Source organism: Mus musculus, chromosome 11 (genome assembly GCF_000001635.26).
Source record: "Mus musculus strain C57BL/6J chromosome 11, GRCm38.p6 C57BL/6J".
NCBI lineage: Eukaryota > Metazoa > Chordata > Mammalia > Rodentia > Muridae > Mus > Mus musculus.
The window spans coordinates 120,032,371-120,170,179 of record NC_000077.6 but is presented as its reverse complement, the minus strand read 5'-3'; the positions used below and the strand labels follow the sequence as shown (position 1 = coordinate 120,170,179).

General features: G+C 52.7%; 5 protein-coding genes and 2 long non-coding RNA genes across 57 annotated transcripts in view; 5 read left to right on the top strand and 2 right to left on the bottom strand.

The window, feature by feature from the left end:
* The first annotated feature begins 4,738 nt into the window (after positions 1-4,738).
* Gm39486 lies at positions 4,739-12,590 on the top strand. 7 transcript variants are annotated; one of them, XR_003949835.1, is made up of 4 exons: positions 4,739-5,353; positions 5,813-6,005; positions 10,549-10,628; positions 12,559-12,590. It is a non-coding gene; the product is annotated as a predicted gene, 39486 (long non-coding RNA). The 7 variants fall into 7 exon arrangements; XR_003949837.1 differs by having other exon boundaries at positions 5,352-5,452; XR_003949834.1 differs by lacking the exon at positions 4,739-5,353 and adding an exon at positions 5,539-5,716.
* Positions 12,591-17,458: 4,868 nt separating this feature from the next.
* Positions 17,459-19,773, bottom strand: Gm11769. The gene is made up of 3 exons (XR_389232.4): positions 19,466-19,773; positions 18,782-19,342; positions 17,459-18,401 (listed from the first exon to the last, which is right to left on the bottom strand). It is a non-coding gene; the product is annotated as a predicted gene 11769 (long non-coding RNA).
* Slc38a10 (solute carrier family 38, member 10) lies at positions 18,829-66,229 on the top strand. Of its 29 annotated transcripts, none has more exons than NM_001361699.1 (17): positions 18,829-19,200; positions 22,342-22,459; positions 28,535-28,580; positions 29,494-29,587; positions 31,051-31,194; positions 32,199-32,323; positions 35,302-35,400; positions 37,321-37,503; positions 40,868-40,979; positions 41,651-41,757; positions 53,159-53,315; positions 59,175-59,342; positions 59,644-60,114; positions 60,644-60,748; positions 61,690-61,713; positions 63,570-63,746; positions 64,144-66,229. In NM_001361699.1, the coding sequence occupies exons 7-17, from the start codon at positions 35,347-35,349 to the stop codon at positions 65,181-65,183; spliced, it is 2,598 nt and encodes an 865-aa protein (NP_001348628.1). In that variant the 5' UTR covers positions 18,829-19,200; positions 22,342-22,459; positions 28,535-28,580; positions 29,494-29,587; positions 31,051-31,194; positions 32,199-32,323; positions 35,302-35,346; the 3' UTR covers positions 65,184-66,229. The 29 variants fall into 29 exon arrangements, with proteins under 29 accessions (NP_001348628.1, NP_001348625.1, NP_001158270.1 ...); NM_001361696.1 differs by having other exon boundaries at positions 35,298-35,400; positions 63,573-63,746; positions 64,147-66,229; NM_001164798.1 differs by having other exon boundaries at positions 35,298-35,400; positions 64,147-66,229.
* Positions 66,230-69,755: 3,526 nt separating this feature from the next.
* Positions 69,756-71,246, bottom strand: Ndufaf8 (NADH:ubiquinone oxidoreductase complex assembly factor 8). Its single transcript, NM_001110242.1, has 3 exons — positions 71,115-71,246; positions 70,922-71,032; positions 69,756-70,006 (listed from the first exon to the last, which is right to left on the bottom strand). The coding sequence occupies exons 1-3, from the start codon at positions 71,196-71,198 to the stop codon at positions 69,977-69,979; spliced, it is 225 nt and encodes a 74-aa protein (NP_001103712.1). The 5' UTR covers positions 71,199-71,246; the 3' UTR covers positions 69,756-69,976.
* Positions 71,247-71,299: 53 nt separating this feature from the next.
* Tepsin (TEPSIN, adaptor related protein complex 4 accessory protein) lies at positions 71,300-79,658 on the top strand. Of its 5 annotated transcripts, none has more exons than XM_006534514.4 (13): positions 71,300-71,554; positions 72,599-72,671; positions 73,211-73,302; positions 73,506-73,615; positions 74,309-74,376; positions 74,571-74,646; positions 74,765-74,836; positions 75,863-76,066; positions 76,315-76,489; positions 76,650-76,763; positions 76,857-76,935; positions 77,195-77,329; positions 78,168-79,658. In XM_006534514.4, the coding sequence occupies exons 4-13, from the start codon at positions 73,537-73,539 to the stop codon at positions 78,657-78,659; spliced, it is 1,494 nt and encodes a 497-aa protein (XP_006534577.1). In that variant the 5' UTR covers positions 71,300-71,554; positions 72,599-72,671; positions 73,211-73,302; positions 73,506-73,536; the 3' UTR covers positions 78,660-79,658. The 5 variants fall into 5 exon arrangements, with proteins under 5 accessions (XP_006534577.1, XP_006534575.1, XP_011247620.1 ...); XM_006534512.4 differs by having other exon boundaries at positions 72,599-72,696; positions 73,506-73,599; NM_183137.2 differs by having other exon boundaries at positions 71,449-71,554; positions 73,506-73,599.
* A 3,656-nt stretch (positions 79,659-83,314) lies between these two features.
* Cep131 (centrosomal protein 131) lies at positions 83,315-105,751 on the top strand. Of its 6 annotated transcripts, none has more exons than XM_006532061.4 (26): positions 83,316-83,528; positions 86,191-86,384; positions 88,842-88,936; positions 92,739-92,853; positions 93,140-93,261; positions 93,978-94,091; positions 94,470-94,616; positions 96,322-96,439; positions 96,936-97,057; positions 97,206-97,342; positions 97,676-97,770; positions 98,121-98,303; positions 98,645-98,821; positions 99,278-99,388; positions 99,570-99,695; positions 99,775-99,891; positions 101,380-101,482; positions 102,033-102,234; positions 102,943-103,050; positions 103,142-103,259; positions 103,412-103,486; positions 104,127-104,269; positions 104,365-104,542; positions 104,629-104,792; positions 105,335-105,395; positions 105,471-105,751. In XM_006532061.4, exons 2-26 carry the CDS (start codon positions 86,208-86,210, stop codon positions 105,543-105,545), a joined length of 3,183 nt encoding a protein of 1,060 aa, XP_006532124.1. In that variant the 5' UTR covers positions 83,316-83,528; positions 86,191-86,207; the 3' UTR covers positions 105,546-105,751. The 6 variants fall into 6 exon arrangements, 2 of the variants coding, with proteins under 2 accessions (XP_006532124.1, NP_033864.3); NM_009734.3 differs by having other exon boundaries at positions 83,353-83,528; positions 96,936-97,052; positions 97,204-97,342; positions 105,471-105,750; XR_003949250.1 differs by having other exon boundaries at positions 83,315-83,528; positions 104,629-105,395.
* Positions 105,752-122,996: 17,245 nt separating this feature from the next.
* Positions 122,997-137,809, top strand: part of Aatk (apoptosis-associated tyrosine kinase) — a 39,873-nt gene continuing 25,060 nt past the window's right edge. For 2 of the 8 annotated variants that reach the window (XR_003949229.1, XM_006531991.3), the window contains exon 1: positions 122,997-123,311. Coding sequence is in view for 2 of the 8 variants with exons in the window: in XM_006531991.3 (XP_006532054.1) it covers positions 123,230-123,311 (82 nt within the window). In the remaining 6 variants the exon portion in view is untranslated. Of the gene's footprint in view, positions 123,595-128,389; positions 128,448-137,809 lie in introns of those variants that run through there. The other 6 variants (XM_006531993.3, NR_165305.1, NM_001198785.1 and 3 more) reach the window with 6 other exon arrangements.

Genomic DNA, 137,809 nt, shown 5'->3' with positions numbered 1-137,809 from the left:
TCTCAGCAAGGAGTCCAGGTTGGCAGGCACGTGGACTGCCTCCCCTGAAGAGTTGCCAAAGAGCCCTTCCACTCAGACCTTGAAGGAGGTGACACAATTGGAATCTAAACCATCCTACACTCCCCCCAATCCCCTATGTCTCTAGGGGACACCATGAATAACAGTAACCCCTGCCTGCATCCCCATCCTCTCCAGAAAGTAGACACCTGCCTCCAGGGATGGAGCTGTCCGTTCTCCATCCCACAATCTGCCTACAAGTGTCCCGGGTGCCCCACACGCTCTCTCCAGGAAAACAAGGAAGCAGAGGTGTAACCCAGCTCAGCTGCAAAGCACTCTCCTCAGAAGAGGTCGATCAACCTGACACTCAGGACTGACACTCAGGACTGACAACCAGCTTTCTTAGAATGACTGTGGCTCTCCTCACACTCTAACATAGTCAGAGCATGCGTGGAGGCTTCTGGGTCAGAAGTAACTCCACTTCTGTGATTATACAGGGATGGAGCCACGCTGTACGGGTGGGAAGGAGAAAGGCTTTTTCTTGTTTGTATGAAGAGCTTGATCCAAACAAGGTGCCCAGACAGCTTTTCCGACTGACTGCTTCCTGATCTGGCTGTCAATCACAGTATCCTAGCCCACCGGCCCAGTGTGACCAATCAGAACCGACTATGCTTGATTCCTGAGCCAATTAGCCTTCCTGTCAGAGACTGGGATGGCCAGCAGAGGGCACCATTGGCGGGTGGGTCCAAGTTTGGGGGGCTGCCGAGATAAGGTCACTTAGCTCGGAGCCCTTGACTCTCCATTACCTGAGTTCATTGCCTGCCTCCTTTTCTGCCTAGCGGGGTGTTAGGTTTCGGGGGGTCGTGCCTAAGGACGCACCCTCCTCCTCCTCCTCCCGGCATAGGTGAGGCCCGCTGCCCACAGTGACTGCCTACACCGAGGATTTGGCCTGGCGCAGTGGTTCTGAGTGTGGCCCCTATGGTTTAGTGTCACCCAAATCCTGTTAGTACAGGCTCCAGTCTGATCCCCAGACAAATTTGAAACGATGTTGGGAGACAGGTGGGGGCCCTTAAAGGTGCTCCTCTAAGGAGCTGAGACTGCTAGGGCCGCACAAACCAGACAGAAGAACCGGCATGCCTAGCTGGTAAGAATTCTTTACATCAACTGGAAGAGAAACTAAGACAGAAATTATGGTGGTACAGTATTTCATGGCAGGAGCGTGTGATGCAGGAGGCCTGTTCACATGTATGGAAGTATTATAAAGTCAGAAAAAAAAAACCCCACGTGGATCCATGTACAATGCCGTGGAAGATAGCCAAGTGACTTAGGCCTGGCATTTGCAGGCTTCTGATTGCAGCTACTGGGGGGGGGGGGGGGACTGAAGCCGAAGGATCAAAACTCAAGGCCTGCCTCAGCTACAGGGAGGAGTTCAAGCTCAGTTTGGGCAATTTTGAGAGACCTTGTCTGGAAACGGAAGGTAAAGAGAGAGCAGGGGCAGAGCTCGGTGGTAACCTAGCACCCAGGATGCCCTGGGTTTGGTCATAGGACTGGAAGAAGAGAGTAAAGTCAAAATCAAACAGCAGGTTGCCAGTGGCAGGTGAGTTGGTCCCGACCCGTTTAAGGATGCCTACTATTCCTGCCTTTGCAGAGAGAATGGCTCGGTGCTGGATCACCCACCCTTCCCAGAGCTCCGGTTCCGTTTTATGTTCCATTGTGCTAACAGACACACTCACTCTGTGTGTATATAGATTTATATATATATAATTAAAAATAATAGTATTTTCTAGAAAGCGTGACCCTGATCTGCAGTCAGGGGCGGGTGGGTGGGGCCTCTGAGTGACAGCAGTAGGAGGCCGGCTGTAGGGAGGAGAGTCCAAGGCCGAAGAAGCCTTCAGCAGGAGAGGAAGGCGGGAGGAGAGAGAGGATGTGTTAAGTTCAAGGTTGGGTAGTTAGAGGCAGATTTCTGTCCTCCTTTCCTTCCTTGGGAGGTGAATCAGGGTCCAGGACCCACCTTCCGGAGCTTGGCCCCGCCTGCTGCTGCGGCCTTGGGATTGTTAAGCAAATTGCCTGGTGGGGCCCTGGGCCCGGCTAATTCCAGTGTCTTAATGAGCGGGAAGATGAGGTTTTATTCATCACTGGGGCTGTAAAAATTGCAGTAAAGTGGCCCACTTTATAAAGAAAAAATCAATCGCAAAAAGAAAACAGGAGTATGTAAATGGACGGGGTGACAAAAAGCGGGCCAATTACCCCCAAAATGAGCCGCAGTTATGGCTCCATTAACTCAATTATATTTTCTAAAGGATTTCTTACGAGGCCCCCACCCCACCCCAGCCGTGTGCCTGTAATTTTTACATCAACTTCAAGCCATTAAGTTGCATTAAACTATTTTGTGGGAGAGAGCTGTGTGTCTGGGAAGAGAGAGCTCCAGCGGCCCTGTCCAGCCCCACTGAGGAACAAGAGTCAGGTGTAGGCAGGGGCTGAGGGGAAGTGTTAGCTGCAGGCACAAACCTTCAGTCCAGAAGAAACTGAAGGGCAGAGAGTCACCTAGGTCTCTCTAGTGCCTGAAGTAGAGGCTGCAAGCCACAATGGCCTCCTGACCTTCCCCTGCATTGAAGGACCCCCCTCCAGCCCCTAACCTGAAACACCAGCCCACATGAGCCCCTAACCTTGCCGGCTTCCTGAGTTTTCTTTTGCTCTATCAGTTAGAAAGCTTAGAAAATTTGAGACATGGAAAAAATAAATAAACTTAAATTTGAAAAGAGAAAGACACACACACAACAAAATTTGGACCCGAGTAGGGCTATGTACCATGCCTGTTTGATTTACAGTCCTGGGCAGACCAAGGACACCCTGGAACATAGAAAGTCCCAAGTGACCTTGGCCTGACTTGTTTGTTCAAGTCCAGTCACCCTTGGGTTTTCTTGGATGGGCTGGGCAGGCCCCAAATCCCAGTGTCTGCCCGTGGATACCATTTCTTATAGCATGCTGGCCTCAGGCCTGGTGGCTGAAACCTGCTTTCCGTGTCAGGTGGCCCCATGAGCCAAAGCTGCCCTACATAAGTCTACTCCTGCACCGCGGGGGACCCAGTGCTTAACATCCTGGAGTTCAGATGCAGCTGAGAAAAAGAAGGGGAGTGTGGGGGGGGGGGGAGAGAAAGAAGTGGTAGAAAAGGGAGTGAAACTAGACAGATAGAAGGGCAGAGACCAGTATGCCTAGCTCAAGGAGATAAACAAGGGAAACAAGGCTTGGGTAATGAGCTAGGATGACCCTGCGGCACAAGCCAGGCTTCCTTAAGAGCTCAGGGCTTGTGAGGATGCTGGAAGGTTAAAAGGTTAAATTACACAGGAGAGGGAGAAAAATCTACCCACATCTGCCTTTGGTTCTCTTCCAGGAAGGCAGCAAGAAGACCCACACATTACCTGAAAGAGAGGGTCTGATCAGAGTGGGGCAAACAGACTAGTCCTGTGCGGTTCCATTGTCCAGAAGCAAGACCAGAAATGGGGAAGGAAGATAAGCAAAGGTCTCCCCTCTCCTCTGTACCCCAAGGAACCGTCTCCTGGGATAAACACATGGGCTTCCTAGCTCAAGGCCCCCACAAATGCTCTGTTCTCACTGGGCACATGTAGCTGCAGGGCAAGTCCCCACAAACCCTCAGCCTATATTTGAGAGCCTAAGGCCAGAAGTCAATGGGGGGGGGGGTGCATGCATGCGCGCATATGTGTGTGTGTGTGTGTGTGTGTGTGTGTGTGTGTGTGTGTGCACTTGTATACATGCATTTTTATTTCGATAAGGCACAGCCACTGGCTGGGGTGTAGGGACAACTAAGCTGCTTGAAGTAGCCCTGACTTCAGGTAGTGTGTGTCCGAGGTAACCCCGGGGAAGGGTTCTGAGGGAAGAGAATAGGTGGTACCACAGAAGGGGCTGGGTCAGGAGAGAGGGCTTGAAAGGCCCAGGAAGATGGGGGAGGCAGAGGCTGGGAAGCTAGGAGATTTGGGCTGTTCTAGGATCCGAAGACCTCAGCCTGGGGAAGCTGGGAACCTGTGGCTGTGCTGCCTGCTCAGACCTCAGAGCAGCTGCTGTGGAAGCCCCTGTTTGGAGGTGCCTGCTTACTCTTGGCTGAGGGACATGGGAATGAGCAGTGCTGTGCTTGGTCCCCAGAAAGCACCTGCAGAGAGTCTAGGCTCAAAGCTGATGGGAACTCTGGTCCAGCTGAGCCTTGAGAGGAATGAATACACCTCAGCTCCCTGGATGGAGGTTGTACAATCTCTGGTATTATTCTCCCAGAAGACTAGAAGATAACCTTCAATACATAGCCCAGGCCCTAGGCCCCAGGTGGTTCCAGAGCCCTCCATATCAGACATGCAGGCTTCAGGAGACAGGATGAAAGGAAGCCTGGAAGCTGTCTTCGGGATTCCAGGAGACTCACTGTACCCCTGCAGGGCTGGGAGCCCTAACCGGGTTTATGTAGTGAATTCTGTGTCTGGGAGGGCAATTGGGCTGGCACGGGCCGACAGGATCGCTGACTTCCATTCTTGGCTCTTCCCTGGTCCCAATCCTCTATTGCTAGATTGTCACCTCTGTCTAACCCTTTCCCTAGACACATGACCTCCATGTTCTGTTGCTTTGGCCACCCAGACCTGTGTGGAAGCCTTGAGCTCCCATGATTTCCCCTCCCCTGGTAAACTGGCCTCCAGAGCCTGGGGGATGCAAACCTGCATCTTTCTCAGACTAGTCCCCACATAGCATCTTCTGCCTAATCCTGGGTCATGAGGGAAGCCCCGTGCTGCTAGGTGAAGGTTCCTCTGTCCCCTGCTCTTGGCTTTTGTCACCATAGACAAAGCTTACCTGTCCCCCTAGAGTGTGAGAAATGGTAATCCTCAGGCCTTGGGGACACTGTGGCTGTGGCCCAGTGGCCTGAGGGATCATCTGGACATCATAGCTCGGAGCACTGAGATCCCAGAGTTCCTGAGGAACAGACAGACAGACAAGATCTTAATCCAGCCTAACTGTCCGCTAGCTAACCGTGGGGCAACTTCCAGAGCTGTCTGGCTGTTTTTTCTCTACCATAAAATGGGCTGACGGCGTACAGCTGGGTTTCCCTGGAAGCAAGTTGCAAGAGGTCAGGCACAGCTCTGCTGAGCTCCTGGAGTCCGGTGGTGTCAGCCTCCATTATCCAGGGGAGTGGGTTGCAGAAGGGCACTGTCATTTACCTCAAGCCTCAAGGGCTCCAGCCTCGGTTTCTAGACTCTTGCGCTGGGCAGCTGCAGGTGGTGGGTCACCTTGGAGAGGGCAGTTTCTTGCCACGCCACAGCCTGCCTCCTTCTCCCACACTGTGCTCCTGACACGGATATTCAAGGTGAGAAGGGCGTCCTTGCTGGCTCTAGCGGCCTCACACTAAGGTCTGGGCACCAAGGTCACCTCCAGCAGCACAGGAAGAGGGGAGGAGTGACTGGAGGTTATGGTCTGGAGGGAGGAGGGAGGGGAGAGTGGGGGAAATAAAAAGAGATTACAATTTTTAAAAGGCACTCGAGCTGTCTCCTGACACCGAGCCTGGTCTCCATCCGGTTTATAGCTTACAGGCTCAGCAGCTGGGCCTGTCTGCCTGGGGTGGGTGGAGGGGTGAGGGGTGAGCCAGGCCCCCACCTGCCTAGGCTGTGCCTTTTCTCCACAGTGCTGCTGGGCAGTTGCAGTCCGCTCAGCGTGAGGGCACACAGGGCAGGTGGGACCCCAGGGTGACGGGCAGCCGCCCTGGAGGTAGGGCTGACGCTGCCCCATCTATCCCCCTGACAGGTCAATTTTCTCCTGTGTTTTACAGGGGCTTTCAGGGCAGGAAATGTGATAGGGCAGCTGATTTATGTCTTCACCTGGTCTTTGTTCACAAACTCTCAGTCCTGCCCCACCCTGTGGAAGACTGAGGGCTCTTATCCAGAGGGAATTCCTGCCCTGGCTCCTTCCAGGGCCAAGCACTGACTGCTGTGTGCAGAGGTCACCTCTGAGATGGGAATGTGGTAAGTGTCCACGGTGACCCTTGAGGCGTGGCTTTTTTTTTTATTCTTTTCTTAAAACATTTTTTTTCAGTCGGGGTTTTGCTCTGTAACCCAGCCTGGCCTTGAACTTTTCGCAGACCCTCTTGTCTCTGCCTCCTAAATGCTGGGGTTATAGACATATTATACTACTGCGTTCTACTTTGAAGTATGTTTTTGCCAGGGGGTGTTTTTTTCTTGGCAGTACCTGGCAGTACAGGGCCTAGGAGTGCCCCCCAGCCTGGTCTTTCTAGGAGTATTGATGAAAGAAATGGTACAAGGTGTTTCTCGGGCTTGAACTCAGAGTTCCTGTGTTCTCCTGTTATACCCGGCCCCTGCCTTGTGGGATGGGTGGACCCTTACACACCTCCCTCTGTAACCTGCAGAGGCCTTCAGTCACTTCTTTCCCAGATATTCCTGAGAAAAAAGGTACTCCTTGGTTGGAAGCTCTGGTTTCTTTTATTTCTTTTGGCTTTTGGAGACAGGGTTTTTCTCTGTAGTCCTGGTGGTCCTGGCACTTGCTTTGTAGATCAACCTGGCCTCAGAAATCTGCCTGTCTCTACCTCTCAAGTGCTGGAATTAAAGGCGTGAGCCACAATTGCCCGGCTCCTTTGATTTCTTTAAACACACACACACACACACACACACATACATACATACATACATACAATTGAAATGTGCCTAAGTGTATTATGTGTACCATATGCATGCAGTGACCCATGACAGCCAGAAGAGGGCATCATAGCTCTTGCAAGTAGCATCAAAGGCAGCTGTCAACAGCCTGATATGGGTTCTGGGAACTGAAACCCAGCCCTCAGCAAGAGCAGTGAGTACTCTTGCTTAACTACTGAGCCATCTTTCCAGTCTGGATCTAATTTCTTATTAAGTGGCACAGAACATACTTAGAAAGCTATTAGGTAGATACCGGGGGGGGGGGGGCAGCCTGGCTCTGTGAAGCCCTTGCTTAGCCCCCCTTTGCCAGTTGGTGCCCTAATTTTTCTCAAGAATTCTAGAACGTGGGGAAAAGCTCTTGTTTCTCCCCTAGCAGCTCCCGTGGCTTGTCACATACTGGGGTGCTGACTGGGATCATACTATTTAAGAAAACACAAACAAATAAATAATAAACCAAAACAGGTGTAGTGGTACACCCCTTTAATTCCAGCACCAGGGAGGCAGAGGGCCAGAGGGGCAGAGGGGCAGAGGGGCAGAGGGCCAGAGGGGCAGAGGGGCAGAGGCAGAGGCAGGCAGATCTTTGTGAATTCGAGTTCAGTCTGGTGAACACAATGAACCTAGGACAGCCAAAGCTATGTTGTGAGACCCGATCTTGAAACAAAACAAAACAAAACAAAACCCAAAAACTAAGAAGGAAGAAGGAAGGAAGGAAGGAAGGAAGAAAGGAAGGAAGGAAGGAAGGGAAAGAGGGAGGGAAGGAGGGAGGGAGGGAGGGAGGGAGGGAGGAGGGAGGGAGGGGAGGAGGAAGGAAGGAAGGAAGGAAGGAAGGAAGGAAGGGAAAGAGGGAGGGAGGGAGGGAGGGGAGGAGGAAGGAAGGAAGGAAGGAAGGAAGGAAGGAAGGAAGGAAGGAAGGAAGGAAAGAAACACAATAAAACAGAGTCTCCTGTGGCCAAAGCTGGCCTTGATTTTTTTTAAAGATTTATTTATTTATTATGTATGTATATGAGTACACTGTAGCTGTCTTCAGACACACACCAGAAGAGGGCATCAGATCCCATTACAGATGGTTGTGAGCCATGTGGTTGCTGGGGATAGAACTCAGGACCTCTGGAAGAGCAGTCAGTGCTCTTAACCACTGAGCCATTTCTCCAGCCCTTGGCCTTGAACTTTTAATTCCCCTGCCTCCATTTCCCTAGTGCTGCTAGGATTATAGGCTTGAACACAATGCCCAATTTGGCACTATCACTCCTGGGTACGTGAGGTGCCACCCCTAGCACATCTCCCTGGGGCCTGGAGTTCTCCTAGGGACGCCTATGCTCGGGGGTCCATGACCCACCAAATCCCTGCTCTCCAGTCAAATGTATTATAACCCTGGGGTGAGGGGGCATATCGGAAAGGAAGGTTAGTTCCCTGCCCTGCAGGGCTCCCCTCAACGTTGAGAATGTAAGTAAAACATACTGTCTGGAGATCACACTGTGGGACAATGAGTTCTGCCTTGGAGACTGTCAGGGACCATTATAATCCTTGGCTGTGAGAGAATGCCTGTTGCTATGGAGTCTCTGGTAACCAGCAAGCAAGCAAGCTAAGATACCAGGGTCATTCTCCTGCAGCTAGGACCCAGGTATGACCCAGGCCTTTGCTGGCTGGCAGACTTTCCATGTCTACTAGACAGAGTACAGATGGAACAGGAGTTAGGCCAGGCCTGGCATAAATACCCTCCTGGCTTAGACATGGCCTCTCCTAAGCCCCCTTCCCACTGATCACCCTGGACAAGCCTTCTCTCCCTGCCCAGGCTCTGCCTCCATGCAAGTTACCTGCCCTCGCCCTTGCCAGCCCTGTCCTCAATGTAAGCCTATTGGAGCCCTGTGTGCTGCGACCTCTATCACTGCTTTCCTCTATCACTCTATCCTGGGATTTTCACCCCAGCTCTATCTGCATGGTCCTTGTCACAGCTGGGGAGCTGGGGAGCTGGGCCTGGGCCTGGGCCTGCTGCATTCCAGCATAGCCTCCCTGGGGCCACGGTACAGCGGGAGCACTGGGGAGGTGCAGGGAGTTCGGGTTGCAGCTGCTGCATGAGAACTTGGATACAGCCCAACAGTGCCCCAGGACTCTCAGCTGTGTCTGCTTGATCCTTGTACCCCAATGTCTCAGCCTAACAGAGAAGGAGCACCTGGAAGAGGCCTGGGGGTTGGCACCACAGGGGATCCAGCAAGCATTCAGAAATCCCTCATAGGGTGGGACTCGTCTGGGGTCCAGTTACCCTGTACCAGGAGGTCATCCCTTCCCTGGAGCTATAGGACTCATGTTTTCTAGATGAGTCCTGACTGGGGCACACTTTTGTAGGAGACAGGAGAACCCTCTGCTCTTTGGTCTGTTGATGGGACAAGCCAAAACTGAGTACAGTGGGTCTCTTGAGGTCTGGAATATAGCTCAGTGTAAAAGTAGGTGTCTAGCACATGCAAAGCCCTTAGGTTGCATCCTAGGTGCCTTGGGGGTGAGGTGGGGGAAAAGGAAGGACCCAGGCCCTGCCTGCCCATACTTCTGGAAGCCCTGAGCAAGGCATGGAGGGCATTGCTACCTCATCCCCGAGAAAGGCTTAGGGGACACTGGTCATTGGTATCCCATCCCTGAGCAAGGTATCAAAGGCTTTGGTCATTGGTATCCCATCCCTGAGCAAGGTATCAAAGGCTTTGGTCATTGGTATTCCATCCCTGGGCAAGGCACGGAGGCTACTGGTCATCTGCACCCTGTCTCTTCTACAATGCAGCATCTCTGCTTCCATGCATGGCCAGAGCCCTTGGTGGAGCCCTCTCCTGGCACTCCTGGGGATGGCGGTGAGTGAATCCAATGTGGTCCCTCTGTCTCTTATCCCAAGTCATCACCTGTGATGCAGTTTGAAGAGTAGGACATCTCAGTTCTGAGTTTTGCGATGGCCTGGCATTCCTGGGTCGCAGGGTTCCTGGGGTAGGTGTGTGGAGAGCTGAGTGCAGGCTGGCTGGACCTCAGGCCTGGTAACTCCACAAGGTCCTAGGCTGAGCTAAGGTGGCCCAGCCGTCCCCAGCTTGCCGTCCTAGTGTGGGAAGACTGAAGCCTGTGCTGGAGGCTGTGTTTCTGGGCCAGGCCTGTCCCTTGCTGAGGGTGTCAGGAGGAGGGTGTGCTTATACTCTGTCCCCTCTGTCCCTCCGTCTCTGAGGCTCTGCCTTTTGTCTAAACAAGATACATGGCATATGGATTTCCGGGGAGGGAGGCTGCGATGGCACCCCTGCTCAGGAGAAGTTGGCAAGGGTCTCTGGGGCAGCCTGTGTGTGCGTGCCCCACTGATGTAGGAGGTACAGACAGAAAGGCTCGATACACTGAGACCAAGCCCGCCTCTTTCTCTCATCTGGAGTTGTAAGAAAAGGAGAAAAAAAAAATGTAGATGAAAGCAGGTTTTCCACCTTGTCGGATTCTCCATGGCTTCCAGTAATTACAGACTAATAATGGAAGGTTCAGGGGACATTTCCTCCTGGTGGCCAAGATTATAATCTGCAGCCTTTGTCTGAGCTGGGGACATTTGCAAAGGTCACACTGTCAGGCTTCTGGGCAGGGGTGGGGGTGGACCACTCAAGCTCAGGCCCCACTTAGAAAAATTCCTGCGTCTGCTGGGACAAGGTGTCCCTGTGACCTCCCTCTCTCTGAGACTAGCAAGGGCTTGCACCTTAAGACCATGAGAGGAGAGGGTATAAGGGCCCAGTTCCCACTTCTCGTGAAGACCTACAAAGCAGTCCCTAAGGCCCTATCGAGGCTTTGCTCTAGGCCAGCGGGATGAAGGGCTGAGTGGTTGAAGGTGTGTTCAGTCTGTACTCTCCTTCCTAAGGCATGGGACACAGTGCGAGACTCCACACGGAAGCAGCCAGAAGTTATGGGAAATCTGCTCAGCTCACAGGTCAGACACAGGTATTGATTGCTACAGGGATGGGAGCTTTGGGATCACAGTGGCCTATGTGGTCTCCAGCACCTCCCTAAGCCTCAGGAAGGACCCACCAGCACAACTGAGGTGGAGGTGGGCTAAGGGAGGAAGGATGCTGGGGACAGCTTGGGGTGGACTGTGTACTGTGCAGGACACCTGCAGGGTCCTAGTGAGGGGACAGCATGGATGGAAATAATGCTGGCTTCTGTGTGGCAAGCAGAGGGGACCCCGTGAGGTGAGGACCACACTGTAGAGAAGCGACCCTGGAGAGGGGTCTGGGCTTATCAGTGCTCACTGCTGTGCAGCGCATGCGAGTTATCAACCTAGAAGGAGAGTTATCTTTGGCTCCTGGCATCAAAGGATCAGTCCATGGCCACTTTGCTTTGTTGCTTTGGCCCTAAGGGGTAAAGTCAATTGTGGTGGGGGTGGGGTCCTGGTAGAGGAAACCTACTCAACCTCACACAGTGAAGCAAGGAGATAAGCTGTGAGACAAAGGGCTCTTCCCTTTTGAGGGCAGACCCACAATGACCTAACTTCCTTACGTTAGTTAGGCTCCACCCCCTGAAGCTTCCTTGCTCCCTGAGAGTCGCTCGCATGACCCACAGTACGTGGATGGTCCTTTGTGGAGTTATCTAAGATCAAGTGTATATGATAGCAATGATAACCCAGACAGAGAGGCAGTGTCACAGGGAGTGGTCATGGATTCTGAAGATGAACTAGCCATGAGTTCCTGATTGGCAGTGAAGCCACAGATGATTCCACAAAGGCTGTGAGAACTTGAAACATTTCCCCTGCTCTCCAGGCAGCAGAGAGGAGGAGAGATAGCTGAGAACTCTTCACAAAAACCACCCCGCCTTTCTGGTTGACTGGGTCAGGTCCTGGTCATAAGAACATACCTGTCCTACCTGGCTGCCTTCATGCTCTTCCCTCTAGTCAGTGGCACATTCATTGGGTTCCCTGCAGACAACATCTGTCTTTCTCCTCCTGAGAAGACCCATTCCTTCCTCCCTCCCTTCCTTCCTTCTTTTCCTTCCTCCCTCCTCCTCCCCTTCTTCCTCTTTCTCCTCCTTTTCTTCCTCCCCCTCCTCTTCCTCTTCCTCTTCTTGGTTTTTTTAAGACAGGATTTCTCTGTGTAGCCCTGGTTTTCTGGAACTTGCTTTGTAGACCAGGCTGACCTGGAACTCATAGAAATCTAGGTGCATCTACCTCCTGAGTACTGGGGTTAAAGGTGTGCACCACCACTGTGTGGCTTTTTCTATGAGGGGATCATCTTGCCCCTGTGTTCTTGTGCTGCTCAGTGAAGGAGCCCGGACTGGTGGGCTCATTCCTTTCTGAGAAGCCATGGTCCTAAGACAACATCCTCCTCAGAATCTGGCAGGAAGGTCTGGTCTCTCCCAGTCTTTGAGGCCCCAGGCCTCATGCTTGGCTCTTTCCCTGCAAATGCTTGCCTCTTGTTCTGCATGGGTCTCTCTGGAAGATTGTGTGGCCGCTGTGAACTTGGCTCCTCTGTCAACTGGCTTTGGGGTTAAGGCTTTGATAGTTGAGGATGAAGCCAAGTTGGGAGGGGGTAAATGCACAGGAAATCTATGAAGGGGCAGGAGGGATGACCATGGTGGTCAGGTGACTTAACAGGACCAGGAATGCTGTGACAGGTGCAGAGGTTGTGAGGCGCATGTGCAGTCATGTGGGTTGGCACCCAAGATGAAGGCATGTGTAGCTGTGTTCAGCTTTTTATGTATACTGGGGATTTGATCTTGAGTCCTCATTTTAGATACAAACTCTCTTACCTGCTAAGACATTTACCCAGCTCTATTTTATATTTATTTATTTTATTAATTAATTTTAGTGCATGTGGGTGTGCGTGTGTGGGCATACATGTGTGGAGATCAGAGGTCAACTTTAAGTGTCGTTCCTCAGGTTGGAGAGATGGTTCAGTGGTAAAGAGCACGGACTGTTCTTCCAGAGGTCCTGAGTTCAATTCCCAGCAACCACATGGTGGGTCACCACCATCTGTAATGGGATCCGAAGCCATCTTCTGGTGTGTGTCTGAAGACAACTACAGTGTACTCATACTCATATACATAAAATAAATAAATCTTTAATTGTCATTCCACAGGATCCATCCACCTTTTTAAAAAATGAAGTAATTTACACTTTATGTTTTTGGGTATTTCGCCTGCATATGTCTGTGCACAGTGTTTGCAGTGCCTACAAAGGTCAGAGGGTGTTGGATCCCTTAGAACTGCTGTTATAGATGGTTGTTAGCTGTCAAGTGGGTATTGGGAATTGAACCTGGGTCCTCTGGAAGAGTGGTCAGAACTCTTAATCCCTGAGCCATTTCTCCACCACCCCCCCCCCTTGCTTTTTGAGATAGGGCCTCTCACTGAATATGCGGCTCACCTATTCTGCCAGGCTGTCTGGCCAGCAGGTCCCAGGCTTCTTTGTCTCTCTGCCTCTTCACTGCGGGGGGGGGGGGGGGGGGGCGGGGGGGGGATTGGAAGCACGTGCCTCCCTATGCCAGTAGCTTTTTCCCAATGGTGCTGGGGATTGAGCTCCACTCCTCATGCTTGCCTCTGTTTTAATGACACCAGTCCACAGCAGGTAGAGAACACCTTAATTCAGAATGACCTTGTGGCCTCGTGCTAATGAGTGACATCTTCAAAGAACTAAGTTCCAAAGAAGGTCGTGTTCTGAGGTAACCAAGACTTCAGTGTGTGAATCTGGAGGGACAACAATACACAGAGAGAGGAGGTAAAGATGGCAGACCCTTACAGACTAGATGGTAGGGAACTTGGGATGGGTCCCGTGGACAAGGAGCAGGTCAATAAAACACAGTAACCCTCTCTGAAAGGGACACAACTCAAATCATATGAAGAAATCACAGAAATTGTGATCCCAGACAAAGAGCCTCTGAAAAACATTCACCCTTTAGTTGCCAGAGCCTGGGAGAACATGCCCACAGAGCCTTGACGTGTGCATTTGAGGTGGTCAGTCCTGGAGGCAGATTCTCTTATTTAGCTGATGAGTGATTGCAAGGGGCCCTGAAATCAAAGAACTGTCCCCAGGCCTGCCAACGATGCCACGTAAAAGTCTTCATTGTCTCTTTCCCTTTGTTGGTAACTTGGAAGATGGAGGTAGGGAATACCTGAGCCAGCAAGAAAATGGACCTGGGGAGCCCTAAGGAACCAAGCTCTGCCAACAGTCAGAAGGGCAGCAACCAGACTCCCCTGTGATGATTTGTACATGCTAGGCCCAGGGCATGGCACTGTTAGAAGGTGTGGCCCTGTTGGAGTAGGTGTGTCACTGTGGGTGTGGGCTTTAAGACCCTCATCCTAGATGACTAGAAGCCAGTATTCTGCTAACAGCCTTCAGATGAAGATGTGGAACTCTCAGCTCCTTCTGCACCATGCCTGCCTGGATGCTGCCATGTTCCCACCTTGATAATAATGGACTGAACCTCTGAACCTGTAAGCTAGCCCCAGTTAAATGTTGTCCTTATAAGAGTTGCCTTGGGGGGGCTGGTGAGATGGCTCAGTGGGTAAGAGCACCCGACTGCTCTTCCGAAGGTCTGGAGTTCAAATCCCAGCAACCACATGGTGGCTCACAACCATCCGTAACGAGATCTGACACCCTCTTCTGGAGTGTCTGAAGACAGCTACAGTGTACTTACGTATAATAAATAAATCTTTAAAAAAAAGAGTTGACTTGGTCATGGTGTCTGTTCACAGCAGCAAAACCCTAACTAAGACAGTCCCTGAGCTTCTGAGAAAATGAAGCGTCCGACACCTTGATTTTATCCACTTGCTGAATGTGTGTGTGTATGTATTCAGTCACATGCTGTGGACACACTTGTGTGTGTGGGTGTGCACATGTGTGAGTGTGAAGCTTTCATGACCACTCTTCCCCTTTTACAGTGAATCATAGCCTCTTACTTGAGCCAGAATTCTTGCGCGTGCTAGACTCGACCAGCAAGAACGACGATCCTTCTGCACACATTTATTGGGAGAGCTTGATTGCAGAGGCGAAAAGACCCCGAGCCTAGAACTGGTGCTGCTTATATAGGCCTAGGAGAGGCATGTCTCACACCCGGATTGGTTATGCACTAAGCCTCATTTGCATGTTCCTCATCTGATTGGCTACTCTCTCTCTCAGTACCTCACAGAACCTCATTAACATACCTCATTTGCATGTCTCACATCTGATTGGTTATACTCTCAAAGCCTCATTATATGCCCGGGCCAGGCAGTGTCTTTGTAAAAAGCTTTACTGCATATGTACACATTGGTTGTTTGTCCAAACTTATGCGTGGTGGCCAGCAGTAGTCAGTGCCACTCTGCAACGGCACATGTGGCTTCCCACAAGAGTTTGTCGGTCTGGCTCGTCTACCTAGCTGTCTTGCTCTGGGGATCTATCTACCACCAGAAGGCTGGAATTGCAGGGAGGTCTAGGGATCCTAACTTGGGCCCTCATACCACTGCAGCAAGCTCTCCATCCACGGAACCATGTCCCCAGCCCCTCAGTTGCTGGATTTGTGATTGTTTGGTATAGCCACAATGGAAACCTAATGTGATGTTGGAAGACAGCTGACAAACTCGAAAGGAGGGCCATGGGGTTGGTTATCAAGCACACAGAGAGAGCTCAAAATTACAAAGAACAAATTGTTAAAAAGAAAAAAGAAATGCATTTTACCAAAGTACAATAGATGGTAAAATATGATTAGATGATTAACCTCATTCATGATTGGGAAGAAGAAATTCGAAGCATAGTGATATGGTTTGATTCATTAAATTGGCCAAACTGATGATAACAGATGTTGGGAACCATATAGAGCAGGGTACCCATAGCCTATAGCCCTTAGGCCAAATGGGGCAAATTCGTGTCTTTATAAATAAAGTTTTATTGGAATACCCACCCACTTGTTTATATATTGCTCATGGCAGTGTTTGAGCTACAATGGCAAATCTGAATAATTGTAACAGAGACTGTAAAGTCTGAGAGGCGCATGACTTCCAAGGAGGCCATTGCAAAGGCAGTCCATTTTCATGCTGAACCATTGCAGCTCTGGGATCAAACCCAGGACCTGGTGCATGCAAGGCAAGTGCTCTGTCCCAAACTACTGAGGGAGGGGTGTGTGGCAACCATGTGACTCCTAACAGAAGTTTGACCACCTTTGATGTCTGGAGTCTTCTAGTGATTTTGAAGAGCACGTGGCCAAGACCAAGTGAGGTTTGAGGTGCATACACTTGAATTTGCAATTGCGATTCTACTTCTAGGTGTTTGCCTCAGATGAACTCTAACATCCACACATTCAGGAGACAAGTATAACTGCTAGTGTTTGGGCTGGAGAGGTGGCTCAGCGGTTAAGAGCACTGATTGCTCTTCCAGAGGTATTGAGTTCAATTCCCAGCAACCACACGGTGGCTCAGCGGTTAAGAGCACTGATTGCTCTTCCAGAGGTATTGAGTTCAATTCCCAGCAACCACACGGTGGCTCACAACCATCTGTAATGGAATCCAATGTCCTCTTCTGGTGTCTGAAGACAGCTACAGTGTACTCATATACGTAAAATAAAATGAATCTTAAAAAAAAAAAACAGGGCTGGTGAGATGGCTCAGTGGGTAAGAGCACCCGACTGCTCTTCCGAAGGTCCGAAGTTCAAATCCCAGCAACCACATGGTGGCTCACAACCATCCGTAACGAGATCTGACGCCCTCTTCTGGAGTGTCTGAAGACAGCTACAGTGTACTTACATATAATAAATAAATAAATCTATAAAAAAAAAAAAAAAAAAAAAAAAAAAAAAAAAAAAAACAAACCCAAAAACGATTAGTGTTTGTTGTAACTTTTTTTTTTTTTTTTAAAGCCAGCGTCTCCTTTGGCCCAGGCTGGCTTCGAACTCACTATATACCTGAGAATGACCTAGAACTTCTGATCCTTCTGCCTCAGTTTGGGAACCATAGGTATATACTACCACACCCAGTTTACACAGCTGGAACCCAGGACTTTTTGCATACTAGGCAGGTACTCTACCAATTGAGCCACATCATAGCCCTGAATCATTCGTTTCAGTGGAAAATAACTGGAAACAACTCAGGTGCCCTGAGCAGAAGAAAGGGTATGCGTGCATTATGGGATGTCAGTAGTAAGAATGAATGATTCATAGCACATATTCAAGATGATGGTGAATTTTTGTAAATAAGGTTGCGTGAGAAAGCTGGGACAGTTAAAGATGCAAAAACGCTCTCCCTATTCATGCACAACGAATTAGTAAGCCTAGAGCTTAGCTCACGAAACAGAATACAACAGGTAGTTAAATCAGATTGTCTCTACTGTATGGTGCCACTAGGAGAGAGTGGAGAGGGAGTGTCAGAGTGGCCTGCTTTGTGATTGTGATGGTGTCTAGACCTCCAGGCTCCTTCCCACCTGTTGCTCCACTTCTGCTCAGGTCCTGCCCTGTTCCCAAAGTGTAAGATGGCTTTCTATCACCATGTTTATGTCTATGTTCCCAATCCCATGATGAACTGAAAAGTTACCTGCTTCTTCTTCTTCTTCTTCTTTCTCTCTAAGTACACTGTAGCTGTCTTCAGACACACCAGAAGAGGGCATCCGATCTCATTACAGATGGTTGTGAGCCACCATGTGGTTGCTGGGAATTGAACTCAGGATCTCTGGAAGAGCAGTCAGTGTATCTCTCCAGCCCTGAGCAGCCCCTTCTTAGGGATGAACATCAGATACATGAATATGGAAACACAGAAACGGGTCAGATAGATTGTGGACAATGACTTCACTTACAAACGATGAATACAGACACTTAGTATTTTGGTTTTTTCTTTTTAAAGATTTATTTATTTAATGTATATGAGTACACAGTTGCTGTCTTCAGACACACCAGAAGAGGGCATTGGATCCCATTATGATGTGGTTGCTGGGAACTGAACTCAGGACTTCTGGAAGAGCAGTCAGTGCTCTTAACCACTGAGCCATCTCTCCAACCCTATTCTGGCTTTGTATTCAATTACTCCTTTTTTTTTTTTTTTGTTCGAGACAGGGTTTCTCCACGTAGCCATGGCTGTCCTGGAACTCACTTATGTAGACCAGGCTGTCCTCAAACTCAAGAGAGCTGCTTGTCTCTGCCTCCTGAACGCTGGGATTAATGGCTCATGCCACCAATTGCTCTTTCTAGCTTTTCCTTTCTCTCTCTCTCTCTCTCTCTCTCTCTCTCTCTCTCTCTCTCTCTCTCTCTCTCATCTCTAGAAGCTGCTCTGCCTGATGCTGGAAGAATTTGTCCCTTGTCTGAGATCTTGCATGGGCCTCAAATTGTTTTCTAGGAGAGCCTCTTTAGGCAGCTTGAAGTTCCTCCTTGCATGCACAGCTCTGGCCTCCTGGAATCATTGTGGGGTCTTTCTTGGACCTCAGGTCCCTAGGCCTTCATTCACCACAGACACCACCATAAAGAACACTGCCAGGTGCCAGTAATCCACTTAGGTGTTGGAGCGTTCTCTTTTCTCTAGTCTCTTTAATGTCCATTACTCCAGGAAGAATTCTCATTAGTCCTTCCAGTACAGAAGCCACCATCTCTTGAAATCCTAGATTTCCCTAGTCTCTCCTTTTTACCTTTCCTCTGGTTTTCTTTCATATTAGGGCAGTAGACCATTTTCACCCACTTAGCGTATCAAACAGACACATCTCCATGCTCCCTCCTCCAGGCTGTTGTGACTTTGCTGAGTCTCTGAACCTCCCGGTGTCCCGATGATTTTTATCTGTAAAACGTTAAGTGCTAATTTTGTCCCAATAAGTTGGCATTCAGTCTAGACAGGTCCTCCAATTGTGACCCAAAATCCTTCCTGTGCGCAAGGACCTGAAAATTAACCCTCAAGAGCCCACTCCTCACCTGAAAGGTAGTCCTTCTCTTTCTCTCCTGTTGTTCCACTAGAGGTTGTACCCAGCAAATGACTCTTCTACCAGCGGCCACAGTCACTAGTCTAAGCCTGGAACCCCTAACCCAGATTGTAGCCCCGCCCTGATTCAGACCCCGCCCCACGTCCCGCCGTCCCTCCCCCCACATACTTCTTATTGGCCAGAGTTACGCCTAGCTCCGCCTCTGGGCCCACCCAAACCACGCCTCCTCGGGCATACACACCTACTTCTAGTTGGCTGGCGTCCCGCCTCATCCCGCCCTTTGATACCGTCACTTCCTGGTAGAGTAGGCTCCGAAGGCGGAAGTTTGGGTGCCGGAGGCAGCGAAGCGGAGCTGAGGTGTTGCTAGCGTTGCCTGCGGCGCTTCCGGGTTCCCGCTTCACTCTGGGGAGGCGGAGGCGGGAACCTGGAACCATGGCTATGAGGCTGCTGCGGAGCCTGGCAGGGTCTGGAGGCTGACCTCGCGACGCCTGTCCGCGGCCCCCCCTGCTTCAGGTTTAGGGTTATCTAGGGTCGCTCTGTCCTGGTCCCTAGACCCTCAAAATGACGGCCGCCTCCACCTCCAAGTGGGGGCTGATCACGAACGTGGTGAACAGCATCGTGGGCGTCAGCGTGCTCACCATGCCTTTCTGCTTCAAGCAGGTGAGTCGAGGGCGCGGGGGCATCAGGTTGAAGTGCTCGTTTGGTGGGAAGGGGGTGTGAGCACCGCGGGTCGGGAAGAGACCCAAGCAACGTCCCCGAAGCGAGTCGCGGTCCGGATCTGCGCGCTCAGCGGTTGCTCACACTGTACGGAAAGGCACAGAGAAGGATACGTTAGCGGATTGATAGTGGTTTTGTTGGTCCTGTTTTTGACTCTGACCGACTGCATGGCACGGAAGCATGCCGGTCCTCGGCTTCGGCTACTCACCTTTACTCAAGGCGATTTAAAGCATTCGTTTGGTCTGATCTGTATCATGTGTCACCGCAGTTGGAAAAGCCGGCATACAAAAAAGTTTGGTGTTATTTCTGTGTTGAATGCCACATGAAAAGATGGTCATTTCTACGTGGCTTTGTTGTGTCTGCCAGTGAGTTGCGGAAGCAGATGGAAACGTCAAATTGGGTAATGACTCTCTTAACAAAGGGAGTGGCGGGGTTCCCCGTCGCTCATCCATGCCACGCGGGCTGCTGTCCTGTTCTATTGAAACAGTGGGTTATCAAGGCAGAGACCACTCCTCCTATCTGATGACTCCCAGGAGATGAGGTGGAAGATTAATCCGGGATAGACATTTGGAAGTGAAAATGGGTTGTTGATAATTTAATAGTAGACTAACAACTACTTCGTGTGTTTTGTCGTTCACATCCCAGGCTAAAAATAGAAAACAAGTTTTTTTAATCAATGAGTTTTTGATCCTCAACAACCTATCCTGATTGAGACTGTATCTAGGGTTCCCGGGTAGGGTATTTGATATGGTTAATAGATGTAGACAGGAGGACAGAGCTAGATCCTCTGGGGTGACATCTGTGTTGTGAACCCCAGTGTTGAGTTGTTGGGGGATGGTTTTGGGTGTCTTTGGAGTGCCTACGTGTCCCAGTGTCCATGGAAACTGTCTGTCAGCAGAATTGCATCCTGGGACTTGAGTGTTGGCTGGTTTCGAATCTCCAAGTGAACTCTGTCATCCTTGCTGCCTGTCTGTGAAGTGTGACTGACCCTTTACTGGGGTCTGTCATAGCTGACTGGGAAATTAGCTGTTTGGGCTCAGGTGGTTGAGCAGTCTCTTGTGGAGCCTGGCTGTGCACAGGTGCTAGGCCTCTACCAGAGCAAACGGAGATGATGAGCCCAGTGAAGATCTGCTTGGGGAGAGCTTGGAACCCAGTGCAAGAGAGACCAGAAACAGTCAAACTGTGCCTAAAACCTGTCAGTTCCTATCACTAGATTGTTATCTCCTCCGGAGCCTTGGGGCAAAGCCATGAGTCCAGCAGAGTGGGGAATGTCTTAGTGTTTAGGGGGAGCTAAAAAAAAAAACCAAAAAAAAAACAAACCTTTGGGTTTAGAGCTAGTTTGTTTAGTGATTCCGGCAATTAAAAAGGAGAAACATTTTATTGTATTTAGTGTGTGGAAAACTGCATATATTTTAAATGCACACTTGATGAATTTTCATGAGGTAAAGGAACATATGTACCTTACTGTACACTTGAGGAATTCCATAATGCTGGCACACTTACCAGTTAGTTGTTCCCACCCACCAGAAGACGACTACCTGTTGCTCGACTGTGCCAGAGGTTGGATGTGGCTTGGTTTGACTTGGAGGAGGTGGGGTCATGGTGTGTGGGAGTCAACTTGTGGTTGATAATGCTATGTTCTGGATAGACCTGTGTTTCTCTGGGGGCACACACAGATCCTGCCCTGGGTGTGTGTGTGTGTGTGTGTGTGTGTGTGTGTGTGTGTGTGTGCCTGCCAGCACAGGTGTTAGATGCACAAGTGCATCATGTCCTCTGCAGTGTTTGGCAGGACCATTCTGGTGAGAGTTTGTTAAGCTTTGTTTGTTTACTTATTTTGAGCAGTTTTAGCTTTAACTGAGTAGAAAGCACAGGCGGCCCCCATATCCCGCTTCTCAACTCCCCATTTCGGTAACACACTGTTCTGGTGTGGTAGAGCTAATATTTTGTTTTGTTTGTTTATTTATTTCAGTGCTGAAGTTCTAATTCCAGGCAAACATTCTACTGCTGAACCACATCCTCAAACTACTGTGTCTTTTTATTTTATTTTATTTTATTTTATTTTATTTTATTTTATTTTATTTTATTTATTTATTTATTTATTTAGAGACACTCTCACTATATAGCCTTGGCTGGCCTGGAACTCACTATGTAGACCAGACCAGGATGGTCTTGAGCCCACAGAGATGCACCTGCCTTTGTCTTCCTAGTTCTAGGATCAAAGCCTGAGTACTGTCTTGCCTGGTGCAAACCACTGATGCCTTAATTGTCATAGTAATTGAGGGACAGTTTATACATAACAAAACGTAGCTGTTTTCCGGGTGTGGTCCTTTGGGTTTTGATGTGTGTATACAGTCTATGGCTACTGTGGTCAGGACATGGAAGAACTTTGTTATCCCCAAAAGTCACCTCTGCCCCTCTGTGATCAACAGCTGTCCCTCCCTCAGTCCTCTGCCTTGTGGCCTGGCCCAGCTACAGTCTTTCTTAAGCATTCTGTGCCTGGCAGCACGCAGAAAGCTGTCTTCATGGCCCTCCTTCTCTGCTGCACGGGGCAGTTGTGACGTTGATCATTAATAAACTTCTTTGCATGAATGGACTAGACTTGATTTTCTAGTCACCTCTGAAGGCCACTGAACTTTTTTGTTTTTGTTGGGTTATGGCTAAACCCACGTGTAAACGGTTTGTCCGTAGGCATTTCATTCCTGAAGGAGAAAGGCCTAAGAGTGGTTGCAGGGTCTCATGGCCAACATCTGTTTAATTTGTAAGTAAGGCGCACACCATCCTTAGTCCTTCAAGGCTATGTTTACCACATAGGGCTGTTGAGGAGGTGGTTAAGACGCTGCGTGTGAGGTGCGTGTAGGGAGTGTGGGATGCTAGTTGATAGCCCAACAGACTTAGGACCTACAAGCCCTTTTAAAACAAGACTCGCGGATCCTGCTTCTATTTTAGGGAAATATCACTTTCAGGTGTCACCCGTGGTGGTCAATGGGAACAGATGCAGCAGTGAGCCCCTCGTGCTGTGGATGTATGAAGCAGCGATTCAGAGGTCTGGTGTTGTAAACGTGTCTTTCTCTCTCCACCCTGCAGTGTGGCATTGTCCTGGGGGCCCTGCTCCTGGTCTTCTGCTCCTGGATGACACACCAGTCTTGCATGTTCTTGGTGAAGTCGGCCAGCCTGAGCAAGAGGAGGACCTATGCTGGCCTGGGTAAGACCTGGCTTCCAGAGTGCTGGCAAAGCTGATAGGTCCTTCCCATGAAGTGGATGCTCTTGCTTGGGGGCCGGGGGCTTAGTCCTCTTGTTTAGCTCTTTTTCTTCTATTTCTTCTTAAGGAGTTTTTTGGAGTGCAGTACTTTTTCAGTGTTAATGCCAGCTGAGTGTAGTGGTGTGTACCTGTAACCCCAGCATTTGGAAGGGTAAGGCAGGATGGTAAGAATTTCAAGACCTGCCTCTGCTTGGCTTCATAGCAAATTTGAGGCCAGCTTGGTTTACATGGAGAAATCTCCAGAAAACAAAACATGGGCTGGTGGGATGATACAGCGAGTGACTGCACAGGCCTGGCAACTTGAGTTCAGTTCCTGGAACCCACAGACAGGTGATAAAAGTAGGAGGAGACCCAGTTACAGCGTTGTCCTCTGCCCTGCACTTGTTCAGTGTGGCATGTGTGCACCCATACACATGTGCACACACAGTAATGAACAGGACTTTATATATGTACAGACAGACACACACATATACTGTGAGTTTGTTGTTGTTTTTGAGACAAAGCTTCACTGTGAAGTCTGGTCTGGAACTTGCTATGTATATCAGACTGGCCTAGAATTCACAGAGCTGTACTTGCCTCTGCTTTCTGTGTGCTGAATAAAATAATTTTCAAAAGCATACAGTTAATAACACTGTTCAGAAATGAGGAAGCCTGGTGGTTCACACCTTTAATCCCAGCACTTGGGAGTCGGAGAGAGAGGTACATCTCCTGAGATTGAGGCCAGACTCGTCTACATAGTGAGTTCTAGGACAGCCAGGGTTACACAGAGAAACCCTATCTCAAAACCCAACCCCACTCCCATCCCAAATTGCCTGCTTTAGAATTGAGCTGAGAGGGAGGGTATAGAGCCACAGCCTCTCCCTCACTGAGCCCCGTGCAGATGTGTAGTGTGCAGATGACGCACACTTACCTTCCAAGCCAGCAGGGTCACCGAGCCCAAAGCTGCCGCTCACTTGCTGACTCTGGCTCCCTGTACCTGATGCCTTCCTGTTCCTGAAAGCCTTGAGTGGCTGAGAGGAACATTTCAGATTCCTGGAAGTCCCCGAAGGAAGCTCTTGAGTGCAGTGTGTGGCTGAGACTCAGTGCTCCATCTGCCCAAAGGGTGGGCCTCTCTCTCCGGACCATTGGTTGCAGTTCTGTTCCCTCTAGGTCTTTGTAAACAGTGCCAGCCACAGGGACTAAACAGAGCACTTACTATTTGTCTCTGGGTGGTTTGGCTTCAAGGACACTGAGGGGACCGCACTGTCTTGTTCTCCTCTTGTTGGTAGCATGTGAAGCCTGGGTCTCTGCCTGCCAGGCTTAGACTTTGCTAAGTAGCTTATGCTGGGTCTCTTTGGCATGGGGGTGAGAATGCCGCTCTTCTGCTTTTGGGACTTAGCCTTGTGGGAGAATATGAGAAGAGAATTCCTGGCCTCTTGGCGATTCCTCACCCAGCAGCCCCTGTGTGGCTGCAGTGTTGCTCTCACCTGAGTGTGCCTGGCCTTTCCTCCCTTCTCTCACTGTCAAAGAAGAAAATGGCACAGAGTTTGGGGGCAAATGAAGTAATGCAGAATAAAGTACTTCTTGACGACTGAATAGGAGTGACGTGCAGAGGGGTGGGCGCCCGGCCTCCACCTGGCCCACGTTAGAGATGCACGTGGGGCTTCTGCAGCGTAGCCTTTTGGGTTTTTTCCTAATCTGCTTTGCGGTCAGCACCAGTGCCTCGAATTGATTCTTAGTCTCAGAACCTAAGGGATGCTTTCCCACTCTTCCTCTTCTGATGACAGTGGTGTTCTGTCTTTTACTGCCACCTGAGGAAGTGAGGCTTATCAGGTAAACTTGACCCACACTGAGATGACCTAGTTCTGTCCTACCAGATGAAATGCTCCCTACTAGAGTCTGGGGAGTGAGGTGCCCGGGGCATGCCCTTGGTGGTGTAGAGCCAAGGTGCAGCGTATGGTCCTTTCCCTCCAAGATCTGTGTCTTGTGCTATCAATTGCCTAAGTTCCAGCCTAGGACTCCTGTGTCCTGAAAGGTGTGAACCCTGGGCTGGGCAGGTCATGGCATCTAGTAGTTGTTGGTTGGCCAGTCAGTTAGTCTTCAAAAGTTCCTGAGAAGTGAAACCAGTTTGTCCAGATGCGCAAGACAAGGGAAGCTGTCAGATGGACACCACCTGTGAATGCTGCTGCCTGGCTCCAGCTATATCTGAACGTTGGAACCACTGCAAACAACAGATTCCCATGTGCCAGTGATTTTGCACATTTGATCCTAAACAAGGCGGCTTACTTATATAGGCCCTCATAGAATCTTCTAGGCGCTCAGACAATCTCCTGCCCCCTCCCCTCCCCAGACAGTCTTCTGAACCCTCAGTCTTCCCGGTCTTCAGAGCTTTTCAGATGTCTAGGCAGTTTCTTGGAGTTCTGATCTTCCTGGTCCCCAGTCTCTCAGGTCCCCAAAGAGTCTTCTGGGCCTGTCAGCTAAGCGCTAGTTTCCATTTGTCTGCAAGGTGGGGAGACTGACTGTGTGGGGCCAGAGCAGCAGAGGGGAGGGCCTACTGTGCCACCTCCTGGCATGGTGGTCCTACAGGTAGTATGGAGCCCTCTTAGGAAGCTGGACAGATGCCTCTTCTCGCTTGTCCTTCGTTCTCTTGATGGGCTAGGCCTCAGTGTGTATTTTGTACCACAGCCATCAGAGTGCTTGGAAGGCTCAGTGAGCCCCTTCTTCCCTCAAGGTACAGCAGCCCTGACGGATGGCCTGTGTCTGTGGGTGCACGAGAGTGAGTCCTGGGTTGGGTCATGAGCATAGGCGCTCTGTGGATAAGTTGGGCAGATGGCCTTGTCCTCACTTGGAGACTATGGAAGAAGGCAGGAATTTCCAGGGTCGAGTCATGTCTCGAACAAGGAGCCTGTTTACCATTTGCACTTGATGGAGGACTGGGGACCTTTTTCCTCACATTTAAGTCTTAACCGTATTAGCAGCTGTGACAGTGACCTGTCCCATAGCCCTCTCCCCCAGCTCTGGAGGATGAATGTCTGCAGGGTGCAGAGTCATAGCACAGTAGGGGTTGTTGATGAATTTGGGCACCCAGTTGCTTTGTCTGTTTTTGCTGTAGTGAGTTTGGATTTTTTTTTTTTTTTAAATAAACCTCCTGCTTCTGTTCCCAGCTCGTTTCATCTCAGAAGGCACGTTAGGGTTTCTCATGCATGATAAAACACCATGGCCAAGTCCAGTTGGAGAGGAAAGGGTTATTTTATCTTATGACTCAGGCCACACTCGGGTCATCCCTGAGGAGAGTTAGGGCGGGGAGTGAAGCAGAGACCATGGAGGGAGGGAGGAGTGTTCTTTCTAGGTTACTCTTCATGTTTTGCTCAGCTTGTTCGCTTGTACAACTCAGGACGTCCAGGAGCGGCAGTGCCCACAGTGAACCGGGCCCTCCCACGTCAATCAGTAATGAAAGAAATGCCCTACAGACTTGCTACAGGAAATCTGAGGGAGGCGTTTCTCAGTCAGGGAGAAGACAACACAGACATATCAGTGGCTGTTGGGAATCTCTCCTACCCTAGGAGTGTGTGCTCCAGGAGGGAAGCACCTTCCATAGCAGTAGAGACTGTTGGCATCCACCCAAGGTGTCATTAGTGAATAGTGGATGTCACCATGGTTCTGTGTCCCCATGGCCTACGGTTGGAGTGCCTCTCATCCTTCATAGGCCTAGAGTAGTGCCCACCAGGGCATGGCAGCTGAGTATTTCTTCCTGCATGCCCTTGAGCAGTGTGATCTGTGCACCTGCCATGTGGTTTGGTAAGCAAGACTGTGAGGTGGAGTCCCCTGACCCCCGTTTCTATGCTGTTGGAGCCTCCTGGAGCGGGCAGTGTTCACTGTGCACCTGCCCAGTGCTGCTGGCCTTGTGTTCCTCGGCAGTCGGGGCTGTGGGCCACTCTCCACCTCCTCCAGAAGTAGCTCAACTGAAGCCTTCCCTACCTCATGTGTGCCTACCTGGTCGTCATGAGCAGCAACCTCCTCCCTGCCTCATCTCTGTCCCTATCTGTTCTATCTTGAATAGCACCCCTTTCTTGCCTTGCTGAGTGTTACAGAGAGGCGGAGGATAGAGTCAGTTCTACCTGTTGTCCTGTGGCCCTGTTTCTCGGGTCTCAGATAGGTCAGCACAAAGCCTAGTCTTGGCCTGGGTTTTGCTCAGAGTGATCTGGCAGAAGAGAGTGCTACCTCCTGCTGATCTCTTGACTAGCTGGTGACTTGCATTTTCCAATAGCATCTTCTAGGGCAGAGTATTCTGTGTGCAGGAGACCCACTTTCCTGTCAGAGAATAAGGAGTGAGAATGGAGAGGGAATGGGCCAGAGGTTCCACCTTCTGGGGCAGGCTGGCTGTCCTAGAAACCACTTTGTAGACTAGGCTGGCCTTGAACCTAGAGATCTGCCTGCCTCTGCCTACCAAGCGCTGGGACCTAAAGGCGTGTGCCACCACTGGCCAGCTGGTCCTCCGTGTCATATGCTGAGTGTTCTGGCACAGGACTTGGAGCGGATCCTTTGGTGACATAGCAGCAGCTATGGATATCACCACCTCTGGAGTTGTTTTAGTGTTTTGAGATTTCCTCAAGTAACGTTCTGAAGTGTGTTTTAATTCTTGCTAGATGAACTCAAGGGGTATGTATGTTAGGTTCCTTCCCAGCTGAGTCTGGGAAAGGCCAGAGTGACCCCTGGAGGCTGAAGTCTTACTGTTCTCAGGCCAAGCGGAGGCTGGTGCCAGCTGTCTGCTTTTTTTTTTTTTTTTTTTTTTGCCAACACTGTGCCTCTTCCTCAGTTAGAAGTAACAAGGATTTTGTTTGGTTCATTCATACCCAGTGTATGTGTTTCCTGCTGTCCAACCTCAGAGGGCCACTGGCCCAGAGTAGGAGAGGAAACAAGAGGCAGGAAGCTGGGGCTGTGACAAGGCTGAGGCCATCCTGTCACATGCACTGCCTGTGGCTGCTCCACAAGACTAGAGCTTACTTCCTTTGCTCTCTCATCTGGCTGGACCATGGGGGAAGCGGTGGAGACCAGATAACTGGAAAGGTCCGCTGAGGACCAGTGAAGTCAGCTTTTATTCTCATCTGCTGGCAATAAATAGTTCTGGGTCAGGAAGGAAAGACGGAGGTCTCTTTCCTGGTAGGACACTGCTGTGGCCATGCATGCCAGCCATCATCAGGGCTCTGTCCCTGGTTGTCCTGGGCACTGGCAAGTCTCAGAGGACTTGTTCCTCCCTTTCCCCAGAGTGCCATGCTTGCAAAGATTCAGTTTCCTTCTGTAAGTCACAATCAGAGGACATCTATGAAGCCCTCAGCAGCATCCTTGTGGAGCAGGGCTCTGGGGCGAGGCTTGAACCTTCTGGACCCCTCTTAAGTTTTCCCTCTTCCCCTGTCCCTAAGTGGAGCTGGCTCTGCCATTTTCATACTGCTCCAAGCAGTTTTGTTCGCAGCAGAACCCAGTACCTTACAGGGTCCTGGCTTCCGTTTTCCCCCTTCATAATTCATAAGAAACTACAGAAACCCTTGCTTGTGTCTCCCTGCTGTGTCTGTGTCTCTTTGTGTGTGTGTCTCCTTGCTTTTTATCTCCCTTGCTTGTGTCTGTGTCTCCTGGCTCGTATGTCCCTTGCTTGTGTGTCCCTTTCTTGTGTCTCCTTGCTTTGCTCCTGCCTTGTGTTGTTTCATTTGGGGATGGTAGGTCTAAAGAAGGTCTGGCACCAGAGTTTAAAGTATCTCCTTATATCCATGAGACCTCAAGCAAACGGATGCTCGTCAAACTGCAGCACACAGCTTTTCTCGGTGGCTTTTTTTTTTTTTGTTGTTTTTTTGTTTTTTTCGAGACAGGGTTTCTCTGTGTAGCCCTGGCTGTCCTGGAACTCACTCTGTAGACCAGACTGGCCTCAAACTCAGAAATCCGCCTGCCTCTGCCTCCCGAGTGCTGGGATTAAAGGCGTGCGCCACCGCGCCCGGCCTCTCGGTGGGTGTGCGTTGCTGTCAGACTGAGCGGTTTCCTTTTCTCTAGCGTTCCACGCCTACGGCAAGGCCGGGAAGATGCTGGTGGAGACCAGGTGAGTGGTGCAGCCCTGCTGAGTCCATCCTTCTTACTGGAGCCTGTCAGGGAGTGAACACTGAGTCACTCGGGGAGAGCTTACAGCGTCTAATGTGCTTCTGAGGAGTCCCTCACAGTCAGCTCACTGTGACTTTACCTCACAGTGACTGCTGTCCAAGTCGAAAGCCTTATTAAGTCTTGCTAAGATGTACATGAGAATAAGAGACTTGGGAAGTACAGAAAAATAGCTCTCTCAGTATAGCTAATCTTTTTTTTTTTTTAAATTAATCGTTGTATTTGTTTACATTTCAAATGTTATCCCCATTCCCGGTCTCCCTTCCACAAACCCCCCACCCCAAGAACAGGTAATCTTAACGCTGTTATGTAAATTGTGTCCCCAACTCTGCCACAGAAGGGAGGCTCTAAATTGAAATGCCACTTTTTTTTTTTTTTTGGAGAGTAAAATTTTAATGAGTTGGAAAAATTTGTCAGAAAATTACACTTTTAGGCTTCTTAATCAAGGGATTGTGAACACAGAAGAAAACAGTTTTTAGAAGCAGTTGATTATTCTTTTAACTTATCTAATATTTCTGTACCTGAAAGAGTTTCGGAAGCTCCTGAGGAAGGGAACTAGGATAGCACATAGAGACTAGTTAAGTGTGATTTGGTATTTACCCAAGAGAGACTAGTTGAGTATGGTTCAGCATTTACCCCAAGAGCAGTGGAGGTCCCCCAGACACCCACGGTCACAGTTGCCTCCAGCCCAGCCAGTTTATGGCAGTTCCATGTCAGCAAAGCCCAGGAACTGGATGTGGTCCTGGGTGTCAGACTCGGGGTACCTGAGTCTTGAGTCTGCAAAGGTGCTCAGCTTTGATCACAAAGCAGCACCTTCTTAAATCTGACTTCAGAGCCCTGGGTGTCTTTCTTCACAGCATGATTGGGCTGATGCTGGGATCCTGCATTACCTTCTATGTCGTGATCGGTGACTTGGGGTCCAACTTCTTTGCTCCGCTGCTTGGATTACAGGTAAGACACTGTTAGATATCTGGTCTGTTTTAATCCTTGTGGTTGCTGCCTGATGCCTCCTTTCCTTAAGCCACCTGGGACCTGTGCCTGCCAGCCACTCAAGTTCCCTGGCTTGGATTTCAGAACTTTGCTCGAGTAGTGTCTGAGAGGCACCAGGAGAGGGAGAGAGAGAGAGAGAGCAGGCTGTGATACAGCCTGATGGTGTACAAGGTGGAGGCAGGGAGGAGGAGGGGTAGGACACAGCAAATCATTGTGCAGGTCAGATGCCTCAGCCTTCCAGCGGTGCTCATCAAAAGGCAAAAGAGGCCAGGCCCTCGTGCAGCTTCTGTGCTGGGCTGTTGATCGGTACATTGAGGCTGGGAGTTGGGGCCCACCCTGCTGAGGAAGACTCGAGGGCACTGCTCCCAGGGCCTGTGACATAGCTCTGTGCATCCTCCAAGCTTGCCACTCCCTGACTGTGAAGGTCCCACCTGTGAACTGGACCCCACACAACCTTCCTCCCCTACTGGGGAGCAGAGCTGTAACCAGTGACCGCCTAGGGAAAGTGGGCATATGGCCCTGGGGGGTCTTTTTTGTGAAGACTCCTTTGTTTTTGTTTACCTGGTAGCTGGAGATGACTTTTAGTTTGTAAATGTGACAGCTGAGGAGATCCTTCTCGTGAATATGTGTAGGATTTGCATGGTGTGGGAGGACTTTGCAGAGAGTGGCCTGTGAGCCTGGCCCTGGTCTGTGTCTTCCCCTTTGGCTTTCTGTCCATCTCCCACACTGCCCTTGGGTCCAGCAGAGTTGTGGGTCAGTCTCTCACACAGTTACTTGAGTCCTTTCTCAAAACCCTACCGATCTGTGCCAGGGCCAGATATCTCACCTGCAGTTCTGAGAGACTTGCAGGATGGGCAGTATCAGCCTCTGTGGCCTCGCTGTCACCTGTGAAGAAGGTTCCAGGAAGTCAAACGTGCTGGCTGCAGATCAGTGAGATGGTAGATATCCCCAGATCGGTGCTTCTTAGTAGACGCCAGCCTGGAGTTTTGTGATGAATTATCTGGGTCAGAATTTCCTTCTGTGGTAAAGATAGCTCTGAGTTGTGTGGAGACGTGGTGACTCCTTCCACCAGCCGCCGGCACCAGCTGGGCAGGGTTTTTCCAGAGCAGTGCAGTTCCCGCGTGCTCTTGCCACATTCTGACACTGTGTAACGTGTTGGCTCTGGGTAGCTGATATTTTGGTCCTGACTAGTCTCATTGTGGAGCCTGGGTGGACCATGCTGGGCCAGAGGTGTTCAGTACTTTGATCCACGTGGCCACTGAGAGGGGAGCTTTCAGCCTGTACCTGCCAGACTTGACCACACCACCTTCTGCTTTAAGGCCTCAGTGTGCTCCTCAGCCTGTGGTGGCTCCTGCCCTGGCCACACTGGTAAGATGAGTCCTGGCAGTGAGTGAGCTCAGAGCTTAGAGCTGATTCCCTTCCAGGTGACCAGGACTGTCCGTGTGTTCCTGCTCTTCGCAGTGTCCCTGTTCATTGTGCTCCCGCTCAGCCTGCAGAGAAACATGATGGCCTCTATCCAGTCCTTCAGTGCCATGGCGCTCCTCTTCTACACCGTCTTCATGTTCGTGGTGAGCACCGGAGACACTGCTGAGGGGCTTGTTTGTGGCGTAGTCCTTCCCATAACCACATGTGTCCACGCCTTAGTCTGCTGTTGCCATCAGCTACCTTGGGGGGATTATGGGAAAGTGGCTTTGAGTCCTGTGGTAGAACTACTGCAATGTCGTGAAGGCCGTGTGCATGCCTGGTCTGTGAGCACCAGAGGCAGAGCAGTTGGACAGCAGGATCCAGAAGGGGCTTTGAAACCATAGTCCCTTTACCCAGGCTCTGGAAAGCAAGTGAGGTGGCTGTGTGTTTTATGGGAAGAACTTCCATGTGGAACATGGAACCAGGTGTATGTGCTAGTGTTTTGTCACATGGTGCCAGTTGTCACTTTTCTAAATGAGCTTTTTTGGGGATAGTCTGGAAGATGGGGTGTGAGGACTTCCTCCAGAGTCCTTAGCCTTCCTCCCTGACCCTGCTGAACCCTTGGGGGTTCACCCTCACTGCCAGGGAAGACGCTGGGTTTCCTGAGGGCAGGGGCCAAGTGTGCTTGCAGGAGCTGTGCCCTGGTCTGGCTGCAGGGGACCAGCCAGGGACAGTTAACTCCTGACTCATAGCCATGTCTTCAGTGGATGAGCTCCTGAAAGATGGCTGTCTGCCTGTCCAGGGCAAGGAGATAAAGGACATGCCCTTATGGAGGGCACTGCTCCCTGTCATCTGAGACGGGTTTCAGGGCTGAGGGAGGGAGTGAGCTTCTGCTTCTCTCTCCACTATGAGGCCCCACATCGGAGCAGAACCCCCCTGCAGCTGGGTACACCTCTCAGTAGTGCTCAGGCAGCTCCATGCATGGACTGGGTTCTAAGCCAGGGCCCAGGGACATAGGTGAGGTGGAGCCCCTGCCCCTTCAGACAGCCCCAGGCTACAGGAATAAGCCAGCTTTGATGTAGAGAAGAGCTGTGTGTCTCCTGTACCTCCTCTGTGGCACGGTTTCTACTCTCTCCTGACCCCATGTCTCACTCTCTTCTTGGTCTAGATTGTGCTGTCCTCCCTTAAACATGGCCTCTTTAGTGGGCAGTGGCTGCGACAGGTCAGCTACATTCGCTGGGAAGGTGTTTTCCGCTGTGTCCCCATCTTTGGCATGTCCTTTGCCTGTCAGTCGTAAGTACTGCCAAGGTGAAAGAAGGGGGAGGGGTGGGGCTGAGGGTGTAGCCTGGAGGAGGGGCGAAGGGAGAAGCTGTGGGTCAGCAGCCTGCTTTTCTTGCTTCTGGCCACTGAGGAGTGATGGCTGACCTAGTGTAGACTGTTCCTCTAGGCTGAGGGGAGAGTTCTGTGTTAACCAGGAAATAAACTACTGCTAACTAACTGGCAAGGGCCTGAGTTTCCCAGATCCCATGAGGGGAGAGTTGGCTGTGGGGTGCAGCAGCTACCCAGCCATCTGACTGAGAAGAGTCCCGAGTACTTTGCCAGACTCTAGCTGGTTTTCTGAGAATATTTAAAAAGATGTTGCACAAACATTGACTCGAGGCTGGTGCTAGGATGTCTCTGAGTCCTGTGTGTGCGGGCGGGCTCTTTGGCAAGCGGGGCTCTGTGAACGCGGGGCTGCTTCACCATGGCAGTAGCAGCAGCAGCAGTGCTACCTTCACCAGGGTGGCAGGAGCTAGTGATGCATGCCTGGGTGGGAACAGTAAGCGTAAATCCGACATCGTTGAGAAAAGACCATCAGCGTGTTGGGGGGGCTGGCAGAGGAGCCCCCCTCCTGTGGTGTCAGTGGGCATGCATTGTGCCAATTGTAAACTAGTGTGACAGAGAATTTGCTCACACTGCTGTTGACACCCACGTGCGAGATCCAGATCGTCATTTCCCACTCACCGGCTCCCGCTTGGCAGCTCTGTCTCCACCAGAACGCGCGCTCCAGCCTCGCTGTTTAATGTCCCCATTATCACTGGTGACAGAAGTTACATTCTTGTGCAGTGTACCTAGTTACCACTTGTCCTTTCTGCCTGTGTGTTTGCTTTTTAAAAGATAAGCCTGTGGTTGGGCTTCCTCAATAGTAGCCGCCTTGCAGGCAGTGCACGTCTGTGGGCTGTTCTTAGTGCAAGGTCCTGGTTCCAGGAGGGTGGGAGCTTGCCACTGCCTTAAGTACAGGATCCATCTCCCTTCCAGGAGGACCTAGGGGCCTTAAGTGTGCCCTCTTCCTCTGTGTTGGTCACGCACTATCCCCAGGCTACGAGCATTGGAATGTTTGCTAGGTGAGGTGACAGAGGTCATTTCTTGGTGGGCTGTACCAGAGGGCCTGTGTGCTGGGTGGCAACCAGTTCCTTACCTTGTGCCTAGGATAGTTCTTGCCATCATCCTCTGGCCCTCTTGATCTTACTTCCTGGTGAGTGAATCTTGTGTTGTGCATAATTGTCATCATGGGGCCACAGCAATGGCCATATTGATGAACACGGAAAGCCTTGGTGGGACAGAGTGCACTTGGCCCTCACTTTCAGCCTAGGGGCACCTCAGGGGTGTTTGATGCCGGAGGCTGCTCTCCCAAGGGCGTGGCGTTTGGGGTTGGATGGAAGCCCATGGATCAGGGCCCACTGTGTCCAGGCACACCCTGTCTCCCCGTCACAGCACCTGCTGTGCCCTTGCCTGTGTGTGCATGCGTTCCTCTGTGTGTGCATGCGTTCCTCTGTGTGTGCACATGCATGTGGTTCAAGCCCCCCCCCCACCCAGAATGGCCTCCTGCTGTGACTACTCAGCTCTGAGAAGCTATTGCCACCTCATGGCTGAGCCAGGGCTCGTTTGCCTTCTGTGTCCTTGAGGCTGGGTAGGGTGCTGCTGCCATTTTTTTCTCCTAGCTGACTACAGTGGTGGCCTCTTGTGCTGAGGGTGGGCAGGAATCTCAGCTTCACTTTGTCCGGGCTCCCACTTATACTTGCTTGCTTCTTGATCATAGTGTAGTGTGTGCCTCTTTGCTTCTCTTGGACTTTTTTTGTTTTTGTTTTTGTTTTGTTGTTTTGGTTTGGTTTTTTGAGGTTTCTCTGTGTAGCCCTGGCTGTCCTGGTACTTACTCTGTAGACCAGGCTGGCCTCAAATTTAGAAATCTGCCTGTTTCTGCCTCTGCCTCTCAAGTGCTGGGATTAAAGGCGTGCGCCACCTCTGCCCGACTCTCTTGGACTTTTTTAAGGACGTTTTTTGGGTAGGGCTCCACTGATCTGTGTGCCGTTCTCTTTATTAGTTGCTGATTTCCAGCGTGCATGTGTGTGAGTGGTATACACACACACACACACACACACACACACACACACTTCCCTGTGTGTTCCTACTGGCTTCCTTTATGCCTGTTGTCTTTTCCTAGAAGGCCATAGCCACCGGGGAAGTATGTGAAGGAGGCACCCAGATTTTTCCTCCTGTTCTAGTGTAGTTCTTTAGCTAGTGTCTGAGCCTGTACCATCTCAGATGCAGCCTCTCTTCTACACTCATGTCCTCTCTCTGCAGTCATGGTTCCCCTACACCTTGAAGGTGCCCAGGTCCTGCATGTCCCTCTCAGTTGGCTTTCCTGTCCAAAGTCCTCAGATGAGTTGTCACGTCACTGTCCTGCTGTGACTTGGGTCCCTCCCACCTGACCAGCAGCAGCACACTCCTGGCACCAGGCCTAGGACACAATCCAGTTTTCTCATCACACCAGTGAGAGGCTGATATGTAGGAGGTGTGCCTCTGTGTCTGTTGGTGATGAGGTGGCTGCTGACCTCGGTGTCTGTGGATGGTGTGTCCGTCCGACTCTCATATCCCCTGGCAGTGGAGCTGCATGGGCTTGCTGTGTGCTCCTTCCTCAGGTCTGCTTTGGTTCCCTGCCCAGACACATCTGCACAGCACAGCACAGCACAGCACAGTGTGAAGGGTCTACATGGAACCTTGTAGGGTGTAGGTTGTGGGTCTTATCACAGTGCAGCTGTCTGTAGTATCGCCCAGCTAGTGACCTTGACATCAGGAATCCTGCTCTGTGGTGAGTGTTTTGCCAAGGAAGTGTCAGAGGTTTGTTGCCTGGCCATTCTGGTAGAAGTCCTAGGAGTTGTCAGGAGGGCGGGTGAGGTCCTAGTGCCTGCTTGTCTAGAGTCCGTGTGACTCGCTTGTCTTTACACAGCCAGGTCCTGCCCACCTATGACAGCCTGGACGAGCCATCAGTGAAGACCATGAGCTCCATCTTTGCCTCCTCCCTCAACGTGGTCACCGCCTTCTATGTCATGGTAGGAACTGTTCCATACCCTCTCCTTGAGCACTCAAGGCCCAGTGTGGCCTCTGCCGTCCGTCTGTGGGGGTTGCAGACGGACCGCTGGCTCTCACCTTTTCCGAGTCAGCGTCTGTAGGTGCACTGTGTTTGTGGGGACCCAGAGCATTTCAGGTCCTCAGCTGAAATGCTTGCCTAGAGTCTGTGTGACGTTGCTTGTCATCCAGGCACAGGCACAGGCACCTCTGAGCTGCTTCTGTCCTGGACCGTCTTGTATTTTTTTCTGGTTTTGTAGAAAGAGTCTTACTTTGTATTCCTAATTGGCCTGGAACTTCCTATATAGATGAGGCTGGTCTCAAACTTGGAGTGCTCCTCCTGCTCCCCCGCCCCCCGCCCCCAAGTGTGAGGCATACAGGTGAGCACCACCACACCCAGCTGTGTTGACACTGTCCAGTCTGAAGAGCTTAGGCACCTTGGCCAGGACTGGTCCCCGATGCTTTAACTCTCTCCACGCCATTGTTAATTCTCTACAGAAAGTATTCCCACTAAAAAGAATGGTGCTGAGGTAGCTGCAGCCAGCTACACTTGTGTGTGGTGCATGGGGTACCCATGTGAGAAGACACCTAGTCCACAAACATTATGACCATTTTTCATAGTTCCCTCCCGCTCCCTCTGAGAAAGGGTTTCTCTGTGTAGCCCTGGCTGTCCTGGAACTTGCCTTGCAGAACACTCTGGCCTCAATTCAGAGATCTGCCTGCCTCTGCATCTCAAGTGCTGGGATCAAAGATGTGTGCCATCACCACCTGGCTCTTATTAATATATTTAAGTGCTGTAGTTATTTATTATCTCTGTCTATCTGTCTGTCTGTCTGTCTGTCATGTCTATCTGAGACAGGATCTCACTGAGTCACTAAAGCTGGCCTGAAGCTCACATGTAGTTTAGGCCTTGAACTCCTCCTGATCCTCCTGCTTTCTCCTCCCAAGAGCAGGGATTATTACACCACACCCGCTTCTCTGTGTTGTCTTTAAGTAAAATTATAGAGATCAGTAAGCTGCCTAGTTGGTAGAGAGCTTGCCTTGCATCCATGACCCAGAGGTCTGATCCCTAGAACCATGGAGGGGAGAAATCCTGTCTGAAATGAGAATGGAAGCATGCTAAGGTTGTGCCTTAGCTCCCACCCTTTGCTATGGTAACAGTCTTCTGAGTGGTCATTGGAGCATCGTCTAGTCCTGGTCTTCTTCTGTCCTCTTAACCCCACAGTTATTTGACTATTTGGGTTTTTTTTTTTTTTTCCCCAGTTTTGTTTTTTCGAGGCAGGGTCTTACTGTGTAGCCCAGGTTTGCCTGGAACTGTCTCCATCCTCCTGTTTATGCCTCCTGAAAGCTGAGATCACAGTCCTGAGCCCCTACACCAGCTCCTGATTGAGCTTGAAACCAGATTAAGAGTGGCTCCTCTGAGCTGGGTGGGGTGGCGCATACCTTAAATCCCAGCACTTGGGAGGCAGAGGCAGGCGGGTTTCTGAGTTCGAGGCCAGCCTGGTCTACAGAGTGAGTTCCAGGACAGACAGGGCTACACAGAGAAATGCTGTCTCGAAAAACTTAAAAAAAAAAAAAAAAAAAAAAGAGTGGCTCCTCTGAAAGAGGCATTCTAGAACCTTCCTTTTCATTTTTGCCTCATTTATGGTTCTGTTGAAGGTATACTAAATTGCATGTCAACAGTAGTCCACCCCTGTCATCGGGAGCCTCAGGACTGAGGAGCTGAGGAGTGTGGTCTTGTGCAAGCTTCCCTGGGGAAGTACTTTAAGACCAGTCTGGGACAAAGACAGACAGACAGACAGACAGACAGACAGGCAGGCAGGCAGGCAGGCAGGCAGAGAGTGATTGGTGGTGAACTGGCAGATACAGAGCTGGCCTCATTGCTGTTTTTTCTCCTCCAACAGGTGGGGTTTTTTGGTTACGTCAGCTTCACTGATGCCACCACAGGCAATGTGCTGATCCACTTCCCCTCCAACCCGGTGACAGAGATGATCCGAGTGGGCTTCGTGATGTCTGTGGCTGTGGGCTTCCCCATGATGATTCTGCCGTGCAGGCAGGCCTTGAACACACTGCTGTTTGAGCAGCAGGTATGGTCCTCTCCCGTTCTCTTGGGTTAGCTCTGTGTTTTCATGACAGTGGTCGTAGGAGCGTTTCCTTGTTAGAAGTAAACAGACTCTGTGTGTGTGTGTGTGTGTGTGTGTGTGTGTGTGTGTGTGTGTGTTGTTGTGGCTCCAGTGGTTGAGCCCAGACTGCCAGGCTTGTGTGGCAAGTGTTTTTACTTGCTGAGACATCCGACTGGTCCAAACAAACTTCAAGTGAAGTGAAGTCTTGGCTTATTTTCAGGGGAGTCTGCCATGTTGTGCAGGTTGGCCTTGAACTCAGGATTCTCTTGTCTTTGCTTTCTGAGCGCTAGGAACGCAGGTGTGTACCACCATGCCCAGGCGAGACTCAGTGGCTTTTGTTGTTCGCATGTAATTTAACTTTTTATTTAGTGATGGTAGTAGGACTTACATGTCATGGTTTGTGAATGGAAGTCAGAGGAAATGGAAGGGGTCCAGTTCTCTTCGCCTCATAGATTCTGTAGATCAGTCTAAGATAAGGTTAGACTTGTTGACAAGTGTGTTTACCTGCTGAGCTGTTCTTGCTGGCCCCTCTCAGGAAGTCTTTAGCAGAGATCCATCCACCCTTCCTTCCTTCCTTCTTCCCTCCCTCCCCCCCCCTTCCTTCCTTTTTTCCATCTTTCCTTTGTTGCTAGGGATTGGACTTCACGTATGCTAAAGTATACCCACTGCTCTCGAGCTGTACTCCAACCCCCCTGACCAGGCATGGCTTGAATTAACCTTGGTAAAAAGAACATATGAGATTGGCCTGTGGGCCATGCCAGCCAGCTGCATGGGTAACTCAGCTCATCTCTGGGATTTGGCAGCATAGATGCTAGCAACCTCAATTCCTGGGGAGGCTGCAGCAGGACACGATCACATTAATCACATTGGCCGATATTGATCACAGCTGGCATTGTGGGATGGGCTTGTGTTGCTCTGCTCTGTACTTTGGTGTGACTTCTGGAAATATGTTGGTAGAACCCTTGTACTGTGTGTGTATGTGTGTGTGTGTGCCCTTCACAAGAAACTTTCAAATACAAGGATAGAAACTAAAGGCTCTCTGGTCCTTGCTTGCCCTGGGGTTGCCTCGTGTCCATCAAGCCCCTCCATCTCAGCTTTCCACCCTTGTTCACAGGGCGCCCTTTCCTGAGTCTGGCAAGTTAGTTCCTCTACCTGGGGTGTTTTCTATGATGGCAGCTTTTGCTCCTATGATTCATCTCTTAGACATGGTTTATCTGATCAGCCAGGACTCCTGGTGGCCAGAATTACAAGGTCACTCGAGCACTTTGGGTGAGAGTAGTGCGGGTCCTAGTGTGTACAACCTCAGTAGAAACAACTGGCATAGAGCTCCTATCTGCTGGAGTCATGCCGTGCTGGTGTTTGACTCCTTCCCATGGACTTGGCTGCCAGTGACAGTAGAGGGGCCCAGTGCCACAGGCTGAGTGCCCTCACATGCTAGCTCCTAGTGTATCTCTTAGTTTTACGTACCTGGACGCTACGCAAAGTAGAATTTAGGACTTTGTCCCTTGAGGGGCAAAGGTGAGACCAACCCTGTGGCCATAGACTCACCCTACTGCACCCTGTCCTTGCTGTACAGCCTCACCTGTGAGTTCTCAAGGCCACTTCTCACTGCTTAATGTGAGCTTAGTGTTGGAACACCATTAGTGCATTTTTGCATAATGTACCCCTTCTTTTGCAAAGTTGTTTGGTTTTGTTGAAATAGGGTCTTGGCCGAGAGGTGGTGATGCATGCCTTTGATCCCAGCACTTGGGAGGCAGAGGCAGGTGGATTTCTGAGTTCGAGGCCAGCCTAGTCTACAAAGTGAGTTCCAGGACAGCCAGGGCTACACAGAGAAACCCTGTCTCAAAAAACAAAACAAAAAAAAAAAGGGTCTTACTATGCCTGGTCTAGACATCTCTATCCAGACTTGGTGGCCTTGAACTCAAAGAGAATTAACTGTCTCTGTCTCCCAAGGGTTGGTATCCATCTCTTTTGTAAAATTAAACATTAATAATAGAATAAAAAGAACTATTAAGTAAGTTCACTGCTAGACAGTGGTAGTACATGTCTTTAATCCCACACTCAGAAGGCAGAGGCAGGTGGAATCTCTGTGAGTTTGAGGACAGCCAGACCCATCCAAGAAACCATGTCTTGAAAAACAGTGCACCTGCTTCTCAGCCTTCTCCTTCACAAGCATGTGGCTGTGTCCCTGTGTCTGTCTGTTGACAGGGCTACTTTCCCTTCCCCCTCCTCTGTTTTCAGTGGATCTACCCACGGAAACCTCCAACATCTCCTGTAGATGTTCTGTTGATGGCTTTTCTGCTTGTCCTTAGGACTATCTGACGCACAGGTTCCTGCTTCCTCCTTTAGAGAATTTCTTGGTCAACTCCCAATGTGCTGTGCCTGGGATTCCTAAGTCATGTACAAACTGTCATCCTTATTCAATGAACGATTCCAGCTGCAGCTACCTCAGTCTAGCTCGGGTTAATGTCTCTTATGAAAAGAAGTTACTTTGAAGTTCTAGTTCTGGGAGGCTCAGTTATTCCTAGCCCAGGAGTGATCAGTATGTTAGTCAAGTCTTCCTGTGTGTCAGTTGATGGAGGATCAACAGCTTGATGGGGAGATACTTCTGTTGTCAGAGGGAAACAGAGGCACACAGCTGGTGCTGCCAGAGGCGGGATCTGAGCCAGGCTGTGTGGGACTCTTAGGCATGTAGACTCTGAGGCCAACACCTCTGTGGTGCCACACCTCAGAGTGTCCTATGTGCAGGCATGGCAGGGTGTTGGGATATGCCACATCAAATCCTTCTCCACTTTCCTCCTTTCTGGACTTTGAAATTGTTAAGTGTCCACCGTGGATCTGTTGGGAATGATGATAACAGCTTAGCGTGCGTGTACCTGTGTGCGCGCATGCATGTGTGCATGTGGATCTTCAACACGCTCTCTGAAGCTTCACCTTGACGAGAAGCTGACTCACTCCACTCCACAGGGCTGATCCTCGGGAGTCCACTGTCCGGTGTGTGTGTCTAAGACTCTGCTTTGTTTTTGCTCTAAGAGCAGAAACAAAACCAAAAAAGAATGTAATACTAACATTTCAAAACAATGTTGTAAAAAAAGATGTACAGCCCGTGTTGGGAGTAGAGCCTGGCATTCTGTCGGCTTCCATTAAAGCCGCTCAGCCAGATCTGATTATGCTAAATCTGATTATGCTGGGACAGTCACCTGCCGGGTGAGCTCCCTCCTGGCCCGTGCAGAGATAGGATTGCTTGGCAGAGCCCTGTATGGTGTTATGTATGCCACTGGAAAGTGGTCATTTCAAAACTGCTTGTTTTTTGTTTTCTTTCATGTAGCAAAAAGATGGAACCTTTGCTGCAGGAGGCTACATGCCCCCACTCCGGTTTAAAGTCCTCACCCTCTCGGTGGTGTTTGGAACCATGGTTGGTGGGGTCATGATCCCCAATGGTAGGTGGACAGCCCTGCAGTGACTGGCCCTGCTGCCTCTCTTCTGCTCTTAGTTTTGCTCCTTTCTCCTTGCTGCATAGGGGACCCAGGGCCCATATCCCTGGCCTATGCTTAGCATTCAGCTAAGATGACTCCCGGAGTCTCATGCCATTTTTTTCTAGTATCCTACTATGCCTAGTATCCAGTGTGCCTAGTATCCAGTGTGCCTAGTATCCAGTATGCCTAGAAACTCAAGGTCATACCTGTATGACCCCGTAGGCTGGTTGTAACTTGGTGTCACCAAACACCAGAGCAATGGCTTCAGCCATTGTATCCTTTTCACAGATAACTTAGAGCAAGGCACGAGGGCACTTGCCAAGTGATGGCAGTGTGTATACTAAGCCGTGTGGAGCCGACTTCTGATTTTCTGTAGGAAACCCCCTGTGGTTGGCCAGTTAAACATCAGCTGTCAGCAGTTTCCCAGAATGCCCTGCTCTGACAAATCTTAGTGTATGAGGAAGAAGAGGAGGAAGAGGAAGAGGAGGAGAGAAAGGTGGAGATGGTGGTGGAGCCCTCTGGATACAGCAGATGTCTGTCCACTGGCACTCAGGCAGCCTTTGCAGTGACCCTATCACTCGTAGGCCTGGTGAGCACGGGCTCCCAGTCACCCCTTGCTGTCTGCTCATTTGCAGTGGAAACCATCCTTGGCTTCACAGGAGCAACGATGGGGAGCCTCATCTGCTTTATCTGCCCGGCTCTGATCTATAAGAAAGCCCACAAGAATGCCCCCTCAGCCCAGGTAAGTGGATCCCTCCCCCAGGCCATCTACACTGTCCCCTGGGTGAAGATGAGAGTTGCCCACCAGGTGGCCTGGCCCTTGGTCAGTCAGTCTAGTTAGGGAGAGGCAGCCGAATAGTCTCCAGCCCGAGGCCTTCAGACAGGTTCTGTCAGCTCATTCAGTGGCATACGCAAAGAATACTTGGTCCAGGAGATGTGGGGAGTGGGCCACACAGATAGCTTGGTCTCTGTGCCTCTCAGGGCTTCCCCAGAGAGGACACTGTCTCCTGATTTCCTAAGACATGACACTAAATCTGTTCATACTGTGACTCAGCTGTCCCCTCCAGGAGACACTCGTCCCCACAGCGAGCACCACTGCTGCATTAGTGGGTGTCCTAGGAGGACGATGTGTGTGTGCAGGCGTGAGCGTGCTCCAGCTTTTTTGTTTGTTTTTTTGGTAATGTAGCTTTCTGCTATCTTTGCTTAACATGCACGGCAGGTTGCTCCTCAACCACAGGTGCGAGCATCCAGTTTATTTTTAGCTGTATCCTAGGAGTTCACTGTATGGAAATTCCATAATCCTAGTCTCCCACTTAGGCATCTCCAGCTTTTGGCACAGGTGTTTCCCTGTACATGAGAGCGTACCTGTAGAAAGTATTCCGGAAATGAGACTCCTGGTGAGAGTGGGGACCTCCCACCCTGTGCCTGGTGAGGTCATGACTCCAAGGTGTCTTTTACCATGTCTGCCCTTTCCTTGGCTTCCACACAGAGAGTGGGATCATCATCTCAGGCACACAGCCGCTTAGGTTCTTTGTCTAGGAAAGGCCTGTGGTTTTGCTTCCTTCTTTGGGAATTGTGTGTTTTCTTATTCATGTGTAGTGGTAGATGTCTAAGATGATGTGGGCTTGGATACTGTGAGTGAGGCTTGCAGTTTGAGTTCCCAGCACCTATGTGAAAGCTTTGTGGGTGTGGTGGCCAGCCAGTAATCACAGCACTTGAGAGACAGAGACTGTTCTGGGAGCAGGCTGGGTAGCTAGACTTGAATCAGAGAGCTCCAGGCTCAGCAAGAGACCCTGCCTCAGTAAAGTGAAGAAGATACCAGGCAATGGCCTCGGGCCTCTACATACACATACACTGAAGAAAGGTGCAGTGTATGTAGAAAGCAGTTCTTACATACAGCATCACTCATTTTGGCAGTGTGACCTGAACCAGAAACCCTCCAGGCCAAATTGGATATCCTGGCACCCCAAAACTCCCTGTGAGCCCCTCTCATCCTTTGACTCTGCATCTCAAAAAAAGGTTACCATTGTCTGTTGTGTTGTGAGCTAGATAGCTTGGTGCAGCAGTGTCTCATGATGTCTGTCCACGTGGTGGTTTACAGTCACTGCATGAGGCCTTGCTGTTACTTGGGTGACCTGTAGGGGTTGCTTGTTGGTTTGTTTGTTTTTGAGACTTCTCTGTGTAGCCCTGCTTGTTCTGAAACTCCCTCTGTATACCAAGGTGGCCTCGAACTCACAGAGATCCTCCTGCCTCTGCCTCCCAAATGCTGAGCTCAAAGGTGTCCAGTTATCATTGCCCAGTGGTTTATAGAGTTTTTGGTTTGTTTGTTTTTTGTTGTTTGTTTTTTTAGGAGTTTTTAATGGAATATGTATTTTTTTCAAATATATATACTTTATACTTGTTTGGCTTTTTTTTTTTTAATTTCTTTCTTTTGTTTTTTAAGACAGTTTCTCTGTCTAGCCCTGGCTATCCTGGAACTCACTCTGTAGACCATGCTCCGAGATCCACCTGCTTCTGCCTCCCAAGTGCTGGGATTAAAGGCATGCCACCACTGCCTGCCACTCTGGTCTTTCTTTCTTTCTTTCTTTTTTTTTTTTTTTTTTTTGGTTTTATGAGACAGGGTTTCTCTGTGTAGTCCTGGCTGTCCTGGGACTCGCTCTGTAGACCAGGCTGGCCTTGAACTCAGAAATCCACCTGCCTCTGCCTCCTAAGTGCTGGAATTAAAGGCGTGCGCCACCACGCCCAGCTCACTCTTGTCTTTCTTAAGAACATCACTTTCCCCCCTTAACTGCATTTACGTATTCCGTGTCCGGGTGTGCGTGTGTTCTCATGTGGCGGTTGGGGGACCTGTGGGAGTCGTTCCTCTTCTACCATCTGGATTTCAGAATTGAACTCAAATTGCCAAGCTTTGCAGCACACACCTTTATGTGTTGAGCCATCTCAGTGGCCCCATTTACATTTTTTAAATTTATTATTCATAAGCTAATGGATGTTATGAGTGTGCCTAGTGTCTCTGAAGGCCAGAAGGTGTCAGATCCCCTGGAGCTGGAGAACGGACCCACGTGTCCTTAACCCACTGAGCTGCTAGGATGGCACTGTGTTTTGGAACCAGGAACTGACTTTGTAGCCCAGGTGCTGGGTTATATGTGTAAGTTACTTTATGTGGCACTGGACATCTTTTGGTGACAGAAGTTCTGAGTTTTGCTTTGGCCCAGTTTATTGGCTTTTCTTCCCTTAGTGCTTTTTGGTTCTATTTAAGAAAAGTAGAGATAACTGCCTGTCCCAAGTTCTAAAGATCTATTCTGGTGGCTTTTATCTTTCACCCCACTTGGGATCAACCTAAGTGACACAGGACTCATGTGGTGGTCCAGTTGATCCACACTGTCCCCTGCTGTGTCCTGTTGTCTATTTGAGGCTCTTGGTGGCGCCTCTGTTGACTGGTGTGCTGGTCCCTCCTGTGCCTGTTCTGCCTGCTTTATGTGCTGAGCCTTCCTGCTCTTCCTCCATGGTTGGTACAGGGAGGCAAACACTCTCTCCTTCTCAAGGTGCTCCTTGTCTGTGCTCCTTGCTGTCAGTGCTCCTCGCCGTCAGAGCTCCTCTGCATGCTTGACCTGCTCCAGAATAATTGCTGACATTTTGTCATTGCTGACTAGATTGTAGAGGTGATAGCACCTCCAACTGACAGTATTTTCCTAATGTTTTTAAAGATTTATTTTATTTTGAATTATGTGTGTATATATATATATATATATATATATATATATATATATATATATATATATATATAGGTTTGTATGTTTGAGTGCAAGTGTGAGCAGAGGCCAGAGGTCTTGCCTCCCCTGGAAATGGAATAACAGGGTATTGTGAGCTGTCTGACATGGGTGCTGGGAACTGAAGCAAGGCGTGTACTCCTAGCAACTGTGCCATCGCCCCAGCTCCGCACAGTATTTGATTCTTCCCACTGGCGTCTTCTCTTGCCCACAGCCTCATAGACTTTTCATCACTGTGACAAACGCCCCTGAGGGAGACTTAGGAAAGATTGATTTGGGCTCACAGTTTCAGAGTTTTGGTGTGGTCCTTGGTCCCATTTTTATGTATGAGGTATGGTGATGATGTTACAGAGATGGCAGTGTGTGCCAGGGCCTCTCACCTTTGGCATCGCAGGAGCAGAGAGAACAGGCCAGATGGAGGAACACCACCTCCATGGTGCCACAGTGTCAGTGGATTGCTTCATCCCCTTTGGGACCCCGTTCTCCCTCAGTGACCGTTTTTTCCAGTCGGAGACCGAACATGCAACACTGGAACCTTTAGTGGGATGCTTCAAATCCAAGCCATAACAGTTTCCAGATATTTGGGGGTTTTCAGTAACTCTTTGAATGTATATTGGAGAGTTTCAGCTCCTTGCCGTTGGTTAAAGTGTGCTTCATGGTCTGATGTGTGGCATGTTCTGTGAATGCTTGGGCCTAAAGTCACAAACTGGGTATTTTTGTACTTATTTTTTAAAATCTTATTAGTTCTGAGAAAGGTACAGTAATTCCTGATTGTAGTTTCATGTCCTTTGCTTTGGGCCTGCCTTTCAGTGTGAGGCTGTGCTGTTAGCCGATGCTTTGCCTTGCGAAGCGCCCACCCCCTATGTGTGGAGATCCTGTCCCTAACTGGTTTCACAGCCGCTTACGCTGCTCTGCTCAGGTTGGCTTTCCCACTCTTCGGCTTGGTTTGTTTTGTGTTTGGTGTGACTGTGTGGCTGTGATGATTAATATTGTTTGTCAACAGGATCTAGAGTCATGTAGGAGACAACCCTCTGGACGTGGCTGCCTGGGCTTGAGTGATATGGGAGGAGCCACTCTAACTACCGTCCCAGGGCCTGAGGTCCGGGCCAACCAGAGAGGAATGAGTGGCAGAGCACCAGGGTTCATCTCTACTTGCTGACCACTCATGCAGTGTGACCAGCCACCCCACGCTCCCGCACCACCCCACGTCCCCGCCACTGCCGTGTCTTTTCTGAGCTGAAGCTGCTTTTGTCTGGTGCTTTGTTACAGCAACAAGAAGAGCGATAAACGAACGTCTCTGTTCTTTCTCCTGCTAATACTCTGGTGTGCGGGTCATGTGTAAGGGGTGTGGCACTCTACCTGCTACCTGCAGAGTCAAGTTCTTGACTGGTACACCCACTGACTTAGGCTAAACTTTCCATTTGTCTTTTATGTTTTTAAGACAGGGTTTTCCTGTGTAGCCCAGGTCTAGAGGTAGTCCAGGTTGGCCTTGAACGCAGAGATTCACCTGTCTCTGCCTCCCAAGTGCTGAGATTAAAGATGTGTGCCACCACTGCTTGGCTTTGTTTTTTTGTTGTTTTTTTTGTTTTTTTGTTTTTTTGGTTTTTTTTTATGAAACAGAATTTCACCATGTAACCTTGACTGTCTTGTAACTCACTATGTAGGCCAGGCAGCCTCTGCCTCCTGATTGCTGGGATTAAAGGCAGTTCCATCCACCCCAGGCTATTACTTATTGACATGGGGTTGGGGTTGGAGTGTGTGTGTGCGTGCAGGGTGTGTGTGTGTGTGTGTGTGTGTGTAAACTCAGATAGTCGTGTTTATACAGCAAGCATTTTATGAACTGAGCTGCCTCACAGCCCTCAGCATCATTATTGCTTCTGTTATGGACGGTTTCTCACGACCCCAGGCCTACACAGCTCTTTGACTTTACAGTGGTGTGAAGTTCACTCAGTAGATGCCGTACATGGACATTCGACCTTCTCAAGTCAGTGCTGTGGAAGCTCTTGTGGCACTGGGCGGCAATGACAAGCTGTAACTCCCTTCTAGCCCACTCTCAGAAGTCAGTGACACTTGACACTAGGGATGGCAGCTGGGGTGGTGATGGGCACGTCCTTAATTTCAGAGCTCAGGAGGCAGGGGCTACTAGATCTCTGAGTTCGAGGCCAGCCTGGTCTTCAGAGTAAATTCCAGGACAGCCAGGGTTACACAGAGAAACTCTGTCTTAGAAGAAAAAGAAAAGACGAGAGATGGCATGTTGGTTAGTGCTAATCTTCTGCTTGACAGCACCTCTGATCACCTGAGAGACAAGCCTCCAGGCACTAGATGGTGGGCTAGATTGTGAGGGGTTATCTTCATTCCCAATCAAATGAGATACTCATTCTAGTAGTGAGCCAGGACCATCTCTGGTTGGGGCATCATGGACCCTAGAAGTGAGCTGAGCAAGGGTCTCCCTCTCCTTCCTGCCCAGGATACAGCTGAGCAGCTGCCGACGGCTCTTGCTCCCGTGCCTTTCTTGTTATGGGGAGCTGTACCCTGAAACTATGAGCCAAAGTAAACCCCTCCTCCCCTAGGTGCTGCTGTCAGGGTGTTCATCACAGCAACAGAGAGGAGACTGAGGCCATTGTTTCCAACTTTAGGTAGTTTCAAGTTACGTTGGGTTTATCAAGGTATAACCCCATTGTAAATCTAGGAGCAGCTGCCCTCAGTTCTGACTGATGTTCCATTTTTGCTCCTTAGTGTTCTGTGGTTTAGTCCTGTCTCCTGGCATGCTTAGTACTTTTCAGTCATGTTTAGGAAACGACAGAGGTTCTGAGCGGTGTGACCCCACCCCCACCCCCACCTCCGGTGTGCCTTGTGAGGTCATGGGCAGAGGCTGTAGCTAGCTGGGATAAACTTGGGTTCAGTGTGCCCTTGGTCCTCGGATCTCATGTTGCCGATTCTCGCTGCCTTTCATCTTGGCATCATCACTCTCATCTTGGCAGCTGCTGTGCTCCCTCTGTGCTCTGCTCTCCCCTGGCTCGTACTTGAGGAAAGCGGCACACGCCGGCATCATGCTTGCATGGGCTTTTGTGCTCTCCCTCAGGCTGTGGCCGCTGGAGCCTATGCTCCAGTTCTCAGTGCCCAGCCTGGTGAGTCACTCTGGAGTCTAGACTGTGGCCTTTCCCTGAGTGCTTACCTTGCTCCCTGGAGTTGTTGCCCGTGTCGCCAGCCGGGTGACCTCAGTGTTCTCACCTAGTGCTGTAGGTATATGGGGAAAACGTGCAATACCAGCTTTCCGCAGGACTTGATGTGGCAGCTTGGCAGTGAGGTTAACTCATTGCCTGTTGGGTGGCATATGAGCTTACTAGTTTGTCAGATCCTACTGTTTAACCTCGGCTGTGTGGGGGAGGGTAGGATGGGAGGGGATTCTAGTTAGAGAGACTTTCTTGGGGCTGGAGAGTTGGCCCAGCAGTTAAGAGAATCAGTGGCTTTTGAAGGAGACCTGCTTCTGCATGGTAGTTCATAGCCATCTATAACCTCTGACCTCAGGGGGCGTGAGGCAGGCATGTGGTGCACACTTGTGAAGGCAAAGCCCTCATACACATAACATTTATAAATGTAAAATTTAAAGGAAGAAAGATTTTCTTGGGCTGGGGATTTAACTCAACGTGTAAGAGTATTTCCTTATCTTCCCGAGAACCTGAGTCGGGTTCTCAGCACCCACATGGTGGCTCACAGAGTAGATGCCTGGTTGCTCACTTAGTTGGCCTACAGTCTGCTGCTGGTCTCTCCCCTCTGTTCTCTCACCACCACAACGCCATGGCACCTGCTGCATTTGCTTGCCTGGCCTTTGAGACAGGGTCTTGTGTAGCCCAGGCTGGCCTCAAACCTTCCACATAGCCAAAGATGTCCTTGAGCTTCAGCTGGGCCTGCCTCTGTCTCTCAGGTGTCAGGTAGTGCTAGAGATCTGACCTAAGGCTTCACGTGTAGCGCACCAGGTGTCTACCAATTGAGCCATGACCTGGTCTAACCTTTCCTTCCCGAGGCTCGTGAATGTTTGAACTCCTCTCTGACTGAGGTAGGAAGATACTGCAGTTCTGCCGTGAGTCCTCTGTGCTGCTGTCCTCAGCCAGGTGGTCATTTGGGCTGACTGGGGCACGTGGTAGCTTCCATACTGTGAAAAACATTCTCTGGAAGTGTGGCCAGGTCTGAGAGGCAGGAACCAGGCCCTGTCCCAGCTGCTCCTGCAGAAGGAAGGGACAAGCTGAGCCAGCTCCTCCGGTCAATTGAACGTTTGGCTCAGTGCGGTGTTTGCTCTCTGCTCGGGGGCCTCACAAAGAGCCAGAAAAGGCTGGTGGGCAGCTAGTGCGAGGATGCGAGGGTGCGTGAAGGAAGGGTGATGAGAAAGCATGACAGTGGCCCAGTGAACGGCAACAAAAACCTAGCTTCACCCAGCAGTTGCTTTCTGTCTCTAACCCTTAGTGAGGCTGGCTGGCCTTGTGGGTTGCTGTTTGAGGATCTCCTGCTATGAAACCAGCAGGGGGCACTGCAGTCCCAGGGACGCTTGCAAGAGTAGTGGATTCTTCCAGGAAAAAAGGCTCTGCTGGCCCCACTTTGGAATCAGCTGATCTTGGGCAAGTGTGAGTGGCACACACCTGCGCACATAGCAATGAGCTCTCAGCAGGTCAGTGCCTGTCTTGTAGTCTGCTAGAGTGAGGTGCCTGAGGCAGGGGGACCCGCTTACCCACACGGCACCGTTGGTACTGTTGGTATCAGAATCAAGGTGCTCTACTGAGCCTGGCCTTGGGTATATGTTCTGTCTCTAGAACTCGTGTATGGACCGTTTTGTCCAGGACAGAAAGGTGTGTTCTCTGCCCAGTCCTAGGGCTCTACAGTGTTAGGAGTTAGGGCTCTTCGGGGGGCCACTGTGGAGCTCCTTGAGGGATGGGGGGAGATAGGATGTTTATGGACTGTGTCCCTGCTCAGACCCCTGTATTTTCCAAACCTGAGCTGCACTGTAGGGGGTGGATTTGTGTCTTTTCCTGGCTGGCTCTGGACTACATTAAGATGGATCGATGCCAGAATTGCAGTCAGCAGGGTGCTCTGAAATCAGATGTCTGGCACACCGGATCCTGCTTATCGACCAAGATCCCTGCTTCAAAAGCAGCTCTTCCGCTGCAGGAAGCTGAGGCACAGCTCTGGGAGCCGGGCTAACTCTGAGGCTAGCTGGGTCTTCTCCCTGGGCCTGAGGCTACCCTGGGCTGGCTCCCCGTCCCTGACTCTCTAGCCTGCCTTGCAGCTGACAGGACTGGAAAGGAACTCAGAACTCCAAAGGAGCTGTTAGCACTGCATCACACACACGGTGGCAGTCCGCATACCGACCCACAGCCCAGTACAGCTCAGGGACAGTTTGGGACCCTGGGCTTCCCACACTACCCAAGATGTATGTTCCTGCTTGTTTGCACTCACTAAAGAAACTTCGTACCTGTGGTCAGTAGCACTTAGTATTCTTTGGGTATGTTCTGTTCTGGCTGTGGCAAAAATGTCGCCAAGAGCTTCAGTTAGGTGCCTGCCTGTTAATGGGTGCACACTCTGCGCAGGCTGCCACCACAGGCAAGCACGTAGTTAGATGTCTTTAGCCTTGTTGTTTCCATGGCTCCCTCAAGCTGAGCAGATCTGGAGCTCTTGCCTGGGGTCTTCTGCTGCCTCAGAGGAGAGGGTGAGTGTGTGACAGTGGGCGAGGCTGGCCTGGGGCGGGGCCCTTGGAGCCAGCAGCTGACAAGTGTGCGTAGGGGGTGAGTCCAAGCAGTAAGACGAGGCTGGGTGTGTAGCATGCTGGTGGCCAGTAGATATCCTTATAGCATGCAGAGCCTGTTGTATTGGTCTGAAGAAATGAGTTGATTGTGCATCCTGCTGGCCTGTGCTCTGTGGAGCAGGAGTCAGCATCTTTTTCAGAGTGGGGGGTTGGGGGCACCCAAGGTAGGATGGACTGAGCCTGTTTCTGGGTCCCATGGATTGTAGTTGGAATACACTCCAGCCTTGTCCTACAACTGTACAAGTCCCTGTCTAGTCGATCTTCATTTTCTGCGTAACGTGTTTCTCGGTATGACTGTATGCTCTGAGCTGGCTTCACCACCTCTCCTCAAGAGGTAGAGGGCAGGTGGGGGCTGGGGACCTCCTGTCCACTCTACTCTGTCTTGAGAACTTTGTGAACTCGGTTTCTAAGTTGATCATAACGGGGATTTTTCTTTCTGTTTTGTCTTTGAGACAGGGTCTCCCTACAGAGCCCTGGCTGTCCTGGTACTCGCTCTATAGACCAGGCTGGCCTCGAACTCAGGGATCCCCTGACTCACATCCTGAGTGCTGAGATTATTGGCATGTGCCATCACACCTGACCTGTAATTGGAGTTTTTCAAGAAGCTTGTCTCCCAGTATCAGCAGAGTTAATGGGGTTTTGCTGTTCTTGTGGTTGTTTTATTTTCTGGGTGGTGGTGGTGTTAAGCTCAGAAAGCTGAAGGTTGAAATAAATCATTCAAAGTCTTGGATGCAATGCTGCCTTTCCTTGTCAGTCTCCATGGAGTTGGTGAATGATAGTCCCCGTTGAAAATAACTGACACGAAATGACCAGCAAATGTCTCTACCTTGGGTCCAGGCCGCTTAGGAGAGCCCTCTTGGCTGGGCGCATGGGGGACAGAACACCAGGCCCTGTCAGAGTCCCCTGGGCTCCGTCCTCATCAGGAACTGGGATTCTATTATGGAGCAGCAGCCCTTTATCTTCTGACCCGCTCACTGCTCTCCAGGCCTTGCCTGCCCCACCAGTGGGTGGGAAATGCATTTAGGGAGAAACATTTTTTCTCGTGGCTCCAGCAAAAGGTCATTTCTGCTGTCAGCTGGAGAAATACTGAGTGCGCTGCGCTGTTAGAAGGTGGAGTGGGAGGTGGCTCTGTTAGCCTACCAGAGTCAGTGTCACACTGAGAAAGAAGGGCCTTCGGGTCCAGACCATGATGTGAAGCCCTCTCTTGGCTCCTTCAGTGGCTGATTTAAACTTCCATCCAGATCCTCTGACCTTTGTATCGTGAGCCTGGTTTCTGTTCTTTACCAGGTCGGAGTTGGGGAACAGGAGCCTTGAAAACAGAGGGGTGGCCTAGGACAGGTCATGAGGACACAGTATGGGTCATCAGGGCCCAAAAGGATTTTCAGAGTCTACCTCCTGAGACAGCCTCAGCACCAATCAGTCATCGTTGTGCTAGCTCGCACCGCACCCTTGCCTTCTTGGGGAGCTGATACCACCCAGAGGCTGAGACCATACTTGTTTTGTTTTCCTGAGATGACTGTTGGTCGTCCCAATGAGCGCTGAGCCCTGAATCTTTTCTTTATAGGAAGGATTAGTATGGTGAGTTTCAGGAAACAGCCTCCACAGAGCTAAGAAAAGAGTTTAGGGTATGGTGAGGGCAGGGGCCATGAACCCCTGAGTACTGTAGAATGCATGTTCTGACTGAAGGGGATGCAGATAAGACAGTATCCTCACATAGACTTTGGCTCACTGGATAGCCGTGGTTCCTGCCAGAAAGGTCAGGGGCTCTGAGACATCAAGGCAGTGAGTATCCTCTGGCTAAGAGGCAACCTTGTCGGCTCCTCTTGCAGACTGTGCAACCAGGAGGTACTGACCCTCAGCAAGCTTGAGGAGGCCAGACCAAGGCAGAAATAGCAACACCTGTATTGGGAGCATCCCAGACACAGTGGAGAGGGGGCTTAGCAGGTGTCTGTGGCACAATAGGAGGGGTCTGTAGTACCACAGAATTTATTATCAATTGTAGGGCCCCTCGAAAAGGAGGAAAGGCCCCCATGAAAGCCAGCAGCACATCGACTGTAGCCCTGGTGGGTACCCATGGCCACTCCCACCTAGGATGAGCGGTGAAGCCTGTATCCCTGGTTATGCCGGCAGGGTATCACACCTTGCTGGGTCGTATGTGTCCAGCTGTTATTTGGAATTGATGTGGGTAATGTGATGGTGGATATCCAGCCTGTGTGGCCTACAGCCTGTGGACAGGCCTACATTTTGGGGTCCTTGGGGAGCATGCACCTAAAGAAAGATCTGCAAGAGCCACCACTCCACAGTGGGTAGTTGCTCAGAGTCTTGCTTCTCTTACCACAGTGGTTAAGAAACTTGACCTTAGCCTGGCCTTGTGGTGCACAACCCATCCCAGCCCTCGAGGCTGAGGCGGGAAATTTGTGAATTTGAGGCTAGCCTGGGCTATGTAGCACCCTGTGTCAGGAAAGGAAAAAGAGAACCCTACTCGAGTATTTCCAGGAAGCCTCAGAGTCTCTGTCCATAGCTTCCAGCCAGATACAGGGACGATCGTCATTCCTCCTGTCTTGGGGTCTTTGGTCCAGGTGGTGCTCTGGGTCGGCCTGGGCATCCTCGTGGTCAGCACACTCACCACCCTCTCTGTGACCGAAGAAGCTCCTCTGGACTTGACGCAAGAAGCTCGCAGCGGCCACCGAGGAGATGCTGAGGGCGCAATGAAGGTGGAGGCAGCTCGGCTATCAGGTACATACACAGGCCCCGACCCAAATCCCTGAACTCTGGTGCTATGAGTATCCTCAGTACCAGCTCATGGTCATGGGTAGTAATTTCCAAGTAACCCCTTATTTCTGCTTCAAGGATTTCTGTCCCCTGTTAGTAGCCTTTGTCCTGTGAGTGATGGAGCTAAGTGGGAGGTTCTAGGCTTCAGCCCAACCAACCCCATTCCATGAAGCTATGCACTCTACATGGAGGCTGGCCAATGTACTGCCACCTCTGTACAGGTGACTCGGGGGATGGCACAGTGCCATCTTGGTCTCAGGTCTTCATGTCTGGCCATTGTGAACACTAAAAGGTACATACATTTATGCGTATTGCCCACGTTTGTTTTAAGGATATAAGTTTGAGCCAGTTTTCTTCTTGACAAAGTCAGCTAGTGTATCTCAGCTTAGTTCACTGTCTCATGTTCTTTATTCTTGCCATTACTGGCCATACCACCTCAGCAAGGGTCTTGGTGGTGCCCCATCTCCCCGATCTGTGCTCATGCCACAGGGATCCGGGATATGTGTTTTAAGAGTCACTTTCTGTGTATGTCTGTTTATTCTGGTTGATACCCCAGGCCTTCCTAGGCATAGCTGCTAAGGGTAACACAGGGCCAGTATTCGCCATCAGGCTGAGGCCCCAAGCCTGCCTGGCAGCTGTGAGTGTCAGCAAATATGGGTGTTTTAGCAGGTACTGTCTTGGATAACAGCAATCCTGGCTTCTCTCTCTGGCAGTGGTGGGTGTTACCCATTAGACTAAAAGTCAGTGGGGTTTAGGTCCAGATTTATGACACATCTGTCTAGCTTCAGCTCTGGGGGGGCTTGAGTAGGGAAGAGCCTCATCCTCCCTGGCAGATTTTGAGCCATTGTGGAAGTGTTGGCTAGTCGCCGTCCTCAGATACAGTGCCTGTAGTGTACAGAAGAGAAAGTCCTATTGAAAGGCGCTCTGTATGATGCACCTGCTGGGTGCGCCTGGGCTCTCAACACTGCTGATGCCGAGACGTTTGGGTTTTTGTCATCTCTGTTGGGCTCTACATCCAATGCCATCGCCTTGGTAGCTGCCCCAAGGTTCTCTCCCAGGTCACCCTCCTTTGTTCATCCCAGAGCTTAGGTAGCTGAAGATGCTCTCATCTGTCTTCCTGGATTGGCAAAGGCAGAGAAGAGTCCTCCTGTCCCAGCTCCCAGGAATCAAGAGGGGTCAAGAAGTCAAGGTCACTGGGGACCCCAATGGATAGCTGGGGTTCCCAGAGACTGAAGACAAATGATGAGAAGCCACAGAGGACCATGTGTAGTGTGGCTGTAGAGCTGGTAATCTGGACTGGGAAGAGGTTTGCTTGAGGAAGGAGGTGCACATTGCATGCCCTCCCTAGCAGATGGAAAAGTCTGATGCCACTGCCCGTGCCACCAGCAGAGAACAGGAGTTGACGTGGGAACGGCAACATGGAAAGGGAGAGATGCATGGTGGTGACGGAGGCATTCTGATAAACTAGGAGCTGAGCATGCTCCCTTGCTGTGGGTAGTGAGGACATCATGGCACTGGGTACTGTTGAGGTCACCCTAGCGGAACCTGGTGCAGTTGTGTCTCATTGGGCTGATAACTAGTTTCTCCTCAGTCCATACCCAGGCCCCTATGGCTGTCCTGTGCAGCTTCTGGTCATAGCCAGCAGCTGTGTCCCATCTCTATAGAATGTACAGGCAGCCTGCTCACCTGTGCCCTCTGAGGCAACATCTGGTTTCCATTTCTTCATGAGGCTGTAACAACACACATGGCTCCTCTCAGAACCACATGCCGTCTGTTTTTAGCTAATTCTGTTTTCTAGCCGCCCAGCCTCCTGCTTAATTGAGGTCTTGCCTGGTTTGGGCAGGTCTGGGACTAAGAGCCTTCTCTGACTGCCCTGTCAGCTGCACCATCGGGTGCGAGAGCCTTGTTTATTGATCTCTTTGATGGTGTGGGGTCCCAGTAGGAATCTGCTTGTTCTAGTGAGAGCCCAGCACGTGCTGTGACTGCACTGTACTCTCACATGGTACACGTGACTGCGCTGTGACTGCACTGCACTCTCACGTGGCACACATGACTGTGCTGTGACTGCACTGCACTGCACTCTCACGTGGTACACGTGACTGTGCTGTGACTGCACTGCACTCTCACGTGGTACATGTGACTGCTGTGATTGCACTGCACTCTCACGTGGTACACGTGACTGCTGTGACTGCACTGCACTCTCACGTGGTACACGTGACTGCTGTGACTGCACTGCACTCTCACGTGGCACACGTGACTGCTGTGACTGCACTGCACTCTCACGTGGCACACGTGACTGTGCTGTGACTGCACTGCACTCTCACGTGGTACACGTGACTGTGCTATGACTGCACTGCACTCTCACGTGGTACATGTGACTGTGCTGTGACTGCACTGTACTCTCACGTGGTACATGTGACTATCGAGTGCAGCCAAAGCCCCATGCTTGGCCTCGTGAGCCTTTGGTAAGCCTGGCCGAGTCCCTGTGAATGCTCAAGAAGACAGTTATCCATTTAAAAAGCCTAGTTAGGCTCTTTATCTCTGTGCCTGATGGTGCCCTAGATGGTCTTGGGGACAGTTTGGACTTTGTAGAGTTCTGGCTCCTCCTCGGAACACTTTTGTGCTGTTGCTTCCTTTTCTCCTCTTGCCCACCCACCTTGTGCACCCTGGGACAGGACAGCTCAAGCCATTCCCCAGGCCTCCTGCTTCTGCAGCATGTGGGACAGCACCGGTTAGTTAGTGGGAAGTAGAAGTTAGGGGGCTATGCCACGTGGCCATGGGGTGCCGTGGGTGCCAGGTACAGGTGACCTTGGGTCCCTGTCAGGCACATGACTGTATCCCAGAGTCTTCGAATAGACCTTTCCTCTGTCTTCTTGTCATCGCTCTTCTCTGGGACCTTCCATGGTTTCTGCTGCCACCTGCCTTGGCCACTTGTGGAGGTTGCAGAGGTCCCAGAGCCTTAGATAGTGTCAAGATTCATCCAGGATAGACCCTGCTGCTATATGTTCCTCCCTCCTTGGCTGACCTCCTGTCACCTCTCTTCTGTGCCTCATGAGGTTTTAAAAGCACTTTACATCATGTGCTCCTTTGTCCTACTATTTTCACGTTCAGTTTTTCTGCCAAACTATCTAGGAGATGCAGTGGGCTCGTTTCACAGCCTTCCCTGGGGTGGTGGTCTTCATGGGACCTGCTGGATCAGAAGGGTTCCCCTTGGGTAGCTGCTGACCTATGTCAGACCTGTGTGTGCTGTGGCTGAGGTGCTGCTCAAGGGGCGAGGTGCTAGCTTTCCCTTGCACCTGCTTCATGTGTAGGAAGAACCAAGAGTGAAGGGCTCAGAAGGCTTCCTTGCTGATGCTAACACTACAATGTCAGCCCTGGTCATTAGCTTAGCCCCCCAGCTCGCAGGAGCTTATTGTCTGAGCCATAATTGGACAGATGAGCTATGGAGCCATCCAGCTAAGCCCAAAAGATTGGGTTGTAAGTCAGACCTCAGCAGGTAACACTTTCCTCACTGAAGCCTGGAGAACAAAGCAGAAACTGGTTATTAGGATAGCTCCCTAGAACAGGGGCTGGCTTCCTCAGGAGCCTGGGTTGCTGAGCTCTTGAGAGGTGCAATGGTTCTTGCACCAGCAGGACCTCATCCAGAGGGAGAAGGCTTTTAGCATCTCTAGGTTGGATGCTAGCATGCAGGGGTGAGCATGAACGCAGGAGGCCAGTGACCAGCAGACCTCCACTGGGATGTGGGACCTGCTGTCCAGCTCCTCAGAGGCAGAAGCAGCCTCAAGTCTGGTAGACGGGTGGAGTGGTAGAGCTTGTCTCCGAGAGGGCCAGGGGAGGAGGGAGGAGAGAAGAAAGGAGAACACTTACAGCCTGTAGCAAGCCCTGTTCCACAAGCAAGACCTCCTGAGGCGGGCCTTTGGGCCCTCTCCACACTGGATAAAGAAGGAAAGGATATTCGCAGTGGAATTGCTGTCTGGGAGGCAGGACTCCTGTCTGTCCCTTAGGGAAGCACTGTAGCAGGTGAGCGTGTGGCTTGTCACCTCATTGGTCCATCTGTGCATGGGAGGACAAAACATGGGTCTTTGCTGGCTCCAGTTACTGTCAGCAAGCCTGATGACTACAGGGGATGGCCAGCAGAGTGTGTGAGGAGTCCTACTCATTGAGCATTGCCATCCCTCCTTGGGGCCATACCAGGCCAAGCCTTCACTTCTTGGTTGTCAGTTGGCCAGTAAGGCAGGTGAACCTCACCACCACACTGTTTTCTGTTTCCACCCTGTGATTGCCTTGAAATTGGAAACAAATGGGAGGGGCTGTGCAGGGTGAGAGCTGCCAGCTCTGGAAGTTTATGTTTGGTTGTGGCTGAGGGCATTGTCAACATGCATTCCTGATGAAAGGTCTGTTTCTGTCTTGGAGAGCCCATGTCCAGTGCTGGCCAGCAGCCATGAATTCCTGGAGCTCACTGCTGGTAGTAGGGCCTAGAAAACCTTCACAGGCTCACAGCTTCTGCCTGACAGGCTACTTCCTATCTTAGAACACAGACAGGCTTGGCAATCCTGAGAGGCCTCTCAGAAGAGCATCAGGGCAACCCCATACCTGCGTGGTCACTGAGCCAAATGCTTAGCTGCCATGCGGAGCCTGCCCCAGGGCTCCAGACAGTGAACAGCAGGCCGCCGCCTCACCTGAACATGAGTGGGACACCACTCAGAGTAGACTGGCCTTTGCTGTTGTTTTAAAAGGTTTTTCTTCTTAGCTGGGTGATGGTGGTGCACGCCTTTAATCCCAGCAGAGGCAGAGGCAGGTGGATCTTTGAGCTCCTGGACAGCCATTAAAAACAAAACAAAACAAAAACCCCAAACAAACAAACAAACCTTAACTTTTTTTCTCGTATGTGTGTGTTTGTATACCATGTGTATGCCTGCTGCCTGAAAAGCTTAGAAGATGCATCAGACCAACGAGAAGTGGAGTTAGGGATGGTCTGAACCCCGGTGTGGGTACTAGGGACCACACCAGGCCCTTTGCACAAGCAGTCAGTGCTCAGAACCACATGGCCGTCTTCACATTCTGTTTTCTAAGGTGGTTTTTCATCTGCATAGCTCTTCAGATCCTCTTATGATTGCCCAGCACTTGAACATGGTTTTTTTGTTTTTTTGAGATAGGATTTCACGTAGCCCAGGCTAGCCTGAAACTAGCCCGGGGATGACCTAGAATCTATAAGGTTCCCACATCCCCCTCCAAAGCATATGATGATGCCATACCTAGTTTATGTTATGCTGGTACTGAGCCCTGGCCAGGGCCTGTGTGTGCTACCAGCCCAGCTAGGTCCCAAGCTCTCAAAAGCAGTCTTTTCAGTGAAGCTAGTTTTCTCCAATTCTGGAGCCACAATACTCTGCTGTGGTTTCTGATGGAACATGGACCCCTATGCATTTGTGGGCATGTGGACAACTTTGCCAGCCTCTCCTTTCGTCTCACCTTGTGTGAGTTTCCCCCACCAACAGCAAGAGGTTGACAGGCCCACCCAACCATATCCTTAAAAGTCCTTCAGTTTAGGTCTCAGGGCAAGCAGTTGGTCCCTGCTGGAAGACCCTAGGGACATTGCCTGGCTGTGTGCTCACGCTGCCACCTGGTGGTTGTGGACAAGTATTACACAGCATGTCATCTGACTACAGGTATAAATTGAATTTTGATGTTTTTTTTATCATGAATGAAAAGGAAGGATTCTGTGCCATTTAGCTGATAATCATGATTAAACAGGAAGAAACCTCCATTCTGCCATTTGGCCCAGCCTGTACTGGTTTCTGGTGGCTCACTATGCTTTGCTTGCAGTCCAGGATCCCGTTGTAGTTGTTGCTGAGGATAGCCAAGAGAAGCTAAAGCCAGCAGAGGACAAAGAGGTACTGGAGCAGGCCCAGATCAAGGGTCCTGTAGATGTGCCTGGCGGGGAAGCTCCCAAGGAGAAGCAGGAAGCCGCACAGCTGGATCGCCCCGGCCAAGGTGAGTGCTAAATAAACGGCCCCAACCAGCTGCCTTGACAGAGAAAGGCTTAAGCAACCCTGTGAAGGGCTCGCATGTCTAACTTAGCCTAGACCTGTGCTCCACCTTCCCCTTGGTCAAGACAGCTGCCCTCTACTGTTCCTCTTGTGACATTACCATTCTAGTGTCCTGGCAGTCCTCAGATAGCTGTAGAGGACCTGAGGTCATGGTCATGGTCATGTCACACTTGAGAGCCAGAGGACCGTTCTAATTCCTAGGAACTTCAGCCTCATCTCCTCCACCTGTCCTTATGCCCTTCCAGGTATTGCTGTCCCTATGGGTGAGGCCCATCGCCATGAGCCTCCCATCCCTCATGATAAAGTGGTGGTGGATGAAGGCCAGGACCAAGAAGGGCCAGAGGAGAAAAAGCCACCTCCCAGGCTCCCAGATGAAGGAGACCCTGCAGGCAGGGGTCAAGGGGCACCACCTCTGCCTGAGTCAGAGAAGGAGAAGCAGGAACCTGAGAGAGGAGGGGAAGGAAAGAGACCCGGGCAAGTCCTGGCAGTAGGAGAAACTGAACATCCTCAGAAGGTTCCAGAAGCAAATGGCCAGCCACCTGTGCAGCCCAGGAAGGAAGATTCCAGGCCAGGAAATAGGGATCCGCAGCCAGCTGCCCAGGCCAGGGACTCTGTGGAGCTGAAGGCTCTGGCAGCAGATGACGGCAGGGAGCCTGCACAGAAGGCTGGAGGCGCCCTGTGGAAGCCCGTGGAGAGTGCTGCTGAGAGCGATGCTGGTGAGTGTCAGTCGCCAAGGGGAGCTCCCTTGGTGGGTGCAGCAGAAATGGGCTAGTCCTTCTCAGTCCCCAGCCCTCCCATTCCACATGATTAGCATGTGAATGTCACGGCCCCTTCAGCAGCTTGTGGAGTGAAGAAGAGCCTGGGAGCTTGACAGCTTCCATAATATCTGTCACACAGTTGTTGCCAGACCACTAAATGTCAGGTGCCAGGCTGTTCTGGGGGTGCACACGGGGGACAGTGCAGGAACGCTTGACAGGTAACACACTGTTAAGTACCCGTCTAAGAGCTGGTTAGGACGGCGCTCGCATTTTAATTGGCTCAGGTAGTCACCATTGGCTCACAGCCATCAGCTGAGATTGTTAAATATTTCTTTATTACTTCCCTGGTAATCATTAGGTTGGATATAAACTGTGCTGGAGGGGGGGGGGGCTAGCTATAGAGTCATTTTAGGAAACATCTGCCAGCCCCTCACCCCACGCCCAACTCTGACTTTCCAACAAAGCAGCTGAGTCTCCCTGTGTGCAGGTGGGAAGGCGGGCCTCCCTGTGCAAAGGCCGGAGGCTGCAGAGCAGAGGGAGAAGAAGGAGGCTGAGCAACAGGGTGGAGACCAGGCGGGGAGCAAGCTGGAAGGTGAGGCTGGCCCTTTGGGAGGAGCCCCAGAATGAGCTGGAGTGGGGTGGGTGCTCCTGGGTCCCTCCTGCCTCCACAGTTTCTGCTGCTTGGTTTTTATGCTAAGGAAACACCTCCAGTGACCCCTCCCTATTTCTCACCTCTCTAGGGTTGTTTTTAATCTCCCCTTTTGTGCCCCTAAAAGAGGTGTCAAATGGTCACATGGCTTTTAACTACTATTTTGATTTCATCTTTAAGCAGGTTAATATTTTCTCTACTCTTGCTTAAAGGCTGGGAGGGAGGCCTTGGTACACAGGTTTGAAGACTCATTTGAAGGCTGTGCCTGAGATGGACCTGTGCTCAGGTCGGGCTGGGGTGGTGTTGGTGGCCAGCAGCATGCCCCGTGTCCCCCAGCACTTGAAGTTTGCCACGGCTGATGTGCCCTGAGTTCCTCTAAAGTTTCGTGTCCGTTTTGGCTTTATGGTCTCCCTGTGATGTTTCTTGTGCAGGGGCTGCAGTGCTAGCCCGCCCAGGAGCCCTCTAGTGACCACCTGCCTAGTTGGTTTTGGTGAACCCTCAGCTGAAGTCTGACCTGGGCCTGCCTAGGGTACTCGTGCCCCGAAGTGGGTTTGAAAAGACTGAGGCTTTGCTTCTCATTCAGCCCTGAAGGCCAGGCCTGAGCAGCTGCTCAGCCACTGCTCCTGGCTGACAGTGCAGACCTGGAAGGTAGAACCCAGAGCTTTCTTCTGCTTGGTTGGAGCTCACAACTTATTTGTGGAACTTTCCCACACTTGTTATTTTTGTCTCTGGTTTTAGTCTGACTAAATTTGTTGGTTCCAGTTTCTGTAATCTGTCACCTAAACATGTTTGATTCTTTGATTGTTTTTTTCTTTCTGAAGAAGAGACTTTTCATGGTTTCCTATTGTGCCTCTCTTCCATATGCCTCTCAATGGGACGGACAGCTGAAATTAAAAAGCTAGTAGCAGGTACGGCTCAGGACTGTGATGTAAAGAAGCATGTGTGTGGAGGCCCTGGCAGTGTGGGGACGACCTTGGTGGCACATGCAGCCCCTGAGAGCCCTGCATGAAGACGGCTCAGTCCCAAGGAGTGGCACCCCTCCAGACACAGCATAGCCCCCCAGCTCCCTCTTCCTTCTCAGCCCCTGTGGCCTTGTCCTTAGAGAACAGCCTAATGGTGTCTCTAAGCAACTGAAACCTGAGCTAGAGACAGGGTTGGGGCTGCATGTACCTGCTGCTGTTTGTGTGGCCTGTGTCTCGTGTGAGGGCTTCCATCCTGGCCAGACACCCACTCCTGGTAGGTTCTGGCTTGGGAAAGAAAGCCAGTCGCCACGATGTTTCCCATTTGCCCTCCGGGCTTCCAGCTGGACACACCACCTTTTTTCCCTCTCCCAGAGCAAGCTCGTGGCTCGTCCGCTGAGGCATGCAGGAGGCGTGGGGCCTGCTCTTTCAGAACCTTGCTCTTGGCAGGTCGGGCAGTGCCAGCAGTATGTGTGACTTTGTGTATCTTTATGTAACTGACAGTCACATGGCTGTGCAGTCAGTGAGCACATGTGAAGGGAGAAGAAAGGAGCCCTATGTTAGAAGTTCTTTCCTTCTCAAGCCTCTGTCTGGACCTTAGGCACTGGCAAGAGGACCAGCCGAGTTTCTTGAAGTCAGCTCTTTTCTTCATGGTGGGCCCCAACATCCTCTCCATGGTCCAACCTGCCTTTCCTTGCACAGGCTACTGAAGGGTTTGGGGAGACCCTAGGGCGTGCTCATGGGAACATACTTGTGACCCCTGGGAAGGTCACTGGCAATGAATTGCTCTAGCTAGTTACTGGTGGGAGCCTATGAGTGTGTGCCCTGTGCCTGGGAGCTATATAACCCTGGCTAGCCTCTTACCTCACCGAGATCTGCTTGCCTAAATCTTGTGTGCTAGGATTAAAGGTGTGTTCCACCCCATGCCCACACAAGACGTGATTATGCTCTGACGCCTAGTCCCTAACCCATCTATCTTCTAACGATGCCCAGTATAAAAATGAATGGGTTGTGAAGATTAACCTGCCCTGGCTGCTTGCTGTGGGTAAATAGCCCAGTGCTGACCCCAGTGCTTGGGGTGAGAAGCCAGCCAGCCCTGCTGTACTTGCCAGTGGCCACCAAGAGCAGCTGGGGTGACTGGGTGGGATACAGCAAGTTTGAATAGGAAGGCTTTCTTACCTGTGCTGTGGGCGTGGCCCCCAGTGAGGAGGTGGAGCTCCTTCCTTCTGGGTTCCCAGCCATCCCTGGCCTCCACCCAGCCAACCCTGGCCTCCAGTCCACACGGACAGCTCTCAGGCTCCACTTGAACACTTGCAAGAAACTTTCTTAAAATTGTAGCCCCCCTCCCCCTTTTTTTAAAGGTAGCTTTTAGGTTTTATTTTCTCTTGTGTTAGTCCTAGAACAAATGTGTGAGGCGGTAGGGAAGAGTCACCCAGCCCAGAGAACCTACAACTAACTGTCTAGTGCATTCCTTCTCAGTGTTTGTGTGGATGTGGTGTGCATTTTCAGCCAGAAACAGACAGGGATCTGGGATTGACCAGTGTGTCTGACCCACTGAGGGAAGAGGAAAAGCAGGCAGGACAGCTGCTGGTCAGGAAGGCTGCCCTGGTTAGGGCTTAGCCCTCTAGCCTTAACTCAGCGCCTCACTTCTGTGCCACTGGGACACTGGGACTGGGGTGACAATGCAGACGGTGTTGCAGATACGGGCATGGCAGGACCGACTCCCCGTGGGTCGCTGTCAGCACTGAAAGGCCAGCAGTCCCACCGGTATCTGGAGTGCATCTGACTTTGTATGTCCCCACCAGAAGCTGGGAGGGCAGAGATGCTGGACCATGCCGTGCTGCTACAGGTGATCCAAGAGCAGCAGGTGCAGCAGAAGCGCCTCCTGGACCAGCAGGAAAAGCTGCTCGCAGTGATTGAGGAGCAGCACAAGGAGATCCGGCAGCAGCGACAGGAGGGCGAGGAAGACAAGCCTAAGCCTGGTAGGTAGGACCCAGCCCCGGGAAGCAGGCAGCCGGACAGCCAGGTCTGGGGCTACCTTTGAGGCTCAGAGCCTGGAGTGTGAAGGAGGAGGTTTCAGTCTTGATCATCCTTTTTCTATTTACTTTTACTACATGTGTGCTTATGTGTGTCTGTATTGTGGCGGCTAGAAGAGGATGTCAAGTCCCCTAGATCTCTAGTTACAGACTGTTGTGAGCTGCCTGGATAGGTGCTGGGAAAGTAGCTCTGGTCTTCTCCAAGAACAGCAGGCATTCACACATGTTGAGTCATCTCCCAGCTCTTAGTGAGTCTTAACTGCTTGAAAGTTTCTTTTTAGTCAGTGCATTAGCAACTTGTGTCCATTTCTTTGGCTAAACCAATGCTCACCTTCCTTCACAGCAGACGTGCAGCCAGAGCCTGGGGTGGCTGTACTCCGAGGACAGGAGGAGGAGGCTGAGCACGCTGGGGAGACACTGGGAGATGACCCTTCACAGCCTTTGCAACCCGTGCTTGGAGCTCCTAGGGGTCGCCCCGCTCCATCCCAAGACATGGGCCAGCACCTCCCAGGGGAAGTCAAGGTGCTGCCAGGCAGAGACCTTGCTGACCTTCCTGCTGGTGGCTCTGAAACAGAGCCCCAGGGGGCCCCGATTGATCTGAGAGAAGACCCGAAAGCTGCCATCAAGGCGGCTGGAGCTGGGAAGGAGCTGGTCCCAGGGGACTTGGAAGCAGTGCACAAGGCAGCCCCTCCTGAGGTACCCAAGAGTCCAGAGAAGCAGGTTGCCAAGGCAGTTGCCGGGCAGCGCCAAGATGTCTTTGGTGAAGGCTCCGAAGAAAGGAAAGAAACTGGAAAGGAAGCAATGGCCCCTGGTGCTGATACTCAGAAAGAGGCTGTCCAGCCCTTGGTAGGAGCAGAAGCTAAGGACACAAAATCCAGGCAGTCGGGACCCACCAAGGCCCCAGTTCAGACCCAAGCCAAGTTTCACCCAGAACCCCAGGCCATCTTTGACACAGGTCAGGGTTCTCACCCAGAGGTGAGAAGTGAGGCCCCCCGAGCGGTTCACATACCTCCTGAGGAGCAGCACAAAGGAAAAGGGGGTGCCGCCATCCAGGAGGCAAAGCAGAGACCAGATCCTAACTCTGGGCCCAAACTAGCTGTGCCTGCGGGTCAGAAGCCAGAGAATGCCAAACCCAACCGAGACCTAAAAGTGCAGGCTGGCTCTGACCTGCGGAGGAGACGGCGGGATCTGGCCTCTCATCCAGAGCAGGAGCTGGCTCCAAAGGATGGCGTCATCATTAGCTTTAACTCCCTCCCTAATGTTCAGGTGAACGACCTCCGCAGTGCTCTGGACACCCAGCTCCGCCAGGCTGCAGGGGCTGCGTTGCAAGTGGTACACAGCCGACAGATTAAACAGTTGTCTGGAGATCTGGAGGAAGCCTGAGGGCCTGGTCAGGGAAAGGCTGCCACTAGACATTGGACGGCAGCTGGTGTTCTCTGGTGCCACCCTGATTGGAGGCCACGTTCTTATGTTCCCAGGGACTGGTATCTAAGTCCCTCATGATGAGTTGTGAAAGTCTAACCTGCCACCCCACCCCAGACATCACTTGCTCCAAGGCTACACCAAAGCACTCACTAGCCCGATTATGGTTTGGGTTTTGAGGCAGCCCAGGAAAGACAGTGCTAAGGTTCAGCTCCGACGCTTGTCTGTTCAGACTCACGGTCTGGCCAGAAGCAGTGCTGACAGCATGGCAGGCAACTTTGAAGTTGCCAGTCTTCCTCTAACTTGCAACCTGTGACAGCCAGATTTCACTGACTCCATAAGGTGGGAAACCTACAACAGGCATGTCTGTCTGCCCTGGGGTGGCCGGGGGGTGGGGGGTATGACTTGACTTGGGCTGGGGAAAGAGGCACACAGCTCCCCTGGTTTTTATCACCCACATTCTTCTGAAGGCTGATTATGAAACAAAAAAATAAAACGCCACTGACAAGTCTCGAGTCGAGTTGGTTTACCTGCAGGAAAACACATTCAGGGTCCTGGACGACACCAGACAGGCTGGAGGTCACGGGGACACGTGCCCCGGCCGAGTGCAGCTGGGAGACCAACAGGCTCCCATGCTGATCCCTGTTGTAGGGAGGAGGTTGCACGGTGAGTACAGGCTTGCCACCAGCAAGCCCTGGGATGTCTCATTTGCTGTTCTGTATCTGTGTGGCCTCAGACCCAGTCGAGCTGCCCTTTGTCAGCCAGTACTGCTGCCAGGGCATGCCCCTGTTGTCTTTGAGCAGAGAACAAGGTTATGTTTTGTCACTCTTTTGTCCAGTAAGGAGATTGAGGGACAATAACCTGGTTTGTCCCCAAGCCCTGGAACGAAGGGCCTGAAGGACCAGGAGCCTCAGTGGGGTCCTGTTTGGACCAGGCCATGCCCTAGTTAGTGTGCACGTTCTGCACCTCTTGAAATATATTTATTACAATTAAATTTTAGACTCATGTATGTGTATTAATGTTTCCTTTACCTATCTCTGCACCAGATGCATGCAGTGCCCTTGGATGTGAGAAGAGGGCATCAGGCTTCTTCCCATCCTTTCTGACTAAAACCAGTTCCAAATATCTGGTGGAAAGATGCCATCTGGCCTTGCCCTCAGATTGGAGCTCTTGTAACCTTGCTGGGACTGGTGCTTCCTCATAGCTTGATAGTCCTGAGGTCATTCTACTCTCCCTGGTCTCTGAGGATCTGTTTTAGAAGTAGGCAGGGCTGTCCTTGTCCTCAGCTCTTCCTCCTAGCTCTCCCCTCCAACCCTGCTGTCAGCCTTCAGGTGAGGGCATTTCTTATCTTAGAAAACACAAACCTAGCTGGGCGGAGGTGGCGCATGCCTTTAACCGCAGCACTTGAGAGACAGAGACAGGTGGATTTCTGAGTTCAAGGCCAGGGTTACACAGAGAAACTCTGTCTTGAACCATACACAGCCCCCCCCCCCCAATAAAACAAAACCCACAAACCTACAGATTAGGGGTGGGGGAGTTGCTGGTAAACTATAAAAATGCTGAGGTAGACAGTGTTTCCCCCAAGCTGGGCCCTGTAAAACCTGGGTCAGCAGCCTGCCAGTTCAGCTACTAGCTCTAGTGGGCACTGGGTCTAGTAGGTACCTGGTACAGGCAGGCTACTGGAATGTGATGCCTGCCCACAGATGCTGCTGCTGTAGAACAGTATGCAGGGCACAGAGTAAAACTCAAGCTCTCCAGAGAACAGAACTGGTGTAGGGATGGCGCACACCTGTAATCCCAGTACTCAGGAGGCAGAGGCATGGGTGGATGGATCTCTCTCCGAGTTTGATACCAGCCTGGCCTGCATAGTGAGTTCCAGGACAACTAAGGCTACACAGAGAAACTGTGGATCAAAAAACAACAATAAAAACACAGAACAAAACAGATTTCATCTGAGGCAGAGACATTTGCTGTGGTTCAGTGTGGTCTAAGATGCAGGGTTCCAAGTAGCAGAACCAGGAGGGAGTTTTAAGTGCTTAGAATACAAAGGTGGTGCACCAAAGTAACATTTGTCCAGTGAAGATTCAGCAGGAGGGCTTCACAATACTAGAACTTGACTGGTAACTCTGGGCTTCCAGGCTGTGAGGAATACATTTGCATTCTTTAAAAGCCCCTGATCTCAATATTCTGCTACAACAGCCCCAACTGACTGACTGCATGCTTGAGCAGAGTCAGTGCTGTGTGGCTGATACAGCCTTGGAAGCTGTCTCTATTGTAGCCAGTGAATGCATTCCCAGTTTGGAGGCCTGAGACTAGTGCAGGCACAAAGGCCTAAGGAGCATGCACAACTGTGGCCGGAGTACTTGAGGACACTGTCCTTTCTTCTGCTCAGCTTCAGTACCAGGGTTGCCTGGCCCATGTGAGCAGCCTAGCCAGAACTGCAGCACAAGCATGTGGTAGAGGGTTTCCATGGCCTGTTGGACAATGTTCAAAAGCATGCCTGCAGCGACCTACTTCCTGAAGTTTCTAGGACCTTCCAAAATAGAATCACTAGCTGGGGACCAAGGCTTCACGAACATTAGTCCATGGGATAAGGTCCGTGTGTATGAGAATAATATTCACATCATGAGAGAGCTGAAAGGCGTGGGCCCTGGAGGCCTGAGAGCCGAGCTGTCTGTAGGCCAGGGCTACGCAGGGCCGTGACCTGTCTGCTTCTTCGGGGTTACGATGGAAGATGGAGAGAGAACTTTTTGCCTCACAGATTTGAGGGAGCCTGAGTTCAGTGGGGCCCAAAGTTGGGAGTCTTCAGGGAGAAGATACAAGAAGCTACAGTCAATGAGCTTTCAAGAGAACTTGAAGATGACACTGGCAGGTTGGGCAGTCTGAGGAGGCTGGCCTTGGGCTGTAAACTCTTTTTTTTTTTTCTTTTTTGGTTTTTTGAGACAGGGTTTCTCTGTGTAGCCTTGGCTGTCCTGGGACTCACTTTGTAGACCAGGCTAGCCTCGAACTCAGAAATCCACCTGCCTCTGCCTCCCAAGTGCTGGGATTAAAGGCGTGCGCCACCACGCCTGGCTGGGCTGTAAACTCTTGAGAACATGGAGAAAATGTTTCTGACCTGTGGAGAACAATCTGCAATCCCTGGGCAATTAGACCAACATCTGGTCTGTTGAGACCCAGCACCACCCTGTCCATTGAGACAGAATCTAGCTGCTCTGGGTCATAGTAAGAGCCAAGAAGTCGTGTCTTGAGATGGACTCAAGAATCTATCAAACATGGGTTTTCTAGAAGCTGAAGAGATGGCCTAACAGTTGAAAAGCACTTGTTGCTCTTAAAGAGGACCCAGGTTTAAATCCCAGCATCCACATGGCAGCTCACAATGATCTGTTCCAGTTCCAGGGGACCCAACACCTTTGTGCCCTCCTGCCCACCAGTGTACTTATATGCATGCAGCCACAAGACCTGTACACATTGAATAAATAAATCTTAAGCTAAAAAACCTGGGTTTCCCCACATGGGCAGGCCGGTTTCAGAAGTAGCAGTTAGGTGCCACATGGAGGCACAGATTGGGGCATGGCATGTAGGGCTTGACAGTCCCTGGCCCAAGCCCTGTTCCCAGGATCCAGGGTTCTGAGGCAGGTACAAACTGTCAAGGACAGCATGACCTCCACACCTAAGAAACGGGACTGAGTAGTTCCCATGTTTCCCAGCAGGTGGCACTCACACACAGAATCCTTCTGCACTCTGAACTTGTTTCAAGCCCACTGTGTGAAGGAAGGGGAAGAAAGAATGAAGGCTGGGAGCCATCGTTCATGACAGGATGCAGGGATGGCTGTCCCCCCACTGAAGGTCCAAAGATAACGTCCTTGTTGGCTTTTGTCTAGAAAAGCCTCTGCCCAGTTCCTGAGCAGCATCCACAGGGCACTTCTCATTGTGTAGGCTTGTTCCCTTATGCTGTTGCCGTGGTTACCTCTGGTGTGCCTTACTCTGTCAGGCCAGGGGCATGATGAGCCAGACTTAGACTAAATACTTTTGATGAGAATAGTAGGGGTTTTTGTTTTACAATTTAGATGTACGTTTTGCCTGTATGTCTGTGTACCACATGTTTGCCTGGTTCCTGCAGAGGCCAGAAGTGGGTGCTGGATCCCCTGGAACTGGAGTTAAAGATGGTTGTGAGGTGCCATGTCAGTGCTAGCAACTGAACTAAAAGAGTAACATGTGCTTTTAACTGTTGAACAATCTCTCCAGCCCAAGGTGAGAACAGGGTTTTGGTTTATTTTGTTGTTGTTTGTTGTTTTGTTTGTTTTGAGATGGTTGACTCTGTGTAACAAGCCCTGGCTGTCCTAAACTTGCTTTGTAGACCAGGCTGGCCTCAAACTCCTAAGAGATCCACCTGTCTCTGCCTGCTGAGTGCTGGGATTAATGGTGTGCACCACCACACCCAGCTGAGAGCAGAGTTCTATGGTCCAGACCTGCCACCTTTGTGGGGTGGGGGTGCAGGTGTCCTCTGAATACATTGTCCTTGGGAGAGACCAGTTCCTTATACCATGCTTTATATATAAAAGTCTGAAACTATACAAAATTAAATCATCTTCATGTTACATCTCAACCAAATCCAGATCCTCATGTACACACTGCCGGGAAACAGCCCTGCCCTGCCTGCCCATGGTTCAGGGTGGGAGGAACCATTACACAGCAGGAACTCTGCTGCCCATATGCGTGCTGTCAGGACAGGGCCTCCACGCCCACCGCTCTTCCTAGGAGCCTCCCATCATGGTCTTCTTGGCCTGGAAGAGAAAGCATTTTGTTTCAGTGACTTATTTCCAGTTTAGATATGGCTTAAAGCAAGACATCTACCACATCAAATGCCACCTTATCCCAACCACGCTAAAGAACTGAGATGCTAGTGTGTCTCGGGGGGTCCCAGCCTGGGCTCACCTACAGAGGACGCCTGGCCCCTGTGACTGAGAGTTTCTGTTATGAGATGGGCAGGGATGGAGGGGGAACCACAGGGGGGTGCCTTTATCTGGTCCAGGCAAAGCAGCAGATGGAGTCACACAATTCTGGTCAGCCACAGAGAGGGTGGCAGGGACAGCAGAAACTCTGAGCATTAGGAGTGTGTTTAGGGTTTCAATGACAGCTGCTGGCCACCAACCACAAGAGTAAAGGCTTGTGTCAAGTTAGAAGGAACAAGAAAAGCGCAACACCTGACGACTGAACAGCCTCTGCCGGGAAACCAAAGGCTGTATGTAGGTGAGGCTGGGCTGTAGTCAACTCAAACACTGCTCCTCATTCCCGCCGAGGCTACTGTGGACCTGCTTCTGATGCAGTGTGTCTGTCACCCTGGGTTCTTAACCACCGACCCTAGCTCTAGTGGAGGGGTCATGGGCAAAAAGGCCAGGATCAAGAACCCAAGCGGCTCTCAGCATCGCTTCCGTGCTGCAGGGAGAACCTGCTGCGGACCTTGCACTTTACTCCTCGGGGACAGGGTGCGTCAGGGGTGCGTGCCTAGCAGGACACTGCCCTGGCATCTAGCAGGAATTGCTGGGAGAAACCAAGTGGAGCTGGGGTCGGTCTCATCGGGTTGCCCATCGGCAAGACGCCAACAGCTAACTGGAGGCCCTGTCCCCTTGTCACTGGAGTTGCTTGGCGGAAAAGAGGACGCCAGACAGAGATGACGTAGCAGGGACACGCCCACCTACCGCGGCGGCGAAGCAGCTCCGCAGGGCCTCGAACTCGCGAACGCAGAGGTCCTTACTCAGGCGGCCTCCTGGGGCGGTGGACGCCTGCACGCACTTGCCATAAGCCGAGGCCTGAGGGAAGACGGGACAGTACAGGGACCTGACCCGAGTCGCCACCCATCCCGCTTCCGCTTCCGCTCCGTTCGCTCCGTACCTCAGCTCCACAGGCCGCCAGATGCTCGGGGAAGGCTCGGAAACGGCTCCGCACACGCCCCCACACCGCTCCGTTCACAGACATGAGCGGTCCTTTTAGGCTCTCGAGGGCGCCGCCATCTTGGGCCCTGCCTCTTCCGGAGTCGAACGCGTGAACATCCGGACTCTCCGCCTATCCTATTTTCTGGTTGGTCAGAGTCACAGTCCTGTGCTTCTGTAATTGGTCGCCGTTCTTGTCCGTCTCTTGCTGAGACTTTGGATTGGCTGAGACGCAGATGTTCCCGCCTTCGTGCCCGCCCCTTGCGAGCGATTGGTCGGGGGAGCGAGAGGAGCGCGACGATTGGAGGATCGAAGCCTGGCGGAAGCGGGGCAGTTTGGGAGGTTACCTGGACCATGGCAGCTGTGCCGCCCCTGCGGGACCGCTTGAGCTTCTTGCATAGGGTGAGTGAAACTCGCCGGGTGTGCTGACCTCCGGCGCCCGGGAACCTCGCTAGATTAGCGGGGACAGACACTGTCCAGCAGCTGCCGAGAATGAGTGTGCCTGCCGTGATAGCAGAAGGTTAACCCCAAGGGCGGCGGGCGATCTCCAGCGGGGCCCATCGGCTCTCCCCAGGCTTCATTTCAGAAGATCCTGGAAGCTCGTACATCTCTGGGGGACAGGGGGCATCTGGAAGGCCATAGCCACGGGGTGGCGAGAGCGGAGCCTGCTGCCAGCTGTTGACTGCAATAAATTGATTGCCTTGAGCTTTCTGACTGGATCTTGAGGGCACTGAGTGGCCCCAGGGACCCTTCTTAGGCTTTTAAGAGTCCCTGCTACAAGAGATCAGATCACTCAAGTCTGGGACAAGATCTGAAGTACTGAACTGTGCAGCTCCCTCCCTACAGATCCCCTTGAAGGCACTGTAGACAAATAGCACGGTGAAGACATACTTGTCTTAAATGTTCCTAAACCTCGCCCTCTCATCCAGATACTGATGGATGAGATGAGGTGTTCCCAGATTTCAACCAAGTAAACACCATAGGCTTGCAGGGACACGCAAGGAAGTAAGTAAGCAAGCACAACCAAGCTGATTCATGACTCAATAAGATGGAAGTTTGCTATCTTCAAGGAACCTTAAAGTCCCCAAGCTGAGCGGTTCTCACTCTTTGGGTCTGTACCCAGTAGTCTCACCCATCCAATGCACAGAAAGCCCTGAGATTCTTTCTGTTGCTGTTACTTAGTGTAGGAGGCAGGGGCTGAACCTCATCTTGACCTCGTTAGAGAACCTTTGTTGATTTTCCTCTTTCCCGGGTCACTCCTCCATGCCAGAGCAGAGCCTGTTTGCAGCTCTGCTTTGTGGCCCTTAGGGTGACTGTGGCCCTGCCCAGACTCTCTCCTGGGCAGTTTTAGCCCCAGTCAGCATGAGGCTTGCTTCCATTCCCTTCAGTGGCTGGGACCTACCCTGTCTAAGATGGCAGCTCACCATGGCCCTCATTCCCCTACAGCTCCCCATCCTGTTGAAGGGGACCTCAGATGATAGCATCCCATGTCCAGGCTACCTGTTTGAAGAGATCGCCAGTATCCTTCTGCACTGTTCCCATTGGTGGGTTTAGTGTTTAGTACGGAGGGGATCCTGACATAGCAGGAAGGGATACTGCATCAGGGTGGGGTTTTCTGCTATTCCAGGAGCACTGACAACTTCTTTTTTTGGATTTTCGAGACAGGGTTTCTCTGTGTAGCCCTGGCTGTCCTGGAACTCACTTTGTAGACCAGGCTGGCCTCGAACTCAGAAATCTGCCTGCCTCTGCCTCCCAAGTGCTGGGATTAAAGGCGTGTGCCACCACCGCCCGGCTCACAGACAACTTCTTTTTCCTACTATCCAGATGTGTGTGGCAGTAGGATTTGGGGGAAACACCAAGAACTGCAATACCAATAGTGTAGAGACCAGGACACCCTAAAAGTTCCAGGGCTGGTTAAACCAAAGCCTGTGGGAGTGGTCTTCATAGAGTGAGACCTGAGAAGGCCCTCGGTCACAGGAGGGCAAGTCTGTCTCAGCCAGTAGATCCTTCCTGATATGGCCTGTGTCAACCTGCTTCCCTAACCCAAATGACCCTCAGAGATTTCCCACGAGTCACTAGGCAGCAGCCAGTGCCTGCTGGAGTACCTCCTGAACCGTCTGGACAGCAGCTCCGGCCACGTGAAGCTCAAGGTGAGTCTCTGGATGGCAGGCAGAAGGTGAGGCCTCAGTTCCTGAGGCCAGGTCGTGGGGGAGGGGTGCTTAACTGCACCACAGCAACTCTCAGCCCCGCAGCCGCTGCCAGCCCCGCAGCAACTCTCAGCCAGCCCCGCAGCCACCACCGGCCCCGCAGCCACTGCGCCCGGTGACTCTGTGACTCTGTGAATCCTCCTTAGGTGCTAAAGATCTTGCTTTACCTGTGTGGTCATGGCTCTTCCTCCTTCCTCCTCATCCTCAGGAGAAACTCTGCTCTCATCCAAGAAGCCACGGGTATGGAAAGTCACAGGTGTGCCCAGGGAAAGCAGGGGGTTGGGGGTGGGTATACAACCCTTGGGTGCTACTCTTGGGGCCCTGACTGCTCTGAGCTTGTACATGGAAAAGGTGCCAGTGCTGGAGGATTCTAGGATTCTCTGAGGAATGGCTCTTAGCCCTTAGCAGAGCTGGCATGTATAGGTGTGTGTGTGTGCTATACACCAGCATGTGCAAAGGCCCTGAGCCAAGGAAAGCTTTGGGGTGGCTTAATGTGGTGTGAAAAAAACCTTATTTTCCATGAGGGAACCTTTTTTTTTTTAGCAGAGGAGTTTTAGCTCAGGCTGAATCAGCCTGGGAATCAGGGGCAAAACAATACGTAAAAGGTCCTGACAGAGACCTCAGGTCAGCCAGCTAGGCCCTGAGAAACTGCTAAGGGCCGTGTTGCAGGTGGGTGGAAGAGCATGGACCCAAGGAAGCAGTTAGGTAGGCATAACTTCAGTGTGTGTGGGAGGTGGGAGGTCTGTCTCCGGCAGACACAGTCGACATCATAGAGGTAGATGGTAGATTTGCTACCTCAAGTGGTCAAGGGAGAGTGTTAAATGCTATATCCCCACCCCACCCCCTGAGGAAGGGGATGGGGCATGTACCTTCTGGGAGGGTTGGCCTGCTGTGTGGGTAGCAAAGAGTGCCCAGGCTCAGCCTGTCCCGTCTACCTTCTGCCCTGCAGCTTTCTCAGGGCCTCCAGATCCTCTTCACGGAAATAGCTTGTACCAGAAGGTGCGGGCGGCTGCCCAGGTGAGCCCTGAGCAGGGTCCAGGGTGGCAGAGTGTCTATGAGGGGCTTGCTGTTTTCCTGCTGCATGGGACCCAGCTCACTCCTCCCTGCCGAGCCACCCACCCCATGCTTGGTAGGGCAACTCAAGAGCGGAGCTGGTGGAGATGGGCAGAGCAGCAGGCTTGGTGGGACTCAGCATCCACGTCTTCCTTTAGGACCTGGGTAGCACCCTGTTCTCAGATGCCGTGCCACAGCCTCCATCGCAGCCACCTCAGATCCCGCCTCCCGCAGGTATGCCACTGGGGACCACCTCCAGCCGTCATCGGAGGTCACCCCCGCAGTGTCCTCGATGTCTCTGTGCATGTGGGCAGGGCTGGGGAAGGCCCATGCTGAGGCCAGTGTCTTTTAGGCATGGGCGCCCAGGCCAGACCTCTTAGTGCCCTGCAAGGCTTCGGCTACACGAAGGAGAGCAGCCGGACAGGTAAGGTACACAGGTCTTGGGTAGAGAGATGAGGGGATCAGGCTGGGGGGTGGGGTGGGGTGGAGGGTGTACAAATTTAATCCCAGCACTCAGAAGGCAGAGGCAGACAGATCTGTGAATTTGAGGCACGCCTGGTTCAGGATGACCAGGGCTACACACACACACACACACACACACACACATACCACAAACCCTATCTCAAAGACCAAAAAAGAAAAAGGAATTTATTCTACTCATGTAGAGGTCAGGGCCAGACCTCACTGGCATCAACATTAGCCATCCTCCAAGTGTACCCCAGTGGGCTTGTCCCTTCCTGCCTGTGTCCCCTGTGCTGTTTCCTCTGCCCAGCTGAGAGGAAGGTATGGCAGGAGTGGCCAGGTCTACCTGAAGGACAGGAAGGATAAGCTAGACTTAAGTCAGCTGGCTGTGTTGGCCTTTGTGCTACTTGAGGTACAAGGCTCCAAGCCGTGACAGGACCCTAGAGGGTCATCTGCGCAGGTGGTAACAGTGCGGGGCGGGGGGGGGGGTCCCTGTTTACCAGACACTTGACACTTGTTTGTTGAGGGTCTATACAACAGCACAGAACAGAACTGTCCTTGGGGCAGGATGCTAGGCTGTGTCCAGCTATGTGCTCGACGCTGCTGCAGACAGGCCCTTCCGCTGCTCGCTGCCGGGGGGAGGGGGGGCTCTGCCTGGTGCTTTAACTTGGAAGTTCTTTCTTCAGGGACCTCATAGGCAAGGGTGCGCCCCTGACCATCCTTGTCTGCATGTCTGCACCCCTTGAGTGAAGGGACAAGGACATTTCTACTACCCAGGGCAACCCTCATAGAACATCCCTTGCCAGAACTGCTTGCAATAAGCTAAGTGTCTAGACCACAGTGCAGCTGCTTCGCTGTGCTTGTAGTGTGTGTCAGGTGTCTTTACCTCCATAGCTCTGAGCAGACAGTCGCCCTGACCCTATCCTGGGGAATGTGGGCAGAGGTAGGGCCGGGGCCTGGGGTGTTGATGCCACCTCCTCTGTTACAGGCTCCGCAGGTGAAACCTTCCTCTCCACCATCCAGAGGGCCGCAGAGGTAGTGGCTAATGCTGTGCGTCCTGGACCTGATAATCCTTGTACCAAGGGACCCTTGCCGTATGGTGATTCCTACCAGCCTGCAGTGACACCTTCAGCTAGCCACACACATCCCAACCCTGGGAATCTACTCCCTGGGGCCATCCTGGGGGCCAGAGGTATGGAGGCAAGGGTTGCCACCCTTAGGGGTCCAGACGGTTCCTTCATGCCTAGGCAGGAGCGGCACAAGGGCAGGAGGCAGGAAGCACTCCCCCATTTTGTTTGCTTGGAGTTTCTGGAGCTCTGGGACAGCACACCTGAGCTCAGGACACGATCCCTTGTCTCCTCCTAGCCCACAGTCCCTAAGAAGATGGCGTGAGGTCTGTGGAAAGCCCTGGGCCTTAACTGCCGTTCTGGTCTCTTTCAGCTGTGAGACACCAGCCCGGGCAGGCTGGGGGCGGCTGGGATGAGCTGGACAGCAGTCCTAGTTCCCAGAATTCCTCCTGCACCAGCAACCTGAGCAGGGCCTCGGACTCGGGCAGTCGGTCTGGCAGTGACAGCCACTCTGGCACCAGCCGGGAGCCAGGCGACCTGGCAGAAAGGTGTGTGGAATAGGTGGCCACCTCTCCCAGAGGGGCTGTCAACAGGCTCCCTGACCTCTACACCATACCTTACCCCACTGTGGGAGCTCAGGCATCCTGTCCCACCCATCTACCTGAGACCTTGATGTCTGACTTGGCCCTGCTGTTGTGCTTTTCCCAGGGCTGAGGCCACGCCCCCAAATGACTGCCAGCAAGAACTGAATCTAGTGAGGACTGTGACACAGGGGCCACGTGTCTTCCTGAGCCGTGAGGAGACGCAGCACTTCATCAAAGAGTGGGCTGCCCACCTGCATGCCCCGGCCCCGAGGGAGGAGGGAACTTGCTGTGGCTGCCCCTAATCCCTCCCATGTGTCCCCTGCCTGTGCAGGTGTGGCCTGCTCAACTGTGAGGCAGTGCTGGAGCTGCTCCTGCGCCAGCTGGTCGGGACCAGTGAGTGCGAGCAGATGGTGAGGGAGCTGTGTGAGGGGACAGGGACTGCATGGGTCTGTGTGGGTGACAAGAAGACAGCAGGGCACCCTTGGCTGACAGGGTCCACCTGGGAACTTGGGAGGGGGTTGGGGACAGTGCCACAGCATGGCTAGTATCTCCTCACCCAAGGCCAAGCAGAAGAGGGTGGGGCCACGCACAGGCCTACGTGGCCTTCACCGCCCTGAATGAGGCGCCCTGGAGAGCTGACTCCCATTCTCCCGTTCTTCTGGTCCGCAGAGGGCGCTGTGTGCCATCGCGTCCTTTGGGAGTGCTGACCTCCTGCCTCAGGAGCACGTCCTCCTCCTGTGCCGACAGCAGCTGCAGGAACTTGGCGCGGGCAGCCCTGGACCTGTGACCAACAAAGCCACCAAGGTGGGCAGTGGGCCCTGGAGCGGCAGACTGTGTCAGCACTCACTGCTCGGAGTGGCCCCAGCTGGCCACGACCAGCACCTGTGGGTGCATCCCTACAGCCCTGCGAAGTGGCTGGTGCCCACCTCCCCTGGACTCTGGCACTGTGGGTGCCTCGGCCTCCTTCCTTACCTGGACACCCACTCCTGTGCCTGGCTCACCACTATGTGTGCTGCACACACTCACCCTGCTTCAGAAAGTCTTTCTTGGGGTAGTTCACCTGCCTCATCTCCAGAGTCCCATCCATGTCCCAGATCCCTCATGTGTGCTCTTTCTGTCTTCTTGGTTGCATCCCTAGCTGGTGTTTGTTTGTTTGTTTGTTTGCTTGTTTACATTTTGAGACAGTGTCTCACTATGTAGCCCTAACTAGTCTGGGACTTACTGGATAGACCAGGCTGGCCAATGACTCACAGAGGTCCGCCCGCCTGCCTCCCAAGTACTGGGATTAAAGGCATGGCCACACACCTGACCAGGGTCTCCTGTTTTCTCTGTTGCTACTAAATTTGCCACAGCCTCTTAGTCCAGGTTGGCCAATATACTATTAGCACCTGTTAACTTTCCTGTGGTCACAACACCCAGTAAACTTAGGGTAACATTACAGGAACACGTGTCCAGAGCAACCAGATACATCATGTCTCTTTGGTCCCCTGGAAGGTTCTGAGGCTGGGAATGCCCATCCATCTGTTCAGTAGAACTTGTTTCATGACTCTGGGTACCTGCCTGTACTAAGAAAAATAAGCCTTGTATCTCACTGTTTCTAGCACTAAGCAGGAACCTCCAACTCCTTCCTGTTTTACTGCAGATCCTGAGACATTTTGAAGCCTCCTGTGGACAACAGCTCCCTACCCTAAGGCTCTGTGCCCAGCCCAACTCTGCAGCTGCCCCTGTGGGCCCAGCTGACCTGCTGACCAGCCCCGTGCCTGCCCCTGGGAGCCAGGTCTTCCTCCAGCCTCTCAGCTCCGCCACAGTGGTACCCAGGAGTCCTGTGCTCTTTCCATCCCCCAATACCTTACCTCCGTCTGCTCTGGAGGAGCCCAGCGAGGTCCGAACCCAATTGGTGTGTTCTAGTGAACAGGGGACAGAATCTGAGCAGAGGCTGGAGAACACAGACACCCCAGAGGATAGCTCCAGTCCGCTCCCGTGGAGTCCCAACTCTTTGTTTGCTGGCATGGAGCTGGTGGCTTGCCCCCGCCTGCCTTGCCACAGCTCGCAGGACCTCCAGACAGATTTACAGAAGGTGACCACAGAAGCTCCGGTTTCAGAGCCATCAGCTTTTGCATTTTTAAACATGTGACTTTCTGGGCCCAGCTGTACAGCGTCCCCTCTGGTCCTCATATAAAAGGCCCCAGGACCTTATGGTCTCCTGTCCTCGTGTTCACCAAGGAGCCATCCTTTGGTGTCCTCTGGCTGTCCCTTCGCCCTCTGGCCCCTTCCTTTCAACTAGGAAACTGGTACAGCGGCCTTTGAGCCAGGTGAGCCCTGGATGGGCCTCCCAGTGCTCAGAACAGTCACTGAAGAAGGGATCTGGGCCCTTAGTGCTGACCAGCCAACATGGAGGTGTGGAAAATACAGTCAACTGGTGCCTCAGAAGATGTCCGCACACCCATTGCTTCTTGGGAATTGACTCTGAGACTGGCTTCTCTCTTCCTCCCAGCAAGACCCACACAGACCTTCTTAGCGGTCTGTCCATAGCTGGAGACCACCTTGTACATCTGCAGGGCAGGACGTCCCCAGGGCTGTCGACCACAGCCCCTCCGCCCCATGCTGCTCTGTCCCTAGGAGGCTGAACACTGACTACAACTCCCACCCCCAACTCCCAGGCTACCTCAGTCCCAGTTGGACCTGTCCCATTGCTAGGTGCTGGCAATGATTGTATGGACTTGAATTCCTATGGTGACAGCTGGCCAGTAGCAAGGCTGCCGGGCTGACCTTGGGTACCCTGGGCAAGCCCTGTGGGCCTGACCCTCAGAAATGAGCACTTGAGAGGGTTGGAAACACCAACTTGGCTCACAGTTAGGTTCTGATCTCTGGTCCTTCCTCTGGGAGGTCAAAGTAGCTGGGAGCCACAGCCTTGAGGATAGGGGGGCTGGGCGGGTACCTTTGGTTCTCAGAGTTTCCTCAGACAAGTGCCCTGTGGCCGTTTCCAGTGTCAGTCACTGTAGGGCCCAGCGCTGGATGCCAGCTTGCCACAGTTTTCTGTAGGACACGGGAGAGAGTCGTCCCATCTCAGAAGAACCTGTGGAGATGCAATGTGCACTTTCTCAATAAACACATGTTTACACTGCTTGTGCCACTTGGGCTGGTTGATTTTGTGCTAAGATTTTATTTATATGATACATTGTCTCCGTCTTCAGCCACACCAGAGGAGAGCATCAGATCCCATTACAGATGGTTGTGAGCCACCACGTGGTCGCTGGGACCTGAACTCAGGAGAGCAGTCAGTGCTCTTAACCATTTAGCCATCTCTCCAGCCCCTATTATTATTATTATTATTACTATTATTATCATCATCAATACCTTAAGGGCTTGTTTTCCCGAGTAGAGCAGGTGCTTCCCCTCGAGTGTTTGGTGGACCCTCTCAGCGGTGCTGCCTTGCCCTCCCCGTCAACGGGCCAGGAGGGCATTCTGAACAGAAATTGTGGCTACACTGCTCCAGGGTGAGCGGAGAACATGGCTAGAGAGGGGCTGTCCCAAACCCCACCAGAGTCTCCGCAGGTGTTCAGTTGTGTCAAACGTGGGGCCTTGTGTGTACTGGTAAGTGCGGGACCCCTGGGGCTGTACTCCCAGCTCAGTTTGTATACAGTGGTGAATTGACATTAAAGTTTACAGGAAAAAAAAAAAGAGATCAGAACAGTCAAGATGATCTTACAACTCCTATGGTGTGGCTTTTCAAACTGGGAATTGTTCTGTGGACCCCAGGGACAGAAACATTTTCACTGCTGAGTCAAGGGTTGGAGGAGCAGGGAAACGCTCATGGCGGGTGTACCACTGAAGAGTGGCCTTTTCCCTGGTAACTGTTGGTGATGTCTGGGGTGGGGGGTGGCACTTAGAACCCCTCCTCTCCTGCCATGCCCAGAGGTCAGGGTTCACCACAGCTGTGCTAGCCAAGGCTGGTATCGTCGGGGTCTACACAAGTGGTGGTCAGCGACAGCGTCCACATCTCGTAGGTAGAACCTCACAAGCCTAGGTTCCTGAGCCACGCCCTTGGTCGGGGGCGTTTTCTTTATCTGCAGTAGTTCAGTGAGGAGGTAGTAGCCGTCAATGGTGTTGGAGCTAGCAATGTGTAAAAAACTGAAAACATCTTGGCCCATACCTCACACTTCACACAAAAATTTAAAGTGAACCATAACCTAAGAATCAGAAACACCTGATGGTGGTATGCCCCTTTAATCCCAGCACTCAGGAGGCAGAGGTGGCTCGCCATGAAGCTGAAGCCAGCCTTGTCTACATAGGGAGCTCTAGGCCGTCCAGGTCTACATACTAAGACCCTGTGTTGGGGAAGAAACCTTATTAAAGGGAAAAGGCTTTAATGTCATAGTTAAGGGAATGGAAAGTCGAGCCAAACACTGAGAGACTTTTCAGGTGACGTCTCTCGCAGACTCACGTGAAAACCTCGCTGAGAACACAGGATCGATGGCATAGCTAGGCTGGTGAAGGCATTTTTACCACACAGTCTGACAACCAGAGTACAATCCCTGGGACCCACATGGTAGAAAAAGAAAACTGATTCATGAAGGTTATCCTTACCTCTACATGTTTGCTGTGGCGTGAGTGTACACACACACACACACACACGCACACACCCAAAGTTTAAAGCTCAAAACTAGAAAATCACCCAAATTACAGAGTGGGTAAATGATCTGACAGACATGAAGGGAGACGAATGCAGGGATGGCAGATGAGCCGTGTGATGTGCAAACCACTCACCTGGCCAGGAGAACAGCTAGCGAAGGGGCAGCTTTGGGTTACAAGAGTCCAGCTTGGGTGCTGGGGAGATGGCTCAGCTGTTAAGAACACTGGCTGTTCTCCCAGAGGTCCTGAGTTCAATTCCCAGCAACTACATGGTAGCTCATCTGTAATGGGATTGATGCCCTCTTTTGGTGTGTCTGAAGACAGCTACAGTGTATTCACACACACACCCCAACCATTCACCTATTAACGTCACTGAGAGAACAGGACCCAAACACTCCAAGAGCGGAAGGAACAGACACCAACTGGGACATTGTCTGGACAGTAACTAGAAAACATTCTGGCAGTTTCTTAAATAGCACTGATTTCTGCCCTAAGAATTTGCAGAAGATGGGAAAACCTGGGCTTACACAAAAGCCAGCAAGTGAGTGTCTACAGCTGCTTCCATCGTGTGAACTCTCGCTTGGAATAGTTGCTTCCTGGGGCATTCTAAGAGTCAGGTGACATGTTGGCTAGGACAGCAGAATGAATCCTCCAGCTTTGGGGTGGTTGGGGTGGGGATTTAGGAAGACACTCTGTGCCATCTTGTCTCTGACTTTCCTCAAGAGACAAAACAAAGGGTCCCAGCCAGCTGGTGCCTGAAGCAGCTGGGATTAAACAAGGAATGGCTCTGTAGGGTGTGGCGGAAGGGTGACTAAGTCTGAATGGGTGTTTACCCGACACCAAAGGATGTGAATTTTGATATGTATAAACCAAATCTTTCTCTTAATTTTAAAAAAGAAGCCACCGTGAGCGCATGCCTTTAATCCCAGCACTTGGGAGGCAGAGGCAGGTGGATCTCTTGAGTTCAAGGCCAGCCTGGTATACAGAGTGAGTTCCAGGACAGCCAAAGCTGCACAGAGAAACCCTGTCTCGAAAAAACAAAACAAAACAAAACACAAAACAAACAAACAAAAAAGGAAGCCACCATCAGTGTTTAAAAGCACCTACTATGCTGAGTGGTGGTGGTACACACCTTTAATCCCAGCACTTGGGAGGCAGAGGCAGGTGGATCTGTGAGTTCAAGACCAACCTGGTCTACAGAGGGAGTTCCAGGACAACCAAGGCTACATAGAAAACCCTGTCTCAAAAAAAAAAAAAAAACCAAAAAAACAAACAAACAAAAAAAAGCACTTGTATAGGACCGGGTTTTAGTTCCCAGCACCCACATGGCATCCTACAACCATCCATAACTCCAGTTTCAGGAGATCCAGCACCCTCAACATGATGCAGAAACTTACACATAATAAATCTTAGAAAGAAAAGATGAAAGCCAGGTGTGGCGGCACTTTGCCCGTAATTCCAGATTTAGGAGGGGAAAAAAGCAAAGGATCAGGAATTCCACGTCATTCTCAGCTATATAGTGTGTTCGAGGACAGCCTGGGCTACGTGGTATATGAGATGCTTTCTTAGTGCAAAAGTGGCTGAGGTTCAATGGCAGAGTCCTTATTTAGCACATGCAAGGCCCTGGACCACCATCCTAACTTACCACACACACACACACACACACACACACACACACACACACACACACGCACGCACGCACACACGCACTCACACGCACGCACACGCGCTTGTTCATAAGATTAATATGCGGATAATTTTTAAAGCATTTGAGTTTATAACATTGTTATTTAATGTAACTTCTGTTGGAGAGGCCATCTGAGCTTGTGGGTCCCGAGCCCTTTGGCAGACAGGAAAGACCACATCTATACACTTGGAGACTCCGACAGTGTCTTTGAAAGCAGTTAGGAAAGATTGGGGATAGGAGGCATCATTGCGCGGTCCTGCCAAGGCACCGGAGAGGCCCAGGGCTGCGCGGGGGCCTCAGAGGGTGCCGGGACCCGCAGGCTCCGCCTCCTTAAAGCCCCGCCCCTCTGCCTGCCCCACTCCACTTTGGCTTTCGGCAGCTCCTCCCACTCCGGGACTTACAGGACAGCCTAACGGCCCAATGAACTACCCGAAGATCAGGGCGGGCGTCCGGAGAGCCAATCCCTGAGCGGCGCGCGCTGCAAAGGCGGGCCGGCGTGACGGACAGCGGAGGAGGCACCAGGCTGGTTGCTAGCCGCCGCCGCCGCCGCTCGCCCCTGCGGACAGCGTTTTATTGTCACCCACGGCGGAGGCCGCGCCAGCCCCGTGGGGCCCCGGGTGGCTCTGCAGCCGCGCCCGCCAGGCCGAGCCCACGGGCCCTGCGCCCCAGGCTAGGTCCGCGCAGGTGAGGGGCGTCTCGCGGTGAAGGGTCGGGCCCTGCAGCGAGGTCGGCCTGTGCCCAGTACCCCCAGCCCCGGAAGGTCGCCGTGGGCTCCATTCGGGCGGCCCGGAACCCCTGCCTTAAACCTCAAGAGACCTAGGGGATGCGGGTCGCCCGCGGAGGAGCACAGCAGTGCGCTGCTCAAGGGCTCTGCCTCTGCGAGTCAGCTGGCCCCCGAGGGAGCAGGCTCCTGCCCCTCCGGCTCCTGCGGGAGGCGCGGTTTTGTCCAGGGTGAGGCTGGCCTCCCCAGCCTCCGGCCATCTGGCTTATAGATTTCCATGGAGAGGCTATGTTTACCGCCCAGAACCTCACTGGCTGCACGTGGTGCTGGGAAAGCTATGTCCACCAGACTTAGGAGCTTAGGATCCACCAAGGTGTAGCCAGTGCCAAGAAGGGCAAGGTATTAGGTTTCACCTACACAACCAGAAATGTGTAACGGGGACACTGGCCGGACTGATGGCAAAGCAGCCTCAGAGTAGGGACACTGCCCCCTACTACACACATCTGGATGTCAGTACCAAGGCAGCTTGACTTTGGACCATGGTGAGTGTATGCTCCTGGCTCCCTGACTCTGAAAGGGGATTGTAATCACTTAGCAGTTGTCCCATGTCCCATCTCCCAGGTCTCAGGACCTCAGTGCCCTCCACACATCAGGACCTAAGACTGTGTGGTCCCTGTCCTCTCAAGGGAGTCCTAGAGAAAGCAAAACAGTTGGTAGAAGAAAAGCTGATGGTGCTGTGGAGGCAGGGGGATTGCAGATGCAGTGGTGTGCTAGGATGCACTGCCAAGATTTGAGGAACAGCAGGGAGGGAGGCAGGCTTAGTTAATGCACAATGAAGTGCTTATAGAAAACAGGGTCAGAGCTGGACTTCTCAGGTACTCAGATTTACTCTGCCATCCTGAGAAGCCATTTCCCCTGTGGGTATAACCTGAGCTGAGAGCAGTGTGGAAGTATTGGGTGATGTGAGCACGGGCCCTGGCCGGATAGCCTGCTGTACTTGTGCAAAGCTCAGGGATGGAGAGGGTGTATAAAGGAGAGAGTCTGGGGCAGAGTTCAGGGCGTCTTGGGCTTTCAGGGATGAGAAGAGCCAGTGGGAGACTGCAAGAGAGAGCACCCTGCAAGGGAGGTATCAGGGTGCCTCTGAAACAAGAGAACAGCTGCCAGGTCCCCGGAGTTCATGGATGCTCTGTGGTGACGCAGGGACTTGGGAGTCCACATCCTACTAGGGTAGCTTGAAGCTGTTGCAGGATCTCCAGGATCCAACCTCAAAGCCACATGTACCTCAGGATAGCCCAGGAAGATGCACTTTTTTTTTAATGTAGAGAATGTCCTAGGGCTGGGGTGAATGGCAGAGCCAGGCTCACAGCCACCACTGCCTGCTGCTAGCACCCTCTGGGATCGCTGACCCCCAGCTACTCACAGCTCACCATTTAGAGCCCAGCGTAGGGTTTAGAACAATCTTGTCTTCTCGTGCTCCTGGCAGAGCTCCTCCATCCCCAGTGGTGGCTTCTGAGAGTTTTGGTGGCAGGTAGACCCACACGTCCAGAGTGAGTGGAGATTGTGAGTGCAAGGGGTGAGATTCCTCCATGGTATCTTGTCTCCCCCACCTCGTTCTCCCACTTCCCTTCCTCTACCAACTCCTCTTCCTTTTTTTTTTTTTTTTTTTGGTTTTTTTCTTGAGACAGGGTTTCTCTGTATGGCCCTGGCTGTCCTGGAACTCACTTGGTAGACCAGGCTGGCCTTGAACTCAGAAATCTGCCTGCCTCTGCCTCCCAAGTGCTGGGATTAAAGGCGTGCGCCACCACCGCCCGGCTCTTTGTTTCTTGAGACAGGGTTTCTCTATGTAGCCCTGGCTGTCCTAGAACTCCCTCTGTAGACCAGGATGGCCTCAGAACTCAAGAGATCTGCCTGCCTCTGCCTCCCAAGTGCTGGGATTAAAAGTGAGCCAGTACTGCCCATGAGAAGGGCCGGGGGGGAGGGGTGGCTGCCCACAGCCCAGGGCCTGTCCCTCTGTCGCTATTGAATACTTGGATACAGTTCAAGAAGAGTAAAAGGCACAAATAAGCCAGGTGTTTTTGCACATCTTTAATGCCAGCACTCCGGAGACAGAGAGGTAGGTAGATCTCTGTGAGTTTTGAGCCAGCCTGGTCTATAGAGTGAGTTCCAGACAGGATAGCCAGGTCTGTACAATGAAACCCTAAAACCCTGTCTTGAAAAAAAAAATATATATATATATATATATATTTAAATCTATGTGTGTATATGTCTGTATACCAACAGAGGCCAAAAGAGAGTGTCAGATCCCCTGGAGCTGGAGTTACAGGCAGTTGTGGGCCACTGCTATGGGTACTAGGAACCAAGTCCTGTCCCTCTAGAAGAGCAGCAAACACCCTTAACTACTTGGTTATCTCTCTAAGCTTCATTCCCATCTCATGTAGCCCAGGATGGCCTTGAATGCACTATCTATCTGAGAACGGTCTTGAGTCTGGTCCTTCTGCCTCCACCTTCTGAGTTCCAGGATTGCACACATACACTGCCACACCTAGTTTATACCATGCTGAAGACTGGACGGAGCTGTATCCTCAGCCCTGCGGTGTCTTATTGCGTCTCTCATTTCCTTTTCAGGGTTAGCCTGGTCCACCATGAAAGGTTCACGGACCATCACTGCCACTCCTGAAGGCAGTCCAGAAGCTGTGGACTTGAGTCTGATTGGCCTCCCTCCGCCCATGTCCCAGCGGCCCGGCAGTGCCTCTGCCACAAGGTCTATTTTCCGTTCCATGTCTGTGGCTACAGGCAGCGAGCCAAGAAAAAAGGCACTGGTGAGTGTGGGTCTGGGACCCTCTTGGGGTGGCATCTAGTCCCTGGTAACAGTTCCTCACAAGAGCGTTTATCTCATATTCATGGTCATGCTCCTGTGGGCAGTAGACCACGCAAGCCACGTGAGCTGTGCTGTGGCAAATCCAGACCCTTCTGGCATCCGGCTTTCCCCTCCTGTCCCACTGTATTTAGGCTTCTTGGGTTCTTCAAAGCTACCCTTCTAGAAACTGGGTGGGCAGCAGATGGGCAGGGAGGGCTTTGGGGAGGGCTGTCTTTCCTTTCCCAGCCTACCTCTGTGGGGCATGAATCAGAAATGTCACTCAGAAATTCATGGTGTGGACATGAGGGGTCAAGCTGGACTCCCGCCCACCTCCACCCCACCCCCACTCGCTCTGGCCTTACTAATTTTATGTATATGAGTACCCCATTGCTGTCTTCAGACACCAGAAGAGGGCATCGAATCCCATTACAGATGGTTGTGAGCCACCATATGGTTGCTGAGAATTGAACTCAGGACCTCTGGAAGAGCATTCGGTGCTCTTAACCACTGAACCATCTCTCCAGCCCCAAGCTGGGCTCCTGTAACCCAAAGCTACTCTCTGCTAGGCATTCCCTGGCCAGGCCCAGAAAGGAAGCAAGTACTTTGTGGGCCAGGGCTGTGCCTGAATCTAGCCTGAACTTCTAAAGCAGGGAGGAACCTGGGTGAGACCTGCATGCTGCCTGTCCTCTGCGACTCTGCCCGAGAAGCAGGTCCTTGCTGAGGGTGAAGGGCTGGTTGGTGTCTGAGCTTGCTTTCTTGACAAAAGGCCCACCTCCTCCTTCTTCCTGAAAAAGTGTGTCAGGCGGTGTAGCCCTCCATTGCTCAGGGTGCATTCTGGGACAGAGATAGCGAGGTGGTAAAGAACAGAAGTAGCAAGACGGTAAAGGACAGAGGTAGCAAAAAACGGTAAGGGACATTTGGTACAGACAAATTGCCGCAGCGAGCCAGCCATCTGCCTCAGCCGAGGGACGGACAGCTCAGACTAGCGTGAGTCTCAGCTCCGCCCTCTGTGACCCCAGCCTTGCTCTTGAGTTGCTGTTTCTTATCCTGTGTGGATCCCTCCACTGCACCGAAGCCCTAAGCAAGGAGGGCAGCCAGGCCTATGCGCGTGGACCAAAGATCTGCTGCTGCACCCCTGCTGCACGGAAGCTTGGGCTCCCTCTGTGGCTCCCTGGACACAGCCACCTCTCGCAGGCCTCCTGCTGAGAGCAGTTCTATCATCTCAGTTTTTCCTTCAGTGGCAGCTCGTGTGGCTGAGTTCTGGGTGGGGGAAGCTGCCAAGTCCTCTCTCCTCGGGACTCCTCGCTGGGATCGGTGCGGCTGTTTGTCTTGTAGGATGATGCTACCCTGCTATACTTAATGAAAGAACAGTCCACCGGGCCGGGACCTCCTGTGGGCGGGGCCTCATTTTACTGCTGGTCCTTGTCACTGTTTGACCTCATTGGGGTCCTGAAGGGCATTTGCTCTGGGCAGGCCTCTAAATCTCAAGAGACCGGACTTGTCATTGGAGCAGATGCCCCACATATGACAGTGAAGCGGGCATGCTTTGTCTCGGGAGGATGGGGGCGTGGGACAGGGAGAGGGTCTATCCTGGGCTGATGACGCTGAGCCTTTGCACAGATGGAGTCTAAGGTTCTTAGCTCACGCTCTCATTTATCTGATGAGCACTTGATCACCTTCCGTGAGCACAGGAGCCACCTTTATCCCTTTCCTCAGCGTGGAGAATATAAAACTGCCATCAGAAAAATGGGGGAAAGGAAAGGGCACCCCTGAGCCGTCACTGACCCCGTGGCAGTTGATGTATTTAACAATTCCACATTAAGAGTAGTGGTGCACAGCCGGGCGTGGTGGCGCACACCTTTAATCCCAGCACTTGAGAGGTAGAGGCAGGCAGATTTCTGAGTTCGAGGCCAGCCTGGTCTACAAAGTAAGTTCCAGGACAGCCAAGGCTACACAGAGAAACCCTGTCTCGAAAAACAAACAAACAAACAGAGTAGATGATCAGATGTGCCGCTGTTTAAAGTGCAGAGGGCCAAAGAAGGGAGAGACAAGCCTGCTGCTAAGGTTCACACCTGCTGCCTCTGGCCTGCAGGCGGCCCGTGCTCCGCTGTGCCCACTTCATCTCCTGTTCCCTGTGATGCATCGCATCCACTGCCTGAGAACACTAGGCCAGCTGTTGATGACCACAGTGACAGAGCGAACAGTTCCTCGCTGGGCCCTCCCCCACTGCAGGGGTGAGGGGCTCCCCACTTTGTGCAGAACACCTAGGTTCTCAGAGGCTGGGCCCTGCCCCCCCCCCCTCACTGTCCATGTGCCACCAAGAGCCTCCCAGCTTGTTTGGAATCCAGTGATTTCTCTAAGGCCTGGCCTGGTGTCTGAGGCCTTCTCTGCTAAGCAGGCTCTTTTTTCCCTTCTGAAGGAGGCCACTGGACCTGGAGGCCCCCGAGCTATCAACAATCTTCGAAGATCTAACAGCACTACACAGGTCAACCAGTCATGGACGGGCTCCCCCAGGTAACCTACTGTGACTCCCGGTCCCCCTCAACCTCTCGAGGTGGTCTTGTTCCATCAGGTAACTCCAGCCTCCCTTCTCCTCCCTCCCTAGCCCTTCCTGCAGCTCTGTCCATTGTGGTCTCTGCTGGGCAGTGGGATCTGGGGGCTCCTCCCTTAGGAAAATAGGGACTGCACTTCTACCACACGCAGACAGAGCCTCAGCGCCTGGGGTATGCACTCAGGACGTCTACTCTGCCAAATTACTGGTGACTGAAAATGCAGGACGCACTTGAGGTGTGGGGTGTACACGTGTGACGGTGCTAGAAGTTGGGTGTATACGGGGGCTGTAAATGCACATGGCCGTGGCATATGGATTTGTGGGCTGTGCTTCATGTGTGGCGTGTATTATGGAGTATTTGTAGTTTGTGGTTGTGTGATATGGATGCTGTGTACTATGGGTATGCAGGTATGTGGTGTGCGGAGAGGATTTGGTGCATATAGCATGCATGCGTGCACGTGTATGTGTGTGTCTGTCTCTGTGTGTGTATGTGTGGTGTGGTGCGTGCGTGCATGTATGTATGTATATGTGTGTCTGTGTGTGTCTGTGCAGTGTAGTTATGCTTATTAATGATATCCAGGAAACCCTTTGTAGATGTATCTGCCTATGGGAGAGCAGGCCTAGTTCTGTTAGCAGTTAAATGTCTTAGATCTTTCTCTTGGCTCTGATCAAGTACCCTGACAAAAGCCATCTGGAGAAGAACTTGCTTATTCTGAATCACACTGCAGTCTGTCACTGCAGTGAAGTCACCACAGCCGGAGCGGGAAGCTGCTGGTCACCTCTGCAGTGGAGGAGGGTAATGGTTGTGTCCTTCTCAGCTCGCTTCCTCCATGGATCCCAATCAAGGAATGGTGCTGGCCACGTGGGGAAGAAAGAGCGGGCATGCCTTCCCACCTCAAATTAACGGATCACAGAGTCATGCTGAGAGACCAGTTCCTGAATGATTGTAGATCTTGTTAAACTGACAAAACCCAGTGCAGCTCCAACCCTTATTAGCTTGGTACCCAAATACATTGCTCTGAAGTCACAACCTCCCACTCCTTATTCTCTCAGGCTCCTGACCATGTTATAATAGAAAATACTTTTAGTCCAACTTAAAAGTCTCTGTAGTCTGTCACAGTTAGCTCCTATTTTTTTTTAAAAAGTATGTTTATTTAATACATCAGAGCCCAGAATAAGATTCATATTCTAAAATTGAAGAAAAGGGCACAGCAAAGAACAGGGCAAGTCTTTGTCAACCAAATCTGGCACTGGGGGCTCATAATGTATTCAGTTGGGCTCCAAAAGGCTTGGTTCCCCATATACATTCTGGAGTCCAGACTGCAACCTGGTCTTCCCCTTGACAGCTTCCTGCATTGCTTGCTCTAGTGTCCCATGCAGCCTCACTACACGCAGCCTCCCTGACCCTATGGTAACTCTTGCAGTCTGCATGCTGTGATAGTACCAGCACCATGTGGACAGCACCAAGCCCTGCCAGCCCTTGGTGTATCTGGGCATCACGGGGTCATGGGTATAGTGCTGCTACATTGGAGCCTCAGCAGCCGAAGCAGAACAATGTTGCCCTTGCTGGTCATGGAGCAGGGCATCTCTGGGGCTCTGCAGGCCTTTTGTGAGCAGTTACATGGGTGCTGGGAACCCAACTTGGGTTATAAAATGGCACTGCTTATATAGCCCGCAGGTGACGTTTCAGCACCTGATGTGGCGTGACAGCTCCTGATTCGTTGCTCGCCCATCACCCCATTACTACACCGCGAGATGGGCAGTGACTAGGCGTGAGTTCACTCTTGCACTTGCGCATAAGGCTTGTTTATTAGTTAAGCACAGTGGAAACCAGCGCCATCTTATAATGGCGATTGCTCACGGCATGCACGCGATTGCTCGTGGCATGGCTCTCCACATCTCCCCCTTTTTATTTTATTAAAATTTGAGGCTGGTCTAGGTCTCTGCAGTCATGTCCATCTGCTGTGGCTCCTGTCTTAGGTCATTCCTCCAATGTCACAGATTCAACCATGGCACTCTGGCTTGATGCGGTGCTGTGGCCCTGTGGAGGGCCTCATGTCCTGTCTTCTGCCCCTGTGTCTTACTGTGCTGGCCCCAAGCTGTCTCCTGTCTCTCCGAAGCCATGCAAGGATGACACTTGCCAGACGAGAGCTCTTCAGTATGGGCCCTCTGGTCCTCATTTCTTTGTGACTTTTTCATAAGTTCTGCCAACTTCCACCAACCCCAGTGTCCATGAGAGTCTTGCATATTTCTTGCTAGGTTGTCTAGGGCCTCACAGTCCTTATGCTGGGGCTTCGTCCCCATTTCTGATGGGTTTCAGTGTTGACCCTGGCCCGGTAGCCTTCCTGGATTTTAGTACTGCATTGTGTCTAGCTTCTTCACCATTTGTGAATCAGGACAAGTCCTTCCCCTTCTACCTCCCTGCCTTCCATGTTCAGGCACACTGAGCCTACCCCCTCCACAGGAAAGTGGATTTTGCGGTACTTTCTTCTGTGGCCCACTAACATGGCTGGTGATGCCAACACTGTACCTTGGCCATTGTCAGGGCGATGGGTGAAGCCTGTAACGGTGTGGAGTCTATCAGAGTGGCAGTCTTGCCAGGGATATGTCTGGGCTGAGAAGAGACATCAGGGAACTGACTGCCTATCATCCTCCCCTTTCTCTCCTAGAGAGTGTGGAGATGGCAGCCCAGAGCCAGGAATGCCAACAGTCCCTGGCCTACACTTCGTGTCCCATCCCGCTCACATCTCAAGAACAGCTCAGAGATTTGCTCATTTGTTGGTGCTAGAGACGGAGCCCAGTGCCATGCACACACTAGGCAAGCACCCACTCTGCTGCTGAGCCAGATCGTGGCCCATTCAATATTGTCAGCTCAGCCAGCGTCATGGCCCCGTCTGGGGCGTTCCTCACCCCATGGCTGCTAAGGTTCACTGTGTCCTCCACCAGCCTGCATTCTGTCCCTGTGGATCTGCCTGCTCTGGACATTTCTTATAATGAGAATGAGATACTGTGTGGCCTCCTGTATGTGGCCCTCTGCCTGAGCATGCTTTCAAGGCTCACTGTGTGACATTGTTTCACTCGGGCATGATGCTGGGCCTCATGGCCCTGTGCACAGTTTGCTAGCTGCCAGAGCTTCCTGCCTCACACGGGACATTGCTCCAGGCTCTCTCACTCCATCAGGTTCAGACCTTGGGCATAGTATGTCTGTGGCCCCCTGGGGGAGTTCCTGCCATCTAGCTGATCTTCCTTGTTGCCTCTGACTTTCTTGAGCTGACTCGTATGTGGCTCTTTGTGTGTAGGGGAATGAGGGTAATGGCAGTAACTGGTAGCCACATGTCTTAAGGCCTTTGATCCTCAGGCTCATTATAGCTACCCAGACTTCCAAACCTTGTCCCACTGAGGCATCTCTGCCAGTTAGGAATGTATGTCAGGGTTAAGAAACATTTTTTATGTATATAATGTTTGCTTATATACCTATATGTACACCATATGTGTACCTGCTGCCCTCAGAGGCCAGAAGAAGGTGTCATATCCTCTAAAAATGCTGTTACATAGGGTTGTGAGCCTCTGTGTAGGTGCAGGGAACCAAACTGGGTCCTGTGCTAGAGCAGCAAGTGCTCTCAGCCTGAGCCAACTCTCCAGCCTCCAAGAAACATTCACCATGTCCTGGAGTCATGCCCTCTTGCCTTCTGTAGAGCACCCGCCTGTCTTCCTTCCTGGCATCCCTAGCCCTTGACTTTGTGTGCATACTTCTCTCTGACACAGGCCAGCAGAGCCCACCGACTTCCTGATGCTCTTTGAGGGCAGCACCAGTGGGAGAAGAAGGGTGGCCAGTCTTAGCAAGGCATCCAGTGAGAAGGAAGCCACGTGGAACGTCCTGGTAAGGGGGTGTGTGAGGCAGCCATGAGTCCTGGTGTTCCTGCCAGATCACCATCAGGCTCCTTCTACATCCTTCCTGCCTAGAGAGGCAGCTGTTGCGGGGTGGGGTGGGGTGGGGTGGGGTGGGGTGGGGTGGGGGGAGGGTGTCCCAGGCTTGCTGAGCTTTGGTCCTGACACTGGTCCCTTGGGGCATAGCATCTGCTGCCTCATGACACATAAGGGCCTGCTGTTGGTATTGGGCTGTGCTCCTAGTGTTCCAGGCTGTGAAGTATCCGTGTGATCCACAGGATGAGCAGCCCAGGGGCTTGGCTTTGCCAGCCAGTGCTCAGAGTCCCAGCACCCTTGACTCTGCCTTGGGCCCACGGAGGAAGGAGTGTCCTCTGGCACCCAGCTTCACCGCTAACAACAGGTATTGTCCCACCACACACACCTGGTCCCAGGAGACTCTTTGTCTTTTATGTAGCTGGATTCAGCTACTTTGTACTGAGTGGAGAAGTCAAACTAATGGCTTTCCCCTCAGCCAAAGAGAATCCTTGTAAGGTGGTAGCTTGCACAAAAGGGACCTGTGGCCACTGTTTAGACAGTATCAGTGGTCAGCTCAACAAGCCTCCTGGCCTCCTGGAAGGCTCTTCTCCCTTGGAGGAGCCTTTTTTCTAGATGCCTGAGTCAACCAGCTGAACTTCTCAGAAACGTCAGGTCCAGGAGTTTCCTCCAGGCCAGCTGTATCTGACTTGAATGGTTCGTTTGGGGGGTGAGCCCATGTCAGAGCTGTGCTTGTCACTCTTGGGGACAGGACAGATCACAGCATGTCAGAGAGCAGTGACCAGCATGGCAGGCAGGAGCTGGTGCTGTGGCCTCACTAATAGACCAGGAGAAGCCACTGGAGCAAGCAAGGCTCTGGGCCATTTCCAGAGCATTTCCAAAACATCCCTTGACCTTGGGGGCAGTGACATCATCCACTTTGGGTGCAGGAAAGGGCTGTTGGCCGCTGGAGTCCTGGCCATGGACTCCCAGGGGCACTTGGTCATTGCCATAGTATGCACTGAGAGTTTTTATGGCAGCGTGTGCCACAAACCAAACCTGATTGTTTCCTCCAGCCCCACTCCTTCCTGGTCTCTCTGACAGGAGCAACAAAGGTGCTGTGGGCAACTGTGTCACCACCATGGTGCATAACCACTATGCCTCCTCGAAGATGGTGTCGCCCCCCAAGAGCTCCAACCAGACAGCCCCCTCCCTCAAGTAAGGCCTGTTCGAATGCACACAGGAAGCATGTGGCCCGGGGAGGGACGCAGGCAGGCTGGGCCCTGAAGGAAGCTCCTGTACACACACAGAACCACGTGCCATAGTTGGGGTAACTGGAGCCCTATACCCCATCTGTCTGCTTCTAGACTTCTGTACTGAGAACCTCTTTCTGTTTATAAAATGTAAAGGACATTTACACAGGTGCCAGGCAATGGGACTTTGGGGTACAGGTAGTTCTAGGGGCCAGCAAGGTGGAGGTGAAAGGTCAACCTTGCACCATGGTTCGTGGGCCTCCTCCAGGCTTAGAACCAGGGCATGGGTCGGGGACCCTGCCTAGAGCTGTGGACACAGTTAGGCTTCTCTTTGTCTCATCAGCAATATTGTGAAGGCAGCAGCCCGTGAGGGAGGTGAGGGCAGCGACTTGGGGAAGCCTCGGAAGAATTTGTCCAGTGCCAGTCAGTCCGCTCGAGGCACTACCGGCCTGCTGAGGCGGAGGGAGGTGACTGAAGAGGAAGCCGAGAGGTGACTGTTCTCAGGGAGTTGTGGGGCCAGGGGCTTGGGACCTATGACTCTAACAGTTGGTTTTTAGACAACATGAATGGGAGGGCCACACTCGCTGAGACTCCATGTGTCTAAAACGCAAGGGCAAGATGGTTATATGGGGGAGGGGCTGTAGTTGCTTGGGGCGTGACAGGAACCAGGACACCACAGGGATTGTTCTCTGAGGGTGGTGGGAATGTTCTAGAATTGGATTGTGCTGATGGACGCACAGCCCTGTAAATCTGCCTCAGAAAGCATTGAATTGTATGCCACAAACGGGAGGGTTTTATAGCACGGTAATTATACCTCCGTGAAACTGGTGATTAAAAACACATTTAGCAGAAAGAAGATAAAAGACTGAGGAGAACAAACACCTGCCTGTGGGGCTGCAGCGGTGGGCACAGGCACAGGCGGGGCCTTCCTGGCTACCATGGGTGAGGCTGCCCTTGACAGTGCCCTCTGGGGCGGCAGCGGTGGGCACAGGCACAGGTGGGGCCTTCAGTGGCTACCATGGTGGCTCCTTGCCAGGCCCCATTAGCAGGTGAATAGCTGCATTGAGGGCTTCCCTGGTCTGGTCCAACCAGACCACCCACCTGGCCTGTGACTTCCTGGGCTGAGTATGGGGAGAGGTCCTGCCATAGACAGTGGGAGGGGGGGAACTGGAGGCAAGGCCAGGAGCCGTCAGCTCCCCAGAGCCCCATCTTGGTGCTTCTCTGGATGGGCCTCATTGCAGAGCCAGGGCACTATGGCAGGCAGCCGGAGGTACTTGGTCCCCTGTCGTTACCCTCCGCAACGATCTGTTCACAGCCCTTCTAGTCAGGGTTGAGGGGTTTGGTTTAATCAGCTTTGTTGAGTTATTATTTGTTTTCTTGCAGTTCTGGGATGGGACCCAGAGGTTTGCAAGGTTTACCACTAGGCTCTCTTCCCCAGACCACTGGGTTTAGTTTAAAATGTACCCACTTGACAAATGTTATGTGGTCGCACACGCTAACATTCCCAGCACGTGGGTAGCAGAGGTAGGAGAACCAGTAGTTCTAGACTATCCTCAGGTACATGGTGAATCTGAGGCCAGAGTGGAATGTGTGACACTCTGGCTCAAAAAACAAATACGTGACCGGGTGTGGTGTCACACACGTTCAGTGCCAGCCCTTGGGAGGCAGAGGAGGAGGATCTCTGAGTTCAAGGTCAGCCCGAACTGCATATGGCACTCTAGGATAGCCAAGGCTACATAGAGAGACCCTGTCTTCAAAACAAAGCAAACAACCCTCAATTAAATAACACTAAAAATAATTAGGCTATCTCAACCAACCCAACTCCCTCTGCCTACCTACCGTGTGGTCTCCTCTTGTGCCCTGACCTTAGCAACCACCGACCTGATTGTCTCATGAGCAGCTGTATTCTTGGCTGTGGGGTCCTGGAGCTTGGTCTTGCTCCCAAGCAACATCTTGTTGCCTGGACAACCATCCAAGCCTGCTTTAGACTGACACTTGCACCCTCCCTGGATTGTCTTCCAGGAGGGTGGGTTTAGGTCTTAAAGGAGACTAGAAGGGCTGGCCTTCCACATCATAGCCTGGTGAGAAAGGGCCGTGTGTAGCCACCACTGTCTCTTTCCATCTGGACACTTCTTGTTCTAGGGGTACAGGGATGTGGGGACCTTTCCTGGTCCTGAATCTAGTTCTCTGGACAGGTTCATCCATCAGGTAAACCAGGCTGCAGTTACCATCCAGCGCTGGTACCGCTGCCAGGTACAGAGGCGCCGAGCGGGAGCAGCAGCCCTCGAGCACCTGCTAGCGTCCAAGCGAGAGGTCAGTGGGATTCCTCAGGGTCTCGCCACCTGCAGTGTGTACAGCGAGTGCATTAAGTGCCATTCTTAAGACAAATCAAATGGACGTCAGATCTGGACTCACCCATAAGTGCATAGCCCCCTCTGTGGCACCTCTTGTCCTCGATGCTGCTGTTGGGTTGATGTACCAAGAGACCAGCCAGTGCCAGGATGATTCCCTGAGCAAGATCTGGGCTGAGTGCTACAGAGCTGTGTCTCCCTGATATGCCTGCATCTCAGTGTGGGTCTGGCCCTCTGCTGGGCCAAGTGCTACAGAGCTGTGTCTCCCTGATATGCCTGCATCTCAGTGTGGGTCTGGCCCTCTGCTGGGCCAAGGTGGCAGGTTCATTGTTCTAAGCAGTCTCACCCACCTTCTAAGCTAGTGGACGCTCGGTGCCCCGTGGAGACCTCCCAGTTGGTTTCAGGGCTCTGCCCATCTTCCAGTTCTGTAAAGTTTGTGGATTTGGCTTCCCTGGCAGGGGCAGAGGCAACGGTTGGGAGGTGGGAACCTTCTGGAACTGCACCGGCAGGAGGAGGCAGCAAGGAAGAAGGCCCGGGAGGAAAAGGCTCGTCAGGCCAGGCAGGCAGCCATTCAGGTACTGGGTACTCCAGGTGTCATCCCTCAGCCCATAGCCCATTCTGTGTGACACTGATGCTTGGAGACACTGAGCCTCAGGGGAGCTGGGCTGCAAGAGGGTCAGGGGACACCCTGCTTTAGCGGGCTGCTCAGAGGTGCTCCTCTGTCAGGAACAACAGAAACGAGCCCAGAAGGCAAGTGAGGCCGAACACAGACGGCCTAAGGACAGACCAGAGACCCGAGCACCGGAGCAGCCTCGACCCATGCAGGAGCCAGGCTGCGTCACACACCCTAAGGCCAACAACGCTGGTGAGTGAGTCTGTCTACCCGACCCTGGGAGGCCTACAGTGAGGTGAAACTGGAGGCTCATACGGCCAGGCACGGGGACTTTTACCTGCAGACCTGGGATCCCACTGCTCCCACTTGTGCTGCCTGGGTCACTTGTGGTGCTAGACTCTAGGGTGGCCAGGCCTCAACAATCCTAGCAGTGGCTCCTGCACTTGGGTTGCACTGGCTCCCCGCACAGCATCGCACCCCGGAAGACCAGAGCCCCCTAGTGTCTCTTTGGTTTCTACCTGGCTCCTCCCCAGATTCTCTCCAAGGTCAGGCCCTGGAGGAATGACAGTGCATTCTGTTTTACAGGTGCCAGCATCTACCCCACAGGCCCCGCGGACCCCTGCCCTCCTGCCTCTGAATCATCTCCAGAGCAATGGCAGTCTCCAGAGGACAAGCCACAGGTCTGGACATGTCCGTGCCTGGCTGGCCTAAGCTTCTCCTCAGCTTTGGGGTCCTTTGTTTCCTGAAAGAGCCCAAAGGGCTGCTGTTGTGGTGTGAGACAGAGGCCTGCTGATCTTGCTATGGGGAGGTCTCAGATCCACTCTGAAATCCTGCCAGTTCACATTCATTAGGGGACAGCAAGGCCACAGGCTGCTCAGTGTGACACTGGGCCGGAACCTTTCTCCTTTGAGGACAGCACCTGAGTCATGTGCCAAGTGGTGGATGCACTGGCCCACGGGGACCATGGGTGCGTGGGGTGACTTAGCTACCTCTGGCCTGACCTCTCTCCCTCCTGACCTGTCTACTACAGGACATCCATTCCCAGGGGGAAGCCAGACAAGACCTGGCAGTGTCAGGCTCTTCCAGGGGCAAGGCCAGGGCCAGAGCAACCCTGGACGATCTTCTGGACACACTGAAGCTGCTGGAGGAGGAGCCAGAGCCGCTGCCTCACCCCAAGGCCTACCATAAGGACAGATATGCCTGGACTGACGAGGTGAGCAGGCGCTGGGCACTCACACCATCCCCTGCAGGGAGGCCTCCATGCAGGTCAGGGGAGCATGGGCCACCATGTTCCTGCTTTAGTTGAGACCTAACAAGGTCCAGCTGTGCCTGTTGACTCCCTCCTGTCTGGTCTCCTTGAGGTTGGGACACAGTGACCCAGGAGGGTACACACCTCTCCTGCTGTGGCAATACTCTCAAAGGTCTGAGCACCTAGGGAGGCCACGGCCACAGCAAGGCCTGCCCCACATACACACACACACACAAACACTGCCCCTGTCCCTGAGGGACCCTAAGTTCTCAGGCTCCTCTGAGCCCCCAATGCTGGCCCTGCAGGAAGAGGATGCCAACTCCCTGACAGCTGACAACCTGGAGAAGTTTGGGAAACTCAGCGCAGCCCCTGGCCCCCCTGATGACGGGACCCTGCTCTCGGAGGCCAAGCTTCAGAGCATTATGACCTTCCTGGATGAGATGGAGAAGTCAGGACAGGAGCGGCCAGCACCCTGGCGGGAGGTAGTCAGCCGCCACAATGGGAAGTGATCATTCGAAAGGCCCCAGTGCAGCCTCCCTGAGCCCCAAACAGAAGTGAAAGCCAGCAGGGCCGCCTTGTTCTGCCCTGGCATCCTCTCTAGAGGTCATCCTGTCCACGTGGGTGGTCTGTGGTCTGTGTCCTGAATGAACAGCGGTGACCACAATGAAAACAGGGATACGGCTTGTTTTCATGGGGCAGGAAGGTCAGGAGAGGGCAGACCAGGCCTCGTGGTCTGTGTTTGAGCATCGAGGTATAGGCCTCCTCTGCACTGATTAATAAACCCGGTCTCCATGGCTGACCTGTTGCCCAGGTGTCCCACATAGCTGTCCCCTCGCAGCGGGGTGGGACAGGGGGCATGTAGTGACTCCCTGTGGAGGGTGGGCATCAGGTAGGCAGTAACTGCTGGGTGGCCTGCCTGAGGACTGCCATATCCTTAGAGCCTGGTGCTAGAGGCGGGCTCAGGATCCGAGGGAAGCACGTCTGTGATGCGGCTGAAGCTGGAGCTGGAGGAGAAGAAACAGGCCATGGCTCTGCTGCAGAGAGCTCTGGTGAGACCATGAGCTGTCATCCCAGGGCCACGCTGGGACGGGGCCTGACCATGAGCCATCACCCCAGGGCCACGCTGGCACGGGGCCTGCCAGCATCTTGCCCAGGGGTCAGAGCCATTGCTGCCCCACACGGCAGGGATTCAACACCACCATCTCCTGTCTATCCCCCCTCCTCCCACAGGCGCAACAGCGTGACCTCACTGTTCGACGTGTTAAGGAGACAGAGAAGGAGCTGACCCGGCAGCTGCGGCAGCAGAAGGAGCAGTATGAGGCCACCATCCAACGGCACTTGTCCTTCATTGACCAGGTGACAGTCGGGGACGCAGTGCTGGCCCACTGAGGGACCGGAGGGTGGACACCAGATCCTCACCCTACCCCTATCACAGCTGATTGAAGACAAGAAAGTTCTGAGCGAGAAGTGTGAGGCAGTGGTGGCCGAGCTGAAGCACGGGGACCAGCGGTGTCGGGAGCGCGTGGCCCAGATGCAGGAGCAGCACGAACTGGTGAGCTCCTTGGCCGATGCCAGGCTGTGATGAGGTCCCTGGGGCAGTGGCAGCCCTGGCTATCCTGGAACTCACACTATAGACCAGGCCAGCCTTGAACTCACAGAGACACCCGCCTGTCTCTGTCTCCTCAGCATCCACTACTGCCTGGCCTGCCTTTGTTCCCTTGTTTGTTATTTTGGAGGGAGTTGGGGGCTGGGAGATGTGTGTGTGTGTGTGTGTGTGTGTGTGTGTGCGTGTGCGTGTGCGTGAGCGTGTGTGTAGTCCTGTTCCTTCTTCTTGAACTGCATCCAGGTGTTCAACAGGGACAGGTGCTGAGGCGTGGACAGCCACATCCCAGGTCAGCATGCACAGCCTACCTGGCCCTTCACACAGGACATGCCATGGACTCAGGAGTCCAAGCCTGGCCTACTCCAGTGGCAGGTGTCCTGGGTGACAGAACCTGCTCAGTGCAGCTGCACCAGGCTCCTCCAGCTCCCTCCTGATTGGCCTGCAGATGCTGGTTAACTAACTCTGACTCAGCCACCTGGCTATGCTTCTCTCTGAAGTCACCCTAGACTGGAGCCCAGACCCCATGTGAGGGTGGGCTGACTGTCTAAAGAGACCCCAGTGGTCATCACCCCCAGCCAGAGTTAGAGACAGAAGTTCTCGGCTGGTCCTTTCAGCTTCAGCAGGAATGGAGTCACCGCTCCACAGCAGCCCAGGGAACTCCCTTGCCCTTAGGGACCTTCCTCTCAGGCATCCCCGTGGCAGAGAATTTCAGTGTAAAGCACAGTTGGTGCGTGTTAAGAAACTTGCCTGTTCTTAGCACAGGAGTTGATGGATGAGCCCAGGCGGCCTGCAGGGGGGAGTGGGAGGAGTCTGGCTGACTCTGGGAGGGTCGGGCTTTCTGCACGGTGGGTGTGTGTAAGATCCTCCGTTGTTAGAGTGGACAGCGTGCAAGGCTTACGGGTTACAGACGCTCTTCCTGTAAGTGAGCTTGTAATACATGAGGTGAATGTGAATATCTGAATATCTGAGGCTGTCACTTAAATCTGGGGAAGAGAGAATAGCTCAGGCAAAGCTATAAACCATTCTGGCCTTAAGTGTGCCTTCTGGTTTCAATGGTTTTTGTTGGTGGCATCTCTAAGAAAACATGCGTCATGGCTCTAGTAAGTGACGTTTGTTGACGTCTTGTTGATGGTGTCTGTCAGCAGGAAAGGCACACCAGCTCCAAACAGAGGGCCTCTTCTCCTTCCTATGTCCCTTTGTTCTCTGCCCTTCTCTGTGGCCTCAGTTACAGTGGGTGGTGGCCCTCTCAACGATGGGACCCCCACAAGCCAGTGGCTGTAACTACCCTTTGTGGTACCTCAGGCTAGCATGTGTGTGCTGTGGTGGCCCCCGCCCTGGGGAGAGAGGAAGGAGCCCTGCAGCCTACAGGCCCAGGAGGCGGACGGACGGACGGGACTCCCCCTCCGCACTCACTGACCTCCTGTGCTCTTCGCGCAGGAGATCAAGAAACTCAAAGAACTCATGAGTGCCACCGAGAAAATCCGGCGTGAGAAGTGGATCAATGAGAAAACGAAGAAGATCAAGGAAATCACAGTCAGAGGTGGGGCCTCCCGCCCTGCAGCTCACTCTAGTGACAGTGAACATAGGTGGTGCTAGGTGAGGCCGTGGTCCTGGCTGCCTAAGGCAGGTAGACGCAAACACCATTCCAGCTGTTGGCTCCCAGGTCACAGAAGCCTGAGGGGACCTCCCGCCCCTTGGAGGCTAGTTTGGAAACTGCAAGACATGTAGGTCACACTGCAGAAACCAGAGAAAACTAGAAAAGAAAGATCAGCACTCTTTAGGCTGACAGACTCGGTATGTGAGGGAGGTTCTAGGGGGCACCTTCAGACTGCCCTGTGGAGAGTCCGTTTTCTCCAGGATCCTGGGCGTGTGCCACTGGGAGACCCATTGGTCAGAGCACCAAGAGGCCGGGCAAGTCTCTGTGGTCTGATGGTATATCCAAGACACTCCTAAAGCTAGGTCTCTGGAGTACGGGCTAATCTACTGCCTCTCATCTACCTCTAGTCGATCAGGTTTGCCATGCTGTGGGGCAGTGGCTGGATTGGAGGGGACTTGCAGCCCTATCTCTGGTGCAACCCCCGTCCCGACAGGTCTAGAGCCTGAGATCCAGAAACTAATTGCCAAGCACAAGCAAGAGGTGAGGCGGCTCAGGGGCCTGCACGAGGCTGAGCTGCAGCAGCGTGAAGAGCAGGCCGCACAGCGCCACCTGCGTCAGGCGGAAGAGCTGCGGCAGCACCTGGACCGGGAGAGGGAGGTGCTGGGCCAGCAGGAGCGGGAGCGCGCCCAGCAGAGGTAGGAAGGAGAGCTCTGGAGGCTTGGGCCTAGAGCAGCCACCTGACCCCTGCAACGTACCAGCCTGTGTGGGACTTGTGCCGTCCACCTGCCCAGCCAGTGCTGTGACCTTCCTGTGTGTGGTCATGAGAGATGGCTGTCACTACGCTCAGATGTCCAGACTTGCTGAGCCGGGCCCACTGGGATGTGTAGGTCACTCTGCTGCAGAGGACAGCCGCATCCATTCCCTCGGCCCTAGGGCTCACCACTGTCTTATAACCAGGCTGTGATGTCACAGCCTGGGACATGGTGGCCAAGGGACATGGCTCTGTGAGTCAGTCAGTATGCCTTGGCACCAATGACCAGTGGACACCCCTCCTTCACTGTCCGGGCCTCCAGGCTAGGTCCCCCTAAGGCTGTCATTTCCTCTCTCGTGACCTGCTGGCCCTTTGCTCTCCCACTCTCAGGAAAGACAAGGGTACATACAGGTCATGGCAGGCACTTACTCAGGTCAAAGAACCATGTGCCTGGCTCCCATCTGAGGGTGGGGCTAAGCAGAGAGAGGCCAGTGTGAAGATACGAAAAGCCACAAACGCAGCTGAAGGAGGCTGCAGCCCACGGACAGCAGAGGGTCCCTGGGAGCTGATGTGGCCGCCCTGGTCAGCAGGGTAACCGGCATCGAGCACCGTGGGCACCCACTGTGGTGTAAGTGTCCTCACTGTCCTGCAGGTTTGAGCAGCACCTGGAGCAGGAACAGAGGGCACTGGAGCAGCAGCGGCGGCGACTCTACAATGAGGTGGCCGAGGAGAAGGAGCGACTGGGCCAGCAGGCAGCCAGGTGCCACCGAGGGCTGTCCTCACAGTGACCCCTGGCCTAGCCAACCCCTCTCACAGTGCCCTTCTATTGCCTGACTCTTGCTGGCCTGCAGGCAGCGGGCAGAGTTGGAGGAGCTGAGGCAGCAGCTGGAGGAGAGCAGCGCGGCCCTGACTCGGGCCCTGAGAGCCGAGTTCGAGAGGAGCCGAGAGGAGCAGGAGCGGAGGCACCAGGTCAGCCTGCTCTTCCCCTCGGAGTGCCGGCCGAGTCTGGCCTGCAGCGGAGGAAGGGGGTCTCTTCTGCTTGACTCTGGTGGTGTGGGGTCCTCAGCAGGGTGGGCAGGGCCTTGGAGTGGCCTCAGGCCCTCACAGTCTGCCCCCCTCAGATGGAGCTGAAGGCCCTGAAGGACCAGCTGGAAGCTGAGAGACAGGCGTGGGTGGCCAGCTGTGCCAAGAAGGAGGTAGGCCGGGCCAGGTGGGCTGCTGCTCAGGGCTTCCTGGGCGCTTCCTCCTAGCTGTGTGGACCTCGGTGGGCCATGCTGCTCACTGTCCACATGGATCCAGATGGTTAGAGTCGGAACAAGAGGAAGTGGGGCCAGGGACATCTTGGAGACCTGAGAGGACTTGTCCTTCCTCTCCAGGAGTCACCCCGTCTGCGTCCTTCAGAGTCACCTGATACCCAGACCCTGAAGCCCCTCAGGGCCCTGGCCTCTGGTCTTTCCTTTTAGGAATTTGCAAGCCCCTTGGCCACAGGGCAGGTTTGCCATTTTGCCTTGGCCTGTCTAGCAGACAGTAGTAGTTGATCATCTTAGACTACAGTTCTCCGAGAGAGGGACAGCCTGCTGCAATGGTGACCCCCTTGGCTAAGGAGCCATACTACCCAGGGCCATCTCATGCCCCTGCTCACGGGAGGTCCTGAAAACAAAACATGGTCCTCTTGGGACCTGGGGACCTGTGCAGGGCTGGAGCCCTTCGCCCTGTGTTCTGTGGCTCTAAGCAGGAGCCATCCCCTGGAGCCCAGCAAGGCTAATCTTGCTGCCTCCGGCTTCTCCTATCTGCCCTCCTGCTGGCCAGTTCTGAGACAGCTGCATGTCCCTGCAGGAAGCATGGCTGCTGACCAGGGAACGTGAGCTGAAGGAAGAGATCCGAAAAGGCCGAGACCAGGAGATTGAGTTGGTCATCCACCGGCTGGAGGCCGATATGACACTGGCCAAGGAGGAGAGCGAGAGAGCAGCCGAGAGCCGGTGAGCAGCCTCCTGCCTTTAGCTCCACAGTCAGGGGAGAGCCCAGGGCAGAGGCAGAGACAGAGTGAACGCTGTCCCGTGCCTCTGCCTGCCAGTGTGAAGCGTGTGCGTGATAAGTATGAAACAGAGCTCTCGGAGCTGGAGCAGTCGGAGCGGAAGCTTCAGGAGCGGTGCTCGGAGCTGAAAGGCCGCCTGGGGGAGGCCGAAGGGGAGAAGGAGCGGCTGCAGTCCCTAGTAAGGCAGAAGGAGAAGGAACTAGAAGACCTGCGGGCGGTGAGTAGCCCAGGGCTCTTTCTGTAGGGGAGATGGGGGTGGGGCCTCACCCTGCCTTCCTGCTCACAGCGCCCCCTGCTTGTCAGGTGAACACACAGATGTGCAGTGAGCGGGCCAGCCTGGCCCAGGTGGTACGGCAGGAGTTTGCAGAGCAGCTGGCAGCCTCCCAGGAGGAGACCCAGAGGGTGAAAGTGGAGCTCGCAGAGCTGCAGGCCCGCCAGCAGGTGGAGCTAGACGAGGTGCACCGGAGGTGGGTGCTCAGCACTGCAGGTAGGGGCACAGGAGGCCAGTCCTGCCTCCTCCTGTCTCTTCCAAATAAGCAGTGTAGCCCACGGGCAGGAGCTCACATGGTTTCCGTCTGTGTGCCAGGAAGGCTAGGCGTTTCCCCTGGGCGTCACTTAGCTCTGGGGCTGGGAAAGACCCACATGTGCTTCTCCGAGGAGGTGGGCAGGGTTCTGGCCGGAACAGGTGATGTTCAGCAGAGAGCCAGCGGCAGAGAGGGTGACAGTAGCCACCCAGAGTCTCCTTAGTCCTTCCAAGGGACTACCCAGGGCTGTGGCTGCCTGCCTGGCTGCCTCTGTGCCTAACATGAGAATGAGACTTCCACCCTGCCACAACCCCGTCTCTTCCAAAAACCACCTTAGGGTCTGGTTGTCATGGAGGCAGTGGCCCAGGGCAGGCTGCTCCGGTCAAGGTGGAGCAGGGCTGAGGCTGGGTGGTAAGAGGCCACCCTTCAGGCTGACCTGGGACTGAAGGTGGGGCTGTGCAGAAGCCGAATGCCCATCACTGCAGGGTGAAGACGGCTCTAGCGAGGAAGGAGGCAGCCGTGAACAGTCTCCGCAAACAGCATGAGGTGGGTCCCTCGGGCGGTCTGTGATTGTCTTGCCTAGGGTCAGGGTGTCCAGGGCCTGACTGAAATGTGTTGCAGGCTGCTGTGAAGCGGGCGGACCACCTAGAGGAACTGCTGGAGCAACACAAAGGGTCATCTCTGAGTTCTAAGTGACATCGCCCTTGGGATGACGAGCCAAGCCTGAGGCTGACACTCAGTCCTGCGGCTGGTGTCCAGGTCACGCTCCAAGACACAGGGCTAAGGGTAGGACAGCAGCTGGTGTGTGAGAGGCACCATGGAGCCCAGTGCCCGGGACGTTACTGTCAGCATGCCTGCAGCTGTTCTATAGTAAAATGGTTAGGTGGCTTTTTTTAACTGCTTCATGTCACCTGCTTGTCTTTCTCTACTGTGTTGGGCGTGGTGAGCCGGAAGATCGAGACCACTGGGCCCCTCAGCATGGTCAGGAGTGGTGGTCCTTACTGCAGGACTAGCTCCGACTCTGCCTCTCCCCCCCACCCCCCAACTTGTCCAGGCTGACAGGGCAGTGGCTTACAGCCAGCCCCTCTGCTCTCAGCTCCAATCCCCAGCAGGTATTGGCCATTTGTTCCTACCCTGGCCTCTCAGTACAGCAGACTCACTTCATAAGAGGAACTGTGTCTCTAGCTCAGCCCAGTAACCTCGGTGGTGGTTGCTGCTTCTCCTCCTCCTCTTCCTCTTCCTCCTCCTCCTCTTCCTCTTCTTCCTCCTCCTTCTTTTTCTAATATTAATTTAGAACGTTTACGTGTGTGTGTGTGTGTGTGTGTGAGAGAGAGAGAGAGAGAGAGAGAGAGAGAGAGAGAGAGAGAGAGAGAGGGAGGTTTGTCTCCGTGTGCTACCTGTGTGCCTGGTACCTGCAGAAGCCTGAAGAAATCATCGGATCCCCTTGAACTGGACTTACAGACAATTGTGAGGCACCATGAGGGTACAGAGACTTGAACCCAAGAACCTGTCTACACTGCCCAGCCTGTGCGGCCTGTCTACACAGATGGGAAGTGAAGGCTGCTACCCATACATGGGAGGCAGAGGCCTAGAGTACTTGGTACAGACAAGATCTTCTGAGCAGGCCTCACTGTCCCATCATCTTCCCGACAGGCCAAGTCCAGAGCCAGTGCCCTGGAAGACCCTGTGTGGTGTAGCTTCAGCTGACTGCCAGGCCACCCTGCTGCTTCTTAGAAGCTGCTGCCTGTGACGGCCTGACTGGTCCTTAGCCCCTCTGTAGCCACTTGTCTGAGTCCCTGGCCTGCTCTGTGCCTGGGCTCCTCGGAGAAGTCTGGCCACATATTTGCATATGACGTGTTATTTCTCCTGTCTCCTCATAACTCAGTATATGAGCTCCAGCATTCACCTTACAGTTGAGGCCAGAAGAGAGGGTGCAGGACCAGGGCTGAGACCATACTCTCAGCCTGAAGGCATATATGAATTCAGAGCACACGTCATGCTTAGGGCCTGGGCACAAGGGGAGGCTGAGGCCAGCCTTAGGGTTTGGATCACAGGTTTCAGCCTGGCTCTGACCTGAAGCCTGTTGGGTTGGCAAGATGACTTAACAGTTAAAACACTCACCACAGGAGCCTGTCAGCCTGAGTCCCCAGAACCCACCTGTCATAGTCAGGGTCACTGTTGCTGTGGTGAAACACCATGACCAAAACAAAAACAACATGGGGGAGGAAAGGGTTTATTCAGTGTACCCTGCCATATCATTGATCATCATTAAAGAAAGTCACAACAGGATGTCAGGCAGGGCAGGAACCCGGAGCCTGGAACTGAAGCAGAGGCCATGGCGGGTGCTGCTGACTGGCTCGCTCCCATGGCTTCCTCAGAACCCAGGACCACCAGCCCAGGGGTGGCACCACCCACAGTGTGCTGGGTCCTCCCCATCAATCACTAGTTACGAAAATGTCCTATAGGCTTGCCCGCAGCCCAGTGGAGGTATTTTTTCAATTGTCTCTTTGATGACTGGAACTTGTGTCAAGTTGACATAAACTGGCCAGTACACCAAGTGAAAAGTAGAAGATAGCCAACTCCACAGAGTTGTCCTCCAGAGTTGCCCTCTGACCTCCACATGTTCACTGTTGCACAGGCGCACACAGCATGCACATAACAGTTTTTGTTTGTTGGAGGACATTTTGGGGAGAGGGGCATTAAACAACTATGGGCTGGGCCTGACGCCTGTAATTAGTGTTCAGAATCTGGAAACTGGGGACCTCACCCCCAAGAGTAAGTTGGCTAGCTAGGCCAGCCATATTGAGGAACTATATTGATTTCAGTGTAGAAACCCTGAATCAAAGGGCAGTGTGGGGAGTGACCACGGAAGACTCCCGTCAGTGTCATGCATCCACGTCTGAGCACGTGGGTGTGGCCACACCTCCACACACGTGTATGTCCACATATGCCTGAACATAGACATACAAGGGTTCGTATCGCAGACACAAGCAAGAAAGAAAAATCAAGGAGTGTGCTAGAGTTCTGGAATTAGCGTGTTACCTGTGTCCGTGTGTCCGCAAGGTCTGCCTTCTTCATTGCCTCTTGAGTCACTTTGTAGTCCTACTGATTTCTTTCCAACTTGTTCTAGAAGTTCTGAGGACACAACGCTCACATCTCCTACCATGTTTACCTCTTTCTTGTTCCAATATGCTTGCTTTTGCTTTGTGCATGTCGAGGCCGTGTTAGTACGTTCATACACACTTAGAGTAACTGAGTTGCTGTATATGACCTCTCGCCAGGAGCCATAGCTCTTTCTCCCTTGAGGTCCCCTCACCTGACAGTCTACCCATAGCAGCTTTTCTTTTTTGGTGTCTGAGTCTTTCCCCTTCTACCTAACCTTTCCATGGCCTGTAGTTAAGCCGCCTGCAGGTGTGGTCCCAGGTAATATGCAACCCTAGTTTGGCTGTAGCTTGTGACTCGATCCAGTGAGTCCACCTGTTTTTTTCTTTATTTTCCATCTGTCTTTCTATGTAGCCCAAGCTGAATTTTATTTTAAAGATTTATTTTTATTTCACGTGTATGAGTGTGGTATACCACGTGAGAACATAGTGCCAACAGAGGCCAAAAGAAGATATCGGATCTCCTGGAACTGGGGTGAGTTACAGACGTTGTGAGCCACCACGTGGGTGCTGGGAACCAAACTCAGGTCTGCAAGAGCATCAAATGCTCTTAACCACGAAGCCAGGCTTGTAGTCCAGGCTGGCTCCAGCCCTGTCCTGAGTTCTTGCCCCTCCTGCCTGGGCCTCCCAAGTGCTGAGGTTTCAGATGCACGCCACCATGACATGTCCTAGCAGGTTCAGCAGGGCTGTTAGCCTCAGTCTGACATGGGTGTGAAGGTGGGCTTCAGTGTGAGCACTGGCTGGACTTTCTCTTAGTCGAGGTTACCCCTGGAAGGGCTGCAGCCACATACCTAACACCTGAGAGACCGTTGGTCATCCTCCACAGCCGCTTACCCATTGACCAGCCATCACCTGGAAAGTGTGTGGCAGGAAAATGCACTGTCTTCGCACCTGCCTCACAGCCTGCCTTTTCTGGAATCGGAAACTCCATGTCTGAGCTGCTTAATCTAACCTGTGGTGGATGGTCAGTGTGCTGAGAGACAGGAAATGCAGGGAAACAGACCCAGTGAGATTCGAGAAAGGTGAAGGATGGTCAACAGAAGTCTCCATGCAACCTAGAGGAGCTGAGGTGCAGCCCTGCAGAGGCCCCGAGACAAGGTGAACCTAGCAGAGCCCTAGAGGAAGCCACTCACCCCTGCTTGTTCACCTGACACTTCTGGACAAGCAGAGCAGGCAGGTTCTTGTCATGGAGCTATCAGCATGCAGATGGGGTTTTCACTGTGAGGCAGAGTTCACTGAGGGGGTGACTGTGGGTGGGACAGAGGCCCAAGAACTGGATAGCAGGGTTCTTGCCAGGCCTAGGAATCTAAAAGAGAGCTGACAGCCGACTCCCCGGCTGCAGGTTTTACGCTTCATACACCACTTGGCTGCATCTGAGCCCACACGCACCTGTGTGTGCCAACCGTGCAGGCCACCGTGACTACCAGACAGGCTCAGGAAAGACCAGGGAAGGAAACTTCAAGCGTTGAAGATCAGGCTGAGGGAATTCAGTGCCAGTGTCCCCAGCCAGAGATGGGATTCCCCTCGGTGCCCACAGGGACAAGGGAACAAAGGGATGGAGAAAGGACAGGTGGACACACCCAGTTGAAAGTTCATCTTTCCCCCTCTACTCAAGTCTGCACTCCCAGCACAAACACACATAAGACAGCATTCATTTAAGTTGTTTTTCTGGTTTTCCTGACACATGGCACCTTCTCTGCTTCCTGCTGGAACTGCCCCTGGCACTGTCCACTGGGGCAGAGGCTTGCTCTTTGCTGCCATGAGGACCTGGCAAGGCAGGGGCTCATCGTAGCGCTGTTACTCAGTCGGGATTTTTTTCCCCCTTGATCAATTTAGAAAAAAAAAAAAAAAGTATTGTTTTGTTGGTTTTGTTTGTTTGTTTTTCTAAGACAGCATTTCTATGTAGTCCTGGCTATCTTGGAACTCACCCTGTAGTCCAGGCTGGCCTCAGACTCACAGATATCTGCCCACCAAGTGCTGGGATTAAAAGTGTGCCCACCCCCGCCCAGCTGATCAATTTAGAAAGTTGTAAAACAGAAAACCGACTTGTAGGAAATACCCCGGTTTTGTGAGATAGGCCTTTTACTTCCCAGATGTGGTGAAAGATGCCTCTTGTGTGAGAAAGGCACACTTAGTGGCAGCCTGGGAGGCACAGGCAGAAGTCCCCCTTCAACATTTATGAGCAAGTCCCCTAATTTCTTCAGAGACACTCAAGGATGCACAGCAGACCCTTCTGAAAAGGTGCCTTGTAATCCCCCCCTTTCTCAGTAGGGAAACTGAGGCATCAAAGCAGTTGCAAGCCTCAGTAGACCTCCTGATCAGCTGCCTTTAAGCCTATGGAATTTCCTGGACCAGGAAGTCAGGGATGGGCCACAGTTGGGCAGTGGCACCTTGGGGACTTTGGGCTCATGGCCACTTCCTATGCCCCCAAATAGGTCCCTAGCAGGCCCTGAGCCTGAGGGCATTGCAAGATGAGCCAGACCTCAGGGCAGCCACTGAGAATCCGCTGCTGGCTCTGTCCAGCAGACCTCCCCAAGCCTATGATATCAATTCCCCTCTAAACCCCTTGGATTAGGGAAAAACAGCCCATTCCACACCACTGAGATTCATGTTCCCCATCTGTTAGCTGCTATGACACGCGAGGTTTGTGCCTGGCAGGTCTTTACCCGGAGCCAAGCTCCTTGGCTTGGCCTCCCAGCAGGCCAGCAGGCCAGTAAGGGTCAGCCAGGCATCTCAAGGAGCAGGCATGACATCTGTGTGGGCAGACACTGGGTTCTGGCCATTTCCTTGGCCACCACTATTACCTGATCTCATTCCACTCTAGGAAGTGCTCTTGTCCCTCTCCAGGGTCTGGAAGGTCTTTCAGGTGATGCTCTCCAGCTGCCCAGAGGCAGCCTAGTGGGTGGCACTGGGTCCAGGGACAGGGATGACCCAGTTCTACATCCCTTCCCATTGGGCAGAATCAAGTTGGGGTGTCTCGTGTATGAGGGTAGCAACTCTGTGTCCTTGTCAGACAGTAATGATGTGCCCATGGCTAAGCCCATTTTCTCATCTGGATGGGCAATCTATCCTGACCCTGGAAGGATGGGTAAGAGGTAAAGGCTGTATGTCCCACCCAGCTGTGGCTGTCCCTACCCACCTGGGCTCTCAAACCCACAAACCTCAGTGTATAGGCAGTGGGGTCACAAACCAAAACAGGGCAGCTGGTCTAGGGAGTTGCACAGGACCTGGGCTCTCAGCTTCTCCTGCCTTGATTTCCCCATGGAGAAAGATGAAAGTGCCATCCTGAGATGGCAAGTGCCCCGGCCTGAGAAGAGACCTCACTGCCCCTTCCTTCCTTACAGGGAAACCATGTCATGCCAGGGCTGTCAAGGCTGACTAGGCCTCCAGTGAGCAGGCATAGGCTGGGGTTGAGTGGTTGCGACCCAGATATCCAGACATCCCAGATGTCTGTCTGGGTTGTACCCACCAAGTTCTTGAGTTGCACTCCCAAAGGATGATGGGTTCTGGGGTACCCATAGAAACAAGTATTTCTGAACTCCCAGGCTGCAAGACTGGCAAATGTCCTTGGCTTCTTGGCCCTCCAGAAAGTTCACAAGGTGGAGTTTCTAGAACATGTGTGTACCAGGAAGTACAGTCTGTGGTCCTGAGCAGGACTGGCTGGTGGCTGGGGTCATGTCCAGTCTCCTGATATGGCCCCAGATGGTGTCCTACTTCCTAAACCTGGGCATGGACACCCCAGCTGCCATTCGGCCTGGAAAGGAGTTAGACATTGGTGACTGACAAGCCTGGAACTGAGTCAGGAAATGGGAGGCATGTTGGGTCTCAGGTCCCTGGGGTTAAACCTTCCCTAGAGTGTAGTGACACAATTTTGGAGTTTTGGTTTCTTTGAAAAACACAGAAATATGGGAATGCATTTTCATTTTAATCCCAGGTGTGGGATATGAGGCTGCTTCAGATTGTTCGCAGCAGCTGACTGTGATTTGCCTCGTGCTCTAGCAGGGGTGTGATTTTGCCAGCTGCAGACAGTTTTTGTGATTGTGTGACATTTGGAATTCTTGGGACTTTTCAGAGGGTACATAAATGTTCAGGCCTCGGAGAGGTGGTGGGTTGTTGGTTGTTGTTGGTCTCAGTTTGTTAAGCAGTTGTACACAAAGAAGAAACAAGAAGGAAATGGGTATCCTGCTGGCGAAGATCAAACTTCCTCAGGAACTGGATGCCCCCAATCAGCGGGAAGTAGTCTAATGATGATGTCATCACCTTTCTGACTCCCAATGTTATTCAGAGATCTCTGTCATTTCCTCTCTATCCCCTCACCCTTACCTAGCTTTAAGGGGTTAAAACAGGTAGAAGAAAAAGTGGTGGAGAAGGGTGGAAGAAAGAAGAACCTACAAAGTAGCCAAAACCAAGACATTGTAACAAAAGAGTTACAAGACATGTTCAGCGAGGACTCTGTTCTACAGGTGGGAATGCCTGTCCATCATAAGACATGACACATGTTTATGGAGGTAGTTAGACCAGGATGATGTTCTGTCTATGGAGGATCTGGTGCCGTTGGACTGTGTTTTCTGCCCTCTTCCCATCTGACTAGTAACGGGTGCCCCTCCTCCTACAGTGCTGGAAACAGGTGGAGTCAGGGCCTGAGGACGTTGTTTATATATAGCTTCAGCAATGAGGCCTGGAGCTGTGCTGTTCAGTCTGGTGGGAGAATTTGAGGATCCCCCCCACAGCCCCTCAGGTTCTTCCCAGATCCCCATGTCTCTCTCTGTACCTAAGAAGCCCTTCCTCTCTTCCTGAAAGACCTTCTTTCCCTTCCATTTTTTGTCAATTGTCATTATATCAGAGATGGCTAGTTTCACATCCTGCCAGCCACCCCACGAGGCCCTAGCATAGCTATGTCCTGAGACCCCCTCAGACCCCCATAACAGCAATCCGCATAGCCCTCAGAGAGGCTGCTCCAGGATCCAGCATCATCCAAGGATGCTGAGTCACAGGCTAAGGAGACAGAAAGGCCTTCGAGGCAGGAGTGGGAAAGGGCACAGTGAAGCCCCATGGGACGGAGGCTAGGACTGGGGGACTCTGAGCCCACCGCCCCGCAGGTCTTGGCTCTGGCCCAGTGCCAGAGGGTAGTGAACAAAGGTCTCAGACACCCCATGCTGTCCCAGCTTCTGGACACCCTCCCACACACCCACAGATTTCAAGAGAACACGTGAGTGTTTGACTGAGACCAAGCAGATGAAGTTGCCTTTGGATGGGGCTCCCCGGGACTCAGGAGCACAGCCTGCAGGAAAGGTTACCAGCATCCTTCCGTGTCATTTTTCCAGACCTTCCTGGTTTCCCTAGGCCCAGCTCCGGCCTTCCTTGCCCAGTGAGGCTTGCCCTCCATTCAGACTGGCTTGCTGAGTAGCTCAGGGGCTCAGTTTTACACTCACATCTGCTTGGCTCGTTTATATCTTGAGGCTGCAGCTTGTCCCCCACCTATTTCTGGACACTCCAGTTTGGCACTGGCTACTCCAAGGGGCTCCCTGGCACCTGACTCATCCACACTAGTTTGGGAAGCCTAACCATCGGCAGCACCTGGCCTCCATGGTGACTGAATGGGAGCATTGACTAAAGCCACAGAGTGGAACCCAGACCTGGAGCCCCGGCCTGGATGCAAAGGTACTAGCAGGAGGGACCGTGCAGCGGGAGCCACCAGAGAGGGACAGACAGGCCTCTGCTGGCAGGCACAGTGCAGGGGAGGGAGGGACTGTGGAAATGTAGATACCATGTTCAGGTTGAGATCTGGGCCTGGAGGAAGGCTCAGCCCAGCAGACTTTCATAACTGGGGAGACTCCTAGATTATATAGAGATTTGTTTGTTTGTCTGGTATGTCCAGCCATACCCTCTCCCCAGATCGCAGTCACTCCTGTCTCCCCTACCTCAGCCCCCAGAAAAGAGGCTCCTGGCTGTCTGTGAACACAAGTTATTCATCGCCTTCTGCCAGATGGCTTCACCATGGAACCCAACCTGGCACCTATCTGTGGTCACTCTGAGCTGGCAGGAAGTGGAAGGAGGGAAGCTGGGCTGTGTCCCTGAAAGCGTGTAGCTTTCCCTCAGAGGTCCCTGGCTCACGGGTGACATACAAGCTGTGGTACAATGAAGGAGACGTTCATTGCGATCAGGCCATAGTAGATGCGAGTGAAGGTGAAGGTTCATCTGCCATTGTTGGGCCATGTCCTCCCCCCCACCCCACGCCTCAGAAACCCTCACAGTAGACCCCAGGCAGAGCCCACCTGCACCCTTGTTCAGGAGACTACAGGAAGGTAAGAAGAAACCCCCCATAACTCGTGGTCCCTGTGGAGACTGAGGCTCGGTGGTGAAGGGAGCCACTCAGGGGTGCAAGGGAGACTTCAAGGACAGTGCAGAACAGGGTATGCGACACCAGTTGTCCCTGCAGCTCTCTTTACCAAGAGTCAAGCTGCCCTGTCATAGCAGGGACATGGGATTTAGGTTTCAGTGAGGCCAAAGCATAGACAAGTAGTTCTCAAGGTATGGTTGCACCACCATCTTGGCTCCACTCTGGTGCAAAGAGCCTGTCAGCCTCCTCTGGCCACCACAGGCCTGTTCCTCTCGCAGAGTGAGATTCCTGGGAAAGTTCCAGTTCCCCAGGAAGTTCCTTGTTACACACTGTGATAGCCAACTGGAGGGTCACAAATGTCTCTCTCTCTTTCTCTCTCTCTTTTTGGTTTTTTTGGTTTTTCGAGACAGGGTTTCTCTGTGTAGCCCTGACTGTCCTGGAACTCACTTTGTAGACCAGGGTGGCCTCAGAAATCAGCCTGCCTCTGCCTCCTGAGTGCTGGGATTAAAGGCGTGTGCCACCAGTGCCCATCCACAAATGTCTCTTTGGAATATCAATATGTTCACCCCTGCCAGGCTGGCTACAATCTACTGCTTCTTAAATGCAAGCCTGTGCCGCCTACTGCTGCACCTTGATACACTGTATCCTGTATCTCTTTGAAGGAAAGCCACAGTAAATCCTTCCTGTGTATGTGGCTTATCCTGAGGGTTTTGGACACAGCAACAAGAAAAGTTAACAGGCGATCACGTTCCTTTTTAAACAGCAGCCCCACCTGCTCAGCGGTCAGGGAAGCCGTCCCTGTTAGATACTACATCCTTCACCCTTCCTGTAGGCCCCAGAAACTCCCTTCTAATTTATGCTTTTAGGAAGGTGGCAATTCTGGGGGGCAGGGGAGAGGTGCCCACATAGGTAGATGTATGGCACTTATCCTTTTGTGGTTAGCTTTTTTCATTTGTCATAATATTCTCAGGACTTACTTATGTGATAGTATGTGTCAGAATTATTTTAAAGATTTCCTTTGTATTTATGTTGGTGGGGATTTGTCTGTGGAAACAGGAAGACAGCATGAGACCCTCTAGAACTGGAGTTACAGGTGGCTGTGAGTCACCTGATCACCGGATGTAGGTGCTAGCAGCTCTGTCCTTTGGAAGAGCTGCAAATATTCTTAATTACTGAGTCATCTCTCCAGAACCAAACAATATAATTGATTTGGTTTTTTGCAAGTTTGTCTTTTTATTTTTTAAAGCTGGGGACTGACCCAGGGTCTTGAGCTTGCTAAGTGAGGAGTCTGCCATAGAACTAAGTCCCCAGCCCCTCAGCTTTGCTTTTAAGGCCAAATGAGAGTCCACTGCATGGACAACAGCATTTTGTTTATTATCCATTGTACCGTTGACAGACATTGAGATTTTCTGTACCCGTTGGCTCCAGGAACAAGGTGGCCTGCATGTCCTTGAGTCCCTTTTTAGTTGTTTGAGAGATATGCTTAGAAGTAGAATTACTGATAGTTTAGTAATTCAAAATTTAGTATCTGGAGAGATGCAGGGTTCTCTTTTACACCAGCTACACCAGTTCACATTCCTCCCGACAGCTTGCAGGGCTCTGGTTATCCCCAGCTGGCCCACACTTGTTCCTGTTTTGTTTGTTTGTTTGTTTTTTGGTTTGTTGTTGTTGTTTGCAAAGTCACCTGTCGGGAGGAGGTGGGATCTTTGGTCATGTTTGCTCTTCTCTGATTGGTGGTGCTGGGCGTCTGTCTTGTACCTTCAGGCGCTTGTTTGCTCTTTGCTCTCTTGTGATTGGTTGTGCTGGGCGTCTGTCTTGTGCCTTCAGGTACTTGTTTTCTAGCATTTTTCATTCTTACCACTCCAGGCTATTCTGGTCTTTGCTGGTTTATTCTTACTCTGTTTGGTTTTCTTATTTAAAATATTTAAGGGCTGGGGAGATGGCTCATCTGTTAAGAACACTGACTGCTCTCCCAGAGGTCCTGAGTTCAATTCCCAGCAATCACATGGTGGGTCACAACCATCTGTAATGGGATCTGAAGCCCTCTTCTGGTGTGTCTGAGCTAGCTACAGTGTACTCATATACATAAAATAAATAAATCTTTTTGTTTGTTTTTTGAGACAGGGTTTCCTCTATATAGCCCTTAGCTGTCCTGGAACTAACTCTGTAGACTAGGCTGGCCTCGAACTCAGAAATCTGCCTGCCTCTGCCTCCCAAGTGCTGGGATTAAAGGCATGTGCCACCACTGCCCGGCTATTTTAAAGATTTATTTGCCAGGCAGGGGTGACACATGCCTTTAATCCCAGCACTTGGGAGGCAGAGGCAGGCAGATTTCTGAGTTCGAGACCAGCCTGGTCTACAAAGTGAGTTCCAGGACAGCCAGGCTACTCAGAGAAACCCTGTCTCGAAAAACAAAACAAAACAAAACAAAAAAAAATCTTTAAAATATTTATTTTTATTGTTTCAATTTATCCCTTGACAACTCCATACACGTCTATAATCCCCACTAATGTGTTCTCTCTCCTACCCTAGGAACCTTTCTTCCCAACATCCCCACCCCCTGCCTCCACTCATGTGTCTGTTTGTTTCCAGACAAGGTCTCTGTGTAGCCCTGGCTGTCTTGGAACTGGCTCTGTAGACCAGGCTGGCCTTGAACTCAGAGATGCGATGCCTCTGCGTCCTGAGAGCTGGGATTAAAGGCATGCGCCACCAGACTCAAGTGCCTCACTGATTTTTGCACAGGTCACTCGCTCTCTGCATAGTTTTGAGGCAACACCTCTTCTTATCATGTCAGATGGCTAAAGACATTCCAGAAGTTTCCCTGACCATCCACCTCTACTGTGTCACCTTGTGCATGGACGTAACTCTTCCTTCTGTCTCAGAAGCACCTGAATTGCCTCGGTCATATTCACAGGGTTTTATTCCAACCCCAGGCACCAGCAGCTCACACACACACACATGTGCACACACACACACTTTCGTGCACACTTTCATGCACATACACATGCACACACATGCACGCACACACACACATACACACACACACACATATGTATGAGCATGCATATCCAAGTGCACACACACTCAAAAACACACACATGTGCACACAGACATATGCTTTCATGCATACTTTCATGAACAGACACATGCACACACATGAGCACGCACACCACGTACACACACACACACACACACACACACACACACACACACCAATACAGCCCCGCCCAACTGTGGAATTTCTTTTGCAGTTGGAAGGAGTCAGTCTGCAACATGCTGCCATGTGAAAGAGCCTTGGGAATTCCACACTGAGCAACAGGAAACACGACACACGACACGCTATAGGACTCTATTTTTAAATAATGTCCAGAATAGGCAATCCCACAGGGACTGAGCAGGGATCACAGCTGCTTGGGGCTCAGCGAGGGGGATGGGCCATGGGTGTTTCCTGGGGACAGTTTCCTTCTGGAACGAGAGGACTGCTCTGCAGTGGGCAGTGGTGATGGTCACACAGTGGCCTGGATGTGTCAATACTACTGGTTCCTCCGCCTCAGGTTGGTTTATATTATGTTCTGTGGATTTCACCACATGGTATGCACAGTAGGGAGGGATGATTTTATTTCCCTTATATTAGTTTAGTTTAGGCTGGCCTGTACGCACACCATGCCTGATTTACAAGGTCCTCATGCGTGTGAGGCAAGCACTCTACCAACTAAATACACCCCGTATTTTATTAATTTATTCTTGACTACTTGAGATGGGATCCTACTGTGTAGCTCTGGGTAGTCTGAAACTCACTCTGTAGAACAGGCTGGCCTCGAACTGGAAGCAATCGTTCTGGCTCTGTCAACTTAGTGCTGGGATTACAGGTGTCCAACAACACACCAGACAGATGTTTTCAGTAACATAAAAGCCAAAGAAATAAGTATCTCCAAGAGATGCTGTAGGGTAGTACCTGGCCTGGCCAAGGAAGCCAGGGAGGGGATAGTCTCAGGGAGGGGAGGCAAGAGCCAGAAGCCAGGCCATGCTTCAAGGATTCTAGACCTGGCACAACCCTCGTGGACACTCCCTCATGGGCCCTCTGCTTCTGTTGGTGCTGCTGCTTCTCTGCCAGCCCTGGCCTTGGCTTACGAGAGCCAGAGGACCCGTAGCTGTGGCAACACCGCACTATTATTTCCCTGTCCCCTTGGAGAGACTGTGAGGAAGCTCATACTGCCCACTCTCTTGCCTGGAGCAGCAGCAGGTGCAGCCTGCCTGCCCAACCCCGGTGTCCCCAGCAGCCTGCCCTGCACGGATTGGAGCCTGAAGGAGAACAAGCTCTTTCCTAGGGAGCCATTTTTATGAAAAGACGGCCCTCAAGCCCCAGCCTCAGCCCGTGGTTTGCCCTTTGCGGAGAAAGTGGGCTGGTTCCTGATGAGCTCTGAGCTCTGGGCTCTGCTTTACCTTCCTGGGGAGGCCAGGCAACGTTAGCAAGCTGTCACTGCCGTCTGGTGTCTCTGGCCAATGTCAGCGCTTGGCCAAACCACCAGCTTGTTGAGCACAGCTGTGGTAGGTGGGGCTCTTTTTCAGGGTGAAAGGCTGTCTCTGAGTGTGACAGGCCCCTCCCCTAAGACAGGGACAGTGCGAGCACAATGCTCACCCTAGCCTTCCACTCATCCTTGCCCACAGATCCCAGGCCTGGCTGCATCTCGCTATAAACATGTTGCAGTGCCTCAGTTTCTCTCTGTGTTCCCAGGAGGTTGAGGTTGGGATGTATCTGGAGGTGCTGCACCCTTGGCAGGGTGTGGGCCTTCCAGGTAGGGGTATCCCTGGGGTGTCCATTGTGGTATCCACCATACAGGTTTGTCTGCTGACTCTGGGGAGGCTCGATACCTTGCAGAAATGCTTATGTGTTGCAGTTTAAATGTTTACAGAATGCCTAGGCGGGGGTGGCAGGCAGCTCAGTGTCCAAGCACTCTCAGCATCTTAGTACTACACACACATACACACACACACACACACACACACACACACACACACACACAGAAAGGGGAGAGGGAGAGATCAGCCTAAGGCAGTCTCTAGATCCAGTGACCACTGGCTTTGGAAGAGGGTGCACACAGAGCACCAGGTAACCACCAAGGCAGAGCTGGGGTCACGCTGGGACCTTCAGCCAAGGAAGGAACACCGGAGTCTCAGGAGACCAAGCAAGGACCCTGGTCAGAAGCTCTTGGGAAGTGTGGCCGTCTGATATCTCAATGTCACACTTGGGAAAGTGAGTCCCAGGACTCTTCCCCACGCTCTGTTTCCATGCCTTCTTTCCTCAACCATGCCTCCTCCCTGAGTGTCCGGGTGGTCTCAGTGGCCACAGGGACCCTGTTGGAGCTACTCAGGTCAGAAAGAAGGTAGGATGCAGGAAGGTTTGGAACCTATGCTAATAAAGAATGCTTTTCTTCTTCGCTGTGATGGAGCTGTAAGGCCTGGAACACCCGGAAAGGTGACCGAGAGCACCGAACCTCCCTGGCTGTGTCTCTAGCACAAGCTATCTGCGAATGGCCAGAATGAGGGTGAGTGGTGGCTGTGGCCTCAGGCTCCGGAGGTCCAGCTGCCTCTCTGTTCTTGCAATCACTGAAAAATGGAGTATTTTACTTGATGTGTTTTTGTTTTTTTTTTAAACATAAAAATTGACTATTTAAGGCATAACTACTCAATTATTAGGTTCCTACAAGCTTTATTGAGATGTCAAAAAAAAACTGTAAGATTGGGCTGGAGAGATGGCTCAGTGGTTAAGAGCACCAACTACTCTTCCAGAGGTCCTGAGTTCAATTCCCAGCAACCACATGTTGGCTCACAATCATCTGTAATGGGATCTGATGCTCTCTTCTGAAGACAGTTACGGTATACTCATATACATAAAATAAATAATTCTTAAACAAAAGAAAACTGTAAGATTCACCGCCACAGTGCTGGCATTTCCAAAAGTGAAGGCACCAGATGTTCAAAGTCAAGCTCTTTTATCCCACCTTTAAAGGCACACACCTTTAATCCCAGCACTCAGGAGGCAGAGGCAGGTGATCTCTGTGAGTTCAAGGCCAGCCTGATCTACAAAGTGAGTTCAAGGCCAGCCAGGGCGACACAGAGAAACCCTGTCTTGAAACCAAGATGGGTCAGTGGGTATAGGGACTTGCTGCCTGTTGTGGCGACCCAAGTCTGACCGCAGGAGCCCACATTCTAAGTGGAGAGAAGAGACTCCTAAAAGCTGTCCTCTGACCTGTACACACGTGCCATCACATGGATACCCCTGAGTGTATGTGTCTACACACAATAAGTAAGTGTAATTTGTAAATGTTTTTGAAGTTGAGATTCAGTAGGGTTTGGTTGGTCAGCGCTGTTTTCTGTACTCTCTGGGCTCGTAGCTGTCACTTTTATGTAATTCCAGATTTTTTTTTTAAATCACCTCCACAATAAGCCTTGTGGTCACCCAGGACTTCCCTTCCCCAGGGATTCCAGCAATCCCCATCTGTGGCTGGTCTCTGTGGACTAGGCTGCTCTGGACATTCCAGTCGTGGCCTCTGCGGCCTCCTGCCTGGCCTCTGCACTGAGTAGCCTGTTTTTGTGGTTTATTCCCATTCCTTGCAGCACGTGTGTCCGTGTTTCAATTCTGCCTGTGCCTTCCTCTCTCCCATGAGCTTCCCTGCCAGGCCATCTCTGCCTTCCTCTCCTCCATAAGCATGCCCCCCGCCCCCAGGCCATGCCCTCTAGGTCAGCTGCTTCCAGGGACGGTCCCTATGCACCCCACGACTCCTTGCATGGATCAGAACTGTAGAATGTCCTTCAACATCAGCTGCCAATGCCTCTGTGACACTACTGGCCAAAAACTAAGGGTCCTCCTACCTAGAGGTGATTGCTGCCCTTGCCTGACATGGGAAGAAGTTGTTCTTCTTTGGGTCAGGCCTCTCTTGATCACCCTTTCCATAGGGTTCCAAGAGAACACCTAGTCAGCCATGAGCTCAAGACCAACCCAAAAGCCCATGTGCCCTCCAGGTGAGCAGTTTTGGGTCACTCTGCTGACAACATGAACAGAGATGGCTACCCCCAAACTTCACAAGGACCATGTCAGAAAAATCAGGGCAGCTCTGATACCTCGGACCCTGCTGACTCTGACCACTCTATTCTAGTCACTGCTGACCCTCTACCCAGACACTCCCTCTCCCCCAGTCTTGGGGCCCTCCTGCCAACAGGGCCCCTCCGACTAGCAAAATCCCTTTGCTCTCCCAACTTCGGACCCCAAAGGGCTCTGTAACTAGGCCAAGAATGAATGAATAGTAGTATAGCTGGTTGTCCAGGACCCCAGAGCTGCATGCAGGTGACAACCCCTCTTCGTGCCTCGCCTACATGCCGCCAGGCCTGCAGCTTCTTAGCAACGCTGCAAGATGGCGCTGCGGCGGGAGGAGGAGGGGCGCGGGGCACGGCGTCGGTGCCCGGCGCCGCCGCCTGCTCCAAGCGCCCCGGCTGTTCTGCGCTGATGGGGCCAGATGGGGCCAGCCGTTTGTCGCATCGTGGCACAGCTGCAGGCGGTCAGTGCAAAAACAGCACCCCAACCGGTGTAAGCGTGTCCTGACAAGCCACCCCCAAACCTGCGAGTAACCCTGTAACCATGAGTTCCTGGATCCCCCACCTAGTATTTCCTTCCACCATCCGCTACTCAGCAGGACCCCAGCTCTGCACCTCCATGGACACTCCGGTCTGTAACCTCACCTGTGACCCTTGGCCTCCGTGACAACCACCACGAAGTCAGTGACCTCTTGAGATGCCCACAGTCTCAAATCAGCTTCCAGTCTCAGTCGCTCTCCCATCTAGGGCTTGACCCCTCATCCTCATCTCAGCCTCCCCGGACCTTCGACCTCCGTACTCTCCTCTAACCTGCCTGGATGCCCCTGGCCTTCGTCACTCGCAACCATCGGCTCCTTCTTCCAAAACCCCCACCCACTTAGTAGCAGACTTCTTTGGAGCCCCAAAGCCTCGATGACCCCACTGTCTCCATCTCAACACTCCGTGTCCCTCCTCCCTGTCCCGTCCAGTCTCCTTTCCAGTAGCCGAGGCCTGCATACCCTTTCCCTCAGCCCACACCCTTCGTATGCCAAGACCTGCGTGTCCCTTCTCTGCTGTGTCTCCGCTCGGTGCTCCTCAGCTCCCATAGCATCAGCCTCTGTGCCCTCTCCCCAGCCTGCATCCTTTAGTGTCCCACAGCCTGTACCCCTCCTTCTGCCTAGGTCCCCTACCTTTCCCCCAGTCTCCATGCCTCCCAGGCTTCGGCCCCCTCCGTATCATCTGTGCACTCCTACCTCCCCTCCGTGCCCTCAGACTTCATTTGCCCCCCCCCCACCGTAGTCCCAGCTTCCGTGCCCCCTCCCCATCTCTTAGTGTCCCACGACCTACGTGAACCTCCCCTGCCTCTGTCCCCTCTCCGTGTCCCCAGCCTTCGCGCTGCCCAGCCTCTGCGCCCCTGTCTTCATCCCCCCTTATTTCATAGCCCCCCCACCTCCGTGACCCCTCTCCTTCCCTCATTGTCCCACGAACTGCGTGCCCCTCCCCTGCTTTGTCCCAGAAAGTAACCCCCAGCCCCCATCTCCATCCCCCCCTGCTCCCCCCCCCCCACCTCGCGCGCGCTCCCGCGTGTTTTCGGACTGCACCAGCCAGAGCCCCGCGGCGCCGCGGCGGCGGGCGGAGGCGCCTAGTCTGTCGCCGCCCCCACTGGTGCCCGCGCTGCGGCGGTGGCTGGGGGCGCTAGGAGCGGGGGGCCGTGCGCTCCGCACCTGCGGAGGCCGCTGGACGATGATGCCGGAACGCCGGCCCAGGCCGCCGGCGTTCTGAGCTTAAGCGCAGCGCCCGCCCTGGGGATGCTCATCGCGCTGCTGGCCCTGGCCATGTCGTCGTCCTTCTTCAACCCCAGCTTTGCCTTCAGCTCCCACTTCGACCCGGGTGAGTCCGCGCGGCGCCCTCGGAGGCGGCCTTGCGGCTGCGACTGCCCCCCCACCTGTCTCCCTACCGCCGACATGATGCTGCTGGAGCCACGGTTTCCCATTTTGCCTGGAAATTAACCCTTTCTCCGCCCTGAGTCCCCGCAGAAGAACAGGGACCGGCGAGGACCCACTACAGGTCTCCGGAGGTGGGCAGGCCTTGGGGCCAGACCCTGTACAGCCGGCCCCTTCAGCGCTGGCTGGCAGCATCAGCCCCTGCCTCTTTGGATGCCTCCCTGGCACAGGTAACTGGGACAAGAGGGCCTGTGTTGGCCCCAGGTGTCCCGGAGAGAGGTTGCCAGGACTCAGGGCCCTGGGGAGGTGAGGGGTGTTCTGTGAGGCAGGGCAGGAGCCCAGGCCCGCTGTGGAAGCTTGCTCATCCATGTTCTGGTGGAAGGCTCCTTCCTAACCCTGGTGCTGTTTTCTGCAAATCCCTGGCAAGGCAGCGTGCCCATCTCCCTCGGCAGCCTGTGGTGGGTGTGGGGACCGACGAAGACCCTAGCATGAGCCCACCTGAGGTCCCATTCTAGAGAGGTGGTGCTGACTAACTGCACAGGACCTGGGGTCGGGCATCTTGCTCCACCTGGCTAGTGGACACCAGGGTAATGTGTTTACCACAACTGCCTGGCCACGGTGGACAGCTGTGGTGGGCAGAGGGGGCCAGGGCAGCTGTTTCTAATCCTGATTCTGTTTGCTTAGCCTGGGAGGGAGGGGAATGAACCTGTGCCCAGGAGGAGCCTGGAGTCCCACCCACAAGTCCCTGGAGCTTTGGCTTTGGCTGCACAGCCCAAACAAAGCCCGGCTCACATACGATGACTCTCCTGGGTCTCCCTCCTGGAGTGGGGCCAGAATGTGCAGTGATGCACAGAGTCCCCTGGGCAGGGCTGGATCTGAAGGCATTTGCTCCCAGGGAGGGGAGCCGATGGAGCTGTCTATCTGGTATAGGGCTATAAGTGTCCTTTGCTCAGAAATGACTTCCTGGGTGAGCCAAGGGGCTTGGAGGTCACCATTTCACCAGGCAACCAAAGGCACAGAACCTAGGGGTTGTGTCAGTGACCCCTTAAACCCAGGGCGGGAGTAGAGGTGGTATTGAGAAACCACCCAAGGCCCAGACTACCTTTAGGGACAGATATCCAAGGGCAGCATCACCAGTCTCAGGATGTCTCCCATGGCAAGCCTCACCCGGCCCTTGGTCCTTCCAGTGGGCGGCTACTCCTGACTGCAGACAGGTGGCCTTGGAGCTGTTGGGGTTGGGGTGGGGCCTAGGCTGACCACAGTAGGGAGGAATCTATGTGCCCTCCCACCTGCCTCTGCTGGGCCCAGACCTGCCCTGGTGGCCTATCACCCTTTGCTCCTCCAGGGTATCCAGGACAGGGGTGCCCTTCCCCCACATCAGAGAAACAGCAGGGTTCTGCAGCTCTTGCGTTTTTTTGCGCAGTAGATCAGTGTAATTACAGTGTGCTGCTTTAATGATCTAAGGGGGAAAAGTGTTGTAAGCAAGAGGACTTCTCTTGAGAGCTGTATGCCTGTGGATATTGTATCCCTCCTGTCCTGATAGTCCACCCATGGGTGTGGATGATGGTGATGAAGTTGGGGACCTCAGTGGGGTGACAAACCCTGGCCCTGTGGGTGCTGCAGAGGAAATATGGGGTTCACTGTCTTCCCACTAAATCTATGCTTAAAGCCTACTATCTCACCACCACCACCAGAGTTCCCGTGTCTGTCTTTGCTTTGCCTCTGTTTCCCAATCTGTAAAATGGGATGGTGATGCCTATGGCTAGGTCTGGGTTGGAGGAGATGCCTGATGGACTATTTGTTGGGGTGAGGAGGTGTGGACGGAACTGGTGCCTGAGGCCTCTGCACTCACAGTGGGGGAGTGGCTTTTCATGCTCACAATACAGAGAGATGGTCTATCTGGGTTGTTGGAGCCACCAGAACTCAAAGGAGGGTCTCATGTTCACAATGGCTGAGGAGCGTGTCTGTGGGCTCCCAGTGCCCCCCAACAGGGTGCTGAAGCTGAACATAATCATGGGATGTCATGTGCTGGCCAGACAAGCACCCAGAAGGGTTGGCCACCTGTAAAGTCTGACTCTTTGCTCCCTGGCATCCAGGGTGTAGATGATCAGGAAGGATTTCTTGGCAAGCTTGGCCCAGTGGCCTCTTTGCTCTGTGGTCTTGGGCCACTCTTTCAGCCTCTTGGGGATCACTCTGCAGGTAGGCAGAACATGGAAGACAAAAATGATGGAAGTCTTCATGGAGGGCAGGGCGGCTGGGAGGAGAAGGAGCCGATGACCACATAGCCATCTCGCACTCATGCAGGGGGATGATCTTATTTCTCACTCTCCACACCAGCGTGCCAGGTGCTGAGATGGGTAGGCCTCAGTCAGGATGCTATGGTTGCTGGAGCCTGGTACCATCCCTGGTGCCAGCAGCAGCGGTGAAGGGGTTGCTTTACTAGGGTTTCCTGTACTCCCAGCATGCCTTGGGGCTGCCCTGCATGCCCGGGCTCTGGGAGATGACCCCACCCCCATTTGCTCACCTCCCAATGTCTGGCCCTCTCTGGTCCTTAGCTTCCTTATCTGTAAGGTAGCCATGTGGTGGCGTGGACACTGAGCACAGGCAAACAACAAGCAAGGCTAGTTAAGATGGCCTCTGCCAGGGTCTAGCTTGAGGCCTGTGGGCTGTGGAGCTGGCATCCGTTTACAGAAGCTCAGAGAACACACGGTGGTCCCACTCAGTCATTCAGCATAGCCCATGAACCCCGCACTGTGCCTTGGTATCTCCAGACTTCCTGCTTACATCCTGGTCTTTGCACAAGTCTTCACCCCATGTTGGGCTCCTAAGGAAGATCCCGCTGTGCCTTCCTGGAATGGTTGTTCCCTTGGTGTCCGCATGTGGCAGGGTACAGAGCTGGCATTGCTGGGATTGTGACGACTGTTGCAGTAGAGTCTTGGTCTGAGTGCCACATGGAGCTTGGTTCGAAGGGAGCCCTGGAAATGGACCAGAGAGTCCCCAGGAGTCCTGGTCTCTGACTCACAGATATACTTGGACTATGAAAAGTTGTGTCCATTGAGTGACATGACACCCCGATCCTCAGTGGACCTGGTTGAAGGAACAAGCTCATTGGGCCTTCATAGCAGCTGGTCCTAGAGTGCAGGTGCTGCCCCTGGCTTGTCACCCTGCCCTATGGGCCCAGTGACAGGAAGGTCAGAGCCTACCTCAGTATTACCTCATTTCGGTGAATCACTAGAGCCTCTAGGTTACAGGTGACCAGGCTGAGAGGTGACTGGGCAAGGGCCTGGCTGGCAGTGGCCATATACAGCCTGCTCCTCTGAGAGCTGGCGCAGGAGGAGCGCCAGAAGGTTTGCCCACCCCAACACCACAGCCATATACCCACAGGTATGCAGGGCTCTGTACATGCGTGGCACATGCAGACACGGATGTGAAAAACCTGCAAACACACATCTCCCAAATGGCAGGTGAGGCAGGGTTATTCAGGCTGGTATGTCTATGTCCAAGTGCATCTGCAAGCACACACACACATACATACACATACACACACATACATACATACACACACATACACATACATACACACATACATACACACACATACACACATGCACACACACATACACACATACATACACACACACGCATACATACACACACATACATACATACACACACATACATACACACACATACACACATACACACATACATACATACACACACATACACACACATACACACACATACATACATACACACACACATACATACATACACACACACACACATACATACACACACACACACACACACACTTTGTGGGCACGTACAGGGTACAGGCATCTCTGTGGGCATTCTTGTGGGTGTGAGAACCCTTTTCCCGGGAAACCTCTCTAGGACACAGGGTTCTTTGCTGAGCCCCACTGTTCCATCTCAAGGATGGAACATCTGCATGTTTGTGCTCCCTTGAGAGGTATCACTGGCTCCATGTCCACCCAGCACCTCAGGGTGGGGTCTTGTTTAGAAAGAAGGTCTACAAAGACAATTTGTAAAGGTGAGGTCATACTGAGGCAGGGTAAACCCTAAGTCCTATGGCAGATGTCCTGCTATGACACAGAAATGGGAGGAGACGGGGCGGGGTACAGGGGAGAGGAAGTGGAGACTGGAGAGGAGACTGTGAGCAGAAGCCTGTCTAGACCCCACGCTGGAAGAGCTAATAAGACCTCTCCCCAGGCCTCACTGAGCCTGCTTGCTGCTGGGCCAGGAAGGAACCATTCTCACAGAAGCCACCAGTTTAGGGAATCTCTGCTCAGAGCACCTCCGAAAAATAGTGCAGTTTCCCTCAGGCCTAGGGACCGAGGCAGGAGCTGCAAATCTGTAGCTCGCCTTGTGTCTGTGTGTACATGGTGGGTCCCGATGAGTAATGTCCTTGCTGTCTCTGGCACCTGTCCTGCACTCTTGGAGCACTTCCTGAGGGCAGGCTGGGCCCAGCCCTCCACCAGACCCTCCTCCTGGCACTGTGACCACCTGCTTTTCTCCCATGGCTCTTGAGACAGGGACTAGGGTCAACTGGAGAGAGCCTGATGCAGACTGATCAGGGGACCCTCTCTTACTGTCTTGTTCCCAGGTAGGATGGAGAGAGTCAGCTGAGAGCCTTGTCTATGGTAGAGAGACTCCTGTGCTATCCCTGACCCTTGTCATGTGATAATCTAGGTCATAGTGCCTGTTGGGACTTTGATTTTAGACCCCTGTAGGCTGGGCCCTGCCTGGCTGTCACAGAGGAACCAGTAGCATTGGGACCAGTGTCTGTGGCCTACCCCACCCCCAGCTCAGGAAGCCGGCAGAGGAAATGAGGGCAGTGGCCGAAGCCAGAGCCAGTTCCCAGGCTGACAGTCTGGGTGGATGGTTGCCTGAGGACTGTCACAGGAGGCAGAGTCACGTGGCATCCCCCATCTACTTCCGTCAGGGCTGGGGCTAGGGTCAGGGGGCTGGGACATGAGGGTGGGGTGGGGTTGGGAGTTCTCTAGAAGGCCACTCTGGGTGGAGCAAAGCTGGAGTCTCATAGGAGCAGCGTCCAGAGCCGGTATGTGGGTATTCTGGGAGGACGCTGCCTACTCTGTCCCTGCCAGCCCAGGGTGGGGGAGGACACAATACTTACCAGATCTCTGATCCAACCAGGACCCTACCTGAAGCCCTGGCAGTTCCTAGAGTGGGGAGGGCCTCTGCAGTAGGTGGGCTGGGCAGCCAGGGTCACCTGTCCCAGGTGAGGTGAAGCAGGTGCCTCTCATAATAGTGACAGTCAAACCTTCTCCTTCTCTATACCATCACCCCAAGATTTGCATGAGTCACCACCTTCTTGCTAAGTGACAGAATCCAGCACTACTCACACACCTCCGTCTCTGGGGAGGTCCCTTCTGTCGCTGGCTTACTGACTTGGGCACATGGCATCAGGGACCCTTGACCAGCTGGTCTTGGGCTCCTTGTAGGGACCACCTACCTGCCCTGTGAGCCCAATGGGATGGGAGCCAGGATCCCAGACTGGGCTCTGGAGGAGGCCAACCTGCGCTCAGAGACTGAGCTTTGAGGCCCGCCGGGCGTCTGGACACTGTGCTGCAAGGTGCAGATAGGGTCCATCATGGCTCTGGCTTCCCACTGTACCCCATTTTCTTAGATTCTCCCCTACTCTCTGTGCTGCTTAGGAGGGAACCTGGGAATGATGTGTACCAGTCAGGTACTCAGAGCTGAGTGGCTGGCTCTGAATTTGTCAATAACTTTCAACAGGGTGCGAGGCGGCACCCCTAACACCACACCCAGCCGTTCCTGCAACTCCTGCCTTACTCTGAGTGGCTGCAAGGTCCCCTGTGTAGGCTGACCTAGGCAAAAAGGGTGTAGTTAGCTCTCGAGGATATGTTTTCTGGGGACATGGAGCTATCTGTGGGGCACACTGTGGGACTTGAGTCCCCAACTACTTTAAGTGGCGCACATATGCTTAGGTGTCCCTGAGGCTCTGTGGCTTCATGTCAGTGGGACACACCTATGTGACCATACTCCAGGCTCTGGCCTCCTTGTCCCACAGAGCCACCTATGGCTGCCTCAGGCCTCTGCAGGATATGGTGTGTCGCCCACACCTTAGGAATAGAACGTCAGAGGCGTCCGCTCTGGGGGTAGGCACTGGCTTCTGTCCAGCTTTAGCTGTCTGTCTGTCATGGTGATGCTCCTATGAGTGTTTCCGAAAAGCACCGCCCACTTTCCTCTCTCCTCCCTCCCTCTCCCCCCTTCCTTCCCTTCCTAGCATGCTCTGCCTGCAACTACTAGCTCCTCCCTTCCCTTTATTCAGACACAATTTGCATATTATACATTCGTCTCTGAGAGCATAGAATTTATGGGTTTTAGTATTTTTAGAGTTGTGAGGTCTTCACTATATAGTCCATTTTTGGAACATTTTGTCTTGTTAATAATCAAGCCACGACTCCTGTCACCTCCCTGCTGTCCCTGTCCCTGTCTCGTTGATCATTCCTGTCATAACAACCTGTCCCACATCATGTCTCCTGGTCAGTCTCTGCTGAACACATACTGCAGGGGTTGTCCTAGACACTGTTGTGTGGCTTCCCCTGATCCTACAGAAGGTGTCATCTCAGGAGTGTGGTGCCCTGGGCACTGAGGGCCTCTGTGAGGCCGCCTGGCTGAGTGGATTCTGCAAAAATCCTTTTTTTGATTGCTCTGGGGACACATCTGTAGGTTCTGTTTGTCCTCCTCAGTTGTGTGTGTGAGAACGCTGTTGGCCTGTCTACTCCCTTGCATTCTTGTTCTGTCTGTGACCACAGTGCAGTGCAAGGCAGGGTGGACACCTCTGCCCAGCATGAAGGCCAGGGTGGGAGTGTTTGCCCCTGGCACCGGCACACTTCCCCTCTTTTCTCCAGTGAGCACATTGGCCACTCAATTAGCCACTTCCTGGGCACCGCTGGGTGCAGGCCATTGTGTATCCTGGAGCTGCCTGGAATCCTTTTGGCATTCACTAGTCATGGCTGAGAGGCACTTCCTGGCTGACTCGTGAGAGTAGATGACAGGAAGGGACACTCTGAGATTGCCCTCAGGCCTGTCCTGCCCACACAGGCCTGCCCAGCCCACGGAGCTGCCTCATTCTCTATCCAGAGGACCCTGTTACCAAGAGTGGGACTGTGGCAGCTGCCCAAGAGCCAGAACTGCTCTTTTATCTTCCCTTACAAGTCCTGTCTAAACATAGCCAAAGCCAGTGTGTTCTGTGCGCTTCTCAGTCTAGTTGAGGACCTGTGGGGTTCCTGCTTGGCCAGCTACAGTTTAGTCTGGGCATCTCATGTGTGAGAGTTGGGGTTCCAAGATGATCAAAAAATTCAGGCCAAGGGGTGTGTGTCAGGAGGCCGCAGCAAAAGGGGACAGACAGTGCGCCTGGAGCAGGGAGCAGCTTGGGGATGGAGCTACCAGGACAAGCTCTGACTTTGTCATTCCCATAAGTTACCTGAGCTGGCTGGGTGTGGGGTTCTCAGATGGGGCCCGCTGAAGAACCACTCCATCCTCGGACCAGCCCGGGGGGTTCTGTGATGCTAGAGAAAGGGGTGAGGGGCTTGGAGGTCAGACTTGGCTGTAGTTTTGATACGTGTCAGTGGAGGTGGGGGTCACCTGTGAGTGCCATGCTGTGGAACTCCCTTCTGTTCCCAGTCCCCTTGGTGGACTTGATTTCAAGGTGCCCTCTGGAGGATTCAGGAAGGCAAGGTTTGGAGTCTTGCAGAAGAATCCTTGGAAGCCCTGTGTGTGTGTGTGTGTGTGTGTGTGTGTGTGTGTGTGTGTGTGTCTGTGTGTGTGTGTGTGGGGGGGTCCCTGCAAGAGTAGAGGGGTGGCGCTGACTCCTAGTGTGTGCCTTAGGATGAGAGTACACACGTGAACACTCCATGTGAGAGGTGTTGGGGCCAGAGTGTGAATGCTCACGTGAGCATACCTGTGTGTCTGTGAGAGTGTGTACAGGTGAGCCACAGCTACTGTGTCTGTGTAGGTGTGAGTGAGTGTGTAATGTGTGTGCATGTATTTGAGCACTTGACAGGGATGGGGGAGATGAGTGTTCAAGCAGCTGTTGGGTACATGTGTTTATGTGCATATGTGCACAGGTGTGTGTGTGCATCTGAACACAAGTGTAAAGATGTGACCCCCCAGAACCCCTTGGGACCACCTCCTAGGACCTTCCCAGAACCCCTCTGCTCTCCTTGTTCCTGCCTGCTCTCTTTTGTTTTGTTTTGTTTTGTTTTTTGAGACAGGGTTTCTCTGTGTAGCCCTGGCTATCCTGGAGCTCACTGTGTAGCCCAGGCTGGCCTCGAACTCAGAAATCTGCCTGCCTCTGCCTCCCAAGAGCTGGGATTAAAGGTGTGAGCCACCACCGCCCGGCTTCCTGCCTGCTCTCTTAGGCTTCTGGATGCAGATGGCCATTTTATTTCCATGTTTACCCAGATGACAGAGGGGCACCAATGACCTGCCCTCCTGGAGCTGATCCAGGGTCTGAAAATAATGAACCAGGTCAAGCACTCATGTAGTCTTTTTCATGTACCCACCTGCCAACCAGCTGTCCCTATAACCTCACCAAGCTGGATCTGCTTCCTTCAGCGCCCCCCCCCCAACACCAGGAAGGACAGTGGGAGGCGTGTGTGGAGCCCCTGGTGGGCAGCAGGTCTGTCTGCAGCACAGTAGTCTCCAGGCAGGTCAGTGCCTGCGTATCCTTGGGGTCGTTTGCAACTCATTTAGTTGCAGCTACTTTGTATCCACTGGGCACAGTGTTCTGCTGTTGGAGGGGAGTGATTCTGTAACTCAAGCTCCCCACCCGACATCCAGCGATTCCCAGAATCCCATGCGGCAGCAGTACCTGCCTTGCCTGCTGGGGCTGAGAGGCTGGGGAGGCTGGGAAGGAACTGGTGGATAGTGCTGCCTTTTTCTTTTTTTAAATAATTCTTTGTTTTACATTTATGAGCATGCTGTAGCTGTCTTCAGACACACCAGGAGAGGGCATTGGATCCCATTACAGATAGTTGTGAGCCACCATGTGGTTGCTGAGAAATGAACTTGGGACCTCTGGAAGAGCAGTCGGTGCTCGTAACTGCTGAGCCATCTCTCCAGCCCCCAGGATCTGTGGTCTTTGAAGGCACAGTCTTCTCTCACAGTGCCCTCTCACAATGCCATCTTACCTCCTGGGGGGACTGATACACCTTGCTACATCTGCCTCAGTTTGGCCCCTACTGGTTGGTGGTCAGGGCTGGAGGAGAGCCTAGAACAATCCGTGAGGCTGTGAAAACCTCTGTGTGCACCTTTGCTCTGGGCATGGGGTGTCCCGTGGACAGGACCTGAATCCTGGGAGACCAAGAGAATGGAAAAGAGGAACCTAACAGCTAGCTCTGTGAGACAGCTCAGCGGTGCCAGTGGCCTAGGCTCAGGCTGCTGAACTGGCTTCTGTGTCCCCACCTGGGGAACTTTGTCCCATCTGGGGGCAAAACTTGCCTCCTCCTCCCTTCTCTATCTAGGACCCCTGAGCTCCAATATAGCGCCAGCAGGAACCGGGAAGGGGCTCCTGGGACAGACACTGTGCCCTGGCTCTGATCCTTGGCACCTGGGCTGCCTGCTGTCCAGGCCTCCTGGCTCCATCTGCACCTGGTTTGTCTGTTTGTCTCTCCAGCTTCCTTTTTTGGGGGCTTTCCCTTTGCATCACAAGAATCAGGGGTCCTCAGGTGCATGGAGCCCCTGTGTTCCACCTCCAGGACAGAGTCTAGCTGCATTGGCAATATCAGAGATGCTCTGTCCTTGGAACCCACAGTGGTACTGACACAGCCCCTGAGATCCCAGGTCAGGGATGACTGTCACACCTCTGGGGACCCCAGAGCCACATCTGTCTAAACGTGGCCTTTGTTCCAGGACTGTGTGGCTTCTGTACGTGGACACTGAAGAACAAGGCTTGGGGGCAGGGCTTCCTGGAACAGGGCAGGAAGGAGGTCTGGGAAGGAGCATAGACCCAATGGGGACATTGGGGGTAGGGCAGAGCTTGCTGTAAGAGCCCCTAGCCTAGTGGACACCCAAGTATTAAAATGCTCTCTGCAAAGAGCACCCACACCAGGGAGGGCTAGGAAGCAACTCACTGCCTCTGAGCGAGCCGACCATTCAGGTAGTCCGCCACTGCTTCTGTCTGGTTCTAGAACATCTTTCCCATCCCAGAAGGACCCTGCTGCCACTCTGGCCCCTGATAACTGTAAACCCATGTATGTCTGAGGGTCTGCTGCCTTTCACATTGGGGAATCTCATGAACTCCACTGAGGTAGCATCACACCGGGTGGAGCACCTGGGGGCTCCGAGCGGTGTTTCATCTTCGTCTCTCAACTCCTCGATAGTCTTTAGCTGTCTTCAGAGGCCAGGTGGCTCACTCCTGCTCTTCAAACAGTCTGACTTCATCTTCTGCAGGACGGGGGACACTGAGGCCATGAGGCTCCAGGGATGAGGTCTCCCCCACTCGTTTATTTCCCTTTTAGCCTTTGTTCCTGTGAGTTTTCATGGGCGTTTGAATGCGGGTGTGTGTGAGTGTAGATGAGAAGGCTTGTGTTTTTGAGCTTGAGAATCCACATGAGTGTCCAAATAGCATCAGTGTGTGCGTGAGCAAGTGCGCAGAGACTAGTGAATGCATAAGTGCATGCAGTTGGAGCGTGCACATGTAGCCGTGTGTGCTGAGTGCACTTATGTGCATCCTTGTGAGTAGACATGATTGTAAGTGGGTATCTGAGTGTGCATAGGTGTGCCCCAGTGTGGGCTAATGAGTGTGAATGAATGTGAAGGTGCTGCATGAGTGTTCTCAGTGTGTGCCTGCACACTTGTGGGCTCACAAGTGTGTGTATAATACATGGGTGTATGTGACTATGTGTATGTGCATGAGAGGATGCATGTCTGTTGGCTCAGTTAGGGTTTACTGCTGTGAACAGACACCATGACCGAGGCAAGTCTTACAAGGACAACATTTAATTGTTGGCTTACAGTTCAGAGGTTCAGTCCATTATCATCAAGGCTTAACATGGCAACATCCAGGCAGGCATGGTGCAGGCAGAGCTGAGAGTTTTACTTCTTCATCTGAAGGCTGCTAGTGGAAGACTGATTTCTAGGCAGCTAGGTTGAGGGTCTTAAGTGCACACCCACAGTGACACACCTACTCCAACAAGGCCACACCTATTCCAACAGGGCCACACCTTCTCATAGTGACACTCCCTGGGCTGAGCATATACAAACCATAGCCCCTGTGTTTGCTCCCACCCTGGCCTGCACTTGCGCTCTCTCTCCCACTGTGCCCTACTCTGCCCCCTAAGACACTGCCTAAGACCCCCTAGAGCCTCCACGTAGCCTTTGTGGGCTTCGTATCTGGTGGTCTTAGCCCTATCACTTGCTGGCAGAAGTCCCTGGGATAGGTTCTCCAGGTTCTGGGCCCAAGGAAAGGCCTGTGCAGGGCAGGAGTCTATGGATCCCAAAGTGGAGCACGGGAACCAGCTTTACTCTCGGCCAATGGCAGCTCAGCTGAGGCACCTGCACCCGGGTATCGAGTGCGGCAGGGGTGGGGTGGGCAGAGGGCTGCTTGGAGACCCTAAGGTGGGGGTTGAATGTTATTCTTGGGTTCGTTACAGAAGAGACTGACAGCATTAGGGCTGCGGGGTTGGAATAACTTACACACCCCTTGATTCCAAGTGGCTTGCACTCAGCTGCCAATGTGAAACCTGAGGAATGAAGCCGCCAGTTTTCTGCCGTTGTCCATCTCTGGGATGCTTCCTCATTTTCTGTTTCCAGTACTTGTGGTTGGTAGTTACACAGCCCTACATCCTGTCCCGTGCTTCATGTTGCAAGGTGCAGTTGATCCAGATGAAGATGTGTGTCCACAGAGTAGAGCTGGATGAGTTTTGGCTTCCTCCCATCCCCTTTTTCTCCTCTTATCTTCACTCCTCTCCTCCCTCTCCTTCTCTCCCTCCCCCCTTTTCTTCCTCTCCCTCCCCCTCCTCCTCTCCCTTCTTCTCCCCCTCCTCCCCTTCTCCTCCCCTTCCCTTTCCCCTCCTCCCCTTCCTCCTCTCCCTCTCCTTCCTCCCCTTCCTCCTCTCCCTCCTCTCCCTCTCCTTCCTCCCCTTCCTCCTCTCCCTCCTCCTTCCTCCCCTTCCTCCTCTCCCTCCTCCTTCTTCCCCTTCCTCCTCTCCCTCCTCCTTCCTCTCCTTCCTCCGCCCCTCCCCTCCTTTCTTCTTTTTCTCCTCCCTCTCCTCTTCCTCCTCCCCCTCCTCCTCTGGCTCCTCCCCTCCCCTTCCCCTTCTTGTGTCGGGGGTTGAGTCAGGCCTCCCCTGTGCTCTCTGCCACTGACCTGCACCAGCATCTCTGGTTTGTGTTAGGCAGAGCCTTGCTGTGCAGGGGCTTAGCCTTAAAACCTTTGTCCCCCTGCCTGCCCCTGCTTCCCAAGTGCGAGGATTGCAGATGCAAACCACCACACCCTGCTTTTACATCTTCTGCTGTAGCCACTCCAATTATTTGACTGTGCACGTGTTTATATGTTCTTGTGTGTGTGCACACATGTGTGTGGAGGCCAGAGACTAACGTGGAGTGTCTTCCACAGTCATTCTCAGCCCAGTTTCCAGACAGGGTCCCCCTGAACCCGATGCTCACTGATGTGATTAGGCTGTCTGGCCAGCAGACCTCAGGAAGCCTCCTGCCTCTGCCTTTCCAGTGCAGGGATAACAGGAGTGTTTTTATTAAAAAAAAAAAAAAACAAAAACAAAAAAAAACAAGCATACTTAAGAGAATCAGATCCAATTTTTGCTTCTGTGGTTTTTAGTTAGACATTTAACATTCTGTCTTCCCTGAGGAAGCTGGGCTGAGACGCAGCTCATTTGTCTAGCAGTTGGTGAGTTTGTGTGAGGCCCTGGGTTCCTCCTCAGTGCTGCTGAACACCCATACCCTGCCCCCAGCATTCCCTCTTTTCTGTGATCCACTTAGACACTCTGTGTGGTCCAGGCACAGGAGGTTTCCGTAGCCAATGCTGCAGCAAGGGCTGGCCTCTCTGCTTTAGGCCTGACTGGCTATTCCCCATTTGATCCTCTTGAATGGGAGCCTGTGTCATGTGACAGGACAAGCTCCCCATCTTACACCCTTCCTTTTTAAGGGGTACAGATGTGTGTGACTGACTACCTCTGCAGTCTTCCTTAGGGGACATTCTGATCTCAGTCCTTCTGTCTCCACAGCCCGCAGACTGCAGCAGCGCTTCATGGGGAGAGTTCAAGGGTCACCCATGAGCCCTGAGGGTGACCATATGGGCACCCTCTTTCTGGGTGCTGACCACAGGACCCCCTTAGCTCCAGCTCCTGTTTATTCCTTTGCTTAGCCATGCCCATCTTGGGGGCACTTAGAGGAATACTTTAGGGTGTAGTCCAGGCTGAGTCTATGTGCAGGCCCAGTTACCAAGGCTGCACAAGGCAAAAAGGAGGGTTATCCCTGCATCACTGATGAGGGTCCTCAGCTGTTACTTGAGGGTGTTCCATGCCCCTGGAGGGGATGGATATGCCAGTCACTGGAAGTGAGCTTGTCTGACAAAAAGGGATACAAGGAGAACCTTGTATCACTAGCGGGGAGTCTTCTGTTACTTGAAGAGTGTCTCACCTCACTGGAAGGAAGACTTGGTTACTGGAGAAGGGCCTGACATCATGGGAAGACAATCTGGAGTCACTGCAGGGGTACTTTGTATCAGCCTCATGTCACTGGCGTGAAGCCTTGCATCAGTACAGATGAGAACGCCATCACTGTGGGGACTTTTGTGTCACTGGAGAAGACAGACCTTTGTTACTGAAGGGGTATCTTACGTCATGGGAAGCGGTGCTTCATCTCATGTGGGTGGGGTGGTAGTCTTGTGTCTTTGGAGGGACAGCCCTTTGTCACTGGATAGGTTCCATGGATGCCAGAAACCACTTCCAAGGGACCCCAGGGCTCTGAGGTGCTTTCCATTTCTGGCAGCCCCCTGGCACCTGCCTTGGCACGAGGGTAGAGGGGGCTGGAGGAGGCATGCTCCGACTTCCCACATCTGGCTGGCGTTCACTCTAGGCGTACTCTGGTATAGGGAAGAGCAGCTCAATCTGTGCCCCGGCTCGAGGCTCACACTCACCCTGATGCACATGGGCGTGCCCGAAGACCCAAAGCCTCTGCAGACCCTGAAGGTCAAGGGCGAGAAAGCTGAGACTCCAATAGTGAAAGACTTACCTTTCTACAGTGGCCATGACCATACCAGCCTCCCCTCTCTGGTCCCTAACTGGCACAGTTTAATGTGCAGGTTGCCTTCCACAGTCCTGGGGAAAGGCGTGGATGTGGAGTCTCCACAGAGAATTCTGTGATACAAAGAACAGCCACGGTGAACCTGGTCCTAGGGAGAAATCAGGCAGA

Coding starts and splice junctions, on each gene's coding strand:
- Tepsin (NM_183137.2), top strand. CDS start 71,507: ATGGCAGCTGTGCCGCCCCTGCGGGACCGCTTGAGCTTCTTGCATAGG. Junction 73,303..73,505: donor CCGGCCACGTGAAGCTCAAG/GTGAGTCTCTGG, acceptor AATCCTCCTTAG/GTGCTAAAGATCTTGCTTTA. Junction 76,067..76,314: donor GGCCATCCTGGGGGCCAGAG/GTATGGAGGCAA, acceptor GGTCTCTTTCAG/CTGTGAGACACCAGCCCGGG.
- Ndufaf8 (NM_001110242.1), bottom strand. CDS start 71,198: ATGTCTGTGAACGGAGCGGTGTGGGGGCGTGTGCGGAGCCGTTTCCGA. Junction 71,033..71,114: donor TGGCGGCCTGTGGAGCTGAG/GTACGGAGCGAA, acceptor GTCTTCCCTCAG/GCCTCGGCTTATGGCAAGTG. Junction 70,007..70,921: donor GGAGCTGCTTCGCCGCCGCG/GTAGGTGGGCGT, acceptor TTTCTCTTCCAG/GCCAAGAAGACCATGATGGG.
- Cep131 (XM_006532061.4), top strand. CDS start 86,208: ATGAAAGGTTCACGGACCATCACTGCCACTCCTGAAGGCAGTCCAGAA. Junction 98,822..99,277: donor GGCCAGCACCCTGGCGGGAG/GTAGTCAGCCGC, acceptor CCATATCCTTAG/AGCCTGGTGCTAGAGGCGGG. Junction 99,696..99,774: donor ACTTGTCCTTCATTGACCAG/GTGACAGTCGGG, acceptor CCCCTATCACAG/CTGATTGAAGACAAGAAAGT.
- Slc38a10 (XM_006534284.3), top strand. CDS start 19,102: ATGACGGCCGCCTCCACCTCCAAGTGGGGGCTGATCACGAACGTGGTG. Junction 59,343..59,643: donor GCTGGATCGCCCCGGCCAAG/GTGAGTGCTAAA, acceptor ATGCCCTTCCAG/GTATTGCTGTCCCTATGGGT. Junction 63,747..64,143: donor GGAAGACAAGCCTAAGCCTG/GTAGGTAGGACC, acceptor CTTCCTTCACAG/CAGACGTGCAGCCAGAGCCT.